Source organism: Diabrotica virgifera, chromosome 5 (genome assembly GCF_917563875.1).
Source record: "Diabrotica virgifera virgifera chromosome 5, PGI_DIABVI_V3a".
NCBI classification, from domain to species: Eukaryota; Metazoa; Arthropoda; class Insecta; order Coleoptera; family Chrysomelidae; genus Diabrotica; species Diabrotica virgifera.
In genome coordinates, this window is record NC_065447.1 from 112,938,965 (window position 1) to 113,083,143 (window position 144,179).

Sequence of the window (144,179 nt, forward strand, 5' to 3'; positions counted from 1 at the left end):
AAGGTACCAACATTATTTTGAGCGTAACTTGCTTAAATGTAATGCTAGAAACTTTTTATAAAAACAAAAATAAAGCTTTTTTTATACACTTTAAAAAAGTTAATATGGGTTTTCCCCAAAATTGCTCAATTTTTTGGATATTTCACTTCGAAATATTCTATTTGAAATTTGGTGAATATGAATATATTTTTCATGGGCTATAACTCTGGTTCTAAGAGGTCCAGAGACATAACGCGTACACCATGTTTTTTACTTTTTTACATGCTCTATTTTTATGAGAACGTTTTTTCCATAACATACTTACTTTTTGAGTTATTTGCGAAAAGCCGTCTAAAAATGTAGTTATTTTGTTGAAAAATGAACATATTCACTCGCAAATAACTCGAAAATGTTGACTTGGCGAAAAAGCTCTATAGAACAAAAGTTACTTAAAATTAGTCAGTTTATCCATTTCCGGACTTATTTTGGACATATATTTTTTCACCCCCAAGAGGGGGTGAAAGTCACCCCCAGGGAAAAAGCACACATCGGCACAATATCACTTTTTTTCTTGGACATGTAAGCTATGCGGATGCCAAATTTCATGTCAATCCAAGCGGTTCTTTAAAATTTAGAGCAAAAACCGTGAAAGAATGGACTAGTATGAAGCATAACGTAAACAATTAACGTAAAAAGTGAAATTATGTATAGTTCATATAATTAGCTACCATCTGTAAAAGTTTCAAATTTCTTCATTGCAAAAAACAAGAGAATTTAAGCATTATCCGTTAAAATCGTTTTTTTTTATTTAAACAATTAATAAACAAAAAATGTTTTTTGACTATTCGTATATTGTTCCAGCCAATGCATATGTCTGCAAATCTTTAGTAATTTGCATTGAAGAAAAGGCAGTCAAATTGACGTCCAAAAATTTGACCCAAACGATTGAACTAAAGAAAAGCGTTTAATTAATTAATACGGCAAAACGAATTGTAATGTTAATTGTAGCACAAAACGTCTCTATCGGTGGTTTTTCTACGACTGCGATAAAAACACGAATTTTTTGAATTCGAGTTTTGGTTGAAGTTTTGTTTCGTATGGTGTTGAAATTTGACACGAATAAACGCCGATTTATATATAAACAAATATATGAGCGTTCAAAATTTTTAACTTTATTGTTTATTTATGAAGCATAACGTAAACAATTACCGTAAAAAGTGAAATTGTGTATTGTTCATATCATTAGCTACAATCCGTAAAAGTTTCAAGATTCTACATTGTAAAAAACAAGAGAATTTGAGCATTTTTCATTAAAACCTTTTTTTTTAATTAAACAATTGATAAACATAAAAAAAAAAATTTATTGACTATTCGTGTATTGTTCCCGCGAATGCATATGTTTGCTAATTTTCATTCATTTGCATGGAAGAAAAGTCAGTCAAATTAACGTCTAAAGATTTGATGCAAACTATCGAACTAAAGAAAAGCGTTTAATAAAAATTGTAGCCAACTTTAAGCTTCATATTACAAAATTAGTAATGTTGCCACTATGTTTGATAACATAGTGGCAGACCAAACTTTTGTTTTTTTAAATGGAACACCCTATATTTTATTCTATATTCGAAATCTTAACTTCCCCATCACAAAAATATAAAGGTTTGATATGTTATACACGGTATTTACAAAGTTATAACCAATGTTCTATGAACATCGTAATAAGTTCAGTTCCCTGTATAAATAAAAATAAGCACCACAGGAATGGTTTATTGGTGCCACATTTTTTTGTTGATTGTCAAAATTTATAAAAATGGTTGATATTGCTAATTTTCTTTATATCGAATACAGGGTGAGTCAAAACGCAAGTACATTATTTTCTCAGTAATTTTAAATAGAACACCCTAATTAATAACTTGCTCTAAAAAATGAAAATATCTCGAAAATTAACAAATTTAGACACAGGAAATATTATACAAAAATTAAATTACGGTAATGGTACTTCTCGATGGTAATATAAAATACAGGGTGTTCCATTCAAAAATTTCTGAGGAAAGAATGTACTTGCGTTTTGACTCGCCCTGTATTCGATATAAAGGAAATTAGCAATATCAACCATTTTTATAAATTTGGACAATCAACAAAAAATGTGGCACCAATAAACCATCCCTGTGGTGCTTATTTTTATTATACAGGAAGTTGAACTTGTTACGATTTTCATAGAAAATTGGTTATAACCTTATAAAAGCCCTATAGAACATATCAAACCTTTATATTTTTATGATGGGGAAGTGCCACTATGTTATCGAACACCATGTAACATTCTAACAAATTTTGTAATGTGAAGCTCAAAGTTGGCTACAATTTTTGTTATTAACTTTCAGGGTTGGACAAAAATTGGTTTTCTAAAAACAAAAAATATGTTTTTTTTTTGTTTAAAAACAATGTTTTTTGTTTTAAAAGAGTTTTTTTTCATCTAAAAAAAACCACTGTTTTAAAACAAAAAAACACTGTTTTAAAACAAAAAAAGTTTTAAAATAATTACGTACTTCACTGGATTTCTAACGGGGATTCCCATAAACCTCAACTGGCACACCTATGGGATTCTCGCGAAGACGCGACCTGCGCGCACATGCAACAAGTGTTTAACTGTTTCGTTTGCTTATACCACGTGATATTATGTAAATTACATTCGCTATTCAGTTTTTCAGGATAGGTCGAAAGCTTTAAGTTCTGCTTTATTATAATATAATTTCATATTGGTATCTTCGGTTTTATTTTAATTTCTAGTGGATAGTTGCAGTGTATACAGTGTAACGCAAAGCTGAAAGTTGTTGCAACAGCTTTGTATAAATGCCAGAGAAATACCTGCACCATAGCAGATGCAACAGACATTTAGAAGGACTTACTGGGTTATTTCCAAAGTGAAAGCTTTGGGCTCAACCTAACGGTTGTAGCAAAGTGTTGGAGCTTCATAAAGCAGAAGCACGTTTTCAAATGGCTATAATAGATGCGCATTATTTAGCTTATTTATTAGACCCTCAGTACTTAGTTCAGAAACTCACTGAGGTGGAAGTTGATAGAGCATTGTTATTTATTTCGGATTTTCATTCAAATGTAATGCCCGAAATACTGTCATTTCGTGCCTTAGCACCGCCATTTAATAAACAATATGTGTTTGCAAAAAATACAGTAGACAATTTAAGTTTAACATGGTGGCTATCTCAAAAACAGTTTTAGTCGAGGAAATGAAGCTGAAAAAATGGCAAAACCTCGCAATTTTTTCGTCCAGCATCGATTTGTACAAAAATTTGGGATTAGGCTCATTACACCCTCTAGTTCATTTTCTATATTGAGCCGTTGTACGCTTTTGGTTTTTTAAGGGTGAAAACAACCCCCAATTTTAAAAAATTATAAAATAACATTTTAAACTTTAATATTGTCAAAATTTGGTTCTTATAATTTACATGATGATTGTTTTATGCTTTAATATATACTATCATAATATTTCAACCCTTAGAACCGCCCTTGTTGGAGCTATATATAAACAATTTACTTATCCTAAAAGAATAATTTCGGCTTGCATCGATTTCCATAAAAATTTGGGATTAGGATCATCTCACCCTGTACTTCATATTCCATATCATGCTTAAGGGAGTTGATTATTTTTAGGGGTGTAAACTACCCCTATTGTCAAAAATTATGTAAAAACATTGTAAACTTTAATATGGGTAAAATTTGGTTTTGATTGGTTAAATAATGATTGCTTTATACTTTACGATATAATATCATAATATTTCAACCCTTAAAAACCACCCTTAGTAACATTACAGTTTTTATAAGTAGATATTTTAATAGATCTATACAGAAAAAAAGTAGAATTATAGAATTACAATAACATTTATTTACACAAAAATACGAATTTACAAATATGTAAAAATACAAATACAAATAGTTTTTTAGTCATCTTCCAGTATACGAACCGGTCTGAGGTATTATACATACATTGAAAATTATCCATAACCGGACTATCCGAATTTTTCGAAAAAAAATTGGTTTCATAAACATAGCTCCTTCATTTTTGGCGATAAAGAGTTTTTTCAAAAATAACTTTATAGGATTTTTGAAGAGTTATAAGACTGTGTAAACTAAATTGCGTAAGATCTCTTAGTTTTTAATTAGGGTGGGTTTAAAGGGCTCGAATAAGTGGGTGTTTGCTCGTAAATAGAGGTTTTAAACAGCTATATCTCACTAACTGTTCACTATAATGAAAATATATGTACAAGGGAATTTTAGGTTTTAAAAGGCTAAAATTTAGTAATCTATCATTTTTTTCATATCTCCGATATTCTCGGAGATATTTTGAAGTAAAGGGTAAAAAATGGAAAATTCCAAAAAATTAATTTTTCTTTAAACTCCAATTTTTCTAAAATTAGGCCTTTGAAATAGGTCAAACTTATTGGATGTATTGATAATACAAATATCAAAGGAATTACAAAAAGGCGAAGACAAATTTTTAATTAGGAGGAGAGTTAGGGGGTTGTTTTCACCGATTTTTTCATAGAGAAAAGCAGGTACCGACATTTTTTTGATCATAAGTTGCTTAATTTTCAGACTAGAAACTTTTTATTATTATTTGTTGAAAGACCTAACTGTGTACTTTAAAAAGGATTATTTCAGTTTTCCTCGAAAAATGCAAAGTTTTCCGTTATTTTACTTTGAATATTTCAAATTATGCATTTGACGAAAAAAGCTAACTTTTAACTTGCCGTATCTCGGTTTGTGTTGGTCTTAAAGATATTACATAAAAAGAATTTGGTTTGTAATACTAAAAGATACAATTTTGATATCCACAGTTTTTTTTATTAAATGCATATTTTTCGAGGTATTCTCAAAAAACCCTCTAAAAAAGTCGATTTTTTCATCGAAAAACTGTTACTTTCAACCGCGAATAACTCGAAAAATATTAGTTTTACGAAGAAAATGTAAAGAACATTTTTTCTTAGAATTACTGTTGACATCGATTTACATGGTTAAAATTTAATAAAAAATTCCCGCCCCCGAGATGGGGTGGCAACCACCCCCAAGGTTTTAGCGTACATCGGCATGATATAGAAAATGATCCTTGAACTATTCCCTACCTTTTGTGAAAATTTCAAGTAAATCGATGCTGGACGAAAAAATTGCGAGCCAAAATGCTTCATTTCCTCGACTATTTATTTCATCGGAGTTGTTGCAGTTGACAACTCAATTATTTTCAGCAGTTGCATCCAGCGCTGGAGTGGACAGTCTATTTTCTTCATATGGTCTAGTTCACTCGAAATTGAGGAATAGGTTAGGAAGTGACAAAGCTGCTAAGGTAGTAACAATATTTCAACATTTAAATAAAAATGTTGTAAGGTTACATTATTAACCGTAAAAGCTCATTATTTATAGTTTTGATTTTTTTAAGGAACATTAATGGTTATTTTTATTTTTTGTATCACATATCAGTTGCAGGATGTAGGACTGTGTAATAGATGCTGTTGTAATTCAATAATTATTTACTTAATTTCTTAATTTTCTTTTTCGTTCAACTTTATTAGGAGTATTGGTTTAGTTAATGTTACTACAGCACTCAGCACTGTCTACCAGTAACCAGTACTAGTATACTTGTTACCTGAACATAAATAAAGTTTAGTGAGTTACTTTTTTTCAGTTTTACTTTTACTTCGCATTAATATTGTTATTGCACCTACTTACTCTATAATCTATGTCTGCAATTTTGCAAATTAGCAAACACAAATAAATGTCTTATAACAATGTTATTTAAATAAACAATAACGAAAAAAAAACTATGTTTTAAAACAATGTTTTAAAAGAGTGTTTTAAAACACAACTGTTTTTTTCCAGTGTTTTTAAACATGTTTTAAAACGTTGTTTTAAAAAGCTTGTTTTAAAAAGCGCAACCCTGTTAACTTTTATTGCTATCTATTACTATAGCGAATCTACTGAGCTTTATCACACTAATCAATCACCCTGTATATTGAATTTAAAATTATTTTAAGAAAAACAATTTTTTTGTCATTACTTCTTAACCCACAGAAATGTCTGGCAATTATAATTCATATTTCTAATCATGATTAAAACTAATGTATACAACCTGTATCTGTAACCAGATGGCCGGTACGGTGTTGGAGGAAGCATAGGGAATAATATGTTAAAGAACCCGTTGTCTTAAAATACTTGTTTTTCCGACGTTGCTAGCTCTTGATCCATAACGAATTGTTTAGTTTTAAATAATAACTGTTGTTTCGATCATTATTGATGTATAACATTCAAGCATTATGGAATTGTTAGGCAGATGCCGAATTACAACACTATTTCGGTATCTGGCATTTCTAGTATTGACATGTGGATATACCATTGTTGGTATATCCAATTCAATTATCTCATCATGGGGCCAAATTTGCTTTCTCCCTTCAAATATACCCAGTTATCCAGTTTTTTTAACAAATCAGTAGTTTTGTTTATTTACTTATGCAGTATGTATAAGTAAATAATATATTATAATGTAAAACGTTGATAGACATTCAAATGGTCGTATAATTAAGGTAGTTTTGGTGACGACTGGTAATATAACCTTTAAAGTAATAACTTTAGAAGATAACTTGGAATGACAAAATAAGTTTAAAATTGGAAACTAATTCAAATTTTATCTTTTTTTTTAATAATGTATTTCTGCAAATTATCTTAAATATACACAACAGGGTTCTCATAAATAAGTTATGGTAGATAGACGTTAGAAACAACTAACGTTAACATTAAATAAATAAAGGGTACACGGAAAAAACCGGCTACATCACAGATTGACAATTTTAAGTTATTGGATGATTTAACATTTAGTCCGTTGTATCTTTGTCGCTAGCTCGAGTCTTAGACTTCTAACAAAAAAACTATAAAAAAAGGCATATTTTTTACATTCTGAGAATAGTTTAACTTTGCTATAATAATTCCAGCCCTGCGAATCCAGCATTGTATCTTGGTAGTGACTTGGTCGCTTTTTCCCCTGTTAAAAAAAAACAATTATTTAGAGTAATTTTTTAATTCTCCGGATCAAAGAAAATAAAATAACATTCTGTTTATGTGGCGTTGTTATGTTTGACCGTCTGATTGAAACCGAAATAAGGAAGCCGTCGCATCTCGATATTTTGGACTTAGCTTGTTGTTTCCCTGTACCGCGTGGACTTAGCTTATTTTTCTCGTGTATGGGCATATATTTATGAACTTTTTCTCGTGACTTGTCTTGTTATTACCTTGTTTAAAGTTTTCAGAATATGCAAACTGGAATTTACTACATGATGGCGTAAAAAATGCAATTTCTACAAAAATGGACTTAGCCGTTTTTTCCCGTGTACCCTTCAAATAAACGCTGTTAGAACGTTGCAGAGCAGTGTTTCTCAACCTTTCAATATTCGGAGTCCAATTTTCAATTGCAATTTGTATGGCCCCTCCTACCATTCTGTCCATAAAATAATCAAATATAACTTCTAAGTTGAAAGTTTTTACCAAATTCCCTTAGTAGTGCGTGTGGTTAGTGCCTGCGACTCTAGCCTTAGAGCCCTAATATAGAACCTAATTACAGACCTTCAAAATTACCAAGAATAGGCGAATTTATTGAAACTTTACAGTACCGTTCAGATACATCCTATACTAGGCCAGTAGACCAGGGCGCATCTGTAAAAATATCAGTACATTTGGACGTTGAGAGGTGACTCAAATCATTTTGCAGAAATTGCTTAAAAATAACTCAAATAATAATATTTGAGTTATCCTCCCTCTCAAAAATGCCATCCCCTCTTTGTGAACACACACACACATTCCCTCTCAAAAAGGTCTGGAACATTGTTTAAATAATCAAAATGTCAAAAAATGAAGGGAAAATTCGATTTTTTTCTTCGTTTTTTGATTATAACTCTAAAAGTATTCATTTCCGAGAAAAGTTGTACTGAGATAAAAGTTGCGTAATTATATTTCCTACAATATAGAATTGGTTAATAATTTTAAAAATAGTCACCCTTGTTGCAAAATAGCAATAATTGCGAACAAACTATACAAAAACAAGTATTCGCATTTTACGTTTTTCAACCATTTATGCTACACTTTGGACCTACATATTTCACCCAGAAAAACTTTATGATACGGTAAAACAATACTGTAGATTTCATTAAGATCGGTTCAACAGATTTTGCAAAATAAATTTTGCAATCCAGCTTTGGCAAAAAAAATTCATTTTTTCAAAATGTTACAGGACTGAAAATAAAGCAGATAGCCAGTTGAATTTTTTTTTGCTTATAGAAGTGTACTGTACCTTTCATTTGCAATTTGAAAAACTAAAATAGATTAACCACCACGGCGTCAGGAATTTTTTAAATAAACATTAATTATTGGTGCTACGCGCAGGACAGCGGATAGTTTGCTCTGATTGGGCATTCCAATGACCTTTGATAATGATTGATACATTTTAATTTTTATTACATTTCGATATAAATAAATAAATTAGTTTATTGCAAAATAAAAACACATACTCTATCCTTTGAAATAACACTTTTTTTAGAAAAAACTTTGTTCATATATTTAACTTACATAATATAAGTTTATTATTTTTAACATATGCAATTGTTTAAACAATATTTCACAAACAATAATAAAATTAGTTTGATTTTTGTGGAACTAAAATATTAAAATACAACAAAATATAGTGTAAGAAAATAATATACTAGATAAAGATTTGAAAAAGTTTTGGTGAAAATCAACTTGTGTGAATCGAACACCGCTATCTTGCGCGTAGCACCAAAATTAATGTTATTTAAAAAAATTCCTGACGCCGTGGTAATTAATCGATTTTAATTTTACAAATTGCAAATGAAAGGTACAGTATACTTCTATAAGAAAAAAAAAATTCAACTTGTTATCTGCTTTATTTTCAGTCCTGCAACATTTTGAAAAAATGAATTTTATTTGCGAAAGCTGGATTGCAAAATTTATTTTGCAAAATCTGTTGAACCGATCTCAATGAAATCTACAGTCTTGTTTTACTGTATCATAAAGTTTTTCTGGGTGAAACATGTAGGTCCAAAGTGTAGCATAAATGGTTGAAAAACGTAAAATGCGAATACTTGTTTTTGTATGGTTTTTTTCGCAATTATTGCTATTTTGCAGCAAGGGTGACTATTTTTAAAATTTTTAACCAATTCTATATTGTAGGAAATGTAATTACGCAACTTTTACGTCAGTACAACTTTTCTCGGAAATGAATAGTTTTAAAGTTATAATCAAAAAACGAAGAAAAAAATCGAATTTTTCCTAAATTTTTTGACATTTTGATTATTTAAACAATGTTCCGGACCATTTTGAGTGGGAGGATAACTCAAATATTATTGTTTGATTTATTTTTAGACAATTTCTGCAAAAAAATTTGAGTCACCTCTCAACGTCCGTCTCAAAACAGATGCGCCCTGGACTACAGGGTAATAAGAAAAAAATATACCCTGTTCGTGACACTTCAGCAGCCAGTGTACTGAAGCGTTTTTTCGACAGGTAATAGCTATAGGAACAAATTGTAACTATTTCCTGCGTAGGATCTGGCGACCATTTTTATTTATCAACAAATAACTGTCAAAAAAAGGTATTTTTCCCTTTTTCCCAAATATCTTTGGGATTATGGAAAAAGCTTTAAAATTACGTATTACAAAGAATTAACTTTTTTACCCTTAGTCCAGAAAGCCACTGCGCATCCGCTAGGAAAAATATTCTAATTCGGATTTTTTGCACAATCTTACTCAAAAAGGACTCCTTTTAACAAATTTGCATGTTGCCAGGACCAAAATGTGGTCAAAAATTTTTTAAAGGTTTTTTTTTGTTTTTTTCCTAAAATTATTGTTTTTGCATGGCAAAAAGTTTTTTTAGGTTTTTTGGATCATTCCAAACAGAAAACGTCTTTAGTGACTTTTCTTTAAAAATGATAGTTTTTGACATATAAGCGATTAAAAATTGAAATATTGCGAAATCGGCCATTTTTAACCCTCAAAAACTAGGTGAAAAACTAAAAATTTGAATGTTGCCAAGGTAGGCCGATATTCTTTAAACATCGATTCATGAAATCCCGAAGAGTTTTTTGCACTACAATATTCAAAACTCCTTTGTTTTTTAATTGCTAATCAAGCGTGCGCGACACTATTTTCCACCGACAGTATGGTGCAAATGAAAGGAATAAATTCGTTATTTCGTAAACCGGCGACTTTAATGAAAAATCCCGAAACAGGTCGATTTTTATTTTTAAGTTATGATATTGTGCCATATATGGTATACTGGTGACGTCATCCGTCTGGGCGTGATGACGTAATCGATGATTCCTTTAAATGAGAATAGGGATCGTGTGGTAGCTCATTTGAAAGGTTCTTCAATTCTCTATTCAATAATGTAAACATTTACATAATTATTTATACAGTGTGTCCTTCTACTTCTTTTTTTGTCAAATAATTTAATTTAATAAAAATTTTTTGGACACCCTGTATAAATAATTATGTAAGTGTTTATATTACTGAATAGAGAATTGAATAATCTTTCAAATGAGATGGCACCCGAGCCCTATTCTCATTTAAAAAAATCATCGATTACGTCATCACGTCCAGATGGATGACGTCACTAGTATACCATATATGCCACAACATCATAACTTAAAAATAAAAATCGACCGGTTTCGGGATTTTTCCTTAAAGTCGCCGGTTTACGAAATAACGAATTTATTCCTTTCATTTGCACCATACTGTCGGTGGAAAATAGTGTCGCGCACGCTTGATTAGCAATTAAAAAACAAAAGTGTTTTGAATATTGTATTGCAAAAAACTCTTCGGGATTTCATCAATCGATGTTTAAAGAATATCTACTTACCTTGGCAACATTCAAATTTTCAGTTTTCACCTAGTTTTTGAGGGTTAAAAATGGCCGATTTCGCAATTTTTCAATTTTTAATCGCTTATATGTCAAAAACTATCATTTTTAGAGAAAAGTCACTAAAGAGCTTTTCTGTTTGGAATGATCCAAAAAACCTAAAAAAACTTTTTTCCATGCAAAAAAAATAATTTTAGGAAAAAAACAAAAAAAAAACGTTTAAAAATTTTTTGACCACCTTTTGGTCCTGGCAACATGGAAATTTGTTAAAAGGAGTCCTTTTTGAGTAAGATTGTGCAAAAAATCCGAATTAGAATATTTTTCCTAGCGGATGCGCAGTGGCTTTCTGGACTACCTGTTTTAAGTGTACAACTACCAAGTTATGTTATTTATATCGCAATTGATAAAAATTTTTAATAAATATATATATTTTCTTATATAACAAAATAAAAAGTTTATAAGGAAAAATTTACGATACTTTTGCATAATTATTTATTACTAATAAATGCACTTTTTGTTCACTTTTTTTAAAACAAGTTGAAAATATAGCTCATGCTCTTTCATTTGACACCTGTGGAATGGTTCTAACGTCATTTTTTTATGACTTATGTTATTGCAAAAAAAATGTCTCTGGGATAGACAATTTGAATAAAATTTAAACAATTAAATGAATCGCTTTGAAATTTTTATCACATAAGCACTAAAGAACCCTTGTTTGAACAAAATTTCAAAGCTATACACTAATTTTTACAACAGTTATTGCGAAAATAATTTTTTTTGCAATTCCTACCTTTTTTCGCAATTATATTAACAATAAATGAGTATATCAAACTTTGTAATACGTCATTTTAAAGCTTTTTCCATAATCTCGAAGATGTTTGTACGTACTAAAAAAAACCATAAGTTTCCATGTTTTCTATTGATTTGAAAAAAAGTGAAAAATGTCATTTTTTGACACTTAATTGTTTATAAATAAAAATGGCCGCCAGATCTTACGCAGGAAATAGTTACAATTTGCTCTTATAGGTATTACCTGTCGATAAAACGCTTCAGTACGCTGGCTGTTCAAGTGTCATGGAAAAAACCTTATTACCCTGAACTATACAGCTAACTACACTTGCGAACAAAAAAAAAACGACTCAAAAGTTAAATAATTATATAGATAAAGACATTTAATATTTAATACTATATATTATATAGATTCCCCAATTCCCCATGTCTCTGCATTCATCACCCTTTATTCCTGGTAAAATTTTAGAAGGATGGGGAATAGATATGAGAGAATCTGTTTCGGAATTAAAAAATCCAAAGATTTTATTTTTAAATATTTATTTATTTGAAAATGGATTCACTTGGGTTTCGCCTTTTCTTTAGTAGAAGTCGCGAGTGCGTCTTTTTGTTAATTATTTTATTGTAATTGGCATACTTGGCAAATATGTCTAATTTCGATTCAGAGCACCATTACGGAAATTAAATATAAAATGCCTTTATCTACCTACGTTTTTACTCACGTATTGAGTACTCGGAAACAGATTTGTTGATCTTTGCCTCGTTGAATTGATGTGTTGTGAAGTGCAACTTTAGATATAGACTCCCCATTTCTTTGCATTCATCACCCTTTATTCCTTGCAAAGGGCCTAGCCGGGTAAGATGGTGAAAAGTGCCCCCAACTCGATTTAAATTCCATATAGGCCACTTTTTAGCACTTATAGAGGAACTCACTTTCTGAAATATTTAGCCCCCTAAGTGGTCACGTGACCCCCTAGAGCCTAGTTAGGCTTTTTAGGTTTTTATTTTTTATCTCAGCCGCATCAAGAGCTAGTCAAAAACTTTATTTAAAAAAGTTGTAGTTTCAAAAAAATCTATATGAATTTTTTTTTTATTTTTTGGCGGGAAATTCGAATTTTTAGAACAATTTAAAACTTTTAAATAACTCTGAAAAAAAAACTAAGATACTCGTTTTTACGAAAATCAATTATAACGTGTATTTTTGCACAATCTTTCACCCTGAATTTTTTTAGATTTTTAAAATTGGTAAAACGTACCTTTAAAAATAAAAAACCGCATTTTTTCGTTTTTTGATACAATTTTATACATATTTTTCAAAAAAGGTAACACCGTCACTGTAATAAGTAAAAAACTGAAAAATAATTGGGGTTTGCTTTATAAAATTTTTTTGTAACGCCATCCATTTTCAAGATACAGGGCGTTGAAGAAAACAAAATTTTACACATTTTTACGATTTTGCTGAAACTACTGGCAACATTGTAATAAAACTTGGCGGGTTTTAAGAGGTAGTTATTGTGCATGTTTTGACATACAACTAAGGATTTGATATTCATCATTGACGCGCATAGGGGTAATGGTGTGAACTTCTTAAAGAATAAAGATAGTACGCCACTGACATATTTCAAATTAACAATCGTTTTTGGATTCCTCGTTCAATTTGTGACAAAAAATCTATCTTCTTATTTTTTCATACGACGCGCCATTTTTATTCAAAAAATAAAAGATCTTAATCCTTACAAAGCATTCGAACTTCTAGTAGTTTCTACATCTACATACATATAATATACTCGTACATCCATTATAAAAATTAATTCGAATACTTTGGAAGCGTTAAGATATTTTAATTTTTGCAACAAAACGGCGCGTCGTATGAAAAAATGGGAAGATAGATTTTTTGTCACAAATGGAACGAGGAATTCAAAAATGATTGTTAATTTGAAATATGTCAGTGGCGTATCATCTTTTTTTCTTTAAAAAGTTCAGACCATTACCCGTATGCTCGCCAATGATGAATATAAAATTCTTAATTGTATGTCAAAAAATTCACAAATAACTACCTCTTAAAACCTGCCAAATTTTATTGCAATGTTGCCAGTAGTTTCGGCAAAATCGTAAAAAATGTGTAAAATTTTGTTTTCTTCAACGCCCTGTATCTTGAAAATGGATGGCGTTACAAAAAAATGTTATTAAGCAAACCCCAATTATTTTCCATTTTTTTTTATCTATTCTAGTGACGGTGTTACCTTTTTTGAAAAATATGTATAAAATTGTAACAAAAAACCAAAAAAAAAACCGAAAAAATGCGGTTTTTTATTTTTAAAGGTACGTTTCACCAATTTTAAAAATTTGAAAAAATTCAGGGTGAAAGATTGTGCAAAAATACACATTATAATTGATTTTCGTAAAAACGAGTGTCTTAGTTTTTTTTTCAGAGTTATTTAAAAGTTTAAAATTGTTCTAAAAATTCGAATTTCCCGCCAAAAAATTAAAAAAAAAACATTTCATATAGATTTTTTTGAAACTTACAACTATTTTAAATAAAGTTTTTGGCTAGCTCTTGACGCGGCTGAGATAAAAAATAAAAACCTAAAAAGGCTAATTAGGCTCTAGTGGGGTCACGTGACCACCTAGGGGGCTAAAAATTTCAGAAAGTGAGTTCCTCTATATGTGCTAAAAAGTGACCTATATGTAGGGTTACCATGATTTATTAAGGCCAAATCCGGACAGGGGTGGTCCAAGGAAAAAAACATATCCTTGCCCTTGCTTTTTGACACCCCCAAAGTTAATATTAGTATTATCAGCACAAAGGCAAACTACTTTTGAATCACTATAGTACTTTTTAATACATTTTAAAACATGTTCTACTAAAAGATCAGATGTTTCACCCGAAAGTTCATCAAAAAATAAAAGTTTCACGTTGACACCTTCATTTTGCTTAAAATAATGAACACATACCGGAGTCAGTTTGATTTCGTATCTGTTTGAAATATCAATTATTGTAACCGTAAAAAAATTTGCATTTTTGAGATCTTCAAGTAATTTGTTAAATACGTTTTTTAAATATTTTTTTAGTAAAGAAAAAAATCCGGACATACTCATATCCGGACGCCAATCCGGACATGTCTTTCAAATCCGGACTGTCCGGGCGAAATCCGGACGTATGGTAACCCTACCTATATGGAATTTAAATTGAGTTGGGGGCACTTTTCACCATCTTACCCGGCTAGGCCCTTTTAGAAGGATGGGGAATAGGTATAAGAGAGGATCTGTTTCCGAATGAAGAAATCCAAAGACTTTATTTTTAAATATTTATTTATTTGAAATTGGAGTCGCTTGGGTTTTTCCTTTTCTAAAATAATTATATTTATCGCCAACCGTCACTAAACTCATTCATTATTGTACTCATTTGCCCTCATTTGCGGCAATAAGTAACACTTTATTTAGTCCAGGGCGCATCTGTTTTGAGATGGACGTTGAGAGTTGACTCATTTTTTTTGCAGAAATTGCTTGAAAATAACTCAAATAATAATATTTGAGTTATCCTCCCACTCAAAATGGTCCGGAACATTGTTTAAATAATCAAAATGTCAAAATATGAAGGAAAAATTCGATTTTTTTATTGGTTTTTTGATTATAACTTTAAAACTGTTAATTTCTGAGAAAAGTTGTGCTGACATTAAAGTTGCATAATTAAATTTTCTACAACATAGAATTAGTTAAAAATTTAAAAAATAGTCACCCTTGTTGCAAAATAGCAAGAATTGCAAAAAAAAACATACAAAAACAAGTAATCGCATTTTACATTTTTCAACCAGTTATGCTACACTTAGGACCTTCATATTTTACCCAGAAAAACTTTATGATATAGTAAAAGAGCTCTGTAAACTTCACCAAGATCGGTTTACGAGATTTTGCAAAATAAATTTTGCAATCCAGCTTTCGCAAAAAAAAATTCAATTTTTTAAAATGTTGCAGGACTGAAAATAAAGCATATAGCAAGTTTTTTTTTTTGCTTATAGAAGTTTACTATACCTTTCATTTACAATTTGCAAAATTAAAATCGATTAATTACCACGGCGTCAGGAAATTTTTTCAATAAACATTAATTTTTGGTGCTACGCGCAGGACAGCGGTGTTCGATTCACAGAAGTTGATTTCCACCAAAATTTCTTCCAATCTTTATCTAATATATTATTTTCTTACTCTATATTTTGTTGTATTTTCATATTTTAATTCCACAAAAATCAACCTAATTGTATTATTGTTTTTGAAATATTGTTTAAACAATTGCATATGTTTAAAAATAATAAACTTTTATTCTCTAAGTTAAAATATATGAACAAAGAAAGTTTTTGCTAAAAAAATTGTTATTTCAAAGGATAGACTATGTGTTTTTATTTTGCAATAAACAAATTTATTTATATCGAAATGTAATAAAAATTAAAATGTATCAATCATTATTAAAGGTCATTGGAATGCCCAATCAGAGCAAACTATCCGCTGTCCTGCGCGTAGCACCAATAATTAATGTTTATTTAAAAAAATTCCTGACGCCGTGCTAGTTAATCGATTTTAATTTTGCAAATTGCAAATGAAAGGTACAGTAAACTTCAATAAGTTAAAAAGATTACAACTTGCTATCTGCTTTATTTTCAGTCCTGTAACATTTTGAAAAAATGAATATTTTTTGCGAAAGCTGGATTGCAAAATTTATTTTGCAAAATCTATTCAACCGATCTTAATAGAATTTACAAAATTGTTTTACTATGTCATATAGTTTTTTTGGGTGAAATTTAAAGGTCCTAAATGAAGCATAAATGGTTGAAAAACGTAAAATTCGAATACTTGTTTTTGTATGTTTTTTTCGCAATTATTGCTATTTTGCAACAAGGGTGACTATTTTTTAAATTTTTGACCAATTCTATATTGTAGGAAATTTAATTATGCAACTTTTATGTCGGTACAACTTTTCTCGGAAATGAATACTTTTAAAGTTATAATCAAAAAACGAAGAAAAAAATCGAATTTTTCCTTCATTTTTTGATATTTTGATTATTTAAACAATGTTTCGGACCTTTTTGAAAGGGAGGATAACTCAAATATTATTATATGAGCTATTTTCAAGCAATTTCTGCAAAAAAATTTGAGTCACCTCTCAACGTCCAAATGTACTAATATTTTTACAGATGCGCCCTGGTCTAAATGTGCGGCACTTATCGTTCAAAGTGCCACACTACGCTAACAGGAATGTACTTTTTTATAGGAATATTTGAAATAAGGATTAGGTACTATTTAAAAAGTGTGGATAAAGATACTTTTTATTGGTCTATTTTGCAATATTTGCTAAGGCGAACGGAACAAAACGGAACTCATTTTTAGCCTTAAGGGGAACGGAACAAAATGGAAAATTTTGACACATTTCAAAATTTCAGTATGTTTTGAATGTAGTCTTTTTTTTTAATCCTGAGAAAACTAATAAATATTTTTGAAAAATTTAAACGCAGAATGAAAGATTACAATATTATCGAGGGCCGAGAATCCCTGAACACTTCTTTATTTTTTATTTTAATAAGTTACAGGAGCGAAAATAAAAGAGAAAATTTAGTGTGACTTTTAACTGCAAATATTTCATTCAAAAGAAACTTTTTATTTATTCTATTGGACTTTCGGCCCTCAATAATAAAGTAGTACTTCATTATGCGTTTAAGTTTTTCAAAAATACGTATTAGTTCTCTCAGGATTCAAAAAAAAGAATATATTTAAAACACATTGAAAATTTTTTTTACATGCGTCAAAATTTTACATTTTGCTCCGTTCCCATTAAAATAATAAATTATCTATTTTACTGTCTATACACTATGCTGATATTTTTTTGGATTACACTAAAATTAATATTACGTTTGAAAAAAAGCCACAATAGACATATTAATACGTTATTTGACAAGGTTGTCAAAAACAAACTTTCAATAAAATGGGTTACCATGACGACGATTCAAAACCATTAAGTGTGTTCGCGGAGTCAGTCCCTGACTAGTCCACAAGTGGAGCAAGCGGACTTTAAAATAAGATAAATAATACCGTTGATAGATAAATATACAACGTACATCTACTACTAATTAATATTTTTAATTAATAACTAACTATTCATATACTGGCATATTTATCAATCAACGATAATACATTAAATTAATATGATATGGAAATGCGCATGCGATTTTGTCGTGGACTAGTCAGGGACTGTCTCCTCGAATATACTTATTGTTATTGTCTATGGATTTGACTCTTAAGCCGGGTCCAGACACATGAGATGCTACGAGTTCTAAGAGCGTTGAGATGCTACGTGTTCTCGATACTACAATATGGACTTGAAAGCTGGACATTAAAGTAAGAACACATAAATAAGCTACAGTCATTTGAAATGTGGTGTTACAGAAGGATGCTTAGAATAGCATGGACGCAGAGGAAAACGAACACGGAAGTATTGCGAGAAATGGGTAAAGAATGCGAAGTAATAAACACAATAAAAATAAGAAAGTTACAATATCTGGGACACGTAATGAGGGGACCGCGATATGAAATGCTAAGACTGATAATACAGGGAAAGATAAGAGGCGGAAGGAGTATAGGAAGAAGGAGAGTGTCATGGTTAAAGAATTTAAAGGACTGGTTTAGATTTAGTTCTATAGAACTTTTTAGAGCAGCGGTGGATAGAGTAAAGATAGTGACTATGATATCCAACCTCCCACTAGGAGACGGCAAGTGAAGAAGAAGAAGACACATGTCATGTAATGCGTAACGTAACGTGTAAAGCCGGGTCCAGACACGTGTAATGTAATGCGTAACGTAACATGTAATGAAACGCGAATTCTGCGTTTGGACGGCACTGCGAGCATTACATGTACCATTCACGCTGGAGCTCGCCGGAACCCGGCGCCAGTCGGTTTTTTCGTGAACACAAAGGCGCTCGCAGCACTCGTTTGGACGGCGCTTCGTGAAAGTTGTACCGTTTGGACGTGTGGCGAGCAATCGATTGACGAATCTACCTGCTTATACCAACAACACCCCAGTATTTGGGATCCAAAAAATTTTTTCGAGAGTAAATAACTAATTCTGCTGTATGTATTTTAATAGGAAAATATGTACCTACATAAACTGCTTCATATCTACATATCGCATACATTTCATGTTTATTAATAGATGCGTGCACAGAAAACGTAATTTGGTTTTTTAATAAAATAGGTTACATTGCTGTATCATTGACATAAAAAGGCCTAAAACCATATAAATATATATATATATATATATATATATATATATATATATATATATAAATTAAAATTATTATTATTATTATTCAAAATTATTCATTTTGTATTATTAACAGTCACTACATATTAATAATCATATATATATATATATATATATATATATATATATATATATATATATTTACTCCCAGCGTATGAAGTGAGCCACATATCAAAAGAAACTGCGGTTGAAGTGAGGTCCTGTACAAAGTGAGGTCCAGTATACGGACCTCACTTAGTCAATCAATGTAAGACTTTTTCGTAGACATGTACTGATAGCAAACACTGTTTTTTTACAAAAAAAAGTGGGACCTCACTTTGTATGGTCCACATCAATTTTTAGTTCAGAGATTTTCCGCATAGAGGCGCTGACTTTGGCGTATATTTTCTAACCATGTATATTCTATGCCCTGTTGAATAACTTACGATACACATAGTGAGGACCATACAACTGGCAACATCTGTTCAACCAATCTTTAAAACAGTGGATCGTCAATCGTCGCATAAATTCAAACAGTACAAAAATGTTTAATACTTTAATCCTTTTTGAGAGCCTAGGCGCAAAATTTCGGTCGAGTTCTTTTTAAACGCATTTATTTTTTTCGAATCCTGAGATAACTAATAGGTATTTTAAAAAAATTTAAACGCAAAATAGAAAACTACATTATTCCCGAGGGCAGAAAGTCCCTTATAATGAACAAAAAGTTTCTTTTGAATGATATATTTAAAATTAAAAATCAGACTATTTTTTTTCACCCCTGTGACTTATTAAAATAAATATTTATAGAAGTTCTCAAGGACTTTCGACCATGGATAATACAGTAATATTTCTTTCTGCGTTTAAATTTTTTAAAAATACTTAAGGTTTTCTCAGTATTCGAAAAAAATGAACGCATTTAAAAATAATTCGAGCGAAATTTTTGCGCATATGCTCTCACAAAGGCTTAAAATACTATAAATTTTTGTAATCAGTATTTCAATAGTTATTTATGATATAAGTGTTAAAAGTACACGTTTAAGGCACGCAAGTGAAAGTTTGCAGAATGAGCGACAGCGAGTTCTGCAATTCACATGAGTGCCTTAAAAATGCACTTTTTAACAGACATATCATGCAATACTTTTTCTACAAACGTAATTACAGGACAATATCTACAAAAACTTTTACTTGAACTTGACTGACATTCCATTTTTACATTTTTTTGACATTACATCAAAATTGCCTATACGATCAATACGAATTGCAGTGCCATAAAAATTTTAAAGCACTAGTGCCTTAAAGCAGCGCCGGATAAAGGGGCGGGCGAGCCGGGCGACCGCCAGGGGCGCCAGAATTTGGGGGCGCCAAATTTTGAGAGACGCTGATATATAAATATAATATTTACCCCCCTCCGTGGCTCAGTGGTAAGAGCGCCTGCCTGTGGATCTAAAAAATCCGAAAGGTTGTGGGTTCGAATCTCACCAGGGTCGGAAATTTTTCATTTATTATAAATTAATAAATGAATATAGTTTCTGTCCTCGTGGGATCGGTTCTCACCGGAGGGACCGCAGACGTTCGGATACAATTAGCGTCTCTTTGCAAAGACAATGACGTCGACATTGCAAAGTAACAAGGCGCTTACTCAACACACACTACTTACACATGACACTAGGTACCTAACTGTTCAAAATTACCGTGCCTACCATGCCAATGGCCATTAGTTGTCGAGGCATTAGCTAAACAAAAAAAAATATAATATTTTTTACATTCATTATTTTTTTGGACTTTATAGATTATCTTTGGGCTAAGATTACTCCTAAGACAATTAATATTAAATAATTGTAACAATAAGAAAACTATTTCTAGCTCACAAAAATTCTCAAATAAAAATAATGCAACCTAAAAATTGTTATGGCTTTTAAAGGTCATTTGTCAGGTAATACCTATCACTTTTATGGTATTACAATGTTATACATACATACTTAAAATACAGGAAGATCAGATTTACGAAGTATCAACAAATTTATGAATAGTCAATGATATTATTATACTGCTGTTTGTCATTATAGCCTCAATGGTTAAAATTTAACCATTTAATAAACTATTTAATAGTTTTGTCTTCCTGTTCTGTAAACTTTGCTTTATCAACATTGTCGTGTGTCCGTGGGTGTGTAATTTGAAATAAAAAAAAAACAAACCAGGTATATCTATATGAATTAGAATTGACAAGTTCTTTTTCATAATATGAATATATAGAAATTTATTTCGAATACTTTGTACGCGTTAAGATGTTTCACTTTTTGCATAAAAACGGCACGAACGACGTATGAAAAAAAGGAATAATAGATTTTTGTATATATCATAAATTGAACGAGTAATTCCAAAATGATTTGTTATTTGAAATATCTCAGTGGCGTACTATGTTTTTCTTTAAAAAAATTCATACCATTTCAACAGTAGATATAAAATTATTAATTTTATGTCAAAAAATGCGCAATAATTACCTCTTAAAACACATCCAATTTCATTTGCATATCTGAACCGGTTTTAGAACAATAAAGAAATCGTCAGTTTGTAAGAAAAATGTCAACACCCCATATCTCGGAAACGAAGTATTTGCTGACATATGCTTATAGAGCAAACTGTCATTATTTTTTCATATAGAATTACCCTTTAAAGTTTGTCGCATTTATTTAGAAACATCCTGTTGTTTCTTGACCACCCTGGATTTCCATAGTTTTTCCTGTATTATTTCACTTGACCGTTATTTTCAGTTCTTTCTGTTTTTCCAGTCCTGCAGGTTTCTTTTCTAATATTGCTTCGTCCATTTTATCTCTAAAAGATTTTCGGGGTCTGTCTCTCTTCCTTCTTATATACTCGATAGGTTATAATGTTAATATAATGTTATATGTTACATACATTTATATTGCAATTCAGTTTGCTCAATTTTCCTCCCGAAAAATTCCCCAACCAATTCAACCTATAAAAATTTTCCCATGTGCTTTCAAATTACCCTAAAAATGGGCGAAAGTACCCCAATCTGGCATCTCTGATTCGTCGCTCGTTGTAGACGGCGTCGGTGTATATTGCGTTGTCAATTGGGATATTCCCAAAACTCCCAAAAGTGATGATCCTACCGATCTACCGACATGTCCCTAGGATCTATCGAGTTTAAAAAATATCCAAATGACATATTTTACTTAAGAGGAAACAGTAGCGATCAACAGGTAGCGAAAACGCGTTCCAAGATTGCGGCTGTAATTTTGAATATTTTTTCGAGATATGTGGCACACGTATTCGTAATATAATAAAGAATGGCGGTACAGAGCCCAATTTAAAAAATATATTAATATGTGGAAATTACTCTGTAATTAAATACAATAGATATTAAAAAAACGAGCCTGTACCGCCACTAAGAAGAACAAAAAAATACACTTTCTTCAAATAAACTTTTTTATCCGATGCCTAGATTTTGTGTCATTTTGGAACTACTAAAATTTTTTATTTCATTAGTAGTTCCAAAATGACACAAAATCTAGGCATCTGATAAAAAAGTTTATTTGAAGAAAGTGTATTTTTTTGTTCTTCTTAATGGCGGTACAGACTCGTTTTTTTAATATTGTATTTATTTACAGAGTAATTTCCACATATTAATATATTTTTCAAATTGGGCTCTGTACCGCCATTCTTTATTATATTATAAATACGTGTGCCAAATATCTCGAAAAAATATTCAAAATTACAGCCTCAATCTTGGAACGCGTTTTGGCTACCTGTTGATCGCTACTGTATCACCTTAAAAATAAATTCGATAAACCAATTCATCATTTATTGCCATCAAAAAATTTCAGTAGGTAGTATTTTTTAACACGTTTGTATAATACCTTTCATTTCCTAAGAATTATGTATTATTTAAAAATTACATAATGGAGATTCCTAATCGTATTTCGGTATTAACATTTCATACAAGAGTCTCAAAGTACTCATGTATAAACAATTTTTAGATGATTTTGGGAATATCAATTTCAAGCAGATCACATACCTTTTTATGTAAATATTCATGTGTTTCATAAAAGCTGATGTGACACTTTCGTCCAGTTCTTTATTAGTAAATAAAAGTTGAATTATGGTTGTTTGGGTTAATAATTACTTCGCATATTATTTATAATACATATAGTAGGGGAGCAAAGTATGCTAAATGTGCAGTCACTCGAGCGCTTTGGGGACCTATTGGGTTGTGATTATTAGGTTCTAAAACCAAAAAAGTTAAGTAAAATTTTCCATTTTAGTGGGGACTTTCCATATTTTAATTTAATTTTCCATTTCCAACATCCGTTTTCTCCGATTATAGCGCCACCTATCCGTAATTAGAAAAAACGTTTCGAATAAAAGTTGCTTATTTTTACGCAAAGAATCCAAATCTGAAATAAAAAAAGGAGTTCCTATTTAAGATTTTAAAGTAACCCCCCCCACCTCCGTGGGGGTCGTGTTTGGTACCATTCGATAGATTTCAGAAAAAATATTCAGAAATTGTAGTGTATTACCTATAAGCAGTTACCGTTCAGCCGGGTCCAGACTATGTAACAAAATATGTTAAATAACAAAGTTTTGTAACTTGTTACAAAATTTTAAAAAAACAAGTTTTAAAACACAGTGTTGTATAACATTTTTCTGGTTATATAGCATGTTTTATGTTATCCAACAGATGTCGGTAAACATCAAAGAAAGTTATAAAACCGCACCGCGACTGATCTACACCTAAAAACATGTTATTGAAACATTATCTGGCATAGTACCTACGCGAGCAACAACCGTTGGAGTCATATCGCCTTGTTCATTCTGGAGTGATTGTGCTAGATTTTTCTTTGCTCTGTTCACGTAGGGTCATTTACGCGATGAAATTGTCGAAAGAACTGACTACTCATTTAATTGAGCTATTTCGTAAGTAACGAGTATTATGGGATTGCTATGGGATGAGCTACATTTATTGATTTAAAAAACAAATAAAAAACACGATGAATAGACTGAAATAGAAGTGAAAATAGATACAGAAACTGTAGTTAAAACTAATGCACGTACGCCTATAACTCAAGCCAACAAAAGAAAAGCAGTACGCGGAACCTTAACAGCAAATCGGTGCAAATCAACTCTAAATTTGACATAAATACTATTCTCTACAGAGCAGAGTGTTCAGACATAAAACCTGTAACATTCACTTCATTCGCTACACAGATGCAGACTGCTTCATCAGCTACTCAAACAGGCACTCAATCATACAATATATCTGAGCCTTTCTATTCCGTCCACTACACCTACATCCGCTACTTCTCCAGCTACACCAATTCAAACAGACAGTGACACTCAATCATGAACAGGTGTAGACGATAATACTGAGGAATTAAATTTTACACAAATGTTATACTTCCTCTCTGAAACAATGAGTAAAAAGTTTAAAAAATATACTTTGCTAATAATATAACTGTTAATCTTTCTCTTATTGGAATTGCATCTCGAAATGTCTTTCCTGCCTATTTTATGGCCGATGTCATTTATAAGAAATTCAAAATCAGAACTTTCTATTCTTAAGAAGATTTTAAAACTGCCATCACATTTAATGTCTCCTGTCGATGGGTCTATGTTATCTCTTTCCAGATCAGCTAAAAGAGCTGTACCACTACCTATATTTTGCTCGAGCTGCTAATGAAGGACACATCCAAAATATTAATTTAACACGCCGGTCTCGCCTCCACAATATTACACAAGCTGCTGTTGCTATGAAGAGATCCTCCATACTTATATGACGCAATTCTATATACTACCTAACCTACCAGCTATCCATCTAAAATGCTGCAAAATTTATGCGCATGTTGTTGTTTTGGTTTTTGTTATATAGTCTGGATACTCATGCTATATTATACCAAGTTACATAACAAAGTTGTACAACAAATTTGTTGTACAACTTTGTTATTAGCATGTTTTGTTACATAGTCTAGACCCGGCTTTAGAAGTTCCCCGTTTCAGGAAAAAATATTGTCTTAAGAGCGATAGCCTAGTGACCTAGTGGGTAGACCTCGGATCTCGGATTCGTAAAGCAGAGGTTTCGATTTCAAATCCGGGGTGTGGATCTCCGATTTTTTTATTTATTGTTACTGCATTCATGTCTGTAGACAATGTTGCAATCTATTATGAGCACAATAAAAAAATATAGTAATAAAATAATAAATAAATATTTCAAAAAAAAACAAGAAAAAAAATACAATCACTGGAAGCGAAACTAAACAATACGGAAGAAATATAACCACTGGATTCGGAACTGGATATGGAACTGGATAATATTAGAAAACTGATATTATAATATGTAAGCAGTACGAGCCTAGTAGGCCCATGGTTTGATGTACTATTCTTTTCCACTCCCTTTTGTCAGTCGCTTTTGTTTCCCAGTTCCTTAAGTTAATTCTTTTCATATCTTCTCTAACTCCATTACTCCATCGTGACCTCGGTCTTCCTCTTCGTCTTTTCCCTGCCAATGCACTAGATAGTACCATTCTGGGAATTCTAGATGGAATCATCCTCTGCACATGGTCCAACCATCTAAGTCTTTGCGCCTTAATTACTGCTAGTATGTTAGGATCTTGATAGAGCTCAGTTTCCCACCGGGTGGAACAACAACTCTTGATGTTTTTTTGTTGTGACCCATGTTTCAGAAGCATACGTTACTATCGGCCTTATTACGGTCTTGTAAGTTCTTAGTTTTGCTCTTCGTGATATATGTTTACTTCTTAACAACCCATTAAAAGCAAATATAGCGCGGTTGCCCGACATAATTCTCTTTTGTATTTCTTCTTCACAGTTAGGATCTCTTGTGAAGACAGTTCCTAAGTACTCAAATCTCTAAACTTCTTCGAATTTATACTGTGTTCCCTTCGCTGTTGTCATTGTTATGTATTGCCCCCGAACGAATTGCTTATTTGTTCATTCCATATACTTTGTTTTTGCTTCATTTATATACAATCCTTTGGTTGCTGCCCTCTCCTCGAGTTTCATGACTGTTTCTATAAGTTCTATTTTGCTCCTAGCCAAGATTACCAAATCGTCTGCGAATGCCAAGCACTGATGTTTTTTGTGGTAGATCAGACCTGTTCTATTAATGTTTGCTTCCTGTATAACCTTTTCTAGTAATATGCTAAACATTATAGACGATAATGGATCACCCTGCCGCAGTCATTGTTTGACCTCAAAGCTTTCTATTATAGTATTGTTTATCTTGACTTTATCCTACTGATATATCATACTGATATTGTTTAAAAACACTAATAATATTGATATAAAATGTTAATCAATTTTATTTATTGTTATAAGAATCAAAGGTAAATATGATTAGGCGAATGAAGCCTTAGGTTTCGCAGTCAATATCCCAACCACACACACATGTTGCAATCTATTTCAATACGGTTTATAGTACAAACTATACACTTAGTATTAAAATAGTCTGATATATTTTTTTAGTTGAGGACACTTGTTCACATTGCATTGTTTCAGGATAAGGTGAAATATCTTCAATAAATGGAAAAAAGCATGTATGTCATATATTATAATACTTTCTATACTCTTAATATGTAGTCTCGTATAAATTTGTAGTGACATGATTTTAAGTATAAGAACAAGAAGCTTGCAACAATTTTCAGAGAAAATAGAAAACTAAAACTATTTTAAAATGATTATTCGAAATAAAACATATGATCATATTCACTGTATTTGCCATCTAGTGGAATAACTGTAAAATTAAGTCAGTAAAAAAGGTACATTAAGTTTAATTAAATTAAGTAAATCATCTTGTATACTAAAATTAAGGTTGGAAAATTGTCGTTTCAAAATGAAAATCGACAGGGGCAACAGTACCTATACTAAAATACACTCTGTATAGATAATTATGTCAATGTTAATAATACTGGATAGAGAATTGAATATCCTTTCAAATGAGCTAGCACACGCCCCTATTCCCTATTTAAAAATAAGGGGTGGGGGAAATGGAAGGGAGGGGGTTGACAAATGACAGATATGTATGTACCGTAAAAACTGTGTTCCCCTTAGATCAAAAGTCGGGCTTTTATATTTATATGTTAAGTTCAATATAAATTTCACATAACTGAACTATCACTGTATCCTCCATTTTGATTATTATTGTTCTCAACTAACGCTATTTTCAAAATTCTTGCTTTCCTATCCATCTTTAACGTAAATTATTAAAAAATATAAAACTATTTCTTTATTAACGCTAGTCTCCGATAAGGCTACCGTGATTTAATGCTGAGGTACTAAAATGTTATAAAATTAACAAACAGTACGAGCAAGAACAAAGAGTCCACATCCTTCTTATAACTACAAGTGACTGAAACAACGAAACAATAATAATTCTTACTGTGTTATACAGAAAAAGGCAGTAGAAACGATTAATCTCATATTTATCGACAACACTGTAAGGTCCTCACTTGATGAGCTGTAAGGAAATATACACGTAAAGTTGTCCTCACTTTGTGCGCATAACGAAAAAGTATATACAGTCTCACTTTAATAGCTGCGTGTAATGGCCTCACTTGGGTGGCAATATACTTGAACAATACGGGGCACATATACGTAATCTTTTTTGTGTATACTCGTCATTTTTTAATTGCTATTTACTTGTCAAGGTCACTATGAAGAGTTGAAACGATTATGTCTACGTTTTCTACCGGTCCTCACTAAGTGCGCGTAATGTCAGGACCTCACTTTGATATCTGTGCATAAATATATATATATATATATATATATATATATATATATATATATATATATATATATATATATATATATATATATATATATATATATATATATATATATATATATATATATATATATATATATATGTATGTATGTACATATATAGTATGTACATCGTATGTACTATTATCATTATTATAATTATATTTAGTACATTTATTTCTACTAGCCACCAATGATCGGTTATTAGAATATCCCAGTTATAGTATTATTTTTGATTGGCACGAAGGCTATAAAACAGTATTGCTAATACCTGAGAACTATTATAAATGAGCAGTGGAGCAATGTAAAAATGTACAGGAAATAAAGTGCCGCATAGGAAAGTCAAGAACGGTGTTTAACGAAATGAGCTCCATCTTTAAAAGCCACAACATATCCCTAAATACAAAAATGAGACATTTGAGATGTTACGTTTTCGCTGTATTATTGTACGGAGCGGAGGCATGGACGCTTACAGACACCACTATTAAAAAACTTAAAGCATTTGAGATGTGGCTTTATAGATTAAAGTATCTGGGACACGTTATGAGAAATCAGCATCGTTACTCCCTGCTGCAGTCCATATTGCAAAGTAAAGTTAAAGGTAAGCGAGGACCTGGTAGAAGGAGAATATCATGGCTGAGGAATTTGAGAACATGGTTAAAGAAAACTTCAAGGAACTGTTTCGAACCACAGCGAGCAAGGTTATGATTGCCAATATGATTTCTTTCATCCGAAACGGATAGGAACCAGAAGAAGAAGAATATGAATGAATCTCTTGTTGTCAAAAATCTTAATGTTAGTGCTAGTCTACCTTGTTGTGAAATTGCAGATTTCATGGCAGTATTTTGTCTTAATATTTTAGATGCAATCTACATATGTTAATAAATATTCAAAATCAGTATTTTAGTTCCTCAAGAAAACTAGATCTTTTCTGATACAAATCAGTTTTCCACCATTGACGCACCGAACGTTATTTCCGGTCTTCAGTTAGTAAATATCGATACATCAGTATCAGCGTGCACCAACTCAAAAAACATAGTTCTTCACAAATCAACTTTAACTTATTTTTTCTGGGAGCAAATATTTTTAATCTGTTGTAAATGGTCCATTTGTTTTTCAAATAGAATAAAATTTTGGAATTAGATGTTTATTTTATGGTTCTTTTAGATGATAATTTTTGATTAATTTTTTTTTAAAGAATTCAGATTTTTTTTAGTTGGTGTACTATGAAACTGTCCACACATGATTTTTTAACAGTTAGTGCATTTTGTATAGGGTATTTGTATGGAAATCAAATAAAATTATTTAAGTATTTTTTTTCTTATAAAATCATTATTTTTTCCTTGTTATGAAAAAATATAATAAAGTCCAAATAATTCTGAATTGACACTTTCTTCAGCAGCGGCAGCTGTGGCAAAAGTTGGTAAGTTCTGGAAAAACTGGAGGTTTATTGGAGAGGATGAGAGATGGTTCTTCTTAAGCCACACTCGTTCTGTTTTATCGAATATTTATGACATTATAATTTTCGTGAAAATAAGACTTCTTTTACATTGTATTGTGTGGCTGGTATTTCCCAACTCTTAAAATTTATATTTCGCTCCATTTTATTTTGTATCCAGCTTCATTTATATTAAAAATTTTCCCAATTTTTTGTAAACTCTTACTTCATACACTTCGGCAATATCTTCTGTAGCGTACCAGGCTGTCCAGTTTTCTTCTTTTCTTCTTCTTCTTCTTCTTCTTCTTCTTCTTCTTCTTCTTTTAGTATAGACATGAGTCTGTCTATTTTTTCAATGTGCCTCTAGTAAGTTGTCGTTTTCCATCGTTTTCGTGGTCTTCCCACTGATCGTCTTCCTATTGGGGAACCGTCTCTTGCTGTCCTGACTACTATATTTGAGGCGCTCAGAGCAACAGTGGCCTAACCCGCAAATTAGGCATTTTTAGATTAATATATTAATAAATGCAGCAACATTAAGTCTTCGGATTTACAAGGGTCTACACAACCTATTTCTATATTTGGCTAAATGGTGTTACATAATTTGTAGCGCCATCCCATAAGCGCAATGAAAATACGGATGCAAAGATTGCATTTATCTCAAAACTTCGTTTTTGGGGTACTGTTGCACTGAGCGCCTCATTTTTTGTCATTCGGCTTATGTGGTCATTCCATTCTATTCTTCTGTTTCTTACCCAGTTATTAACGGGCCCCACCTTGCATCTCCGTCGTATATCTGTAATTCTAGGTCTGTCCCATAGAGTCTTACCATCGATTTTTCGAAGGGTTTTCATCTCCGCTGTTTCGAGCAATCCTTTTTTCATCTCTGTGTCGGGTCGTGTTTCGGCCGCGTATGTCATTATTGGTCTGGTAACTGCTTTGTAAATATTGCCTTTCATTTCTTTTCCGATATTTTTATTAGAAATTTTCTTAGCCAGGCTAATAATTATCGGTACCATTGGCGATAAAATATAGAGCGGGTTTCCTTTTAGGTATCTTTTTTTTTTCTTTTTCGATGGAGGCATGCACCGCGTCACCCTCATTTTGAGTATGTCCAACTACTAAGCATTTGTGGGTTATGCTTTTTATTGCTAAGTTTTGACAGTAATATAAATACAAACAAGCAATGCACTTGTTTTTGTTTTGGCCCAGACAATTATCGAAGTAAAATATGTGCTCATATTGAGGTCCCATGGTTCTTTAGATACTGTCAAAGACACGTACTTATTTCATTAACACCTCTGTTTGCGATACGTTCGTGCCACAAAAAAATTATAGCAATGTTTGTGAGAAATATCAAATATAGTGAAGTTGCAACATGATAGGCGTCTCATGTAAAAAGAAAATCACTCCGATCTCCATTTGGTGGTGATAATACAACTTGGAGATGAAAGCAACAAACTACAGTACTGTCATCTTCCTTTGAATCCTTCATATCCAACTCCTTCTCTAACCGAATCTGATTTTTTCTCTGATATGCGCATCATACTTAAGTTGTTGTTGTAATACTTTTTACAACACTGGTCTTTTTTGGCTGAAAAAAGGCAATATTAAATTCCCTGTTGAAAATCTTGGTGTAATAATAGAGTTTTACGGGAATTTTCAGTTCTCCTCTACATATTTCTTGGTACAGTCTGTACATGGTGGCTAAGTTTAGAGATTTGTTTTTTCTTGCTCCGCAATGAGAGTCAATTACTGGAAAAGATTGGACGTGAGACCTCACGAATTCTTTTTCATCATCTAGCACCCTTGGTCGCCCAGCATTATTTTTCCTCCTCGATTGTCATTCTGTGCAAACTCTGTTTTTTTTTAATTGCTGTGCATGCTTTTTCATTATTATCCCATTCGAAATGTTTAAAGTGTTCATAAAGAAAACTTTACATACTCCAATTTTTTCATTTCTCATCTCAAAGTAATAAGCTGTATTTTCGCTTCTATGACTAGCTTCTCTCTTATATTATTATGGGGTGTAATGCTAGTTCGCCTCCATGTGGTGCACCCTGGGTAACGCTAAATGAACTAGCAAAAATTTGGCGGCAGACGAACGAAAAACAAAAACAATATCCTGCCAACATCACAGATCACAAACAGAAATCTTATCTATACGTAAACATACGATGGGAACAAATAAAGGTTCTTCTCAGAACCAACTGACTAGAGATCTCGGACCGTGTATCCGAGTCTGTCACCTTAACATCGAGGGCATAAGCCAGGCAAAATGCCAAGTGTTGCAAAAAATCCTACACGATAACGACATTGACCTGGTTGCCATACAAGAGACCCATACTGAAGACAAAGTCCAGCTTGATTTAAGGGGAAAGATACCTTGCTACGATTTACTGGGAGCCACCTATGATAAACATTACGGCGTCGCAACTTACATTCGCTGCAATATAGAAAATGGTTTCCTACTTTCTGCTTCCAATGAAAATAATATACATGAAGTAGTCACCAAGATTGGAGATATTACCGTAGTTAACATATACAAACCTCCAGCCACTACATGGAACCCAGAAGTGCTAAAGACTCATCCACATCCTACTATATACATCGGTGACTTCAACAGCCACCACGAAATGTGGAAGTACACCACGAATGATGAAAATGGGGAGGCACTAGTAGAATGGTCCAAAGAGCAAAACACATATCTAGTTTTTGATGCCAAAGACAGAGGAACATTTAAATCAGCTGCATGGAGAAAAGAATATAACCCAGACCTATGTTTTGTCTCAAAAGATACCAATGACAGACCACTAACAACTGCAAGAAGTGTCCTTGCAGACTTCCCACATACTCAACATCGTCCAGTGCTTATCACCATCGGAATATCAATTTCAATAATTAGATCATATCCTCGACCCAGGTGGAATCTTAGAAAAGCAAACTGGAAGAAGTTCTCTGAACAACTAGACCGGACCTTGAGCTGGGTCCCTCCAACCAGCAAACATTATGAGAGGTTTGTGGGCGCAGTAATAAGCACTGCCAAGAAAACCATCCCTAGGGGGTATCGCAAAGAATATGTGCCTGGATGGACTGAAACATGTGAAGACTTATACACGAAGTTTCTCGAAAGTGGTGACCGAGAAATAGCCGATGAGCTTTTACACAACATCGATACAGCTAGACGCCAAAAATGGATAAAGACTGTCGAAAACCTTGACTTCAAAAAATCAAGCCGGCAGGCATGGTCCTTGTTGCGGAAAATTGGAGGAGCTAACCAGCTGGAATCCAGAGAGTCTAAAATGTCTCCTAACAAGGTTGCCTCCCATATAGTATCTCTATCCAGAGCTCCACGAGATCGAACACATACTACCAACGTGAAAAAAGACTTAAGGGCATTAAAACAAATGAACAGAACGAACTCCGAATATTCAGCAAGAATTCTTATTTCTGAAATCACACATGCGCTGAAAGAAATGAAATCAGGTAAAGCACCTGGCTTTGATGGTATCCATCCAGAGTTCTTGATACACAGTGGTGCATACACGAAACAGTGGCTTGCTATGTTCTTTAATGATATACTTCAGTCAGGTAATATTCCTTTCTCACTTAAGCGAACAAAGATAATTGCAATTCCGAAACCGGGCAAATCAAACGATAAGCCAGAAAACTACCGCCCCATAGCTCTACTCAGCATGGTATATAAACTATTAGAAAAGCTTCTCCTCAACAGAATTAGTCACAGGATACTAGAAACTGTCCCCATTGAACAAGCTGGCTTCCGCCCTCATCGAAGCTGTACGGACCAAGTGCTGTCATTAACAACTTTTATAGAAGCTAGTTTTCAAAAGAAACAAAAGACAGCAACAGTATTTATAGATCTAACAGCAGCATATGATACTGTTTGGAGACAGGGATTAATATATAAACTGGCCCGCATTATCCCCTGCAGAAAGATAATTAACCTCATTGACAACATGCTGACCAACAGAGCCTTCCAGGTTATAATGGGAAAGGAGACGAGTAGACAGATGAAACTTAACAATGGTCTTCCACAGGGTTCTGTCCTTGCCCCTTTACTTTTCAGCCTCTATATTGCTGACATGCCTGAAACCGAATCTCGGAAGTTTGGATATGCTGACGACTGGACCCTTGCAACAAGCCACCAATCTTTAGAAACTACAGAAATCACTCTCACGAATGACTTATCCATCCTCAGCGAATACCTTAAGAAATGGAGACTACAGCCAAGTACTACAAAAACTGAAGTATCAGCTTTTCATCTAAACAACAAGTTGGCAAACAGAGAATTACGAGTGTATTTTAATAACAAGCTGTTAAAACACAATAAATACCCGAAATACCTTGGGGTTACTCTAGACAGAATGCTCACATTCAGAGAACACCTGACGAAAACAGCAGCAAAATTGAAAACACGCAACAATATAATACAGAAACTCTGCGGCACTACATGGGGGTCCACAGCATCAACATTAAGATCCTCTGCTCTTGGCCTGATATATCCGGTGGCAGAATACTGTGCTCCAGTGTGGCTAAATAGCAGGCATACCCACCTGGTCGACACCCAACTAAACCGTACTATGCGTATGATAACAGGCACAATTAAGCCCACCCCTACAATGTGGCTACCTACCCTTAGTAATATAGCACCACCCAACCTACGCCGCGAACATGCATTGGCTAAAGAATATAACAAAATAATGGACAGTCGCCAGCTTCTAGTCCACAACGACATCCCCGATATTCTTGGAAACCGTCTCCGATCCAGGTTACCCCCTCTACAATCTGCTCAAGCGCTGCAGCAATCCAACTTTGACTTAAATACCCGATGGAGAGAAGATTGGGAAAGTAGGACAGATCCGCATTACCATAGTCTACCGGACATCATAGGGAAACCTGGCGAATTTGAACGTCCCCGTAAGATCGAATTCGAACAAACTGTGGAAGATGCGCCGACTCCCTCCACAGATGGGGTAAACTCCCCTCGCCTTCTTGTGACTGCGGCGCTGCAAGACAGACGATCAGTCACATTGTTCAGGACTGCCCACGCAGAGCATACACAGGCGACCCTATAGACTTTGTAATGGCAACCGAAGGGTCAAACGAATATATAAAAAAATTGGACATCTGTTTGTGATGCATTGTATAATGCATAAATCTAAATATATTCTGTGATATACTTAAGCCATACGCTAAATAAATAAATTCTTATATTATTATTTTGGCTTAACCGGCATTACATTGTTAGCTATAAAATCTCGCTTCCTATTTAAATCACCAAGACCCCAGTAGTTATTTAACAGTTCTTCTCTTTCTGTATCACTAAATTTTTCCGAACATTTAATTTAGGAACGGTCAGTGCAAGCAGCTTTCACAGACCATTTTGAGTTAGTAGCTGACAACAGTTCTACCGATCAAGTTTCATTATGCACTAACTCAAAGTGATGCGGTATGAAACTACGACGTTGTAAAAAAAATATTCGATTCTGCATGTTGACAAGTAAAAATTTTTTACAATGGGGTTGGAATTTTGAGATGGTGTAATTTGAAACTGATAAATAAACATATTTTAACCATTTCCTCATACTTATCTCAATATTGAAAAATTGTGAGTTGGTGCAGTCTGATACTAATGTATCGATATGTTATAGTCAAAGCCCGAATTTCAGGCACTCCTAGGTTTGACTAGGCAATGCTCAGGTCTGACTGACGGTGTTAGTCAAAGCCCGAAATAAAGTTACAGTTTCGGCCTTTGACTAGTCAAACCTAGGAGAGACTAAGTTGGTCAGGCAAAGGTCGAAATTTAATTTTATGGAATCGGGGTTTGACTGGTCAAACCCCGATCAGCTATTAAAATGTCGTAATTTGTTATAGTAGGTTTAGTAAAACGTCATTTTTTAATTTGAATGTTTATTATTTTTATATTGTCGTGATTAAAATAAAAAAAAATAGTGTTTATTCTCACATGTTGAGGCATTATCGCATTTAGAGTTACAATACCTTAGACATTTTTTACACTTACATAATTTTGAAGAGCATTTCTTATTGCAGTAGCATTTTATAAAGCCTTGTCCTCCAAATTTAGAATCTTTTGTACTAATTTCTCTTAGAGACAGCTTAACGTCTGGAACATCTTCGAAATTAAGAAAATTCTCTTTGCATTCTATTAGATTTCTTGAAAAAATAATGTTTATTGTTCCGTATTTCGTACCAACTCTATATAAACCGTCAACTGTTTTAGCTTTTATGATACCCAAAATATTTCGAGCATCTCCTTTGGCTATATCAAAGCTGGGGATAGATAATGGGTGCGTTCGGACGACCACAGGAGCTGAAGAGCTGAGCCAGCAGTAGCTGTCAGACGTCACCGCTGGAAGTCAGCCGCTGAGAGATTTACTAAGCTTTCCCTATCACGGCTGGATTGGATACAACCACAACCACTCAGCCGATTTCTGCTCACAGTCAGCCGCTATGGTCGTCCGAACGCACCCATTGTTACACAGACAGAAAAGATTAAAATAAATATAGGAAAGGCGATTGAAGGTCTTCATGCCCAAGCTAATGCTAAGAAACAATTAAGCGAAAAAAATGTTCCTTCAACTTCAATCGGAAAAACTGTTGACAATACCCATCCCCAGCTTTGATAGAGCCAAAGGAGATGCTCGAAATATTTTGAGTATCACACAAGATAAAACAATTCACGGTTTATAATAGAGTTGGTACGAAATACGGAACAATAAACAAACTTGTTTCAAGAAATCCAATAAGAGAATGCAAAGAAAATTTTCTTAATTTCGAAGATGTTCCAGACGTTAAGCTGTCTCTAAGAGAAATTAGTACAAAAGATTCTAAATTTTGAAGACAAGGCTTTATAAAATGCTACTGCAATAAGAAATGCTCTTCAAAAGTGTAAAAAGTGTAACGTATTGTGCAACTCAAATTCCATAATGCCTCAACATTTGAGAATAAACACTATTTTTTTTTATTTTAATTACGATAATATAAAAATAATAAACATTCAAATTAAAAAATTACGTTTTATTAAACCTAATCTAACAAATTACGACATTTTAATAGCTGATCGGTGTTTGACTAGTCAAACCCCGATTTTATAAAATTAAATTTCGACCTTTGCCTGACCAACGTTGTCTCTCCTAGGTTTGACTAGTCAAAGGCCGAAACTGTAATTTATTTCGGGCTTTGACTAAGACCGTCAGTCAGACCTGAGGATTGCCTGGTCAAACCTAGGCGTGCCTGAAATTCGGGCTTTGACTATAACAGATATATACAAATAAAAGCAGTACCTACCTGCTGTCACGACATCCCTATTCGGCTGTTCGTAGCAACTGAGTGGAAACCAAGATTCGTTAAACGATTCGTATGGATGTTCATGTGACGTCCACACTGTTGATGCTAAATTACAGTCGGAAAAATGAAAGAATACCCATGAACGAACATATAAAAAACGGTGTATTTTCCTGTCACCATGTCACAAAAATAATTGGCCAGCGCAAGTACATGTAATAATAATTATTACATGTACTTGCGCTGGCCAATTTTTTGTGTCACACGGTGACAGGAAAATACAGCGTGTTTTATATGTTCGTTCATGGGTATTCTTTAATTTTTCCTACTGTACACGTAATCTTACATTACACGTTACACGTGTCTGGACCCGGCTTAATGAAACGCGAATTCTGCGTTTGGACGGCACTACGAGCATTACATGTACCATTCGCCCTGGAGCTCACCGGGACCCATCGGGAGTCGGTTTTTTCCGTTAACACAAAGGCGCCCGCAGCACTCGTTTGGACGGCGCTTCGTGAAAGTTCTACCGTTTGGACGTTCATTATGTGGAGTGACGAACAGTTGCTTGTATTGAACTTAATAGTTTATACCTCGGTATTTGGGATCCAGAAAAATTTTTCAAGAAAAATAACTAATTTTGGTGTATTCTTTTTCTCATGATCATCTTTCAGTGCGTCACAGTTTTTTGATTTCTTTCTAAAGCATTAAATTGTATGTGACAGAAAAAAAGGCACGTCGGTGATTACTTCTAGTTCTGTGATTATTCTAGTTGTCGATAGATGGCGCCATAATTAAAAAAAATAATTTTTTTTTAATTAGATAATAATATTACAAATACAATCTGTATAATTTATAAGACTATACAAATCAAAGAAAATACCATTTTATAAATGCAAGAAACACATTTGATTTGTTTTTATTCTAAATTGAAAATAAAATGTGACAACTGTCAGATTTAACTAAAATGTCATGTTAGAATAAATGTCATAAATGTGTATTATCACGGACTTACCCTTTTTCCTATCATTTGTGACGCACTGAAAAATGATCACGAAAAGGACAATATGTATTTTAATAAGAAAATAATATGTACATACAATAATATGAGCGGAGGTATGGACACTTACAGACACCAATATTAAAAAACTTGAAGGATTTGAGATGTGGCTTTGTAGAAGAACGCTGAGAATATCATGGACAGCAAGGATCAAAAGAAGGAACCGGAGATTCTGTTTACCAACAAACGCATAAAATTGCAATATCTGGGACGCGTTATGAGAAATCAGCACCGCTACTCCCTGCGGCAGTCCATATTGCAAGGTAAAGTCAAAGGTAAGCGAGAACCCGGTAGGAGGAGAACATGGTTAAAGGAAACCTCAATGGAACTGTTTCGAGCCGCAGCGAGCAAGGTTATGTTTGCCAATATGATTTCCAACATCCGAAAAGGATAGGAACCAGAAGAAGAAAAAATTTTTTTTTATTGACATCCAAGTTTTTTTACAATCTGTTTTACAATGAAAACAATAAGTAAAATTGTTTGTCTTTACAATGGCAGAGAGATGTAAGGTCCAGTGACCAAAGCATCACGACACACACACATTACCTTATTTACCGGTGAGATGCGCACATACACTGATACGCGAGCACGAAAACTAAAACTAAAACTGGTACAGAACACAATGGCTGGACGCTGTTGAAGGCGTAGCTTCCTCTGCTGTAGGCTCTGTCAGGATCGGGTAGGTAGGTCCAAGGGATCATATCGCTTCAATCTCTTCGCTTGTTGCTTGTTGAGAAGATTGTGTGCCAGGGTGTTTGGATGTACCCGCAACCTATTTTGATATTGTTCAGAAGATTTTTTGCACTCTTCGGGGACTGATAGTAGGTACCTGAAGATCTCTATGTATTGCGTCATTATGGATGTACCAAGGGGCATTAGCGATTGTTCTTAGAGTTTTGGATTGAAATCTTTGTATTTTCATAATATTAGATTTGCTAGCTGATCCCCAGAGCTGCGAACCATATGTCCAAATGGGTTTTATTATTGTTTTGTATATAAGCAGCTTGTTATCGATCGATAGGTGAGAGTTTTTTCCCAACATCCAGTAAAGTTTTCTGTATACAATTCCCAGTTGAAGTCTTTTCGAAGAAGAAGAATATGAATCTTTTGTTGTTAAAAATTTTAATATTAATGCCAGTCTATCTTGCGGTGAAATTGCATATTTCATGACAATATTTTGTCTTAACAGTTTACATGCAATCTATGTTTATAAAAAATATTCAAAATCAATAGGCGACATCCGGGTAAAGTTTTTATATTGGCCACTAATTTGCTGAGATTTTAGTTCCACAAGTAAACTAGATATTTTCTGATACAAATGAGTTTTCCACCAGCGACGCACCGAACTTTATTTCCGGTCTCCAGTCATTAAATACATACAAATAAAAGCAGTAAACTACCTGCTGTCACGACCTCCCTATTCGGCTGTTCGTAGCAACTGAGTGGAAACCAAGATTCGTTAAACGATTCGTGAGGACGTTCGTGTGACGTCCACACTATTGATGCTAAATTACACTTAATCTTACATTACACGTTACACGTTTCTTGATCCGGCTTTAATTACAGAGTTATTTCCATCCTAACATATTTCTCAAATTGGGCTCTGTACCGCCATTCTTTATTATATTACGAATATGTGTGCCAAATATCTCGACAAAATATTCAAAATTACAGCCGCAATTTGGGACCGCGTTTGCTGCTACCTGTTGATCGCTACTGCCGTCTCTTAAATATTATCTCAAAATAATTTTATTTCATCGAATTATCAGTAGTAAACTTAGTAAAATTAGTACAATTAAACACACAGTTGTTATAAATATTTGACGGTTGAAAGTCATCACTTTTATAATTTTTAAAACATTAATTGTCATTGTCACTTAATGTATTTTTTCGTAGCAACGAAGGGCATCTGACGTAATGTACTTGACGACATGATATTATCAAAAATTATCGGATACAATATCACAAGAGAGTGAGAATAAATTGAAAACAATGCGACAGTTTTTCGAAAATTTGTTGTCTGGCAATAGACACGAGAGTCCGCAGGGCTCGAGTGGCTATTGCCCAATGACAACAAATTATTTTCTTATTTATTCTTACTGTCTGTGATATCCGTAAGATTATTTTTTAATACGTATATTATGGATATTTTCTTAAATGTGACAGTTGCCAAAACGAGGAAACTGGTTGCCATTAAACAGAAACAATCTACTTAAAAAAATTCTATCGGAAATTTTCTACAGTAGATAATTCTCAGTATAATTTTAATCTGATTGGACAGAATTAAACACGTGATCAAATATCTTACTATGCGATTGGAAGTTAAAATCATCAAAAAATAACCGTATATAATATCACAAGGGAGAAAATTTTGCCGGCAATATTTTCGACTGGTATGAAAGTTTGTTGCCTGGCAATTTTCGCGAATTAAATTTTGACTTAAATCACGAGACGTCAGTCGAGTGATTTTGTCAAAATTTCATAAGCGAAAATTACCAAAAGGCAACGAACTTGAATGAAACCAGGAGAAAATTTTGCCGGAAATATATTTCTCTCGAATGATATTCGACAATACTATTTCAGGAGACAATTAATGCACCATATCAACGAAATATAATCTTTATTTCTTTATTTATCTTTATTTATTATCTGTCATAATTTTGTCGCTGAGATTTCACGTCGTTAAGGAGTTTTGTCAGTAGGAAACGAAGCGTTGCTATGCCGTTTTATCAGTTAAAAACAGTCTAGTGCAGTGGTTCTCAATCTGTGGTACATGTACCACTGGTGGTACATATCATTATTTGCGGTGGTACACAAAACGCAAAACTGTCGAAATCACCACTATTACAGTTAATTAGATTACCTATCTAGATAGGTAGTTATTTCAGTTAGGTGGTACCAAAAATATTAAAAAGTATTTTGTGGTACATGACTCAAAAAGATTGAGAACCACTGGTCTAGTGAAATAGTCAGTTTAATTTTTATTTCTGTAGCTTTCTATTGGTCAGAATCTCCTATGAATGAAATAATCGCGTTAATTTTATTAAAATATGAACACAATAAGATAAATTTGAAATAAATTAGTATATCATATCTAACTATAGTTTATTGCATGTATTATAATATGCCATAATATAAATATTTTAAAGCCATATTACAAGGTATTCTACTTTCCCGCACTGGTGCGGGAAAGTGCAACTTACGCAAACAAAATGAGTGCGGGAAAGTGGCTGTTTTAGCACGGCCGCAGAAAAAAGTATAATTACCTATCTGGCGTTTTCCTAAGAGTTTTTGTCTGTCTCTTGTGATATACTAAATCCCATTTCTTTATTCACTTGTCTATAAAACTATGTTTTATACTTAACATACAACCTTTGTAAGGTTTATCGCTAATACATAAACATATTTATATTTATGAGTCACCTGTATTTTGAATGATTTTACATTTATTATCCGTCAATTATTATACAGTGCTAGCCAAAAGTCCCCTTCCCCCTTGTATCTATTAAACCATTGTACCTACTTGTAATAGTGAAATTTAAAAGGAGGAGATAAATGGATGTAGGATTCTCAATATTCATAACAGACGACGTAATACTGACAGATGAGGCTACCGAGCTATAGTTTCGTCCATAAGTGGGGTATGAGATTAGATATCAAAAACTTATGAAATAAATGAAATACTGAAATGAAATTTTTTATTTTATAATATCAATATAACTAACTGGTGGAGTTTAACCTTCCATCAGCTTCCTTAATGAAGTCAGCTCCCTTTTCTGCAATCAAGTAACAAATTGCATTGATATGGCTGGACGTAGAAAGAGGTATAATACTAGCATCGGCAATTCGTAATCTTTTAATTCCATGTACTTTTAATTTGTTATCAACTACGTCACCTCTTTTTGGATTTGGACCCATTTTACATGTACCGACAGAATGATTATTATGACAGACGATGTATTTACTAGCACACTTCCAATATTTTCTACTCATGAACTCATACTGTATGCATTCTTTTATCGGCTTTTGTTGTAATTTGGCATTTATTTTCTTAAATGGACCCTGCTTTGTCAGATTTACAGCTAATTGTACTCCAACATAAACACTTTCTAGATCATGTCCTTCAGGATCTGATAGTATGTTGGGATCTATATCAGGGTAATCCAACGGACTGGCACTCTTCAACCTAACAGTGCCTAATGATTTTGTATGTAATGGTGTCACAAAAATTTGGAAAGAACTGGCAGCATTAATACCACCTGTGGCGGCAGATATGTCTGCTTTCCAGTTATAAAAACGAGAGAGAGCGTCAGACGTTAGATTAGTATCGGCAAAGCTCAATTCCAAATCTGGATAGCCCGCAACAGGTTCCAGTATAGTCTTATAGTATCCGAGAGCCTGAGTTGATGCTGCTTCAGCTAAATATCCAGTGCCATTGTTTAAATACTCAGCAATTGCTTCTCTAAGTGTCTTTATTGGTTCTGTAAGATTACTTGAATAAACCATACCATAAACTTGTAAATGATCCGAAAAACCGCTTCCAACTTCCAGATCTTGGACTACTTGTATTTCTACAAAAAAAGATGAAGAAAGGTTATTTATATACTTTTATGTACTTGTTCACGTATTAAGTTATTATTTACATTATTAGAAATGTATACTTGCGCATTTATACTTGCGCATAGTAGGCTAATGATTATGTATTTTAGAAAGGAACTACAACGTTAACAGGGTTTTATTGTTTCATATAGCCAACGGACCTCTATATTTGAAAAAACCGCGGAGTGCTACCATTTAAATGGGTGCGTTTTTGAGAAAGGGGTGAATTAGTCCCTAGACACATGGCGAATTAGGGTGAGTTCATTTATATAAAAAAATTGTTTCAGTTTAAATGTACTATCGAAATATTACATTTTAAAGTCAAAAACATGTTTTCTAACAAAAATATATCCAAAAGAAAAGCAAGAAAAAACATGAAAGATAGCAATTTTGTTTTTTGCCCAATAACTTTTTTCCACGGGGGTATAGTTATAGGCATTGCTTCACAGAAAAAGAACTTCCATCCTTCCTCTTAAAAATGGCGTTCAGTAGAAGTCACTGTGATGTACAATTTTCAAAATATGATTTTTCAAATTTTACCACTCACAGCGATTTTGGGATATTTTCCTTGTTACTTCGCAAACATTGTTCTGTAACTTTTTTCTACGCATTTCTAGGTATACGCAATGGTACATTTAGTAGAAAGAGAAGTCAATTACCTTTAAAATGTTCTATCGTAGAAAGTCGTGTGGCTATATTTAAGCCAGATATGAATTTTCAAATTATTATACTTTTAATGATTTTTGATATATTTCACGATTAATGTTAAATTTCTCATTATAACTTTTTTATTGTATATTTGGGTATATATATTGTGTAATAAAAAGAAAAGCTCATTTTCTTTACTTTAAAATGGTGTACCGTAAAAAATTCTAGGACTATTTTTTAACAAGATAGTGTGACTAGTGTGATAGTGTGATTCAAAGTGTGACATATACACATGCAATAGTTGGAACCATATGGAAAACTTTTTTAGTATTAATTTTATGAAAAAAGTTATTCTTTATAAAATGCCTAGTGTGAAACTTAAAATGCAATCATCAGATATAAAATTTTATTAATAGTGTAGGAGGTATGTTAAAAAATGTGAATTTGCTCAGGAGTAAAGTACCTTTATATTTCACAATATCGAAAAGTGTTATTAAGAAAAATTATTTGGAATTAAAAATTATATTATAATATGCAATTATATTCTTCTAATTAAAAAAAAATATAAAATTTTAATTTTTTTTTCAAATTACGGATACTCTTGGATATCCTACGGATATCTTGTTTAAAAATAGTCCTAGATTTTTATGGAATAAACCATTTTAAAATACAGAAAATATTCTGTTTTCTATTATATAATGTATATCCCTAAATGTGCAAGAAAAAAGGTCATAATGATAAATTTAAAAAATAATCATAAAAAATATCAAAAATCATTAAAAGTATAATAATTTGATAAAGCAGAACTTGCTTCAAAATAGTCATGCAACCTTATACAATAGACCATTTTAAACGTAATTGACTCCTCTTTCTAATAAATGTACCATTGCATATACCTAGAAATGCGTAAAAAACATTTACAGAACAATGTTTGCGAAATAATGGGGAAAATAGCTCAAAAATGCTGTGAACGGCGAATTTTGAAAATCTTATTCCGGAAAATATAAATCCTAGAAACTTCTACTAAACGTCATTTTAAAGAGAAAGAATGTAAGTTATTTTTTGTAAGTGTAAGTCTTTGTACCAAAAGTGCATAGCACTTACCCTAATTCACCCTGTGCCTAGGGACTAATTCACCCATTTCTCAAAAATGGTAGCACTCCGCGGTTTTTTTCAAATTTAGAGATCCATTGACTATATGAGACAATAAAATCCCGTTAACGTTGTAGTTTCTTTTAGCTCTCTTATTTTGAACGTAATCAATAGCCTATAGAAGCAAAACCCAGCAATATGTCACTACTAAACGTATATGCGCCTACAGAAAATGGGAAACAGGGAAGAAAAAGAAAAACGGTACGATTATATAGAGGAAAAAATAGAAAAAATATCCAAAGAGAACACGATCATGGTACTGGGAGACTTCAATGCCCAAATAGGGAAAGAACAATACACTGAAACCATAGTAGGAAGATACACAATACACGAAAGGGCAAGTGACAATGGGCAACGATTATGCAACCTATGTACAAGAGCATATATGGTCATAAGCAGTACAAAGTTCCCACATCCTGACAAACACAAAAAATAACATGGATATCAACAGATCAGCAAACTAAATCTCAGATAGACCATATTTTGATTAACAGGAGGAGACAATCATCAATTAAGACGTAAGATCCTACAAAACAGCCTGTGCTGACTCAGATCATTTCATGGTAATGGCAAAAATAAAACAAAAAACATGCAGGAGAAAATAAAAGCAAAGAAACGAAATGGGACACTGAAGAACTAAAAGAAGAGCAAGTAAGAAGGAAATATCAGGAAGAACTGGAAAATATCTAACAATTGATGACAATCAAGAATGTGTTGATGTGAAACGTGATTGGAGCTGTATAAAGCACACCATACATTAAACAGCAGAAAAAAAAAACAATTGGCAAAAAGAAAAACGAGAAGAAAAAATAGTGGTACAATATCGAATGCCAAAAATTATGGAAAGAAAAGTGGAAGCGAGATTAAAATGGATAAAAACGAACTATTCTCCTTTTCATGAACATTTTTCAGTGCGTCACAAATTATAGAAAAAAAGGTAAGTCCGTGATAATACACATTTATGACATTTATTCTAACGTGACATTTTAGTTAAATCTGACAGTTGTCAAATTTTATTTTCAATTTGGAATAAAACCAAATCAATTGTGTCTATTGCATTTATAAAATGGTATTTTCTTTCATTTGTATAGTCTTATAAATTGTACAGATTATATTGATAATATTATTATTTTATTTAATAAATAATTCTTTTTTGATTATGGCGCCATCTATCGACAACTAGAATAATCACCGAACTAGAATAATTACCGAAGTATTCCCAGACGTGCCTTTTTTTCTGTCACATACAATTTAATGCGTTAGAGAGAAATCGAAAAACTGTGACGCACTGAAAGATGATCATGAGAAAAAGAATAGACAGAGTTACTAAAGATTCAGGAAATAGAGAACGAAAAATACAACATAAATTAAAAAAACAATCTATAACAAAATAAAAGAAAACAATAGTACATTCAAAGGTAAACTAGAAGGAATAAAAACTAAACAAAGCAAAATTGTCGAAAAGAAAAAGAATATAAAGAAATATGGATAAATCAATTTACAGAATTAATTATTGAACCAGTTATAGATGATGAAATAGAAGAAGAGGATGAAGAATAAATGATCACACAGGAACCATTATTAGAAACTATTATTATGATGAAGAAGAATAATGGAAAAGTACCTATGAAGGACGGAATAAATCTAGGACTAATAATATACGGAAGAGACATGTTATATGAAAAAATACACAAATTGATTAGGAAAATACGGATAGAGGAGGCAATGAAGAACAAGTGGGAAATTGGACAGACTAAAACGATCCATAAAAAAGGAGACCAGCATGAGTGCAAAACTACAAAGCTATTACAATATTATAGACGGGGCTGTACCGTCGCCCCCGTTAGCAAAATTATTCCGATTCGATTTTTTTGCACAAACTTACTCAAAAAGAGGTCCTTATAACAAATCCACGGGGTGCCAGGCGGTACCGTGGTGGAAAAATTGTTAAAACAATTTTTTTAGACAGATTCACAAAAATAATTTTTTTATTAAATTTTTTAGAAAACAGAATTCTGAGTCATTCTGGTCATTCTGAGCAAAAAAGGTCTCTTGTCATTTTTATCTAAAATTGTTGTCGAGTTATACGCGATTTAAAATTTGGAAAATGCGAAAATGACCATTTTTAAGGCTTAATAACTCGATTAAAAATTATTACTATAAAAGTCAAAAGGTGATCAAATCAAAGACTAAATTCCTTCCTTCAAGATCCTGAAGAAATTTTTGTCATTATTTTATTACAAAGCTGTTATTTTTAATTATTAACGATTAGCGCTATAGTCCAGGCTGTATCGTCGCGCCCATAGGCGAAATTACTTAAAAAGTAATCTTTTAAACTTACTTAGAAACTAAAATTACTTAAAAAGTAAGCAAAAAACTTACTTAAAAAGAGGTCCTTTTAACAAATCCACAGGGTTCCAGGCGGTACCTTGGTCGAAAAATTGTTTAAACAATTTTTTTAAACAAATTCACAAAACTAATTTTTTCACTTCGAACAATTTTGTTTAGATAAAGTGGGTCATTCTGAGCAAAAAAGTTCCGAGCAAAGTGGTCTCAAAAAAGGTGGGTCAAAATTGATTATTGTCGAGTTATACGCGTTTTAAAATTTGAAAAATGCGAAAATTGCAGTTTTCAAGTTTAATAACTTGATTAAAAATTATTATTATATAGCGCTAATTGTTAATAATTAAAAATAACAGCTTTGTAATAAAATAATGACAAAAATTTCTTCAGGATCTTGAAAGAGGGGTTTTAAACTTTGATTTGGTCACTTTCTGACTTGCATAATAATAATTTTTTATCGAGTTATTACCAACGGTAGATCCAGCAACCTTGCAAGGTGGAAGCAATGAAATCAAAAATTTCACGTCACTGGCATACGCAGGACTCTTTTTCGGGATGGGCTGTTATTTCCTTTTTCTTCATGTACCATGTCCTTTCAGAATGTTGGTTACCATCATAGCTATCTTAGTTTTATTCACTGCTACCCTAAAGCAACCACGAAGTGCATCTTCGTCCTGGACTGCGTTTGTCTGCTATTTTCACTTGTACAATATTTTGTAGCAACCTATATTTGGACCCAGTATAGTTCTTATTATCTTTCAATTATTTATCCTTAATTTCTCTTTTTCTTTTTGTCTTATTATTGTTTTATAGATATTTATTTTTGTTTGTTTGGTCAATATTTTACTCTTTAGTAGTTTTCTATTTGTTTGGTATACTCGGTTTGTCGCAGTTATTCTTTCTTCGATCTTCGTTTTTCTTTCCCCTTTGTTGTTTATTATAACGCCCAGGTATTTAAGTTTTTGTACTTCTTCTAATTTTTTATTTCCTCTCCTTATATCTCTGTTTTCCAAGCAACCAACAGGCGGTGCCGTGGTCGACAAATTGTTTAAACAATTTTTTTTTTGAAACAAACTCACAGAAAAAAATATTGTTTCGTTTCCAACCAATTTTTTTAGATAATTTTGGTTATTCTGAGCAAAAAAGGTCTCATGTCACTTTTCTCTAAAATCGGCTGTTGTCGAGTTATACGTGATTTTTTAAAAAAATGCAAAAATGGCCATTTTTAAGGCTTAATAAATCGATTAAAAATCATATCTTGAAAGTCAGAAAATAATCAAATCAAAGTTTAAAATCCCTCCATCAAGATCCTGAAGACATTTTTGTCATTATTTTATTACAAAGCTGTTATTTTTAATTATTAACATTTATCGCTATAGTCCAAGCTGTATCGTCGCCCCCGTTAGGTAAAATATTCCGATTCGTTTTTTTTTGCACAAACTTACCCAAAAAGAGGCCCTTATAACAAATCCACAGGGTGCCGGGAGGTGCCGCGGTCGTAAAATTGTTTAAACAATCTTTTTAACCCGCCGTTACACGCGTCTCCTATTGTGACGTGGTTGCACGCGTATGAGCGTCGCCCTCACCTACATAAGTTCGACTTATTTCGAGGAAGAATGAATGTCAACATGTGTAAATATAAAATGGGTTGTACTCACATATTATAGAAAGTCTCGTAAACCAATTTTTTTTTATTAATTTAACAAAACAAAAGTAAAAATAATATACATAGATCAAAAGCAAGTTTTCTCAATTTTCAATTTCAGCAAGCCACTGAAGAAATTAACGTTCTTTACGCGAATTCATTTTACTAAAAATACAAATTAAAATTAACAACTGTTCTGAAGCTATTTCTTTGTGGTATTTATGTAATTAACTATTAATCTTTTGTATTTTGATAACGACGTCCGAGGTGGAATTCGAAACGTCAATAAAATCAATTTTTCAAGTTAAATTGTGGCTTATTTCCCAATTAGAATAGGTAAATTTAAAAATGGGTTCTTAACCAGTGGCGTAGAATTTTCCTCTGGGGGGAGGGGGGTTAGCTTGGGCACCGAAAGTTTTTTGTATTATTTGTGAAAGACAAGTTACATTTTCCTACTTTTATATATATTTCTATATGCTCTGGGTGGGATTTTAACCCCCAAACCCCCCGCTCGGTGTGCCACTGTTCCTAACCTAATCCAAACCATAATACTTTAATTCATCATACATTATTTCCTGTTACTCCGTAAAGGAGCATAGGGCATCCACGAAGCTTGTCCATTGGACTCTGTCTCTGCCCATAGCTGCTACCTCTCCCCAGCTCTTTCTCATACCTTTGTAGTCAGCTTCAATTGTTCTTCTCCAGGTCGTTGCGGGTCGTCCTTGCTTTCTTCGTCCTGCTACTGTCCAGTTTAGAGCTTTCTTTGTTATATCTGAGTTGTCTTTCCTCAGGGTGTGTCCCAGCCAATTCTATCTTTTTTTGCAATTAAAAGGAAAAGATAATATTTTAATTAAACCTACCTAAATATTAAATAAAAACCTAAACGTTTCTTTGAGATAACAGAAACGTGATTTCACCGTGATTGCACGCGCAGTGAGGAATTCCCTCACTTGAAGAGGGATGTCTCTCCTTTCAACTATCACACAGCACACTGACCGCCTGAAATATTCTATATCTTTTTCATACCCTCTCATGAACCATGCTAAAGGCATTCCTGGGTGCTTAAGGTTATCGTATTAGTTTATACAATTTCATTGGTTATAAACAAATATGGTGAGGGATTCCCTCATAGCGCGTGTAATGGCGGGTTAAACAAATTCAAAAAATCTTTTTTTACTTCATACACATTTTTTAGAATATATGGATCATTCTGAGCAAAAAAGGTCTCTTGTGATTTTTCTCTAAAATTGATTGTTGTCGAGTTATACGCAACTTAAAATTTGAAAAATGCGAAAATGGCCATTTTTAAGGCGTACTAACCAGGAGCGGATCCAAGGGGGGTCAATGGAGTCAATTTCCCCCTCCTTGAGACCTCGCCTGGTGTCTACTGACACTTTTTTAAGAGAGAGATCATTTAGATTGAAAATAAATAGTGAGTTTTGTGTCCTGTTGATAACTTCTTCTTCTTCTTCTTTTTCTTCTTCTTCTTCTTCTTCTTCTTCTTCTCCTTCTTCCTCTTCTTCTTCTTCTTCTTCTTCTTCTTCTTCGTGCGACTGTTTGTCTCCCTCTTTTTCTGTTTTAGTTGTTGTTGACTGTACATTATCTTTCCACCTTTTCGGCGGCCTCCCAACGGATGTTCTGCTATACGGCTTGTTGTTTTTACAGATGTTCGCTAATCTATCTGGTTCCATTCGGTTTACATGTTCGTTCCAGTTTTTCTTTCTTGTTTTGATCCACCTGTTAATATTTTAAATTTTGCATCGTTCTCGTATACTTCTGTTGCTTTGTCTGTCTCTTAATGATATGCCCGCTATTGATCGTAATACTTTCATTTCGATACTGTTGATTTGTTGTTTCGTCTTTCTTGTATCAGAATTTGTCTCCGCTGCTGCATATGTTAGGATAGATCTTACTGTTGTCTTGTATACTTTTATTTGGCTTTCCGTGGTCCGATATTTGTTTCTCCATATGGTCTCTCGGAGGCAACCACTTACTCTTGCCGCTTTTGTTGCTTGTGTTGTGGTCTCTGTTCTTATATTCCTGTCGCTAGTGATCTCTACTCCTAGGTAATTGAATTTCATTACTTGCTCTACAATTTTGCCGTCTATTTCTAACTTGCATCGACGCTGCTCTTTACTTATCACTATACATTTAGTTTTTTTTACTGATATTCTCATATTAAGTTTATTTACTGTGATATTGAAAGTGTGGAGCTGCCTTTGAAGGTCATCCTCGTTATCAGCAATTAGTACTACATCATCGGCATAGTATAGTATCGTGATTTTATGCGTTCCCATGTGGTATCCATGTCGTTTTCTTACTTCGAGGATTATTTTATTCATCACCATATTGAATAACAATGTGCTGAGCGAGTCTCCTTGGCAGATTCAGATTCTTCCTTTTAGTTCTATGCGATCTGTTTCTCCTATTGACATTAAAACTCTGATCTTGTTGTTCTTGTTAATTTCATTAATTAGCCTTATTATCTGGTGGTTTATTTGTTCAGCTTGTAATAAATTTAAGATGTCATTTCGCCTCACCCTGTCAAAAGCGTTTTTTAAATCTACAAAGTACATGTATGCTGGTTTTCGATATTCAATAGACTTTTCTACTATTTGCCTGATAATAAAAATTGCATCTATTGTGCTGCGGTTCTTCCGGAAGCCTTGTTCATCTGCCATGTTCGCTTTTTTCTCGATTTTATCTTTTATGACTGCCGTCAACAATTTTAGGAGCCATTAGACAAATAATTTTAGGAGCCATTTGAGTAGTGTTCCTCCTCCATATTTAAGCAGTTCATTATTTATCTTATCAGGACCAGGTGCTTTTCTATTTTTTAATTTTTTTATTCGTTCTTGTAGCTCTTCTTCTGATATTAGTACTCTATCGTGGGTTTCATTAATGTTTCTTTCTCTGTTCTCTTCTTCTCCTTCTCCATATAATTTCGTGAAAAGCTCAGCCCATTGTTTCTCCGTAATGTTATCTATCCGTACAAATTCATTAATTTCTGTTTTTTGTCTCCTTATCATCATCCACACCGACCTCTGGGATCCATAGAAGTCGTATTCCATATCTTTGGTAAATTTCTCCCAGTGTTCTTTTTTGATGTTATTTATTTCTTAGTTTACTCTATTCCTGATTCTCACGTAGTCCTCTCGTGCCTCCAGTGGCTTCACTCTTTTTTATATAACTTAAGCTTGCTTCTTTTGATTTGCTAGTGCTTTCACCCTTTCGTTTTGCCATGGAGTTTTGTATTCCCGTTTATTTCTGTTGACTTTTCCTTTACCTAAAGCTTCTTCTGCTGCTTGTAGGATACTTTTTCTAATAATTGTTGATAACTTAATAACTGAAACATAAAACAGAAATCCTTGGAATCGAAAATTATTAAAATTCTATGGAACATAATAATGAAAATTTCCCACAATAAATCTGTTTATTACCATATAATTTCAAAGACGAGATAACAATAGTAATTTATTTTTTCTTTGTGGCAAATTAATGAGTCAGTTTCGTCTCAAAAAATTTCATTCCCATTTGAGGCTATTTTAAGATCTGAAGTACAAACAGTAAATTCGAAATGAAATAATTTTTTTTTGTGAATTTGTTTTAAAAAAATTGTTTAAACAATTTTTCGACCACAGCACCGCCTGGCACCCTGTGGATTTGTTATAAGGACCTCGTTTTGAGTCAGTTTGTTCAAAAAAATCGAATCGGAATAATTTCGCTAACGGGTGCGACGGTACAGCCCCGTCTATTAAACGTTGCCTATAAAATATTATCGTCAATAATACAAAAAACATTAACGGATGAAACAAAAAATATCATAGAAACAATGCGATTTCATAAAAAGCAGTTCAACAACGGATGCAATATACACCATTAAAAAAAGGAGAAAGCACACGAACACCAACATCAAACAGAAATATTATTTATAGACTTTGAACCAGCCTTTTACTGAATAAAGAGAAAGGAACTGATGAAAGCCCTAAAATATCAAGAAGTAAGTAAAAAACTAAGAAACCTAATAAAAATGACAATGAATAAATTTTGGACAGTATTCTAACACAAAAAGGGGAAACAGAAGAATTCGAAATAAATAAAGGGGTGAGACAAGATCACTTACTATCAGCAACACTGTTTAACCTGCCAGTAGATTTTGCAAAAAATCCACAAGGGAAACCTAAGAGCATCAGGTTACCAACTAATCGCCTATGCAGATGATATAGCGATACTAGCAAACACAAGAAAAATCATGAAAAAATTATTAATGGACTTTGAAGAAGAGGGGAAGAAGATGGGACTAAAAATTAATGAAAGAAAACAAAACTAATGAAACTTGGAAAGGCAGAACAAAACGGAGATATAAGGAGAGGAAATAAAAAATTCGAAAAAGTACAAAAACTGAAATACCTGGGCGTAATAATAAACAACAAAAAGTGGAAAAAAAAACGGAGATCGAAGAAAGAAAACTGCGACACACCGAGTATACCAAACAAATAGAAAACTACTAAAGAGTAAAATATTGACCAAACAAACAAAAATAAATATTTATAAAACCATAGTAAGACAAAAAGAAAAAGAGAAGTTAAGGATAAATGAATGAAAGATAATAATAACTATATTGGGTCCAGCGAGAATCGAAGAACAAGAGTATAGAAGGTGACCGAATAGAGAAATTTTAGAAGAATTAAATAGAGATGATAAAGTAAACAAAATAAAAGTACAAAGAATCAAATGACTTGGTCATATATGGAGACAAGGACAAGAATCAGTATCAAAAGCTATGCTATTATGGAAACAAGGAGGAAAAAGGAGACGTGGTCGACCCAAATCGAAATGGTTAACTGAAGTAGATGAGGACCTAAGCAGGACAGGAATTACAAAATGGGAAGAGAAGACAATATACCGGAAGAAATGGAGACATATTATTAAACAAATACAATGATGATGAAGAATGATCCACCCCGTAAAATAGATCTATCAAGGGAAAAACCCCACATGGGGTGTTAAGCCATACAGGTACTATACTACACTATGCATTATTTGGAATCAGAAAAGTGATTGAAAGTAGAAAAGACTCTGGCTTATTATTACACTCTTACAACTTCCAAGTATACTTATATTAACTTTTTCATTTGTGGTAATTTCTGGTGTTTCCAGTTCTAGCGTCATTCGTACTTCCTCTTCATAATATAGCTTTTTTAGATAAGCAATTCACATAACAACTGTATAGTTGCACAATATAAAGAGCAAATAACTTAACGAAAATTAATAAACAGCTGTCACCGTGAGTAATGTTCATTTATTTGATTATAATATGGTGATTTGAATTTTACCGATGGCTTCATTTGGTTGTGCGACTATCCAAAATAGGACGAAAAGAGACTGATAATTGCTTCAAATCCAAGAGATTAAGCAGATGTGTGTATAATTTTTAACCCCGGTGGTCATGGTACAAGTGTGCAATTGTTGACTACTACGGAGTTAGTGGAATAATTTCTTCGACGGGAGGATTTATATGGCTGAACTATTTGAAAGAGTGTTTAACTCGGAACATGGAATATGGTGTGATTCTTATTTATTGTGTATGATGGGAAAGTGATAAATATGGCTCAAATTATCGATGTCAGCTCTTCTATTTAGGGCAGATTAATATTTGAGAATATGGCACATTTCAAGGAAGGACCTTTTTCGATAATGTTGTTGGTTGGCTAGTATTTTGACGTTTGTTAAGCCGAGCTGACCTTTAGTAGAAATGGGGTGTTGTGCAAAGGCACAAGAGGGTTTGAAAATCCTAATTTCGCTTTTATGAAAGGTTAAATAACCTTAAAAAAAGTGGCTGGTCATGCCAATGTAGCACCAGATGCACTCTGTAAAGGATATTTAATAGACAACATTAGAATCAATTATTTATAACTCCTTCACTGCCTGGGGTAATTTCAGGGTGGATCGAGTAGCGATTACAGCCGGTCCCAAGCCCGGATAAAATATGGAGGGTGATTGGCAAGGTTAGCAACCTACCAATCGTAAAACGAATACTGCTCAAAGAAACAATGTGAAGCTTCTGAACCGGATTGATAATATGACGGCAAGAATCCGTCGGCAAGAAATAAGGACACGAGAAAAACTCCAAAACCCAGATGAGAATAACCACTTTGAACATAAGATCGCTTAACACTAGAGATCAAGAAATAACCCAAGAGCTAAAAGAGAAAAAAATAGATATGTGCGCTCTACAGGAGACCAAAAAGAAAGGAAAAAGCCAATCAAAATTAGGCGAATATATACTAATCTGCAGTGGAGTAGCAAAAGAAAACAGGGCCAAAGAGGGTGTAGCCTTACTAATACACCAAAAATACCAAAATAACATCAAAGAGTGTCAATATGTATCAGAAAGGATTGTCGTTGCAAAAATTAGAATGGAGAAGGAAGAACTGAACATCACCGGAGTATACGGCCCAGAAAATAGTAAGCCCCAAACAACAAGGGAAATATTCTATGATCAATTGCAACAAGTAGTAGATCAAGTTAGAGGAAAGTTGATAATACTGGGGGATTTTAACGCTCGAATAGGCAACCAAGTAATACCTGGAGTTAAACAAAAACATAATGAGAATGTCAAAAATGAAAAGGGAGAACTGATGATAAACTTCTGCACGAATAACGAACTTCGAAAAAACAACACTTTTTTTTGACTACAAAGACCAACACAAATATACATTCAATAATACCCGTGGACAAAGATCTATGATAGATTATGTTGTAACTAACAGAGATATACATCCATCAAATATAAATGACGTAACGTGCCTCAACTCAGCAGATGTAGGTAGTGACAACAGCATAGTATTATGTAAAATTAGAATCACCATGAAATGCTTAACACCTAAGAAAGTGGCACCAACACAAACAAAAATCGAAGTCGAAGGACTAAGTACCGAATCCACGGAGTACTTATATGGAAAAATAATATCAGAGAAGATTGCTGATAATGAAATACTAGGAAACTATAACATCGAGGAAATCTGGGAAAAACTCAAAAGTAATATAATTAACGCAGAATCACTTGGAGAGAGGAAAGTAATGAATACCAATATATCATAAAACGAATACCAATATATCCATGGTTTCGAGAGAAAGTGAAGATAAAATGTGAAGAAAAGAAGAAAGCCTTTTTACAATACAGAACACAACAAACATAACAGGCATACAACCACTATAAAAGAATTAGAAACGAAAAAACACTTTAGTCAGACAAATAAAAAGAGAACACAACGGAACACAAACAGAAATATGGAGAATGATCAAACGACAAAGAAAAGAGATGAACGAACTAATAAAAACGAAACACATTCAGAAGGAAACTTGGAAACTATTATGGAAACTATTTTCGATCTCTGTTTGCTAAAGATAACGATAACAAACCACCAACACCTGAAGTGACAACAAACGAAGAAATAAATATTGAAGAAGCAGGGGTAACGGAAGCATTAAGGAAATTAAAGAATAGAAAATCACCAGGAGAGGAGAGAATATCGAATGAACTCCTAAAGTATGGAGGACAAAGGACAAGACCTGACCAATCAATTATTAAAACTAATCCAAAAAATAATAGAACAAAACAGAATACCACAAGGATGGAGATCAAGCATCCTAATACCTCACTTCAAAAAGGGACAAATAACCGGAAAAATAACGACCAAAGTGATAACAAACAAACTGAATAAAATTATAACATTCGCAGAAGAACAACAAGGTTTTAGGTCGGGAAGACCATGCACCGACGCTACATTTATAATGAGGCAGATTCAAGAAAAATCGTTAGAATACAACAAACCGGCATACTTATGTTTCGTGGACTTTAAGAAGGCATTTGACAGGGTCAAATTAAAGGACGTTATCCATTTATTGTACGCAAGAGAGGTACCTCTATAAATAATTAAAACGATCTAAAATATCTACCAGAACAACACAATAAAAGTAAAAGTTGATGAAGAACTAACTGGCCCAATTGAAGCTGGCAATGGGATAAGACAGGGAGATTCCCTGAGTCCTCTGTTGTTCAACCTGATCACGGACGAAATAATAAAAAAAGTAAGAACAAAGAAGGATACCAAATGGGAGAAAAACAACTTAAAATAATCTGCTATGCAGACGACGCCGACGCAATACTAATCTCTAAAAGTGAAGATGATTTACAAGGTATGCTGCACAAATTTAATATAACCGCTAGAAAATATAACCTTAACATCTTAATTTCCCTGAAAAAGACTAAATGAATGGTTATAACAGCAGATCTAATAAGTTGTAAATTAGAGCTGGAGGGTCCAATAATAGAAAAAGTCATGGAGTTTAAATATCTAGGCATCACACTATGCAGCTACGGAAAGCTCCAAACAGAAGTGGAAGATCAGGTGAATAAAGCAAACAGAGCCGCAGGTTGCCTGAATGAAAAAATATGGAGAAATAAAAACATCGAAAAAGAAGTGTAAGGCAAAATTTCCAAAACAGTTATCACAGCAATAATGACATACGCGGCAGAAACACGACCTGATACAGAAAAGAAAAAAAGAATGCTAGAAACAACAGAGATGAAAACATTGAGAAAAATCTATGGTAAGACGCTGTGGGATAGAGCTAGAAGTGCAGATATATAAAGGAGATGCAAGGTGGACAACATTAATAACTGGGTGAAAAGCAGAAGAGTAGAATGGAACGACCACATAAGCCGAATGACAACAAATAGAGTAGTAAGGACGGCGAGAGACGGTTCCCCAATAAGAAGACGATCAGTGTGAAGACCACGAAAAATATGGAATGACAACTTACTGGAGGCACATTGAAAAACAAACAGAGTAATGTCTATATAAAAAGAAGAAGAAGTTAATTCCTTCAATTATATAATGAAATGGGGGCATTAAGCCAGGATATCTCGCAAAGACCCGGTGTGATCTGGTTGCGGTTTTTGACAATTTCAGTGATAAACAATAAATTTAAAATTTTTATTGGTTTATCCTTCAGTAATAAGTTTTTTGGTCTTCTGCCATATTTATCAGGAGAACTAAATGTCTGAACTGAGAAACGTCAACTGTTATGTTATGCATTATACGCCTCAAGTTAGACCTCATGTTCTGATTGTATCCTTTTTGGGATGTCTTTTTATTCCTGTCCATTCATCGCAATGTTAAATAATGAGGTTGATAGTGAGTTTCCTTACTCCAATTGCTACTTCTATATTTTGCCTTTGAACACTTTGAAGGTATATAAAAGAAGTACTAATCTATATGTCTATATGGCAGTAGTAAAAAGAACATACTGGATGTTGTAAGTTAATACTAATTAGAGGTTCACGTTCTCGAATCTACTTGATACTCTAAATTTTGAATACGATTATTATTAAAATATGAAAATTAATAGTACGTTCTTTAACGGTAAAATATTGCAAAACCTCTAAATTTTAAAGAACCGATTGGATTGACATGAAATTTGGCACACACGTAGCTAACAAGTCAAAGAAAAAAGTGATATCGTGCCGATATGTGCTTTTGCCCCGGGGGTGGTTTTCACCCCCACTTGAGGGGTGAAAAAATATTCGTCCAAAGTAAGTCCGGAAATGGATAAACTGACTAATTTTAAGTAATTTTTGTTCCATAGAGTCTTTTCACTAAGTCAATACTTTTCGAGTTATATGCCAGTGAATATGTTCATTTTTTCAACAAAATAATCACGCTTTTAGACAGTGTTTCGCAAATAACTCAAATAGTAAGTATTTTGTCGAAAAAACATTCTTAGTAAAAATATAGCCTGTAAAAAATTTAAAAAATTGGTTTATATATCACGTCTGTATACCTAGTATAGCTAATTAAAAATAGGTTCATATTCGTCAAATTCCAAATGGAATAATTTAACGTGAAATAACCAAAAATGAAGCACATTTCGGGGAAAAGTTATTACTACTTATTTAAAGTGTTTAAAAAAGCTTCATTTTTGTTTTATAAAAAACATTTCTAGCATCAAAAGTAAACAAGTTACGCTCAAAATAAAGTTAGTCCATTCTTTTTGGTAAAAAAATCGGGAAAATCACCCCCTAATTAGTATCTCAAATGAACTTAATCGTTACGACTTCACAAGTTTCTTGACTCGTGTATGTATTGTTTATATGATCTGTAAGTTTCATCGGTTCAAAGTCCTTATTTTTGAAAGGGCTGTAGTTAAAAGGGGTTGAACGAGTCACTGATCACGAATGTTTAGAAACACCAAATCTTAATCAATTTTTGTCTAACAGAAAAACAAAAAATACATGACATTCAGAAAAGCAATGCTGACTTTTTTTGTTTTTCGAGATTTTTGGTATCTCTAACAATTTTTAAGTTATTTTGAAAAAAAGTATATTTTTCAAAATTAAAATTTTTAAAAATTTTACTTTAAAACCAAACTTTTTCAAAATAAGCACTTTGAATCGATGAAACTTACAGATCATATAAACATAACATAAGTAAAATAATTTGTGGAACGGTAACGATTAATTTCATTTAAGTTGCTGATTAGGGGGTGGTATTCCCGATTTTTTTTTGCCAAAACAAAAGGGACCAACTTTATTTTGAGCGTAACTTGCTTAAATTAATTGCTAGAAACTTTTTATACAAACAGAAATAAAGCTTTTTGTAAACACTTTAAAAAAGTTATAATGGATTTTCCCCAAAAAGTGCTTAATTTTTTGGATATTTCACTTCGAAATATAATTTGGAATATTTGAAATTTGGTGAATATGAATCTATTTTTCATTGGCTAAACTCTGGTTCTACGAGGTCCAGAGACCTAACGCATACACCATTTTTTTTACTTCTTTACATGCTATATTTTTGCTAAGAAAGTTTTTTTCGACAAAATACTTACTTTTTGAGTTATTTGCGAAAAACCGTCTTAAAATGTAGTTATTTTGTTGAAAAATGAACATATTCACTCGCAAATAACTCGAAAAGTGTTGACTTGGCGAAAAAGCTCTATAGAACAAAAGTTACCTAAAATTAGTCAGTTTATCCATTTCCGGACTTATTTTGGACATATATTTTTTCACCCCCAAGAGGGGGTGAAAGTCACTCCCAGGGCAAAAGCACACATCGGCACAATATCACTTTTTTTCTTTGACATGTAAGCTATGCGTATGCCAAATTTCCTGTCAATCCAAGCGGTTCTTTAAAATTTAGAGCAAAAACCGTGAAAGAATGAAAATTTATTAAGTCAATAATAAACTTACTGAATTTTTGTAAATGCTTCTTTGGTCCTATTCCTGATAACATCAATAATTGGGGACTATTAATAGTCCCAGCGCTTACAATTACTTCTTTTTTAGCTCTTGCTGAGTATAATACACCATTTCGTAAATATTCAACCCCAGTTGCTATTTTATTTTGGATAATAATCTTTGTAGCCAAAGCTTCTGTTAATACTTTTAGGTTTTTTCGGTGTAAAAACGGTTTTATAAACGCAGTCCCACTATCCTGTCTCCTGCCTTTTCTAGTATTTATTTGCATAGTCATTACGCCATTTTGATCTACGCCATTTAAATCTCTGTTTTTATAGCCCATTTGCTCATTTGCTTCTAAAAATATCTAGAAAAATAATCAGGTAAATACAATCTATATTTTAAAGAAAAAAGTGCGTTGAAAATTATATTTAAAATAAAAGAAAACATATCATTTAAAGTAAACAAAAATTGAAAAGAAATGCCCCCTTTATAATAGTTGGACTCTATATCATAAGTAGACTTAGGCAAATATGCAAATTGCATATTTTGCATATAATGCATAATAAATGCAAAAATGTCAAATTTTGCATATTTTTATAAAAGTGAGCACTTTATAAAGTTCATATAATTTGAAAATTTGGTGTTTTAACTATATATTTTTATATTCAAACTTACAGATAGCATGAAAATGCCAATATTTCATTTTGTTTTATAATCACTTGGTATTCAAATTCTTGCTATAGTAACTAATAAAAGACAGCGGCTTATAGTTTTGTCACGTTTTGTCCTGGAATTAAGGGTTTGTGTTTGACAGTTTATGTTTCTAGGTAAAAATTTTTATTTTGACGGTCAGTTTCACTTGGTTTCACTTTTGTTGTAAAATTGGAGGCGTAACCAACGTGTATTTCTAATTGTGAATAATTATTGTGATTTGAAAATATCGAAAATAAGCAATGATTCAACTTGGATAAAACCTTACAAAGAGCTATCTATGGATATGGATAAAGTTTATTGCTCATGTTGTGGCAAAACCGGTAAGTACATACGTATTATTTTTTATTTTATTTTAAAATTTTACACGGTGGTACAAAGATTTTAAAATTGGAGATTATGTTTAAGAAAAGTACCGACACAAGGCTAGTTCGCAATAAATCGATGTATTTTTCTTTTTTAAGCATTTTTTAAACTCCTTGCGATAAAAAATAGGATACCTATTTAAAATTCAAATCATTCAGTAGTCTACTGAAAGGTCGCTAACATTTTTTTCTAACAATAGCATAGTTTGCTTTAATTTTGCTAAACACAAAAACATATCATATATTGGACTTAATTAATTAAGTGCTTTTAATTTATGCTCACAGTATTTTTTCTTTAAATGTAAACAGAGAAGACCAAGAGCCTCTTGTAATTATTTGGGAGTTCTTCCTTCTTGCACAGTCATTTATTGACATTTTTAAGATTACTACACCGATTTTTATTTGATTTAATTTAAATATTTTAATTGTTATGCAAAAACGGTTCATTTTTAGTTTATTTCTACAATCTTAGATTTTAAAAATGGGTACAACTATAGCATATTTATATTCTTTTTTAGATTTCATCTGAAACAAAATTTCAAATAGACCAGCATGTCAGAACCACGAAACATTTAGCTAAATGTAAAAGTAAAAACCACATCCGGTGAAAAATATCAACCTTCAGTGTCCAAGTGCTTTCAGTCAAGTTCCAAAAAACAAACCGAACAAAAAACTTTTAACGAAGACTTGTGTCGTGCATTAGTATCTTCTAATATACCGCTTTCAAAATAATCTAGTGAAAGCTTTAGTTCTTTTTTAAAAAAATATTGCAAACAAAACATTCCCAGTGAACGAACTCTAAAGAGAAATAATGTCAATTTGTTATACTCCTCAGTTATCCACAACATAAAAGCCGAAATAGGTAATAATTACTTTGACATATGTGTGGACGAGACCACTGACTCGTCAGGAAGATACATTGTGCACTTATTGATTGGTGTACTTAGCGCTGAAACCTTTCCAAAATCGTATTTAATTTTCTGCAAGTGGAAAAAACCAACGCTCTAACAATATCACGGTTTCTACAAGAAGCATTAGCAAAGTTTTTTCTTCCTGCTGCTGTGCCTAATAATAAACTATTGCTTATTTTATCTGATGCCGCACCATATATGGTGAAAGCAGGACAATATTTAAAAATATTTTATCCAAATTTAATACATGTCACTTGTTTAGCGCATGGAATAAACAGAGTTGCGGAGGAAGTAAAAAATTTCCCTAGTTAACAGTTTAATAGCGAGCGTCAAAAAGGCATTCCTGAAATCACCTGTAAGAATACAATGTTATAGATATAATATGCTTCCTGCTGTTCCACTGCCACCGCAACCCATTTTAACACGTTGGCGAACATGGTTGGAAGCAGCTAATTTCTATGCTGATCATTTTGTTGATTTAAAAAAAAATAATTAACCTTTTAACGGATGATAATTGCCAATCTTTATTGGAAGCTAGGCAAGCCTTCCAAAATAATATCCTCCAAGAGCAATTGTCATTCATAAAATCAAATTATAGTTTTGTCCAGAAAACTATAACTCAATTAGAATCCTTCAAATTATCATTGTTAGAGAGTACAGTTTTAATAAAAGAATTTGAGTCATTGTGTCAAAACGTTAAAGGTCCTATTGGAAAGGAAATTTTTCAAAAATTTAAAGTAACCATGGAAAAAAATAGTGGTTACCAGGTTCTTTCTGAAGTGGTTCAAGTACTAGCTGAGACATTTTCCGAACTACTTAATTCAGAACCATATATTATAGTAAATTTGAAAAATGCCCCAGTTACATCAGTTGATGTCGAAAGAAGTTTTTCTATTTACAAATATATGTATTCAGATAGAAGCCATAAGTTTTTATTAGAAAATTTTGAACATCATTTGATAATCTATTGTTAACACAATTCAAAATAATATTTGTATGTTAAAATAATTGTATATGTTATGTTTTTATAATATTGTATGTATTTTTATAAATAAAAAAATATTGTAAATATTTTTTATTACATGCATATTTTCTAGATAAATATACAAATTTTGCATAAAATACTGCATATTTTTGCATAAAATACTGCATATTAATGCGCATATTTCATACTTTTTTATTTGCATATTTGCCTAAGTCTATGAGTGTATTGTCTATATGAGTCTATAAGTCTATGAGTATTTGCCTATATCTTATGATTCATAAGCATCGTCTATAAATCAGAAGTATAAATTCATCCAATATACTTTACACATTATGATCTTACTACTTTTTTAAAGTAAAGCGAATCGTTCTGAAACTGTTTTCATTCGATTCGAGAGAGCTTCAGGAAAATTCTTGAACACTCGGCATGAGGGACAAATGGAAATTGCATTGTTGTAGGCGAAAAATTCATTTTTCAAAGTGAATCTCAACACTGTTTAAAAAATAAAAATTCACCAACTCGGAAAATAATCATGGAAGTGAGTTCAATTTTCATACTTAATGGTTTGTGAGGTCGTTGAACAGGAATATTGGATCGGCGAAGCTGTAAGAGGTACCTGGTGCCCGATATCCCGGTATGCACGTCGTCTCCCGGAGTTTTATGGAAATGCATTATGAAAACCGTTGAAACTTGTTATCCCAAGGTTTTGGAGGTCGCTGAACACTAACATGACTTCAGCGATGCTGTATGAGGTACAGGGCAGCGTTTAGGTCAATTGACGCCCTAGGCAATTCTCTAGTAGCCGCCCTTCAAACATATACCTACCATTTTTGCGAAAAAAATTGCAGAAATTTTTATTTAAATAAGAATACACTAAAAATGGATTTAAACTACGATGCTTATATACCTATAACAGAAAAATCGTCACTCCAGTTCGATCACATCGGGAAATTCTTTTCAAAAAAAGACTTAAAAAAATTTTTTTTTCTTAACAAAATCGACAAATTGTTAACACGTTCTTGTGTCATACTTGATGGAATATTACTTTTAATTCTTGACATTTTGGAAAACGACCTTTCAGCGGACACGTTGGCAACTGGGATGCACAAATAAATGTACAAAGCAATGTCAAATTTAGGGAAAATATCTTTCAATCCACTTGGTACAGTAACTGAAGATTTTCACTTCCGATTTCTTTGAACCTCCATCGATTTTCATGAAAATTGGTGAGTAGCTAGAGGATAGCTTAAGGAACAAAGGTGACATGGTGCCAACTTGCGCTTTTACCTTGGTGGTGGATGCCACCCCTTCTCAAGGGTGAAAATTATTATTTTTTAAATAATACCACAAATTGATATAGGGACATTTTCTAAGCAAAATTTGTTCGTTATTAATATAAATCAATACCTTTTGAGTTTAAGATTTTGAGATTAAAGATCAAATATTTTATTTTTTCGTAAAAAAATGCATGTTTTAAAGCTTTTTTTCACGTATAACTCAAAAGTTATAAGCTTATACAAAAAAGTTATTCTTACCAAAATTAAAGATAATAAAAATCTGAATACATTCCTCGCTTAAAGAACTAAACAAATGTTAATTCAAAGTGAGTTATGGGTAATTGAATGTGCATTTTTTTTTTGACGAGTACGCAAATCTAAATAGTTTAAATAGTCTAAAGTTTAAATAACGGGAAAACGATGCATTTTATAAAATATACCTGTAAAATTTAATGATTTCAACAATTTTGACCGGTTAAGAATTCATATTTTTGAAAAAAAGATATTATTAAAAAAAATCAGAATTTAAAAATTTATCAAATTTTTCATTTTCTTTTGATAATAACTTTAAAAAATACTCAATATACGTAGAAAGTGATATATGTATAACCAAATTTTAATTTTTTCTATATCAAATACTTAACCTTTTTACTATTTCTGAAGGGTAAAAAATAACCGAGATAGAAACGTTTAAAGCTTAATTTTTGCTGCAAGAACTATGTAACCAGGCCATCAACCTTTTATTGGTAAAAAAGTAAGGGGATTAAAAGATTAAATTCAACGAGGTTTAATAGCGATTAAAATTACCTTTTAAATGGTTTTTAGGCAAACCTGATATCGTAAAAATTAACGGAGTTATTAAAAAAAAAAACAATAACCTTTTTGGAGAAATTTTTAATAGATAGATTTTGAAAAATATTTGGTGCATAAATTTTAATGCTATCAACTTGTTCGAGGGCTCATTTTATAGATATTTCTAAGTAATTTGATAAATGTTTAATAAGGTTATGTTATAAAATGTATCATTTTCCCGTTATTTAAGCTTGAAGAGGTACGTAGATTTGTGTACTCGCCGAAAAAAATATACATTCAATTACCTATTACTTATAAATCACTTTTAGTTAACATTTAATTAAAAGGTGTTTTCAGTAAAGAGTTTATTTCATGTTTTATTAACTTAAATTTTGCTAATAATAACTTTTTTGTAAAATCTTTTTTTTTTGAGTTATTTATGAAAAATCGGTTAAAACCATGCATTTTTCTCACGAAAAATTAAAATCTTTGATCTTTAATAACTCAAAAAGTTTGATTTATTTTAATAATTTTATGTAACACATTTTGATTAGAATTTGTCCCTCTATCTAATTTTCGGGATATTTTTATTAAAATAATATTCACCCACGAGAAGGGGTGGCATCCACACCCAGAGTAAAAGCGCGAGTTAACACCACGTCACCTTTGTTCCTTGAGGTATCCTCTAACCACTTACCAATTTTCATGCAAATCGATGGAGGTTCAATGAAATCGGAGGTAGTAGCTCATATCCACATTCAGTGACTGCACTAACTCTTCTTATGTCAATTAGTGATTTTATTGTGCAGTGGTGACGCGTGACTTTTTCGAAAGTGTTACCAAAACCAGATGTAAAAAAATCTTATTAAAAAAAATTATTTTGAACCTCCCAAATATAAGTTTTTGTTTTTAATCCTGTGGGATAAAATTAAACAAATCACTATTCCCAAATTATACCTATGTATGTAATTATGTATATATGTAATACGTATAACAATAAATAATAAACAAACTAAACAGATTATTCTACCATAAAATTAACATAAAAAAATGAACAAGTAGGGAAAAGAACATATTTTGAATTTTCATTTTTAATAATTAATCCCATTTTTTTCTTCAAAATTATATATAAAAAAATACACAAGGAGAATGACTTTTCAAGTAGTTGATCGATTACGCAATACGCAGCAACACTCTTCCATGCATGCACACTGTAATCTGTAATAGGTACTAAACTAAAACGTTACCAAATCAAAATATGGTTACAATACTGATATACACAGCGTGCCAAAGCGCCGTGTCGAGAGCCGTTGCTCCTTCAATATTTTCAGAAACGAGCTAGTCCCGAGCGATAGTGAAGTTCCTCCTGTGTTACCATACCCCAATGTGGTAACTGCGTATAATAACGTGCAACGGATTCACATAATCTCGCCAATATTTTCGTGCGTCTAGTTGACTATTTACTGAATTAGGTACTATTAACAAATATTTCTGTTAGTAAAAAATATAAATGGAATTATTTCATAGTGGTCATAAAATATTTATTTGCAAGATTTTTAACTGTTACCAATGGTAACAGTGGTTACATGGACTCTTCGCCAGTGTTATTGTGATATCCAAATGACCCTTTAAGTGAATGCATTCATGTATGAATGATGTATCTTGGTCGTCTTTATTTTGTATCAGATTTTCAGCTTCTTTAATAATTTCTTCATTGCTTAATTTTGGCAAATCTGTTAATAACACGAAAACGTTAATAAATAAGTCGATAAGATTCCAGACGTCTATTCAGGTGTCTTATCAGAGTGTCGATTATAATATAGAATGTGTCGATTTTCATCTGATCACTAGCTGAAAAGTTTAGTTTATCATCGGCCTCCTCGTCAAATTGAATTTTTCTTTTTCTAAAATGAATAACCATTTTCAATTTCGTTGCAAAACGAAAATACAGCCGAACCATATTCCAGTCCAATCCGAGAGTGCTGCAAGCACCTCTACCGGTTTCGAAACTTATTAGTCTCTCATCAGGAGGCACATATGCTGCCCTCCCCGATCCAACCAAAACAAACCCCAGCGTGCAGTCCCGAATCGCAACGAACGAAATGGCATAGATGCCCCAGCGGCAACTGCTAGCAAAAGACTAAGTTTTCACTCTAATGGCATATAGCATATCCCACCAGAATGAAAACAATGGGAACCTCCTCTGGTTACACCTCCGAGGCTTCTACAATTTGCAAGCCATACGGATGCTGAGACTAAGGAAGATGAGGGAATTCTACAATTTACAATTCACGTCCCATCTGCTCAGCGCGGTAAAGTTCCAATGTTGCTCCAAGTTCTGCTCGTTGGAACTTTACCGCGCTGAGCAGATGGGACGTGAATTGTAAATTGTAGAATTCCCTCATCTTCCTTAGTCTCAGCATCCGTATGGCTTGCAAATTGTAGAAGCCTCGGAGGTGTAACCAGAGGAGGTTCCCATTGTTTTCATTCTGGTGGGATATGCTATATGCCATTAGAGTGAAAACTTAGTCTTTTTCTTTTTCTCTTTCTTATTTCTTTATATATTTTATTTGGGCACAATTTTTTGGCTTCCTTGCGGTAAAGTAATTTGAAAGAGCTTCATACTCTTTAATGACAGAACCCAGATCCATAATTTTTATATACAAATATTCTTTGTACAGTATTCATGCCGCCTTCTCATAATGTGCCGCCCTAGGCAACTGATGAGGTACCTGGAGCACGGTATCTACGTCATTTCCTGGAGTTTTAAGAAAATTCGTTATGAAAATAGGTAAATTTATTATCTCGGGGTTTTTGAGGTCGCTGAACACGAATATTGCAACAAAGGTGCTGTACGAGGTACCTGCTGCCCTGTATCTACGTCGTCTCCGGAAATTTTCCTTGGAAATTCGTAATAAAATTTGTCGAAACTTGCTATTCCGGGGTTTTTAAGGCTACTGAAAGTTTTAATCATATACTCGAGCGTCTGACATCTTTAGATCTAATTAATTATTATTAACCCTCGTAAGGCGGTGCATTTGCACCCCAACTGTATAAACCTTTTTTTGTTTGTGAACGTCGGGGAAATTGATTTGAAAGATAATTAGGACTTATTATCGTTGCAAGACAAATACATGACATTTTTCACAGAGTGACAGCACAAAGTTTTTTCACATAATACAGTTAGGTATGCCAGGACTTTCGGTCTTTTTTCTCTGACATAAGTAACACCGACCTTGCCCCTTAGCTCTGTTAGCTCCATGTGAAACATCAGAAATGTCCAATTCAGGATATGAAATTTTCATCATTTGCAATCTACAGTCATTTTTATAAAAAAAAAAAACTATAATGGGTGGAATGCGTTTAGAATTGAATTTAATGCGAATCAAATAATGGACAAAAATCAAAGAAAATTATTAAAAAAGATAGGTGCGAAAAACGAGGTCTGGGGTGCACCTGCACCCTGTACCGCCTTACGAGGGTTAATAGTAAAAAATATTTCAATTTTTTTTTCATAGTTTGCGGTCTGAATTAAAATATCTGAACCAGGCACACAATTCCGTGATAATATTTTGTATTTTTTAACAACATATATTATACAAGGTGTCCCAAAAGTAGTGGAACGGTCGAATATTTCGCGAACTAAACATCGGATCGAAAAACTGAAAAATACGTGTTCAATCATTTTTAAAAATCTATCCAATGACACTAAACACCAACCCCCACTACACCCCCTGGAGGTGGGGTGGGGGGTAAATTTAAAATCTCAAATGGAAACCCCCAGTTTTTCTTGCAGATTTTAATTTGTTACGTAAAAGTAAGCAACTTTTATTCAAGACATTTTTTCGTACTGTGGATAGATTTCGCTATAATTGAGAAAAACAATTTATCCTGATACCATAGGTAAATTATAGAAACGGTCTAATATCTCACGAAATACACCTCCAAATGAGAAACTAAAAAACAGATTTTTAATATTTTTCGAAAACCTTTCGAATAACACCAAACGTGACCCTCCAACCCACCCCCTGGAGGTGGGGTGGGGGGTAACTTTAAAATCTTAAACAGCAACCCCCACTTTTTATTACAGATCCGGATCCGTCATAAAAAATTAAGCAACATTTATTCGAAACATTTTTTAGAATTGTTAATAGATGGCGCTTTAATTGGAAAAATACGATTTATTAGCGCCATCTATCAGAAATTTTAAAAAATGTTTCGAATAAATGTTGCTTAATTTTTTTATGACGAATCCGAATCTGCAATAAAAAGTGGGGGTTGCTATTTACCATTTTAAAGTTACCCCCACCCCACCTCCAGGGGGTGGGTTGGAGGGTCATGTTTGGTGTTATTCGATAGGTTTTCGTAAAAGATTAAAATCTGTTTTTTGGTTTCTCATTTGGAAGTGTATTTCGTGAGATATTAGACCGTTTCTATAATTTACCTATGGTATCAAGATAAATCGTTTTTCCCAATTATAGCGCCATCTATCCACAGTTCAAAAAAATATCTTGAATAAAAGTTACCTACTTTTACGTAACAAATCCAAATTTGCAAGAAAAACTGGGGGTTTCCATTTGAGATTTTAAAGTTACCCCCCACCCCACCTTCAGGGGGTGTAGTGGGGATTGGTGTTTGGTGTCATTGGATAGATTTTTGAAATGATTGAACACGTATTTTTCAGTTTTTCGATCCGATGTTTAGTTCCCGAAATATTCGACCGTTCCGCTACTTTTGGGACACCCTATATATTGTAATAGCGGTAGAATCCCGGAGAACTGGCTGCACTCGACATTAATTACAATCCCGAAGAAACCAAATGCCCAGCTCTGTGATAACTTCCGACTTATAAGATTGATAAATCATCGTTCACCAAGATCATTCATAGGTAAATATAATATAATATGATAAATGTGAGTCGAACATTGATAGAGAGCAGTTTGCCTTTCGGAAAGCGCTTGGAACCAGGTGCTTACACCGCGATGCAGAAACGTTGAACAGGATATGTATTTGTGCTTTGTGAATTTTAGAAAAGCATTTGACAATGAAAATCTTGCACAATTAATAGATATTCTCCGGAAGACAGGTATTGATGATAAGGATATTCGGATTATGGCAAATATATACTGGCGTTAAACAGCAAGAGCAAAAATTGGCAACGAACTTACTGAAAGTGTGGAAATCAAAAGAGGTGTCCGGCAGGGGTGTATCTTATCCCCACTTCTGTTCAATATTTATTCCAAGGAAATATTTAGAAAATGTCTGGAAAATGCAAATGGGGGCATAAAAATAAACAGTTAGTTAACGAACAATATAAAATATGCCGATGACACGGTGATCCTTACAAGTGGCATAAATGAATTACAACAGGAAATGGAAAGGGTTAATTCAGTTAGTGATGAATATGGCCTGAGTCTCAATTTCAAGAAGATAACATGGATGCTGATAAGTAAAAGTCCTGCTCGACAGTTACGGATAAACAACATACTAATTGACCATGTAGAATCTTATAAGAAGGCACCAACGTAAGACCAAGGCGTATAAGTTGGCACCAATGTAAATGCAAAATGGGAACAAAGCACAGAAATTAAGGCGAGCATATAACGAGCTAGCGCAGCATTTAACAATATGAAAAAGCTTCTCATAAGCAAGGATTTTTCTCTTCCCCTAAAACTGCGTCTTATTAAATGCTACATTTTTTCTACATGATGTATGAACGTATGTATATGATGTATGAACGTGCCTATAGACGCTGACAGAGACACTCACCAAAAAACTAGAAGCATTTGAAATGTGGGTGTACCGACGCATTCTTCGTATATCCTGGACCGAACATGTTACCAACATAGACATAATCCATAGAATCGGAAAAGGGAAAGAAATCGCGAGCACAATTAAACAAAAAAACTTGAATATCTAGGATACACATTGAGACACGATAAATTCGTCTACAGGGCACTTGAAGATGATTAAGAAGAAGAAGAATTAAAATAACTTACTGTTGTTATTACTCACCGTTGGATTTTATAACGAATTTTCATAAAACTCCAGGAGATGGAGTAGATACCGCGCAAGAATTACCTCGTATAGTATCTTCCACGCAATATTCGTGTTGAGCAACCTCAAAAACCCCGAGGTAACAAATTTCAACTATTTTCATAACGAAGTTTCATAAAACTCCAGGAGATGACGTATTTACCGGGAAATAGGTACCTTAATACAGTGTGCATCTTCAATCAAATATTCGTGCTTAGATACCTCAAATACCCTGATATAATAAATTTCACCTATTTTCATAACGAATTTGAAACTCCAGTAGATGACATAGAGACCGAGCACCAGATATTTTGTACAGCATCGCCGAAGCAATATTCGTATTCAGCAAACTCAAAAACCTCGGGATAACAAGTTTCAACGTTTGTTTATAATGAATTTCCATAAAATTCCAGGAGATGACGTGCATACCGAGATACCGGGAACCAGGTAGGTATTTCTTACAGCTTTGCGGACCCAATATTCCTATTGAGCGACCTTACAAACTACGAAGTCTGAAAATTGAACTCATTTTCATGATTGTTTTCCGAGTTGTGAATTTTTGTTTGAACAGTTTGAGATGCACTTTGAAAAATGCATTTTCACTCTACAACAATGCAATTTTTATTTGTCCCTCATGCCAAGTGTTCAAGAAGTTTTATGAAGCTCTCCCGAATCGATTGCAAAAAGTTTCATAACGATCCGTCTTAGTTTCAAAAAGTTAGAGGTGTAAATGCTTTATTTCCTCGTCTACTTGATGTCCAAATATTTTGAGTAATTTATTGGAGATCTGGTTGTTCTTTAAATTTTTAAAGGTATTCTACTCGTCTTTTAACGCCAGAACATCAGTTAAATGTTCATTTATCCCTCAACCTAATATCCTTTTCAAGCAGAAGTTCCCACAGGTTCCATTCTTGCATTTTTATTGTACATAATAATATATAATAATACATATGGTTTATGCACAGGTGTCCTTAGCTTAAGCTTGTTGTGTCATCTACTGCACAAATTGTACTCAATTAAGAAGATATCTTTTTATTGTACTCAATGAAGAAGATATAGCAACCCGTTTTACCATTTTCTCATAATATATTCGTAAGTTCTCTTCCCACTATATAACGCGACAGTGTTCTTTTTTCTACTATAGGTACTTCGAGAATCATGAATTTGTGAGTTTGTGAGAAGTATTCGTACTTTCCGCTAAAGACCCTCTAAACCTGTTTTAAACCATTTTACGTATTTAATGCCTTAAATAATTTTTAATATCAAGATATGACCGATTTAGCTGTCTTAGTTTTCGTACTATTTCGGAAGTTAGTTCGGTTTTCATTTTTTTGTGGTAAATTTTTCGCCCTTTCCTTACTCCGAGATTTTTGTACTTACACAACACTTTTACTCATTATCTGATGTTTTTCACTTGATATTTACAATTGTCTAGTCCAACTTACAATCCACGTCCAATCCGCCGTACAACTTCTTGGCTTAAAAACCTACGCCAATGGTTTGGGAAAACTAGCACTGAACTATTTCGTACGGCTGTAAATAAGACAATAATTATTGTTAATATGCTGGGCAACACGAGAGCCAACGATCGACAAACGGTCTCGGCACCTTAAGAAGAAGAAGGGGCTTTCTCCGGGTTATTAAGCCCTAGGTGACTTTGTCTAGGTTTTGCGATGCGCGTTCTTATCTCTTGGTTGTAAAAGCTAGATTCACCTTCAACCGTATGGGGGCCTTTTTCAATAGCCACAAACTCTCTCTTGGGATGACGTTAGATTAGAAAGAATAATCCGTATTTTCTGGCTACCTTTTATTTTCTATTGTCTTCGTATTTGAATTTGACCTGCAGATTATTGTTATTAGGTATCGCCACATGAATCAGTGTTCTTTGTCTATTATGTGCCACTGTTTGGTCTGAGTACAGTGCGGGCCAAATGTAGCTTATAGTTGTCAGTCCCAGGCATACTCTCAGGAAAATATTGATAATCTAGGAGACGGTTTGTTTGAAGAAGTCTCAGATTTATAGCTATATTGTGCTGAAGGATCTTTCCTACTGAGTCATGCTGTTCCTTGAATTCGGTTGCAGCAATTGCCTGGCAACTCCCGCTAATAAGTTGGAGAGTTTTTTGGGCTTGACATCCAAATTGGCATTTGTTATTTTGAACCTGACGGTCTTTGATGATATATAATTTTTGGTTGAAACAATCTGGTCCTGAATGGCGAGTGGTGAACTTTCTGTTTCAGGGAACATCTTTACTGATGTCAACCAATATTCCGAAGCTATACTGTTGATATAGTCTTGACTGATCTAATTGGGATGCCTTCCGTGCAAAGGTTTGCCCATCCAGGTGTGCAGTTTGCGTTCTTAATAAGGTAGTTTATGCACATTTGTGGTTCTCTTAGTTTATTCAGTGTTGTGTCATCTACTTCGGAAACCGCGCGATGTAGACTCAACGAAAAAAGTACGTAATATCAATAAAAATGTTAATTCAGACAACAAACGCAATACTTAAAATTTGTCCAATTCTTGGTTTTATTGGGACAACAAAACGATGTTCATCAATTCATTATTTTCGTTCGTTGAGCCAATGTATTACGTTTGTTGAATGGATGAACATTCATTATGTATACCATAATATCACTTTATTGGTATTACGAACTCTCTTCACTGAGTCAACGAACTTTATTTATTGATATTACGAACTCTGTTCACTGAGTCAACGAACATTATTTATTGAAACAATAACGTCGTTAATTGACCGACAAAGACTATTCATTGTGTCAATAACAGTGTTATTTCTCCTAACGTATTTCGTTTATTTCTACAATTATTTCCGTTTATTGTTACAAATAATTCCCTTCATTCCCACAATAAATACGGTTTTTCTTACAAGCAATTCTATTCATTCTTACAATCAGTTTCGTTCATTCCTACTATGAACGTATTTTATATTAATAATTACTGAATTCAATAGCCCAATGTATGATATTAATTGATTATTAATAATTTTTTAAATCCCCCTTTTTTGTCCTTAAGCTAAAGGACTTTACACTGTGCGATTTTTCATATGATTTCACTTATACAGTGTACTGGAATAAATGTTACACTCCCCCCACCCCCTTGTTAACTTATTTATTTTTAGCACATAAGCAAAACGCTCGGACAGGTCGATTTTTAAAATAATCAAAGTATATTATAACATCAATGTTTCGAACTTTACACGATCCCCCTTCATGTGAGAGGCGCGGCGTAACTTTGATTTTTTTTTAATGGGAAAGTAGGTCATGTGACAGCTTATTTAAAAACGTTTGAAATAGTGATTCCAAAAATGTATAACACTTTAATTCTTTTTGAGAGCGCAGGTGCAAAATTTCGATCGAATTCTTTTTAAACGCATTCATTTTTTTTTAATTCTAAGAAAACTAATAAGTATTTTTGAAAAATTTAAATGCAGAATAAAATATTACGTTATTGCAAGGGCAGAAAGTCCCTTAGAATAAACAAAAAGTTTCTGTTGAATGGTATGCCTATTTGAAATTAAAAATCATACTAAATTTTCTCTTTTTCACCCCTGTGACTTATTAAAATAATCATTATAGAGGTTCTCAGGGACTTCAGACAATATTTTATTTTGCATTTAAATTTTCAAAAATAATAATTAGTTTTCTCAGGATTCGAAAAAAATGAATATATTTAAAAAGAATTCGACCGAAATTTCACGATAATAGACACACAAAAACTTCCTTCTACTACGGACTACACTTGAAAACGAAATGCAATTATTATTCGGCACTTCGGTAACACAGAGAAGCTAGGGGTATCACGATAAGGAAAAGCCGTTAACTTTCAAATGGTCAAGCAAAATATTTATTGTCTCAACAACTACGATTATTGTCACAATAAACGCATTGATTGTGGGTATTAAATGCAGTAGTAGATTGATTAATGCATTCGTTGTCACAACAATCAATTTACATCTATTCAATAATCATATATTACTCTATATTAACAACATTTCTACATTGTTTTAATGAAATCTGTACGTTGTCACGATAAACCAAGGTAATTGCTTGTCATCTACGAAATCAAGAACGTCAGTTGCTGCCAGAATTAACAGTATTTATTAAATATACGAAACTAAGTTATTGGCTGAATAAATTGTGTGTTATTGATTAATGTACTCTAGTTATTCTCACAATTATTATTCAATCATTGTGACAATAACCAAATACATTCGTCAATGTCTAAAAGTTCGTTGAAACAACAAAGTAAATTGTTGTGACAACGAAATACTATTCAGTAATCACTGTTAATCAATATTACGAACTAAATTTTTTTGAGTGTAAAGTAGGTTGTTATTATTATTACGAACCTTAGTATGTTGCGTTCTAGGTAGAGGTTGCTCTACCCACAACAATCCTGTGGAATTGTGGTAAGGGAGATCCATTGGGGCATTACGATCTGTCCAATGGAGATGTTCAGTTTTTAAAAAATATGGCAACGATTCGTTATAGCACCATCCCTTGTTACCCATCGAGCACCAGGTGTCAAAATCCAATCTGTTGCCTCTAGTATAAATTAGCGCATTCAGAAGAGATGTACCACCAACTCCTTTTCCTCTAATATGCGGGCATCTGTTTTTTTCAAACCCTAAAATTAAACGTCTTACATAGATTATATCAACCAATTTAAATATTTACCTAAACAAGTATTGTTCTGTGGTATACTGTAGTAACCCCAATTGAAGTCGCTCATAATTGTAGCTTTGTAACTCATTACAGTAACGTCAGTAACATTGTTTCCAAATTTGCCTGCTTCCAGCACTAAAACTCTCCAGTCTGAAATTTCCGAGAGGCGACTAGCTAACAATGATCCTGTTGATCCTGAACCAACCACAATGAAATCATAATCACCGTCATCACCTAAAAAGTAATTAGAGTAAACATGAGGTTTTTCATTTATAGTCCAGGATCCCAGGCCCATTTTCACCAATTATTACTAACAAGCTAATTTTTCGTGAGTAGCTTCATTCTGACGAGACGCCCAACTTTTTTCGTTGCAAAAATTATTTTTTGTGGTCTAACAAGAGTAGCAGAGATGAAATATGCTGACTTGACGATTCTCAAAGAGTATTACTGCTTTTTTTTTTAATTTTCAGGATAATGATCTAAATTAAACGAAAAAATATTTGTCCTACAAAATGAAGGTTTTATCAAAGAGTTTTATCAAATGATTACTAACCACCTGATTTTTGTAGTGGTTAGTTAATATTTATATAATTTTACACCCACTTTGCCCTACAAATTGTGTGGTGTGTTGTCCTGCTCCAACGTTGAAAAGTTGTTAATACCACAAGGCCATTTTTATTAGTAACTGTAGGACCAAGGTATCACGTGATAGGTAAGTGTATTTTTTATTCAAATAAAACAATGTCATGCGCAAAAAAATGTGATGAAAAGGCCTATGCGTCTATATTCGTTTGCTAACATACTGTAAACAACGCTGTGCGCATGCGTATTTGTACCACTGTAAGTCAAACAGTTTTGAAGAAAAAAACATTTTTTTCAAAATGAAAAATTTTAAAACTTTTATTTTAAAACGAATTTTCTTTAAAAATAAATACTTTGAATTGATGAAACTTTCAGATCATATAAACACAAATTACTAAAGTAACGACATGTGAAGCGGTAATGATTAATTTTATTTAAGTTGATAATTAGGGGTTGATCTTCCCGAATTTTTTTGCCAAAACAAAATTGACCAACTTTATTTTGAGAGTAACTTGCTTAAATTTGATGCTAGAAACATTTTTTATGAAACAAAAATAAAGCTTCATTAAAACACTTAAAAAGAGTTCTAATGAGTTTTCCCCAAAAACTGCTTAGTTTTTTGGATATTTTATGTTGAAATATTCCATTTGTAATTTGGCGAATATGAATTTACTTTTTATTAGCTTTAACTCTGGTTCTACTAGGTGTATAGACCTCATGGGTACAACATTTGTTTTACTATTTTACAGGCTATATTTTTGCTAAGAATGTTTTTTTCGATGAAATACTTACTTTTTGAATTATTTCCGAAAAACTGGCTAAAAACGTGGATTTTTTTTGAAAAATCAACATTCACTCGCATATAACTCAAAAAGTATTGACTTAGTGAAAAAACTCTATAGAACAAAAGTTTCTTAAAATTTGTCAGTTTATCCATTTTCGGACTTATTTTGGACATATATTTTTTCACCTCCAAGAGGGGGTGAAACTCACCCCCAGAGCAGAAGCACACATCTGCACAATATCAGTTTTTTTCTTTGACATATTAGGTATGCGCATGCCAAATTTTAGGTAAATCCAAGCGGTTCTTTAAAATTTACAGCAGAAACCGTGAAAGAATGTACTAAATTTAGATAAAATTATCTTGAGAATTAACAAAAAAAAAACAGTTAGTAGTAAATTTTTGAGAAAAGTCAAATTAACACACTTCATCCCTGCTAACCCTGTTAGTTACCACAAGCGAAAATTTTCTTACAGGAATTTGTTGGGGGTCTCATCGAAACTATTTTCATTTATTAATTTATAATAAACTAAAAATTTCTGACCCTGGTGAGATTCGAACTCACGACCATTCGGATCTTTCGATCCAAAGGTAGGAGCTCTTACCACTGAGCCACAGAGGAGGTTACAAAAATTCAAATTTATAGTAATCCCTATTAAGACTTTCTTTATATTAGTATAATTAATGACAATGACTAATTACCTAAAAAATGTTGAACCGTTTAGAGTGCATTTTCTTGAAAAAAAAATATGATTTAAAAAGACCAAATTTTTCGTAAATTTCATTTTCTTTTGATAAGCCCTCCCAAAATACTTGATATACAGTGATGAGCGCGCTAATAACCGGCAAAATAGCACAAAAGATGGAAAACGCATTAAGTTGTGAGATAAAAAGAAATGAAACTAGTCAAGCTAGGAAACTTAGCAATATTAACATAAATTTACATTATATTGATTGTTTCCCACCTTTACACGTATCGCACGAGTTTGGCAACTACCACTGTCACAGTTACAGTATTAGTTGACATAACCTCGGATACGTGTAAAGGTGGGAAACAATCAATATAATGTAAATTTATAGGTTAATATCGCTAAACTTCCCAGCTCGACTAGTTTCGTGTCTTTTTATCTCACAGCTTAATACGTTTTCCATTTCTTGTGCTGTTTTGCCGGTTATTAGCGCGCTCATCACTGTCATCACTGTATGTAAAAATGGTAGTAAACCCAATTTTAGTTTTTTCTTAGAAAATATTTTACTTTTATCATTGTTACCGTAGGATAAAAAATGTCCGAGATATAAACGTTTAAAACCTAAATTTTACTGCGAGAACCATGTAACCAGCGCCTTTTAACCTTTTATTTAAAAAAAAATAGGGAGTTTAAAAGATTAAATTTTTATTTTATGACCTTTGAAATTACCTTCCAAATGTTTTTTATATGAATTTATATTCTAAAAATTAATGAAGTTATCCTAAAAACTATTTTTCACTCTTTCCTAAAAAATTCGTAGGTTTCTCTTATTTTTATCAGAACTTCCTAAATTTTGATGCTATCAACTTCTTCTGAAGCTCATTTAATGGGTATTAATGAGTTCTTTAGCAAGTATTTAGTCAGTATATGTCATATAATTATCCGTTTTCCCATTAGTTAAGCTGGAATACTTAGATTTGAGTGAGCGCCGAAAAATATATGTATATATTCAAATACCTATAATTCACTTTCAATTAAAATTAAAATAATTTTCAAGTAACGAATTTATTGGATTTCTTATTATATTCAATTTTAGTAATAATAATATTTTTGTAAAAACTTATAGTTTTGGAGTTATGTATGAAAAACCGCTTTTAAACAAGCATTTTTTTAACGAAAAATTAAAATCTTTGATCTTAAGTAACTCAAAAAATAATAATTTATTTTGATAACTTGATATAAAAAATTTTACTTGTAATTTGTCCCTATGTCGATTTATGGGATTAATTTTAATAAAATAATTTTCACCCAGCAGAAGGGGTGGCGTCCACCCCAAGGGTAAAAGGGCAAGTTGGCACTACGTCACTTTTGTTCCTTGAGGTATTCTATAATTATTTACCAATTTTCATGAAAATCGATGGAGGTTAAACGAAATCGGAGGTAATAGTTCATATCCACCTTCGGTGACTGCACTAACAATGATCATAACGTCTTCGCCCTTTTTCTCTTTATTTTTACTTTCGCATCGACATGTGTCTATAATACCCTCTAACAGTCTATTATACACTCACCGGCAAAATTCACTGCCGCCCACCTTGTATTTCTTTCAATTTGCAGAAATTTTCAATAGTGGACTACATTTTATGAAAGATACGGTGGAAACTACATTTTAGGAAAAGGAAACATTAAAATTATTAAAAAAAGTCAATAATCAAGAGATGCTTAGTAAAACTGCAATGTTTAAAAATCTTTGAAAAAAATTCAAAATTAATTTTGACAATCATACTATAATTAAAAAAAAATTAGGGCACTCGTGTGAGTGCCGACAGAAGTGAAAACTTCTTACGAAGCAGGTCCCTTTGGGTACACACTGTATCCCTCCTCCAACCATTATAACTTCGGTCAAACTTATACGTTATACGCAATTTAACCTCTTCTTCTTTTTGTGTAGACAAGACTCTGTCTGTTTTTCAATGTGCCTCCAATAGGTTCATTCCACCTTTTTCGTGGTCTTTCCACTGATCATCTTCCTATTGGGGAACCGTCTCTCACCGTCCTTACTACCTATTACTTTATTCGTTAAGTACTCTATTCGTTGTCATTCGGCTTATGTGGTCATTCCATTCAACCTATAGTATATAAATTACTAATATCTCGCCGTGACGATAACAGTCGCGAGCTCAATGCTTTTCCCCATCCAAAGAGAGGTGCTAATATACGCATTGGGTGCGTCCTATACTATTTATATATACGTACACATAATACATGCACGTACAGAATTTATTTCGGGGAAGCGATGACGGTTACGAAATCAATGCTTTTTTCCCATCCAGAAAGTGCACAACATCGCTACAGAAGTTTTCACTTCAAAAATACTTTAAACACTAATCACTTATAATAATTGGAGTAGGGACAGTGTGGCTCCTCATGCGCTTGCTTCGCAGGCTCCTTTGAGTACACACTCTATCCCTCCTCCAACCATTATAACTTCGTTCGAACTTATACATACCCAATTCAACCTATAGTATATCATAAATTACTCATATTTCGCCGTAGCGATGACGGCCGCGAATTCAATGCTGTTTCCCCATTCAAAAATAAACAATTACTCTAAAGAAGTTTTCACTAAAAATACTTTAAACACTAATCAGTTATAATTATTGGAGTAGGGATAGTGTGGCCCTTCGTGCGCTTGCTTCGCAAGCTGCTTGGGGTACAAACTCTATCCTTCCTCTAACCATTATAACTTCGTTCGAACTTATACGTAATTCAACCTATAGTATATAAATTACTAATATCTCGCCGTAGCGATGACAGTCGCGAATTCAATGCTTTTTCTCAATCCAAAAAGAAGTGCTATTGGGACCGTGCAAATTCGGAAAAGCGGCACCTATTTCTACGCTCTGCACTTTTATTCGCAGTTTTGATTCTATTGGCAAATCATATGGTCCTGGTTACTGGATAATAGTCAAGGCCATAGTCCAAAAAAATAATAAGAAGAAAAAATAAGATTTAGGTTATGTTATTTAAACGTAAACGTATGTAGTAAATAAAATTAGTTATTAAAATGCAGTACTACAAGCAAAATATAATTAATTAAATTTACCTTTATATAATAATTGCATATCATATCAATACTGTGGAGCAATATATAATTTTTCTTCTTAAATGACAATAAGTATGAAATGTACGTCAATTTGACAATTTCAATTGACAATATGAATTATTTAAGAAAGTTGCAATATTTCTCCGCTATTCGCGCACGATCATTTCGCGTATCCCTTCCAAGTACTTGCACACCGCGAATACCTATATTATACACGTGTTGCGAGCGTCCTATACTATTTATATACCGAGTGGTGAATTGAAAAACGGGCCATAGGAAACAATGTAAAATTCTAAATTGTTGAATTCCTGCTTCCCTAATTATTTTACATCAAAAGTCATGAGAAACTATTTGTAGAGGATTAAAATATGTATTAAAAACAAAAGTTAAAATTGTTCTACGATTTAAACAGAGTCCAAAATTTTGAAAAATAGAATACATTTGCCATACCTAAGTAAGTGCGTAAAAGTAAGGCCACACGTTACTATTTCTGACAGTACGCAAACTATTGACTGAATAAAACATCTTTATTAAAAACGATAAAATAAGAATACTGACAGTTCAAAATATTGTTAATATAATAATTTCATTGTGATCGAAGGCAATCTTATACACATTCTTGTACTGTGTGTGGCCTAAATTTGGCAAATACTTTGATAAAATTTATTATATATTACAAAATTTTGGAATGTGTTTAATTCGTAGAACAACTTTAACAATTGTTTTCAATAAAGATTTCAATCCTATACAAATAGTTTCTCATGTTTTTGATGTAGAATAATTAGGGAAGCAGGAATTCAACATTTTAGAATTTTACATTGAGTTTCCTATGGCCCGTTTTCCAATTCACCACCCTGTATACATACACATAATATATATCACAAACGCTAAAATTTAAAACCAATAAGCCTGTTGCCACATCCGTACAAACTGCTTTCCAAAATAATTACTAACAGACTACCAAATAAATAATTCAATAGTTACCAGCTTGTTGACATAGTACCATAAAACACCTAAAGACAATAACGACACTTATCAAAAAGTGCAACTGTTACAATGAACCTCTTCATTTGCCCTTTGTGGAAGACAATAAGGCATATAGATTCCATAGAACTCTGGGCCGTATTAGAAGGAATGAATAACGCAAGGATTGATTCAAGGATATAGAATACTCCTCATATACATATACGACAATGCAACTATGCAAATAAATGTATCAGAAGATCTATCAACAAGCAAAATAAGAACGGAGAGAGAAGTTAGACACAGGACAAAAACTAAAAAAAAAAAACAAAAGTGATGACAAATCAATATATCAGAATCGACTTAGATGGAAGTGATATCGAAAATGTCGAAGAGTATAATATATACCGGGTGTTTCATTAATAATTGTCCATATAGTAACTGGAGAAACCTTAGCACAAAATACGAAGATTTAACCTGAAACACTTAAATAAAATGTGGTTCCTTACTGAGTTACAGGGTGTTTTATCTAAAAATTTAAAAACTATTTTGGCTCAGCATTTTAAAACTATTCGACGTATCCTTTTCATACTTGGCAGACAGTGCGACTACTAGACACCCTATTAAATTATGATAAACAAACGTTTCTAGCTACTACCAGAGGCGTACGACAGGAGACGGTGAATGGTTGACCCTTCTCAAATTCTACGCCACTGGAGGAATTACTATTTTAGTCCTATTTTTAGATTTTCCAATACTTTCTACGTAAATAATATACTCTTTATTGGTAACGATAAAGTCATTCGTTTTCGAGATATTTGAAGTTAAATATGAAACGGCACAGATATTTTGATTAATTTATTTATGATATGATTCATACGATTAAAGTTTAAAAATTATTTGTACCCAGTACTTTAAAACTATTTGGCGTAACCTTATCATACTTGACAGAAAGTGTAGGTACTGTGCACCCTACTAAATTAAGCTAAATAAACGTTTCTAGCTACTACCAGAGGCGTACGACAGGGAATAGTGGCTGGTTGACCCTTCCCAAATTCTACGCTACTGACGAAATTGCCATTTTAGTGTAATTTTTTGATTTCGCAATACTTTTTATGTAAATAATATACTCTTTAATCGTAACGATAAAATTATTAGTTTTCGAGATATTTGAAATTAAAAATGAAGCGACACAATACATTAATCAAAATAACTGTGTCGTTTCATTTTTAACTTCAAAGATCTCGAAAACTAATGCCTTAATCTTTACGAATGAAGAGTATATTATTTTCATAGAAAGTATTGGAGAATCCAAAAATTGAACTAAAATAGTAATTTCGCCAGTGGCGTAGAATTTGGAAAGGGTCAACCATTCACTTTCCCCCGTCATACGCCTCTGGTAATGGCCAGAAACGTTTGTTTAACATAATTTAGTAGTTTGTACAGTACCTATACTACCTGCCAAGTATAAAAAGGATACGTCGAATAGTTTAAAAATGCTGAGCAAAAATAATTTTTAAATTTTTAGATAAAACACCCTGTAACTCAGTAAGGAACCACATTTTATTTAAGTGTTTTAGGTTAAATCTTCGTATTTTGTACTAAGGTTTCTCCAGTTACTATATGGACAATTATTAATGAAACACCCTGTATAGTCCGTCCGCTATAACTTTTCCCATGCGGTACGATGCATTGTCAATCAAATTAAGTCAAAACATAAATTGAAACGAACGTCGATGTGTATATACATTTTGTATACTGTATACTATATACTACACACATCGGCGTACGTTTTACTTTCTGTTTTGACTTAATTTGATTGAAAATGAATCGTACCGCATGGGAAAAGTTATAGCGGACGGACTATACCTATGTCACACGATGAAACTAGAACTAGGCAAACAGAATCGAACGGCAGAAATAACTAGAAGAATCCGAATGACTTGGGCAGCAGTAACAAGACTCAGTGATATGTTGAAGAACAAAAAAATACCAATATATCTAAAGAAAAAGGTATTCAACAGTTATATTCTACCAGTAATGACCTATGTCATGGAGACGATGACACTTACAATGGTATCAGCCAATAGATTGAGAACGATACAGAGGGCGATCAAACGAGCTATGTTAGGGGTATCTCTGAGAGAACATGATATACAAAATGAGGACGTGTGAAGCAGGATGAAAGTGGAAGATGTAATTGGAAGAATTGCACAAATGAAATGGACCTGGGTAGGACACGTGGCACGACAAAACATCGAAACGTGGACGAAAAACATTGTACATTGGAGACCACGCGAGAACAGTAGTAGTAGAGCGAGCACAGTCGTAGTAGAGGAACACCACAAAAGCGATGGCTAGACGACATCAAAGCAAACATGGGGAGAAAGTGGCACTAAATAGCACAAAACACGAATGGAGAACTCATGGGGAGACCTTTGTCCAGGAGTGGATGCAAACAGGCTGAAGAAAAAGAAGAAGATAATATTTATACATACAAAATTTATTTTGACTAAACAATGACGGTCGCGAAATCTTCTTTTTCCCCATCCAAATTCTTGGGGAAATTCTTTTTCCCCATCCAAAAATAGGTGTTATACCTATATTATATACACGTTGCGTGCCTTCTACATTATTTATATATACATACACATAATATATATACATATCTACGTACAAAATTTATTTCGCCGAAACGATGACGGTCGCGATAATGGTCGCTAAATAAATCCTTTTTCCCCATCCACAAATAGGTTTTGCATTTATTTTAAAAGTAAATAATTCTACACAATTTATATATACATAAAAAAACATAAATATACGTACAAAATTTATTTTACCGAAGCGATGACGGTCGCCAAATTAATCCTTTTTCCCCATCCAAAAATAGGTTTTAAATTTCTTTTAAATTTAAATACTTCTCACAATTTATACAGGGTGTTTCATTGGGAAACGGAAATACTTTAATGGTGAATAGAAGTCACAGAGCCGGTTCTAGATATACCACATTTTTTGCCCTACCGACTTTTATAACGGAGTTACAGGGTGTTTTATCGATTTTGCCCATTTCTTTCCTAAGCCATAACTTTAGAACCACCCTGTATATGTTTTTAATATTTGGTACACGTATGTCTCATTCGGAACCCAAACGACCGATATACTAACTATAAGAAAAATCCAGGTCCGGATTAACAAAAAATTATAAAGTAATTGTGACCTTAAAACAACACCCTGTATATTCAAATTTTGAAAATATGTTTGCATATTTGAAAAGAGCACAAAAAACTAAGTTTAATGGTTCGCTTCCATTTTTCGGCCAGACAATTTTATGACTTTAATTTTGATATTATATTGAATTTTTTAAGAACTCTGACATTAAAAAGCAGGTATTACTAACTTTTAGTTATAAATTATTAAAGTTAATGAATAAATACTCATTTTAAAAATAATCGATACTAATTTACCACATTGGAACGACCCAATTACTAATGACAAGAAAAATCCAGGTCCGGATTAACAAAAAAATATAAAGTAATTGTGAGCTTGAACCAACACCCTGTATATTGAAATTTTGAAAATTTGTCTGCGCATTTTAAAAGAGGATCAAAAACTGCGTTAAAATGTGCATGCCAAGTTTTTGCGCCGATAATTTAATTACGGCAATTTTGAAATCATATTGATTAATTCTGTCAAGGTCACAAGAAGCTGCCAGAAAAATGAAGAACAAATCCAATATAATAAGAAAATCGATTCGAAATCTTTTAAAACGAGCAAGGAAATGCATCGAACAAAATGTCGGACAATTTGAGCAACTGTTATTTCTAGTTCAAATATTTTTAATTAATGTTTCAATTGTTGAATTGTTTAAACAATTTTTTTTATTAGATATAGCTGTTTTTTAATTTTTTACTAAATCATCAAAATATCCCAATTCTCGCAATTCTAATTTTTAATGATGTGCATTTTGCATACAGCTACAAATACAGAGAATCCATGAAGCCAGCGTAGTAAATAAGTATTAAGTATTTTTAAAATAAGTATTGATTCATTAACATTAAATTATTAAAAGGTAATAATACATAATCTGGTTTTTAATCTCAGAGTTCTTTAAAATTTCAATGTAATTTCAAAATTGGTGTAATTAAATCAACGGCGAAAAAATTAAAATGAACATTTAATCACAGTTTTTTATGCTCTTTTAAAATGGGCACACAAATTTTCAAAATTATAATATACAGGGTGTTGGTTCAAGCTCACAATTACTTTATATTTTTTGTTAATCCGGACCTGGATTTTTCTTGTCATTAGTAATTGGGTCGTTAAAATGTGGTAAATAAGTAATGATTATTTTTAAAATGAGTATTTATTCATTAACTTCTATAATTTATAACTAAAAGTTAATAATACCTGCTTTTTAATATCAGAGTTCTTAAAAAATTCGATATAATTTCAAAATTAAAGTCATAAAATTGTCTGGCCGAAAAATTGAAGCAAACCATTATACTTACTTTTTTGTGCTCTTTTTAAATATGCAAACAGATTTTCAAGATTTGAATATACAGGGTGTTGTTTTAAGGTCACAATTACTTTATAATTTTTTGTTAATCCGGACCTGGATTTTTCTTATGGTTAGTATGTCGGTCGTTTGGGTTCTGAATGAGACATATGTGTAACAAATATCAAAAAGTATACAGGGTGGTTCTAAAGTTATGGCTTAAAAAAGAATTAGGCAAAATCGATAAAACACCCTGTAACTCGGTTATAAAAGTCGGCAGGGCAAAAAATGTAGTATGTCTTGAACCAGCTTGGTGGCCTATATTCACAGTTAAAGTATTTCCGTTTCCCAATGAAACACCCTATATATTATTATACATACACATAATATAAACGTACAAGATTTATTTTGCCGAAGCGATGACGGTCGCGATAGTGGTCGCGATGACGGTCGCGATGACGGTCGCGATGACGGTCGCAATGACGGTCGCAATGACGGTCGCGAATTCAATGCTTTTTCCCCATCTCAAATAGTGCACAACGTCCGTAAAGAAGGTTTCACTTAAAATAATGAGTATTAATAATGGAAATTACCCCTTTTTTTCCCTTAGGACTTCTTGGACACTCTTCGGCAATCCATCCTTAATATCCTGGATATCTGGTTGGGAGATATTGTGCCACTCCTCTACCGCAACCGTCTTGAGCTCTCAGAAGGATATAGGTAGGGGCTGATACTCTTGATCTTACCAATTTTTTAAAGGGTGTCCCAAATGTGTTCAATTGGGTTAAGATCGGGACTGCGTATTAGCCTGCACTGCAGTTCAAGCTATTTCTGCAGAGTGCCTTTCTCAAGTGATGGGTTTTCACAATTAGTACGTTTTTTAACGGTAAAATATTGCAAAACCGCTAAATTTTAAAGAACCGCTTGGATTGACATGAAATTTGGCATACACATAGCTAAAAAGTCAACGAAAAAAGTGATATTGTACCGATATGTGCTTTTGACCCGGGGGTGCTTTTCACCCCCTCTTGGGGGTGAAAAAGTATTCGTCCAAAGTAAGTCCGGAAATTTATAAACTCACTAATTTTAAGTAACTTTGGTTCTATAGAGATTTTTCACTTATTCAATACTTTTCGAGATATTTGCCAGTGAATATATTCATTTTTTCAACAAAATAACCACGCTTTTAGACGGTTTTTTGCAAATAACTCAAATGGTAAGTATTTTGTCGAAAAAACATTCATATCAAAAATACAGCCTCTAAAAAAGTTTAAAAATGGTGTACATATCACGTTTCTGTACCTAGTAGAAGCAGAGTTATAGCTAATTAAAATTAGGATCATATTCGTCAAATTCCAAATGGAATACTTTAACGTGAAATAACCAAAAATGAAGCACATTTCGGGGAAAATTCATTACAACTTATTTAAAGTGTTTAAAAAAAGCTTACTTTTTGTTTAAAAAAAAAATTCTAGCATCAAAAGTAAACAAGTTACGCTCAAAATAAAGTTAGTCCCTTTTTTTTTGGTAAAAATATCGGGAAAATCACCCCCTAATTATTATCTCAAATGAACTTAATCGTTACGACTTCACAAGTTATTTGACTCGAGTATGTATTGTTTATATGATCTGTAAGTTTCATCGGTTCAAATAGTCCTGTCGCCAGGGGGTGTACAACGGCCTTCTGTATTCAGATGGACTTACCCAAGTTTTTTTTATGTATTTTGACGTGTAGAACACGAATTTTTTGGGTAAAAGTTGATCCGGATGTCGATAAGATTGTTATAAACCAAGAAGTTGAGGAATCACATAACAGCGATTTCTCGCAAAACAAAACATTTTTTTGTATTTTTTGGGCCATTTTAACCAAAAAATGTTCCTACAAATTTTTTCGTAGGATGCATAGTTTTCGAGATAAACGCGGTTGAACTTTAAAAAAATCGAAAAATTGGAATTTTTGAACCCGAAAAACTTTTGATTAAAAAATAAAATAGCAATTCTGCTTACCGCATTTGAAAGTTCAAGTCAAATTATATCGGTTTTAATTATTTGTATTGCCAAAAATGTATTATTTTATTGTTAAAACAAAGCTATAAACACCTAGTGCTTGAGTGATGTTTCAATGATTTCTCATTTAAAATCGAACGAGTACGTAGAGGAGGTAAAAGTGCAAGCGGGGCTATTTCTAAGTAGCATGCATTAAAACGCATGTATTAGGCACGGGAAACAGTATGTGTTTATAGCTATTTTAACAATCAAAAAATAAATTTTTAGCAATACAAATATTCAATACAGATATAATTTGACTTAAACTTTTAAAGGCGGTAAGCAGAATTGCTATTTTATTTTTTATTCAAACGTTATTCGGGTTCAAAAATTGCAATTTTTCCATTTTTTGAAAGTTCAACCGCGTTTATCTCGAAAACTATGCATCCTACGAAAAAACTTGTAGGAACATTTTTTGGTTAGAATGACCCAAAAAATACAAAAAAAATTTTTGTTTTGCGAGAAATCGCTGTTATGTAATTCCTCAACTTCTTTGTTTATAACAATCTTATCGACATCCGGATCAACTGTTACCCAAAAAATTCGTGTTCTACGGGTCAAAATACATAAAAAAAACTTGGGTAAGTCCATCTGAATTAAGAAGGCCGTTGTACCCCCCCTGGCGACAGGACTAAAAGTCCCTATTTTTGAAAGGGCTGTAGTTAAAAGGGGTTGAACGAGTCACTGATCACGAATGTATGCAAATTTAGAAACACCAAATCTTAATCACTTTTTGTCTAACAGAAAAACAAAAAAATACATTATATTCAGAAAAGCAATGCTGACTTTATTTGATTTTCGAGATTTTTGGTATCTCTAACATTTTTTAAGGTATTTTGAAAAAAGCATATTTTTCAAAATTAAAATTTTTAAATATTTTATTTTAAAATCAAATTTTTTCCAAAATAAGCACTTTGAATCGATGAAACTTACAGATCATATAAACACAACATAAGTAAAATAATTTGTGGAGCGGTAACGATTAATTTAATTTAAGTTGCTAATTAGGGGGTGGTCTTCCTGATTTTTTTTGCCAAAACAAAAGAGACCAACTTTATTTTGAGCGTAACTTATAAATTTAATGCTAGAAACTTTTTATAAAAACAAAAATAAAGCTTTTTTAAACACTTTAAAAAAGTTAAAATGGGTTTTCCCCAAAAAGTGCTTAATTTTTTGGATATTTCACTTCAAATTATTCTATTTGAAATTTGGTGAATATGAATCTATTTTTCATTTGCTATAACTCTGGTTTTACGAGGTCCAGAGACCTAACGCGTCCACCATCTTGTTTACTTTTTTACAGGCTATATTTCTGGAAAAATCGTTTTTTTCCACAAAATACTTAGTTTTTGAGTTATTTGCGAAAAACCGTTTAAAAATGTAGTTACTTTGTTGAAAAATGAACATATTCACTCGCAAATAACTCGTAAAGTGTTGACTTGGCGAAAAAGCTCTATAGAATAAAAGTTACTTAAACTTAGTCAGTTTATCCCTTTCCGGACTTATTTTAGACTTATATTTTTTCACCCCCAATAGGGGGTGAAAGTCACCCCTAGGGCAAAAGCAAACATCGGCACAATATCACTTTTTTTCTTTGGCATGTAAGCTATGCATATACCAAATTTCATGTCAATCCAAGCGGTTCTTTAACATTTAGAGCAAAAACCGTGAAAGAATGGACTAAATGCGTCTACACTTTAAAGTATTTAACTAAATAAGTTGAGGAGTAGGGAGTTGCTTGTGTCAATCCCGAATTATGTCTGTTTTTTAATTTATTAATTTCCACAGATTATAATAAAGTTAGATTAAGGCCTTTATTTTGAATATGGAGAATTTAATACTCTTTAGTATGTAAGTTTTTGGACAGTCACCAAATGTCAGTTTGTATAGGTACACCACTCTGTAATTGCTTTCTCTTTTGGCTCTTATTGTTCTTAATCTATTTGAATAAGTTGTTGTTAGCTCAGAGATCTAGTGTTATTCCTTTATTTCTTATGTGTTTGGCTATTTTTGTTTATATCTTGACTGTATTGGGACCGTGCAAGTTCGGAAAAGCGACACCTGGTTTCTTCGCTCTGCACTTTTATTCGCACTTTTAATTATATTGGCCAATCATATGGTCCTGGTTGCTGGATAATTGTCAAGGCCATAGTCCAAAAAAATAATAAGAAGAAAAAATAAGATTCAGGTTATGTTATTAAAACGTAAACAATCTAAACAATTGTATGTAGTAAATAAAATTAGTTAATAAAATGCAATAATGCAAGCAAAATACAATTAATTACATTTACCTTTATATAATAATTGCATATCATGTCAATATTGTGGAGCAATATATAATTTTTCTTCTTCACTGACAGTAGATATGAAATATACCTACATTAATTTGACAATTTCAATTGACAATGAATTATTTAAGAAAGTTACAATATTTCTCCGCTATAGGGCTTTTCATTCACAGTCATTTGTTTCGAGCTTCTGTCATGTGTCACATAATATTAGGTTTGTTCTCACGGTTCTTAGACATTACTACGGTTGCCTAAATCGACTAACCAATGAACATTAAGGGTGAGATTACGTCACGAGAGTTTACTGTCATTTGAGTCGTAATATGATTTTTTTCGAATCCTGAGAAAACCAAGTATTTTAGAAAAATTTAAACGCAGGATGCAAGATTACATTATTACCGAGGGCGGAAAGCCCCTTAGAATAAATAAAAAGTTTCTTTTGAATGAAATATTTGAAATTAAATATCACACTTCTCTTTTATTTTCAGCCCTGTAACTTATTAAAATAAACATTATAGAAGTTTTCAGGGACTTTCGGCCCTCGGTAATAATGTAGTCTTTCATTCCGAGTTTAAATTTTTCAAACATATTTATTAGTTTTCTCAGGATTCGAAAAAAATGAATACAATTAAAACACATTGAGAATTTTGGCATGCGTCAAAATTTTGCATTAATTCAATGTGAAATTCTGAACTGTTGAATTCCAGCTTCCCTAATAATTATTGTACATCAAAAGACATTAGAAACTATTTGTAGAGGATTGAAATCTGTATTGGAAATAACTGTTAAAATTGGTCTACGTAATTAAACATATTCCAAAATTTTGTAAAAATGTAATACATTTTAGTTTTCAGCCCAAACTTAGGCCACACACAATGCACTAATGTTCACATTTTTGAACTGTCAATATTTTTATTTTATCATCTATTGTTTAAAAACAATACAGTTGATAAGATACCCTCAGTTGCGGAGAAAGGATTAATAATAAAGATTTTTCTATGGATGCTATACAATGTGCAACTTCTCTCACTACTAACATACATTCAAAACGAACAATTTCTCAGGCTGTGAGAAAAGTCGGCCATTGCAGTGAGAAATATTTTTTCTCACGGGTTCAATACGTAGAATCGCGGTTTCCTTGGTGACATGCACAATACAATCACAAATATTCTTGTCAAATAAAATGTATCAATTCGAAACTTACCAAAAATTACCTTTCAAAACTGTTCAAATATAACTAACTGGTAACTACAAATTTAAATAAATAAAAGTATATAAATATTAAGAATATTAAATACCTACATATGTTTATAATATGTATTTTATTTCCATTTTGGCATATAATCTACATAAAAGCACCTAAATTATTTAATTTTGAAGTTTGAACTCTTGACAAAAACGCATCCATAGAAAAAGTACAGTGTACAACACGTGAGAAAACGACATATTTCTCCCTCGCTTGATTTGCGGCACTCGCCTCGTACCTCGGCTCGTGCCAACAAACTTCTGCGCTCGTGAGGAATATGTCTTTTTTCTCTCTTGTTGTACAATATACTATTTTTATTCAGTCAATGGTGTGAGCACTGTCAGTTAAATAGTAACGTGTGGCCTTACTTTTACACGCATACCTATTGTGGCAAATGTATCATATTTTTAAAAATTTTGGAATGCATTTAAATCGTAGAACAATTTTAACTTTTGATTTTAATACAGATTTTAATTCTCTACAAGTATTCTCTCATGACTTTTGATGTAAAATAATTAGGGAAGCAGGAATTCAACAATTCAGAATTTTACATCGAGTTTCCTATGGCCCTTTTTACGATTCACCACCTGGTATAAGATAAAATGTGTACTATTTTTCTAATTATTTCATAATAACACAAATAATACACATATATACGCAATAACACACATTCAATGATCGAAAATCATTTAAAAATATGGGAATGTAAACTCTTGTGACGTAAAGTCAAAAATATAAGTCTCCCCACCACCGTCGGACAAGACAACCGTAATAAAGTCTAATAACCGTGGTTTGTTCTAGCAAACAGTCAAACTAGTCAGAAACCGTCAGCAAACAGTTGGTCAGTGACAGAACCACAGACCATATATACTTATAGACGTTTCACGACCATGTTAATCTTTCGGATCGAATTAACGCCATCTCTTGATTGGAATGGGAACTAAATTGACAAATTTTAGTTACGTGGGAATTTCAACTTATAAATTTTGCGTGATTTTTGATGAAATTTGGCAGGAAATTAAAACAACAGAAAGACAATTCAATGTTTTATTCAATATTTTACTGAAAACTTCAAATATTCCAATTTGTTTTCAAAATGCTAAACACTACTGCCATGTGTCACGTGAAAGCACTGATGTGTAATATTGAGTTGAATGAAAATTTTTGAAAAAATCTTGTAGGATGATTGTTTAGATAAATATTACCTTATAATCTTTTACAAACTTCCAAAAATATATAGGCCAGAAATGTTGATGACACACTTGTCTATTGGAATAATCTGTTTCAGGATCTATTATATTGTTTTTTTTTTAAATGTGGAGAAACACAACACGGGATGATCAATGTAAACTGAAAATTCTACTCATAAAAACGGATGGTTAATACAATTGATTAATATTGTGATTAATCTAATTAAAAACGTAACACCACTATAATAAAATAATTAAACCACAAACTGTAAAATAAAAAGTAAATAACAAATTAATTTAATTGTCAACTGTCAGTTGTTAAATATGACAAGAAAATTGACTGACAGCGACATCTCTGGATTGGAATGGTAACTAATTTGCTGTCTTGACCTTGACAATTTACGTGAAACGTCTATGAGTATGTATGGTTTGTGGACAGAACATAATAGAGTCACCAGTGCTATCCCCTCTACTCGCGCTGGTCCGCTAGTCGCTGATGGTTTCAAACTGTTTGAAACTGATGCTAGAACAAACCTATTAATATATCTACGTCATACGTTATTGGTATATATTCTCCTTTTCATGAGCATTTTTCAGTGCGTAACAAATGATAGGAAAAAGGGTAAGTCAGTGGTAATACACATTTATGACATTTATTCTAACATGACATTTTAGTTAAATCTGACAGTTGTCACATTATATTTTCAATTTGGAATAAAAACAAATCAAATGTGTTTCTTGCATTTATAAAATGGTATTTTCTTTGATTTGAATAGTCTTATAAATTATACAGATTATATTTGTAATATTATTATCTAATTAAAAAAATATTTTTTTTATTATGGCGCCATCTATCGACAACTAGAATAACTAGAATAATTGTTGTAAATATCTGTAATCGCGGACGTGCCTTTTTTCTGTCACATACAATTTAATGCGTTAGAAAGAAATCGAAAAACTATGACGCACTGACAGATGATCATGAGAAAAAGAATACCAATGGGTGCGTTCGGACGACCATAGCGGCTGGCTGTCAGCAGAAATCGGCTGAGTGGTTGTATCCAGCCGTGATAGGGAAAGCTTAGTAAATCTCTCAGCGGCTGGCTTCCAGCGGTGACGTCTGACAGCTACTGCTGGCTCAGCTGTCCAGCCGCTGTGGTCGTCCGAACGCACCCAATAATACAAACCAAAGACGTGTGACGTAGATATATTAATATTATGTGACACATGATAGAAGCTCGAAACAAATAACAATCGATGAAAAGCTATTCTCGCACGATCGTTTCTCGTATCGCCTCCAAGTACTTGCACACCGCGAATATGTGATAGGGCAGAAGGTATTAGGTTTTTTCTATGGTAGTGGCAAGGCTAATTTCAGGGCTTTCTTATGCAGTTTTTTGATTTAAACTTTTGTTAAATGTTTGTTCGTTGTACCCATTGTTTACTGCTTTTCGTTTAATGATGTTAAATTCTATCTTGAAGCACGGTTCTTAGACATTACTACGGTTGCCTAGATGGACTAACCAATGAACATTAAGGGTGCGATTACGTCACGAGAGTGTATTGTCATTTGAATCGTAATATGATTTTTTTCGAATCGTGAGAAAACCAAGTATTTTAGAAAAATTTAAACGCAGGATGAAAGATTACATTATTACCGAGGGCGGAAAGGCCCTTAAAATAAACAAGCAGTTTCTATTGAATGAAATATTTGAAATTAAATATCACACTTTTTTTATTTTCAGCCCTGTAACTTATTAAAATAAACATTATAGAAGTTTTCAGGGACTTTCGGCCCTCGGTAATAATGTAGTCTTTCATTCTGAGTTTAAATTTTTCAAAAATATTTATTAGTTTTCTCAGTATTCGAAAAAAATGAATACAATTAAAACACATTGAGAATTTTGACATGCGTCAAAATTTTGCATTAACTTAAAGTAAAATTCTAAACTGTTGAATTCCAGCTTCCCTAATTATTTTACATCAAAAGACATTAGAAACTATTTGTAGAGGACTGAAATCTGTATTGAAAACAACATATTCCAAAATTTTGTAAAAATGTAATACATTTTAGTTTTCAGCCCAAACTTAGGCCATACACAATGCAATAATGTTCACATTTTTGAACTGTCAATATTCTTATTTTATCATCTATTGTTTAAAAACAATACAGTTGATAAGATACCCTCAGTTGCGGAGAAAGTATTAATAATACAGATTTTTTATTCAGTCAATGGTGTGAGCACTCTCAGTTAAATAGTAACGTGTGGCCTAACTTTTACACGCATACCTATTGTGGCAAATGTATCATATTTTTAAAAATTTTGGAATGCATTTAAATCGTAGAACAATTTTAACTTTTGATTTTAATACAGATTTTAATTCTCTACAAGTATTCTCTCATGACTTTTGATGTAAGATAATTAGGGAAGCAGGAATTCAACAATTTAGAATTTTAAATTGAGTTTCCTATGGCCCTTTTTACGATTCACCACCCGGTATAAGATAAAATGTGTACTATTTGTCTTATTATTTCATAATAACACAAATAATACACATATACACAATAACACACATTCAATGATCGAAAATCATTTAAAAATATGGGAATGTGTACTCTTGTGACGTAAAGTTAAAAATATAAGTCTCCCCACCACCGTCACGTCGGTCAAGGCAACCGTAATAAAGTCTAATAACCGTGATCTTGAAGTTATTTTTTGACATAGGAATTTCTGTCAATTTATGTAATATGCTATGGTAGGCTGCTAATTTCTGTTGTGTGGGATGGGATGATGGATTGTGTATGGTTGTGTCAGTATGGGCACCTTGAAGTTATTGTTTGACAGGGAAATTTCTGTCAACATATGTAACATGCTATGGTAGACTGATAAGTTCTGTTGTGTAGGATGGGATGACGTGTATGGTTGTGTCAGTATGGGTAACTTTATGAAATACGGAGATCTCATGTTTGTTTTGCAGTCTGGTAATTTTCAATTCTAGAAAATTTATCTTAAAAACCATATGATGCAGGTAAGAAAACATACGAATTCCGATAAAAGTGCCGGCCTCTGTCAAAATAAAGCTAATTAGTTGTTCAGTGAAATTCGTAAGTACAGTTTGAGAGTTAAAAGAGGTTTGAGAGTTAAACTTACAGAAAAAGGTAAAAAATCCAGAAATATCATGAAATTTAAAAATAATCACTAAAGGGGGGGGGGTCGACTGTACATGATACTTTACGACAGAAAGGGGGGAGGGTATACAAAAGTCCAAAATATTTACGACGTAGTTTATGGATGTTCGCTAGTGTGTATCAAAGGCTAACAGATTTCAGCACACTGGTGCCGCGTTTAGGAGCATGCGTAAATATGCGGTTCGGTCTACTGTTGACCAACGAGTTTCATGATAGATGACGTAGACCCACAATTGCCAACGATCAGCTTCTATTTTAGTTAGTCTAGTGTTAGCAATATTTGCCGTTTTTTGGGTTTTACAATATATCGTTTTTTTATTTAACATGGTTAAAGGCTGGTAATGGGTTTTAATGCAGTGTAGGTTGTCGATGCTTACTATGCAATAAAACTCTGAGCAATGTTTATTAATTCTCTCGAACGAATCAGAGGTTCTAGAGGTAGAATCTAGCCCTGTCAAAATATTTTACTGAATAAATTGCGTGCAGTGAATGTACGTTACGCAACTGATAGAAAGGCAGTTAAGAATATAGGCAACTGAAACCTGTCGACAAACAAATTCCCACAATATGATTTAATATAGATGACTCAACCCCCTCTGTGGCTCAGTGGTAAGAGCGCCTACCTTTGGTATCTTTGATATCGGTATCTCTATAAATTAAAAAATCTGTGAGTTGGTGATTAAAAATTATTGCCTCAAGAATACAATATCTCGGGCATATTACACGTGGAGAGAGGTACAACTTGCTCCAACTCGTTATGCAGGGAAAGATTCAAGGAAAAAGAAGCATAGGGAGACGCAGAATATCGTGGCTGCGCAACCTGAGAGAATGGTATGGATGTACATCAAACGAACTTTTCAGAGCAGCCGTCTCCAAAGTCCTAATAGCTATGATGCTTGCCGACCTCCGTCGTGGAGATGGCACTTGAAGAAGAAGAATACAATGTGATAAGTGGCGGATAAATTTTCCTAATACTAGAGTGGAATTTAATTTTAAGCACCATGGAGAAACAGGAAGTATCTTAGGCTTAAACAATCTAACCTAACCGATTCATCCACAACTAGTTTCTGATAGGAATAGAAGAATATTAGTAAAAGTTTGCAAACAAGGTCGGAGAAATGCTCTAATCCAGTGGTCGGCAAAGTGTGGCTCCAGAGCTGTATTTGTGGCTCTTTGCAACAAGCGATCTAAACAGGAGACTAGTACCGGCGCTAGGGTATAAGGTGCCCGCCTGCAAAACTAAGCGCCCTTCTGTTTTTTAAATTAGTATTTTGTACCACACCAGCAGAAAAAGCTCATTTTGACGACCCCTAAACAGGGGCGCCCGCCTGCAGTGCATTTCTTGCAGGACCGTTATCGCCGGGTCTGCAGGACACCGTTGCAGGTGACCCAGACAGGCGACAATTAGGCGAGACCGATTGTTGTCTCTCCACGTCTGTTCTCAATGCAATTATATCAGGGTCGTTCTGTAGCCCGCGACCGAGATAAGCGAGAAACCGACAAACGACTGTTGATTGTCTGTCTCCTCGGTATCCTACAAGAGCAGTAGTGAAGAAGTCGGTCGATGCACGACACTTGCAGCACCAATTTGTACGTACTTTTTATTAATAACAATAACGTCCGAAATAAAATTTATTGGCGAGAAAGGCCAATTATGAAGTTAGTGGCAAGAGTCCAGCGCTATTTGATCCTCAAGTGGGATCATACGGGGATTTTGTCGGCCTGGAAAATGTAAAATTCTTCTTCGCCCCTCCTTTTAGATACCTATAGAATTTATACAGCTTCGTCTTTTCATTTGAAATATGTAATATATGATCTTCTTCTTCTGCTTCTAGTAAAATTTTAAAGAATGGTTTCGAAGCCAATATACATTCTTTTTTACATCTGATATACTGTGTATTGTTCTGAAGCTATTTCCGTGTGGCATCTTATGTAATTTACTATTTTATTTGTGAATAAACCCACAATTAATTTAAGTTTTAAATTAAATTTATTTGACGTTTTGACGTCCGCTTTGGAAATCGTTATCAAAATAGATATTCTTACACATTTTTAATACATTTAATTTCAAACTAAAGTTGTGGCTTTATTCCCAAATAAAATAGTAAATGATATACTCAAGTGTATACGCACATTTGGCCTATGTCGCTTGTCCCGGTCGCATATTTACAGATGCTTGCGTGTGTAGACACCAGGGTGTTGAAATCAGTTAGGGTTTGGAGAAACGGTACATTTACAGATGCTAGCGTGTGATGACACCACGGTGTTGAAACCAGTTAGGGTTTGGAAAAACAGTACGTTTACAGACGCTAGCGTGTGTTGACACTAGGGTGTTGAAATCAGTTAGGGTTTGTAAAAACAGTACATTTACAAATACTAACAGATTTGGACACCAGAGTGTTGAAACCAGCTAGCTTTTTTAGTGGTTATACATGCATAGATGCTAACGGCTATTGACTTTGATTTTATATACCTACTGTTGTGGAAAAATATTTAAGTGATTTAGGTATTAATAAATAATTAAACGTTGTTGGGATATAAACAATAATATATTAACACAAAAAACAACATAAAAAATAATGTTGTTCTGAAGCTATGTGCTTGTGGCATTTTTATAATTAACTATTTAGATGGGAAATAAGCCACAATTAAATTAAAAAAAAATGTATTAACGGTTCGACGCCCAAATCGGGTGTCGTTGTCAAAATACAAAATACGTACTACTAAATTAAACAAAAATGCTGTTGTTTAGTAAAAAATACTTTAAAATGTATAATATATGTATGAATTGCCAATATAAATGAGTCACATTAAAAAAATTATTAGTAGAATTTTTTACTAAGCAACAACGTTTTTGTTTAATATACAGGGTGTTTGGTAAAGAATGGGCCATAGCTTAACCTCAGGTTCCCGAGGTTAAAATAGGCCGATTTAAGCTAACTTACCTTAGTACAAAGTTTATAATAACCGAGATACAGGGTGTCAAAGTTAAACTTTTTTTTATTTATTATTGAATATTTCCTGACAGATATGAGATAACAACATGAAATTTGGTATGTGAGGTTTTTTTGGGTCAAGAAAACTAAATTCCCTACCAAAAATTATATATTGCCCAGAGGGCGCCACATACGCCTTTCAGAACTTATTTATTACGTTAAATTTTTTCTATCCCTCACTCTGTATAATTTTGACATTAAAATTTTTATTCTCCTATTAGTTTTACTTAAAAAGCTATACTTCTTTCATCTCTCTAAACTCAACGGTTTTCGAGATAAACGCATTTTAAATCTGCGATACACCATCATTTTTAGCATAATATCATTGTAGTTACACCCGAAAAATAACTTAAAACCATAATAATTGTGCCAGTTCTCAAATTTATGGCATTGCATCGTAAATTTCATTTGAAGAAATTTGCGATACATTTTTGGATAATTTTATGGTTTTAAGTTATTTTTCTGGTGTAACTACAATGATATTATGCTAAAAATTATGTTGCACTGTAGATTTAAAATGCGTTTATCTAGTAAACGGTTGAGTTTAGGGAGATGAAAGAGGTATACCTTTTTTAAGTAAAACTAATAGGGAAATACAAATTTTAATGTCAAAATTATGCGGAGTGACGGATAAAAAAAATTGAACGTATTAAATGAGTGCTTAAAGGAGTATGTGGCGCCCTCTGGGCAACACATAACTTTTGGTAGGGAATTTAGTTTTCTCGTCCCGAAAAACCCCCACATACCAAATTTCGTGTTGATGTCTCATGCCTGTCAGGAAATATTCAATAATAAATAAAAAAAGTTTAACTTTGACACCCTGTATCTCGGTTATTATAAACTTTGTACTAAGGTAAGTTAGCTTAAATCGGCCTATTTTAACCTCAGGAACCTGAGGTTAAGCTATGGCCCATTCTTTACCAAACACCCTGCAGTAGTATTTTTTATTTTGACAAAGACACCCGATTTGGGCATCGAAACGTTAATAAAATTATTTTTTTTTCAATTTAATTGTGGCTTATTTCCGATCTAAATAGTTAATTATAAAAATGCCACAAGCACATAGCTTCAGAGCAACATTATTTTTTATGTTGTTCTTTTGTGTTAATATATTATTGTTTATATCCCAACAACGTTTAATTATTTAGTAATACCTAAATCACTTAAATATTTTTCCACAGCAGTAGGTATATAAAATCAAAGTCAATAGCCGTTAGCATTTATGCATGTATATTAATTACTAAAAAAGCTAGCTGGATTCAACACTTTGGTGTCCAAATCTGCTAGTATTTGTAACTGTACTGTTTTTCCAAACCGTAACTGATTTCAACACCCTAGTGTCAACACACGCTAGCGTCTGTAAACGTACTGTTTTTCCAAACCCTAACTGATTTCAACACCGTGGTGTCAACACGCGCTAGCATGTGCAAATGTACTGTTTTTCCAAACCCTAACTGATTTCAACACCCTGGTGTCTACACACGCAAGCATCTGTAAATATGCGTCCCGGTCGCGTATTCATTTTAAGGAGCGACAGTTCATTTGGTGGCTCTGTCGCATCTATCTGTCGCCAGTCTCGGTCTCTTGTGTCTATCACCTGTTGCGGAATGGTATTCTAAGTGTGGCTCTGGCAAAAATCGTCCTATTAGAGGTAAAATTCATTCACTAACTACACTTTTCAGAAAGTGGAGTAAAATCGGTTTAACCCTACAAGAACCAAGAGTGGGTAAAAAGTATTCACACAATTGCCTTACGTCCGATTTTCTAAATAGGTACCTTTGTTCCTAAAAATCACAAATAATTAGTAGTTATCGGAGTACTACTGCCAGTGGCGGCTGGTGAGGTAAAATTTTGGGTAGGCCAAGTCAGCAAATTACATATAAGTATGTGTAATACATAATATGCTAATATTAATTTATTTTTATGTATAAAAATACTTAGAAGGTAACTTTAACAGATTTAGTAAAGCCTCAGAAAAACTCATTTTTATGTATCAATTATAAAACTATCGCACTATTCCAAGAAAAATTTTAAACAATCAACCTAGATCGGCCAAACCACTAGTAATAACAGTGAAAATCGAACAAATTTTTTTTTTCGAATTTTACGAATTTTTTTGAACTCATTTGCGCAAACGTGCACTTGTTTACAATTGTGTTGTTTGTCTAAAAATATGTTACAATTATAGAACATGTTACATATTTTTTTATCAAAATTTAAAAGAAAATTTATATTAGAATTCGATCATTATGCTTAAAGAGGCAACGAGGCTAGGCGAAGGCCAGTTCGATTCGGACCTATACACCAAGCATAATACGACAAATAAAATCATTGTCCGGCAAGCTGCTTAACTTCAAACGCTTTTTGTACGGAGATCTTATGTGAGCTAGGTCGGCCTGGTGCGAGCGGGCCTATTAATGATATTTAAAATGCCTGAATACGATTCGATGCTTTCTGTGATAATATAATAACAAAGTTGTCTTAACGGACACTGATGTATTGAGTGATTTAGTACATTTAAAAGTTATTTACATGCTTTAACATAATTTCTGAATATATCTTTTTCAATTTTAAAGCTCTTAAAATTATTGGGTAGGCCCGGCCCATCCTGCCTACCCCCAAAAGCCGCCACTGACTACTGCTCTATTAGATGCCGTAAATCAAATGTCAAATAAATTTAATTTTAAACTAAAATTGTGGCTTCGTTCCCAAATAAAATAGTAAATGATATACTGAAGTACAAACGCACATTTAGCCAAGTCGCTTGTCTTGGTCTCGTATTCATTTTAAGGAGCGACAGTTCATTTGGTGTCTCGGTCTCATCTATCTGTCGCCTGTCTCGGTCGCCTGTCTCTGTCGCCTGTTGTGGAATGCTATCCTAAGTTTGGCTCTGGCACAAATCGTCCTATTAGAGGTAAAATTCACTAACTACACTTTTCAGAAAGTGGAGTAAAATCGGCTTAAGCCTAGAAGGACCAAGCGTGGGTAAAAAGCATCCACAAAATTGTATTACGTCCGATATTCTAGATATACCTTTGTTCCTAAAAATCTCAAATAATTAGTAGTTATCGGCGTACTACTGCTCTATTAGATGCCGTAATTAGTATTTATATATTTTAATTAATTTTCTCTTACTTTTATAAAAATTTTACGGTGGACTATAAAAATAACCCCTTTGGTCCACTATGGAACTGACAGGTATCTAGACTGTTCGGTAGTTTACAGATCAAAACGTCGTAAATACGAGTAAACAGTTACGTTGAAATTATATGTCGTAGATTCTAGAAGATATATGAAGGAGCTATCGACGTGAAAATGGCCATTCTCAGTTTTTTCACTTTTTGGGATATTGCAGCCATCAATGCATAAGTACCCACTATTCCCAATTTTCCAAATTGAAATGAAAATAAGAGCAATGGTCGATATTTGTTTCTGTAAAAATTTTAACTTGCCTTATCGCTACCTCTTATTGATGGAAGAGATGCAAATTTAAATGGACTTAAGCATTTTGTGCTGCATGGCATGACAAATAAACTCCAACGCAAACTTTTCTTCAACACCATCTGTGATGGTACACGACAAACCTCACGGAATTTTCCTAATTCCTTTGTTATAAAAATAAGGTCATAATATAATAAATGCAATTTGTATAATTTATTACGACAGTAGCAAAGTTCAAAGTATTGAATCTATTGAAAGACTGCAAAGAAAGCAAACGTCATTCTCACTACACTTATTTGTAGTACCTTACCATATATGGTAATATATATTTGCACTGTTTTTTATTATAACATATATAAATAGGAAAGTCGTGTACCTGATATGTTGTTGTTGTTGTTACACTCTCACTCACGTAGTCAGGGGATCTAGTTACCTCTGGGTCAATGGGTTTTTCCTGACCTATCTCAAGTTGTACGTAATTAACTTGTACATTTAATTACTAAAATAAAGTTTATGGAAAAAGTTTAAGTTTGTTTGTTCGGGGTAGTGTCTTCGTTGCAACCCCCAACGTCACACATCCCAACATGGAAAGGAACAATGTCGTTCATGTTGCAAATTAGCAAAATCTAAAAGAGAAAAGACCAATAAGTTGGCAAAAACAAAGAGAGTTTGTTGAAAATTTCAGAATAATGGTTCTTCATTTTGTTCTTCAGATGTATGTATGCGATAAGTACAGCAAGAAGTTAAATATTTGTGTATCTTGCGATGATGCCAATTCCACTGAAGCCGAAGACTCCGGGTAAATTATAAATTTTTATTTTTTTAACTGTTTCATTAATGTCTAGGAATAATTTTTTTAATTGTAAAAGTGTTATTTTTAAATTAGTTTTAATAAAAAAGCATGTTTTTGAAATATACGAGTGGACATTTATTGACTTCCTTGGCCCTCGCAGTTTCTAATAAAAGGTTGGTCCTGTAAGCGTTAAAGGAGCAAATTGGTGTTTAAATTCACCTGCCTTGTATATTGAAATTTTTTAAATGCAACTTTAAAGAGTAAATTACAAGAGATATTTTATGCAATGTTTCGTCTAAGGAACTACGATTTATTTTAGATTAATTTTTGTCCTTAATAAATTTTTCCATGAACACAATACTTGGATAGAGTGTTGTTTTGAAGCTTTTCCTTTGCGGCATTTTTGAAATTAACTATTCTAAATGGGAAATAAGCAACAATTTAATTAAAAAAACGATTTTATTTACGTTTATATCTAAATTACGAATCAAATCACAACATTAACGTTAAAAAGGAAATCATTAAATCCTTATATGATACAGCCAAAATTATTTGTTCTAATAGTCCATTCTTTCAAGGTTTTTGCTCTAAATTTTAAAGAACCGCTTGGATTGACATGAAATTTGGCACACGTCTAGCTTACATGTCAAAGAAAAAAAGTGACATTGTGCCGATGTGTGCTTTTGCCCTGGGGGTGACTTTCACCCCCTCTTGTGGGTGAAAAAATATATGTCCAAAATAAGTCCGGAAATGGGTAAACTGACTAATTTTAAGTAACTTTTGTTCTATAGAGCTTTTTCGCCAAGTCAACACTTTTCGAGTTATTTGCGAGTGAATATGTTCATTTTTCAACAAAATAACCACATTTTTAGACGGTTTTTCGCAAATAACTCAACAAGTAAGTATTTTGTCGAAAAAAACATTCTTAGCAAAAATATAGCCTATAAAATTTTTAAAAAAATGGTATACGCGTTAGGTCTCTGGATCTCGTAGAACCAGAGTTAGAGCCAATGAAAAATAGATTCATATTCACCAAATTTCAAATAGAATATTTCGACGTGAAATATCCAAAAAATTAAGCACTTTTTGGGGAAAATCCATTATAACTTTTTTAAAGCGTTTAAAAAAGATTTATTTTTCTTATTACAAAAAGTTTTTAGCATTAAAGTTAAGCAAGTTACGCTCAAAATAAAGTTGGTACCTTTTGTTTTTGCAAAAAAGAAGTCGGGAAGACCACCCCCTAATTAGCAACTTAAATGAAATTAATCGTTACCGCTCCACAAATTATTTTACTTATGTTGTGTTTATATGATCTGTAAGTTTCATTGATTCAAAGTGCTTATTTTTGAAAAAATTTGGTTTCAAAATAAAATTTTTAAAAATTTAAATTTTGAAAAATATGATTTTTTTCAAAATAATATAAAAATTGTTAGATATACCAAAAATCTCGAAACACAAAAAAAGTCAGATTTGCTATTCTGAATATCATGTATTTTTTTGTTTTTCTCTTAGACAAAAATTGATTAAGATTTGGTGTTTCTAAATTTGCATACATTCGTGATTAGTGACTCGTTCAACCACTTTTAACTACAGCCCTCTCAAAAATAAGGACTTTGAACCGATGAAACTTACAGATCATATAAACAATATATACACGAGTCAAGAAACTTGTGAAGTCGTAACGATTAAGTTCATTTAAGATACTAATTAGGGGGTGAATTTCTCGATTTTTTTACCAAAACCAAAAGGGACTAACTTTATTTTGAGTGTAACTCGTTTAATTTTGATGCTAGAAATTTTTTTTATAAATCCAAAATGAAGCTTTTTTTAAACATTTTAAATAAGTTGAAATGAGTTTTCCCCGAAATGTGCTTCATTTTTGGTTATTTCACGTTAAAGTATTCCATTTGGAATTTGACGAATATGAACCTATTTTTCATTAGCTATAACGCTGCTTCGGCTAGGTGTAGAGACGTGATATATACACCATTTTTTTAAATTTTTTACAGGCTATATTTTTGATAAAAATGTTTTTTCAACAAAATACTTACTATTTGAATTATTTGCGAAAAACCGTCTAAAAGCGTGGTTATTTTGTTGAAAAAATGAACATATTCACTGCCAAATAACTCGAAAAGTATTGACTTTGTGAAAAAACTCTATAGAACCAAAGTTACTTAAAATTAGCCAGTTTATCCATTTCCTGACTTACTTTGGACGAATATTTTTTCACCCCCAAGAGGGGGTGAAAACCACCCCCAGGGAAAAAGCACATATCGGCACAATATCACTTTTGTTCTTTGACTTGTTAGCTATGTGTATGCCAAATTTCATGTCAATCCAAGCGGTTCTTTAAAATTTAGAGGTTTTGCAATATTTTACCGTTAAAGAACGGACTATAAAGAAAATTCATGTTTAGAAGAAAAACAATTGTTAACATCTGTTTTATTAGGAAATGATTATCCTTTATCGTTTATATAATTACACTTTTATAAAAAACAACTTTTTATAATAAAACGTTTTCATTATTTTTAAGACCCAATATAAAATTATAAACTATTTGGTTGTTTCAATTTCTATGTTATAAAACAATTTTTTTAATCGACTTTAAACTCATATAAATCAAAGACACTGTTTAATATACAACTTTAAGGGAAATATTGGAAATTGCCTACTTGGTTTTCTAACTTAATTTGAAATTCCAGATCCACTACGAGGTGATATATGGCATTTTGAGTAAGTAAACAAGCAATTTGATTCAACCCAGTCTGTGAGACTTGTTTACTCCTAAACATGACGTCCGGGTGCAAAAATTCATTGGATTAAAGTGTATTAATTCGTCTCATACAGGAATCACTCCACCACGCTCCATTGCTCCAGACCATCCCTTTCCCTCATATAGCCCCTCCAGGGGGATTACTAAAGGAGTTGGAGATATTCGTCGGAGCAAGAGTAATGGTACGAACTAACATTAATGTCGAAAAAGCACTAGTTAATGGGGATATGGGTAACATTGTTGAGATTGTGTGGCCTCTATATCGCCGTGATCAAGTGTATGCGATATACAGTCGAACCCGTTTATTGGAATAGCCTTCGTGCCAAGCAAAAATATTCCTATAACCGGGATATTCTAATACCCGATCATTGATGGCTGGTAGAAATAAGTGTACCTACTGAATAGACCTACATAATAATAGTACATACTATGTATGTACCTACATTTACATTATATTTATATGGTTTTAGGTCCTTTTATGTCAATGATACAGCAGTGTAACTTGTTTTATTAAGAAACCAAATTACATTTTCTGTGCCTAAATTCATTAATAAGCATGAAATGTGTGCAATATGTAAACATGTATATATTATATTATTTAAAATGCATACGCCAAATTACTTTTCATTTTTTTTTTTGAAAAATCTTTAAGTTGTACAAATTAGAAAAAATTACATTGAATTGGCCCTCCAGAAATATTCTTATAATATTACAAACGGTTAGAACTTACCAAATTGGATGAAATATCCACAAAATCGAAAAAATCTTCATCTTTTGCCTCATTTTTCGCTTTAATATTGAGTTGGGTGGTTTCATTGTTTTTTTCTAAATCTTCAGTATCTCCGAAAACCGATAAATTATCGTCAAAAGAAATAACTCTTAAAAATATTTGTCCTTTATTTTGTCCAATTCTGTATTTTGATGAATTGGCAGGCAAACACGGATTGTTAGAATATTCCAACTCATGTCGGGTTTATGGACAGGGCGGTTATCAATAAAAGAGAACATTTCTATTCTTGTCTGTTATTGTATTGTCGAAGTCAATGAACCATTAACCAATAAAATTTATAACTGCAACGAGGTAGGTCGCAATAGAAATTTCAAGTTTTGTGAGACAAGTAAAAGTAGGTATTTTATGGCCTGTTGTATTTCGTAAAAGGGTCAAACTGGTGCGTAATAAAGTATTTATTATGTGAAAAATATAATAAACCAGACATAATTTTAATTTTTTGGAAAATATGAATAAAAAGTTTTTCGTCTACTTGAATAATATTCGATTAAGTGATATTAATTCATTAAAACGTATTCCTATAAGCGGATAAATTTATTAAGGAGTAAATAGAAACGTTTCGGGGCCTCAAATTTCTATTCCTTAAACCGGGATATTCCTATAACCGGTACTCTAATAAGCGGGTTCGACTGTATTCACAAACAAAATATTGAATCATCAAATGTCAAAAATGCTTAAAAATTAAGACAAAAAATTTATGCAATAAAATAACCGTTGACCTACCCAAAACGGACGCATATGACTAGTACTAAAATGTCGCAATTGCGAAAATCGATTTATCTTTGGAAGATAAATAAACGTAGTAGTTTTCGTTTTTTTAAATAGAAGCGCTCTGGATATATTCAAGAAAAACTAATTCCAAGACGTCATCTTTAAAGCTCTCTAGCTCCCTTAAAACTCGATATATCCATATAATAGCAGTTAAGCATTGCATTGTTAACTAGTTCTGAGCTATTTCAAATATTTCAGGTGCCGAGGTAACCTAGAAGTATGTTTAAAATGGATTACAAAATTTGCCTGACATAGTGACAGAGTGACAAACACCAAGCCAAATATATAAAAATGTTTTAAAATAAGGAATGGTCAAGCTGAGATCGACTGGAACAGAACAACTTAGAATAGGATTCTATAACATTCATAAGAAATAATACGAGGAAAATATCAATATAATATATAAAATGACTATTCGAGGAACTTAAAACAATAGGAAATAAATTCAACATTTTAACAACATTTAAAACAACAAACACATTGAGATCTATTTTATCTAAAACTAAGCCTAACAATAAACAAGAAAGAATAAAGCATTGTATGTAGGTATTTATAAAATACCTTGTGAAGGCGAACAATTTTATTGATGTGAAACATCAAGACCATTAAACGTTAGAATAAGTGAACATCAGTCTAATATTAAAAATAGAGAATTTGGTAGATCTCAAATATGTCCACACTCATGGGATAATAGACATAGATTCAGTGGAGAAATTCAAGTAAAGTCCTGAAAGAAACAGATAGTAAAAAGCGAAAAATCAAAGAAGCGGCTTTAAATATGCTAAATGAAACCAACTGTGTCGCAAATTCCTCGGTAGAATGCAGTCGGATGTGGTTACCCATACTAAAAGAGGAAGGCTGTAGCTGTAGAAAGAAAATACCATGATGAGTAAGTCAATAATGTATCGAGGATAGTACATATTTTATATTTTAGTAGAGACATCAATATTAAATAGAACCATATTACACTGCACGTGAGAGAAAAGGGGCATCCCAAAAAATGGGTCATTTTTTATGTCTCATATCTCCTAAAACCTGTTTCCGATTTAAGTAATTTTTTATTATCTAACAATAAAACACTGAAAACGTTTGTTTTCTATACTTCCACAAAATTTATTACAACTATGTGACTACAGCTGTTTCGGCAGGGTGCCTTTCTCAAGTAATATAGTTTACAATGTGTTTGCCTTTTTAAGTCTTTAACTGAAGAGGTTGAGGAGTGGGCAGCTGTTTGTCTCAAGTTGGTCATTCAGAATTATATCTGTATTTTTCAGTTTATTAATTTCCATAGATTCTAAAAAAGATAGCTTAAGGCCTCTATTTTGGGTATGCAGAATTTGAAACTCTTCATTGAAAGAATGATTATGATCTAGAAGGTGAAGTTCGTATGTAGAAGTGTCTATTTTTCTATTGTTGAAAGCCCTTTTGTGTTCTGCTATCCGTTTATCAAAAGTTCTGCCAGTTTAACCGATGTACGTTTTTGGACAGCCACCACAAGTTAGTTTGTACACACCACTCTGTAGTTGCTTTCTCTTTCGGCTTTTATTGTTCTTAATATATTTGCTTAAGTTGTTGTTAGTTCTGAAAGTTGGTGTTATTCCTTTCTTTTTTATGTATCTGGCTATTTTTGTTGTTATCTTGCCAGTATATGTGAGAGAGCAGAAGGTACTGGGTTCTTTCTGTGGTGGTGGATACACTAATTTCAGGGCTTTCTTATGGAGTTTTTGGTTTAAAATTTTGTTAACTGTTTGTTCGTTATAGCCGTTGTTTACTGCTATTTGTTTAATGATGTTTAGTTCTGTCTCCACCTAATTAGTGTATCTAGTTCATCCACCACCACAGAAAGAACTCAGTACCTTCTGCTCTCTCACATATACTTGCAAGATAACAACAAAAATAGCCAGATACATAAAAAAGAAAGGAATAACACCAGCTTTCAGAACTAACAACAAATTAAGCAAATATGTTAAGAACAATAAAAGCCGAAAGAGCAAGCAACTGCAGAGTGGTGTGTACAAACTAACTTATGGTGACTGTCCGAAAACGTACATCGGTCAAACTGGCAGAAGTTTGACAAACGGATAGCAGAACACAAAAGGGCTTTCAACAATAGAAAAATAGACACTTCTACATACGCACTTCATCTTCTAGATCATAATCATTCTTTCAATGAAGAGTTTCAAATTCTGCATATCCAAAATAAAGGCCTTAAGCTATCTTTTTTAGAATCCATGGAAACTAATAAACTGGAAAATACAGATATAATTCTGAATGACCAACTCGAGACAAACAGCTCCCCACTCCTCAACCTCTTCAGTTAAAGACTTAAAAAGGCAAACACATTGTAAGCTATATCACTTGAGAAAGGCACTCTGCCGAAACAGCTGTAGTCACATAGTTGCAATAAATTTTGTGGAAGTATAGAAAACAAACGTTTTCAGTGTTTTATTGTTAGATAAAATGAACTTCCATGAAGTAACGGTCGAATCCATCAATTTTTTAATATGTTATTGCCTTATTTTTTCAAAATATCGCTTTAATAATACTGTTGCTAAAAAGATTAATTTTCATTGTGTACCGGGTGTACGAATCAAACTGTGTTTTTTTTCTAAAAGTTCGCAACACCCTGTGGAATATTCTAGCATTTATAAAATACTGAAGTTAAAACCCAACTCTAGTCTCAGGCTTTTTAACATTCTGTTTTTTTGGTTCATTCGCTTATGTAGGATAATAGAAAAGTTAGGTACTTTAACAAGGGTGTTTTTAAATAAGTGCTACAAACTTTAAGGGGTAATTCTCCATGAAAAAATAATGACCGTTAGCTTTATAAACATATCTCTGCAAATACTTAGTTTGCTAGATACGGGATGTTGAATTTTTTCTTACAAACTGACGATTTATTTATTGCCCTAAAACCGTTTAAGATATGCAAATGAAATTTTGTAGGTGTTAAGAGATAGTTATTGCACATGTTTTGACATGCAATTAAGAATTTTATATTCACCATTGGTGTGCATACGGCTAATATGACCGATCATATTACCCGTATGCACGCCAATGGTAAATACAAAATTCTTAATTGTATGCCAAAAAATGTGTAATAACTACGTCTTAAAACCCATCAAATTTCATTTGCATATCTCAACTGATTTTAAAGCAATGAATAAATCGTCAGTTTGTAAGAAAAAATTCAACACGCCGTATCTCGGAAACGAAGCATTTGCGGACATTGGAAATGCAAACTGTCATTATTTTTAATGCAAAATTAAAAGCCTCTACCCATGAAGAACATGGCTAGTTGTTGAAGTAGCTAACTTTTGTGTTATCCAACATAAGCGAATGAGTCAAAAAAGAGAATGTTAAGAAAACCTGTGGCTATACGTGGGTTTTAATTTCAGTATTTTACAAATAATACAATATTCCACAGGGTGTTGCGAACTTTGAGAAAAATACCGTTTGATTCGTACACCCGATATTCAATGAAAATTTACCTGTTTAGCAACAGTGATATTACAGCGGTATTGCTAAAGAATAAGGCTATAACATATTAAAAAAAAATACTTAAATCGGACAACAGGTTTGGGAGATACGAGACATTAAAAATGACCCATTTTTGGGGCGCCCGTTTTCTCTGACGCGCAGTGTATTAGGATATTGATTATATCAATGTATATAAAAAAAACAGTAGCAGACAAAAATTAATTGACCGGTTTCATCAACGACGAATAGTAGTTGATGAACTTGACAATTCTGTTTCATCATTGTCAAATAAGACTTATAGTAGGGGATGAAAATACGCTAAATTTGCAGTTACTCGAACGTTATGGGGACCTATTGGATTGTAAAGAGTAGGTCCTAAAACCAAAAAAAATTAAGTTAAGTTTTCCATAAAGTGGGGGACTTTCCATTTTTTTATTTAATTTTCCATTTCCAACAATCGTTTTTTCCGATTATAGCGCCATCTATCCATAATTCGAAAAAATTTCTCGAATAAAAGTTCCTTTCTAATTTTTACGTAAAGAATCCAAATCTGCAATAAAAATTGGGGGCTCCTATTTAAGATTTTAAAGTAACCCCCCACCCTACCTCCGTAGGGGTCGTGTTTGGTGCCATTCGATAGATTTGTCAAAAATATTGAATTCGTGTATTTTGCAGTTTTCCGATCTGATGTTGATTTCGCGAAATATTGCGGGGTTCGTGTTTAAAATTTTCAATTTACCCCCGCCCCTCTCCCTGGGTGGTCGTGTTTGGTATCATTCGATATATTTTTGAAAAATATTGTACACATATTTTTTAGTTTTTCGATCTGACGTTCATTTCGCGAAATATTCGCTTTTTTGTGACATTTTGTAACTCACCAATTTCGTTACGCCCCTCAAATGGCCAGATGTTTGAAATATATATACTCTTTTGCATGTACTTACCTTACCTTATCTTAATCTGACGATTGTGACCTTTTCTGAGGATAGATTTTTTTTCGGACCCCCCTTAATCAGCTCTTCTCTATTAAGACCCAATATAAGGTATAGGTACATTTATAGGGTACAAGGTTTCTCCCCATTTGATAATCTGACGCGCTCGAGTAACTGCAAAATCCCCGCTTGGGCTCCCCTACCGTTATTTTATATATTTATTAACTAAATATTTACTCTTTGAATAAATTGACAACGTTAATAAAGTGACAAATTTGATAAAGTTAATCTCGCTTTAAATTTTTATAATAAAGAAAATTTGTCAGTTTAATTTAAATTATCAAAATTCCACTAATCCACTAATAAATTTTAGAGCAGCTTCAGAGCAGCGATAAATAGAGTAAAGATAATGATGATGATATTCAACCTCCAATAAAAAAAAAGAAGTCCTAAAAAATAATAAATGGAACAGCTTAAAAAATACTGATTAAAACTAATTAAAATTACTGAAATAAATATAATCATGAAAAATAAAACACTGTCAAAGGACTCATTTTTAAATAAATAAGATTACAAAGACGCACCTTCTGGAGGTCCAGATTTCAACGCTTTATATTTTAGAGAACTGGTTGCTGGTTCGTAAGTTTTGCTAGATTCAAATGCTTCGTTTAATAGTTTTTCATAAGCGTTAACATCACGCTCAGTGTAGTAATCCACTGAACACACTGAAATAACAAAACAGAGAAATGTGGCACTTTTTAACATATTTATCGTAAATGTTTCTGTGAGCGAAATTGACCAAGGTTTGTATAAATACGGAAAAAGTTTGTGTATATGTATGTTAGTAATTAGATAATTGGTTTACACTCATATACAGGGGCAATTAATTATACACATTGAAGCAGATAAGAACAAAATATTACCTTACCCTATCATTTAGAACCATTTAAGGATAATTATTAAAAGCATGTATTTAAACGGATAAATTTTTAATTTTTGAAGTGAAAACTTCTTTAGGGACGTTGTGCGATTTTTGGATAGGGGAAAAGGCTTTGAATTCGCGACCGTCATCGCTACCGTCATCGCGACCGTAATCGCTTATGCTACAGTCGGAAAAATGAAAGAATACCCATGAACGAACATATAAAACACGCTGTATTTTCCTGTCACCGTGTCACAAAGAAAATTGTCCAGTGCAAGTACATGTAACAATAATTATTACATGTACTTGCGCTGGCCAATTTTTTGTGTGACACGGTGACAGGAAAATTCAGCGTGTTTTATATGTTCGTTCATGGGTATTCTTTCATTTTTCCTACTGTATATATTATATGTATGTATATATAAATTCTGTAGAGGTATTTAAATTTAAAATAAATGTAAAACCTATTTTAGGATGGGGCAAAAGGATTGATTCCGCGACCATCATCGCGACCGTCATCGCTTCGGCCAAATAAATTTTGTACATATAGGTATAGGTATATTATGTGTATGTATATATAAATTGTATGGAAGTATTTAAATTTAAAATAAATGTAAAACTTATTTTAGGATGAGGAAAACGGATTTATTTCGCCACCGTCATCACTTCGACGAAATAAATTTTGTACGTATCTATATTATGTGTATGTATACATAAATTGTATATAAGTATTTAAATTTAAAATAAATGTAAAACCTATTTTTGGATGGGCAAAGGATTTATATCGCGACCGTCATTGCGACCTACATCTCTTCGGAGAAATAAATTTTGTACGTATATTTATTATGTGTAGAAGTATTTAAATTTAAAACAAATGTAAATTCTATTGTGGGATGGGGAAAAAGGATTGATTTCGCGACCGTCATCGCGACCGTCACCGCTTCGACGAAATAAATTTTGTACGTATATTATTATAATGCACGTATAATAATAGTAATTTATTAAAGTGGAAACTTCTTTAAGGACGTTGTGCCCTTTTTAGATGGGGAAAAAGTATTGACTAGTGACCGTCATGGCTTCGACGAAATAATTTTTGAAGTGAAAACTTCTTTAAGGACGTTGGGTCCTTTTTAGATGGGGAAAAAGTATTGAATTAGCGACCGTCATCGCTTCGGCAAAATAAATTTTTGAAGTGAAAACTTCTTTAGGGACGTTTTGCACTTTTTAGATGGGGAAAAAGTGTGGAATTAGCGACTGTCATCGCTTCGGCGAAATAAATTTTTGAAATGAAAACTTCTTTAGGGACGTTGTGCACTTATTGGATGGGGAAGCAATTGGGCAAGATGGGGAAACATTGAATTAGCGACCTTTATTCTGTCCGTCATTGCTTCGACGAAATAAATTTTTGAAGTGAAAACTTCTTTAGGGACGTTGTGCACTTTTTAGATGGTGAAAAAGTATTAAACTAGCGACCGTCATTGCTTCGGCGAAATAAATTTTTGAAGTAAAAACTTCTTTACGGGCGTTGTGAACTTTTTAGATAGGGAAAAATATTGAGTTTGCGACCGTCATCACTTTGCTGAACTAAATTTCGTACGTATATATATTATGTGTATGTATACATAAATAGCATAGAACGTACGCAACGCGTATATAATATAGGTATAGCACTTCTTTTTGGATGGGGAAAAAGCATTGAGCTCGTAATTTATATACTATAAGAAGTTTTCACTTCTGCCGGCACTCCCATGAGTGCTTTAAATTTTTTTTATCTCAGAAAGTTGATTAAATGATAATTTTGTAGTTTTTTACAAGATCTATAAATTTATTAATATTAAATCGTTTTAAAATCCTCAGTCGCAAAAAGAGGTGCCTTTGAAAGGGTTGGTAAATGTGGTTTTTCATGTTATTACAAGCTTTAATTGTCAATAGCTCACTCAATTTTCGCCCTAAAAAAAATGTTTGCAAACCAGGTTCTTGGGAATTAAACAAGCTACAGTTTCATATTTAAACATTTTTTCGTATCTCTGATGCTAATGTTGCTATTCTGAAGGAAAAGCCATTTTTTCCAAACTACAAAAATTCGTTATTCGCTTTAAACTCCATTTTTTTAAAAACTAATCATTCTAAGCCGATCAAACTTTTAGAACCTATTAATATTACATAAGTAAAAAATACCAAATAAGGTCAATGAATAATTTTAACTAGGGTGGTGATTAGGGGGTTGCTTGCGATCCCTTTTTCGCTGAAAAAAATAGGAACTGACATTCTTTTCATTAAAAGTCACTTAATTTTTGGGATAAAGACATTTTTTTTATTTCTGGAGATAGATATTTTTAAGTGCTTTAAATTAGTTTGAATAAATTGTCCTTGAAAAATGCATAGTTTTCCGTCATTTGACTTTGAAACTACCATATTTAGCATTTGACGAAGAAGAGCCAACAATAAAGTTTAGCTCGATTACTATTGGCCTTAAAGAAAATTAAAAAAAAAAACGGTTTTGTTTATTTTGTCAAAAGGTACATTTTTGTCAAGTAAAGTTGTTTTCATAAAACGAAAACTTTTGGAGTTATTAGCAGAAAACTTATTAAAAACATTGATTTTTTCGATATTAAACTAACATTTTCGATAGCGGATAAATCGAAAACGATCAATTTTATCAAAAAAATGTATGGAACGTTTTTTAATTAGATTGAACGTTTTAAACAACTTTTGCAATTAAAATATAATAAAAAATTTCCACTCCCGAGATGGGGTGACAACCACCCCCATGGTAAAAGCGCTTTCGGCATCATATAGATTTTGATCCTTGGACTAAATACTACTTATTCTTAAATTTTCAAGCAAATCGATCCATTCTGTAAAAATTGCGAGGTTTTGTCCTATTTCAAGCTTCATTACTTAGACTATATTTTAAATAATTATAAAAAACGCTGAGAGCCGTCGATTTTTATATGTAAATATGCGCTTTTTAAATATAAATATAAATGTACAGAGTGATTCACGCAAGCCTAGTATAGTCCATAAGCTTTATTGTTAATAGAATACCCTGTATACATATTTTTATATTTTTAAAAGCTCGAGCTAGCAACGAACTATATCATGGAGGATCTTTTATGAATATTACAGGGTTAAATTTTAAAATCATACACTGAAAACCACTTATGGATTAAAATTATTTGTGTTTTTATTTTAGAAAATAATAAAAAACTCCTCTGGTACACGATTGTTTTTAATTATAATATTATGATTTGAGTGTCATAATTATATGAAAATTTGTATGGTAAAAGAGGATGGAAAGAGTAAGTTAATAGTTCAAAGATTGTCATCCTATTGTTTATAATTTCGTCGCAAATACCGGTTAACTTTGACCGGTTCTGCCTCAGGAACTACTCCTCGCAATTCAACTTTTTTCTTTTTAAAGAAGCGTCTTATTGAGTCTCTTTCAGTGCCGTTTTTTGAAGTTGTGAAGATATTCTATTTGTTTATAAGTCAAAAAATTGTTTATAATTTTAAAACGTTTCTGTTGCCACTTAAATAATCCGATTTCAATTCTGTAAAGTGTATTGGACAGGTAGACTATCTCTTTATATGTAAAAAATTTAGTAAACTTCTACAATATGGCCTATTTTTAGTCCTAAAATTTTTTAAGATATTAAAAAAAATTTAGATTGCAAAATTTGGTGGACGGTTAAGATAAAACTTTTCTAAGCGAATTAAAACATACCTGAAATTAAAGGCCAAAAAAAAATACAAAAAAAAGGACGCAATTATTTTAAAAATTAACATTAATATTTTTATTTCTAAATGTATATGTTACGGACAAAGGTGTAAATTGGCCATTGACGTTAAAGACCGGGCATTTTCGTGAATGTCCATTTCCCCTGGTTATCAACGAAAATGCCCGGCCATTGTAATGTAAAATGTAATTTAACACGTGGTAGGGTTCTTAGGTTAACTTTGGAGGAGAGGTTATAATGAAACAACTTGTATCTATCGTGTCTAGATTCAGAATGGTTTTATTTCCACTTCATTGTACACCTGGTTCCAAAAAAAACTGATACGACTCTTGACGCGTATTTTGTAGAAAATTGAGCAGTGTATTTTGAAGGAAAAATACTTAATATTTACATACTGTCAATGTCACTGCCAAATCTTAAAATTTGTCAGATAGCTTATTCTGTTCCACGGTTATTAGACTTTATTATTAATCTTTATTATTAATACTTTCTCCGCAACTGAGGGTATCTTATCAACTGTATTGTTTTTAAACAATAGATGATAAAATAAAAATATTGACAGTTCAAAAATGTGAACATTATTGCATTGTGTGTGGCCTAAGTTTGGGCTGAAAACTGAAATGTATTACATTTTTACAAAATTTTGGAATATGTTTAATTACGTAGACCAATTTTAACAGTTGCTTTCAATACAGATTTCAATCATCTACAAAAATAGTTTCTAATGTCTTTTGATGTCAAATAATTAGGGAAGCTGGAATTCAACAGTTAAGAATTTTACATTGAGTTAATGCAAAATTGTGACGCATGTCAAAATTCTCAATGTATTTTAATTGTATTCATTTTTTTTTTCGAATCCTGAGAAAACTAATAAATATTTTTGAAAAATTTAAACTCAGAATGAAAGACTACATTATTACCGAGGGCTGAAAGTCCCTGAAAACTTCTATAATATTTATTTTAATAAGTTACAGGGTTGAAAATAAAAAAAGTGTGATATTTAATTTCAAATATTTCATTCAACAGAAACTGCTTGTTTATTCTAAGGGGCCTTCCGCCCTCGGTAATAATGTAATCTTTCATCCTGCGTTTAAATTTTTCTAAAATACTTATTAGTTTTTTCATGAATTAGTTGTTTGTTGTTGGTTTATTTTATTAATTGTCTGTCATAATCAATATAATGTCAGATCAATCAAATACACTGCTCAACATGGTCAAATCTTACTAAGAGTCGTATCAGTTTTTTTAGGAACCGGCTGTACTTGTCGCTGTCACGTCACTCTTACAATGTTACCAACTTGAGTGCGTTCCGAATACTACCTATTTACATACATCACATCCCCCTCTTTTTATAATGACAAAATAAACATAACTTTCTTTAACAAATCTTTAAATAAACATTTATAAATTTCCACAATTGTTTCATTCATCCTTTACCCCCTTTATTTTATAATAAAATTACTTATAAATCTAATCATATCAGGTTTTTTAACAATTCGACCTGAAGAGGTTTGTGGAGGTAAGTTTATTGGAGAGTGATGATCAGAATGGCTTTCAGAGACACTTTCAAAATTTTGGGACTCACTCGTTTCAGATTCGTTATCTGAATGTTCATCGTCAGAAGTTGCAGGAATGCGAACTAAAAATTGTCTATTTCTTGCAATTTCTTACCCAGAATTTCTTAATTTAATCGAGTAGGTTTTCTCTCTTAATTTATGTGTGATAAGACCTTCTCTCATTTTTTTTTTATCTTTAATAAAAACTTTTTCATTATTTTTAAGCGGTTTTAAATTTATTGTCCCTCTATTATAATAAATAGGGAGCGGATTTTATGCTAAATGCATATTGCTTGCATGTTTCGCATATTTGAGAACTTTACCAAATTTTGCATATTTTTAAAGAAACTTGCATACTTGTGCCTTTTTTGAAAACATTTTTGTCCAAACGAAAAAATTTTTAAATTTTTAATTCGACACAAAATATTCCCCCGCACATGCTCTCATATTTTTCGAGAACTAACTGAAGTCGGCTCATTCACTAGCATTTCGGTTTTTCTTAGAAAACTCCTGATCTTTAGTGCGATGCCACATTATGCGTTTCCACCGCATCCAGTCAAAACGCATAGTGTGACAGGTCGGTCCGGTTGCGTTGGAAACGGATGCGTTTTGAGACATGGTCACGCTCTTACAAACTGCACCAGATTATACGCATAGTGTGACAGATAGGTCCGGTTGCGTTGGAAACGGATGCGTTTCCACCTCATCCGGTCAAAACGCATAATGTGACACCGCACTTTTACACAATGTGCGTCTAGCACGCTGTCATAAAATGATTGTAGGATGTTAAATACCCTAATGTTAAGAGAATATTTGTACCTCTAAACATCATTTTACGATTCTCTAACGAAAATTTAAATATGATTTAAATCAGATCCCGTAAATCAGTACAATTAGTCACCTTTAGTCAGTCAATGCGAATGTTTAGTTTTTGTTTGTGAATAGTGCAATATGCCGAAAGATTCTAGCCTGGTTTATTCCCAGATCAGAATCTATCCCCAGCTTCTTTACACCAATGGAAATTATTCTGCAAAGCATGTAATAGAATGGTGAGTTTAAGATTGCTTACTTCCTCTTTTTTCTTTAATAAATAATATTTAACTGATTCCTCAACATTTTAAGTTTAAACAGTTTGAAAAGGTATGTGGTAGATACAACCTTAGGGAAAATTTTCGGTTACACAACACGTCGGGACAGAACTACAGAAGTTAAAATGCAAGAAGATGAGCAAATCGAAAGTAGTTTTGATCAGTTACCCATTGACAGTAGACAATCGTTGATGACTTCATCCAATGAACAATATAAATTTAAGTCGGATTTAAAAAAACTTGAAAATCCTATGATTAACGGTTTTTTGGACAAGAAAAGACAACAAGAAAAGGGTGCCCGATGAAAGTTCATTGAAAAAAAAATTAAGTACCAGAAATTTACAACCCCATAAAAAAAATCAAGAAGATAGTGGAAAATCGATACATTCATTTTATTGCAGATAAATATTTGGTTTCTCAAAATGCGCATTTTTTTTAAATTTTTGTGCATATCTTGCGCATATTTCGTAATTTTTTACTGCATATGTATGCGCATATTTCATCAAAATTGCTCGCATATAAATCCGCTCCCTAATAATAAGTTTTTTGAATATTTTGCCTTTTCTGAAAATCGATGATCACAATTTTAGCATTACATTTGTTTATTCCTTGATGGCCATAGTGAATTATTTTTAACATTTCTTTCCTCATTGCATAAGGAATTATAATTTGACTGTTCCTCATCAGCAAACTATCAAAGAAGGTTATTTCATCTTTAATCTTAAAAAATGCTTTTAAATCTTTATGTAATTGTTTAACTGTTTTGGCCAACCTTTGTTTATGAAAGTCTTTAGATCAATTAAAGTTTTGTCTTTGCTAGTCTCTTCTTTCATTTTTTGCAGTTGATTAATTGAAATATTAATGTTTAATCTTACTAAACAAATTTGTGATTCTAGTACAATATCTAAATCATTCTTTATTACAGGCAATTCCGAACAACATCTCGATAGCTTATCAGCTATATATAATTCTTTACCTTTTTTATACATCAGATTATAATCATACATCTGCAATTTAAATAACATTCTTTGAAGTCGTGGTGGCGCATTCATTAAGGGTTTCTTTACTATGGATATCAATGGTTTGTGATCAGTTTCTATATCAAACTTGGAAGCATATATATAATTATGAAATTTCTCACATGCCACCAGAACTCCAAGAAGTTCTTTTTCAATTTGTGCATAATTTTGTTGTGTTAAAGTTAAAGCCTTTGATATGTAAGCTACTGGTTGACCTCTTTGTAAAAGTACAGCTCCTATTGAGTCTTTTGAACAGTCAACCGATATTAAACACTTTTCATTTATATCAAAATGTATTAACACTGGGCTTTTTGAAATTATTTCCTTAATTTTACTAAAACATTCATCATGTTTATGTGACCAATGCCATTCTACATTTTCTTTAATTAATTCCCTAAGAGGTGCGGTTAAGTCTGACAAATTTTTTATGTGTTTAGACAAATACGTTATCATTCCTAATAATCTCTGTACGTCTTTTTTATTTTCTGGCTTTTTCATATCTTGAATGGCTTTAATTTTATCACTATTAACACTCTGACCATCTTTATTGTAATTAAATCCTAAAAATTTTACATTTTTTACACCAAAACTACATTTTTCATAATTAAATTTTACATTATTCATCCTAGCTCTTTCTAAAACTTGATATAAACATTTATGATGTTGTTGTTTTGATGAGCCATAAACAATTAAATCATCAATATATGTTTCTACACCCTCCATATTAAATATTTTACTGAATCTTTTGTGAAACACCTCACTTGCTGAACTAATGCCATAAGGCAGTCTTAAAAATTTATATCTAGCATAGCAAGTGTTAAAATTAAATAATTTACTACTTTCATCATCAAGCTTTATGCTCCAAAATGCTTTTGAGGCATCAAGCTTGCTGAAATAGACGTTACCTTTTAAATTTGCAGCTATTTCATCAATGGTAGGGAGTTGAAAGTGCTCTCTTTTGATAGCTTTATTCAAGTCTCTAGGATATATACAAACTCTTATGGAATTACTTTTTGGTTTTCTTACCAAGACTATAGAGTTGACCCAATCTGTAGGTTCATCAACCTTCTCAATTATTTCATTTTTCTCCATTTCAGCTAATTCAAGTATTAGTTTCTCCTTTAACTGTAGTGGAATCTTTCTTGGATGATGTATAACTGGTTGTACAGTTTCATTTAGCACGATTTTGTACGGCTCATCCAAGCAGCCTATACCTGAAAAAACTTCTTTAAATATTTTTTTCACATCAGAGTAATCATTTTTAAATGTAACTTGTCTAGAATTCAAATTATTTTCAATTTTTTCTGTAGTATTGATTCTTTTTAAAATATTTAAAGCTTTACATGTAGGAAGAACTAATACCGTTGGTGAATTAATTTCTACCACATAAAACATTATGTTGTACATGTTATCTTTATATTTGCATTCTAAACCACATTTTCCAATGACCCTGTGTTTCATTTGAAAATGTTGTTAACCTGCAGTTTGTTTTCTGTAGTTCAACATTAACTTCTAGAGAATTTAACTTATTTATTGATATTACGTTTGCCATTGCCCCTGTATCTAATCTACAGCTTAATTTATGCTTGTTAACTTTAAAATTTATCATGAAATCATCATCGAAACTGCTATTTTCAGTATTTACCAAACCTATAAACAAATCATCTGATTCTGAATCATCTACATCTACATATTTAATTTGTTTTTGAAAACATTTTTTTGCATAATGCCCTATTTTATTAAATAAATTACACTTAGCTTTATATGCTTTGCAGGGTTGGCCTCTGTGCTCCATTCCACATCTACTGCACCCTGAACTGCTTTCAGATTTACCATCGAACTGGCTCTCTTGGGACTTCGAATGAGTTGGATTCACTCTTCTGTTTTCCCACTGGGCCCTATTTACATATTTATGTCTTATTGAAGTTTCTTTTCTTTATGTAGTTTACCTCCTGCTCTGACTTCATTTTTTCAGACTGGATTTTCGAACTTTCTATACTTTTACACAGATTGATTACTTTTTCCAAGGTCATCTCATCTTCTTCTAACAGTCTCTGTCTCATCGTTTCATCTGCTACCCCACAAGTGATGCAAGTCTTAATCAGACTGTCCTCCAAATTCTCTAGCTCACAATTTTTTGCCTTGTTTATTATCTGTTATAAATTTGTCTACTGACTCACCTTCTTCTTGTGTTTTCTGGTGAACAGGCAATACCTTGCATTTGACACGTTGCTTTTTGGTTTGAAATGTGCTTCAAATTTTTTTATTAACAGTTCTAACTTGTCTTTTTCTTCAGTTGAGAACTTGAACGTGTTATATATTTTGAACCCTTCGTCCCCTATTAACTGTAATAGCTGTGCACACTGGGTTATTTCAGGTTTCTTTGTTAATTCTGTAGCTTGTAAATAGTTTTTGAATTTTTGTATGAAGAATTTCCAATTTTCGTACAAGTTACCTGACATTTGCATCGAGTTTATCGCTGCCTTAAATTCCATTGCACTTTTTATATGTTTTTCTTAACGTATTCGATTTGGTTCGGCACCATGCAATGTAAAATGTAATTTAACACGTGGTAGGGTTATTAGGTTAACTTTGGAGGAGAGGTTATAATGAAACAACTTGTATCTATTGTGTCTAGATTTAGAATGGTTTTATTTCCACTTCATTGTACTTGTCGCTGTCACGTCACTCTTACAATGTTACCAACTTGAGTGCGTTCCTAATACTACCTATTTACATACATCACAGCCATTAACGACAATACATTAGCTTTTGGCCAATGCTCAATTAAAATCTGCCCTTTGTTATTAATTTTATACGAGGTATGTCAAAAAATATGAATTTCGTAAAGTACCTTTATATTTCATAATACCGAAAATTGTTATTAAGGAAGGTTTTTTGGAAAGCGAAATTCATATTATATTTTGACATACCTCGTATAGAATTGAATTTCATATCTGATGGTTGCATCTTATAGATTTTAGACCAAATAGATCATTTGATGAAGAATAACTTTTTTCGTAAAACTGATAATAAAATATAGTTAGGTATCATAATTGTAATAAAAATTTGCAATTTTTTTTCAATTGGAAGGATGTACATAATTGCATATTAAAACATAGTTTTTAATTTCAAACAACTTTTCATTATAACAAATTTTGATATTTTAAATAATACAAAGGTACTTTACTCTTAAACGAAATTCAAATTTTTGACATACCTCGTATAAAATTGATAAAATTTGATACAAGATTGTTGAGTTAAGTTTTAGATGTTAGACCACGCAGGGCATTTTATGAAGGGTAATTTTTTTCCGTAAAATTGATAACAAAAAAGTTTTCCATATGGTTCCTAGTTACGCAGACATACTGTATTTTTTTTCAAATTATTGTGTCAGATTTGGATTCAACATAATCAAAAACAAATAGAAATATTTTTGATCAAAGTAGAATGTTGAATTCACCGATATTTTGAACATTATTTATAGAAAATAATTGTTGGTGTTTGAACAATTAATAAACAATTAGCGGCGGAATCTGTGAGTACAACTTTTTACTCTAATAGACTAAGAGCCGCTATAGGTGAAATTTCTTAATCATTTTAGGCACGACGGGACCCTATAACTTAAATAGTAGAACCTAAAAGAAAACGTTTGAGCACTGTGCCGTCACTTTTCAGTGGCACATGCGTCTACAGTGGCGCATCAAACTTTCCGCTTATGGACGGGATACATAAATTAAAAAATACCCTCCCTCATTACCAGAATTTTTTTTCATTTTTTTACTTATATGTGATTAAGACATAAGATTCATCGTAATTTTAACCCACCACCCCCTTCTCCCTGCCTCCACCATCAAAAACTTTATTTTTGGATTTGATTTTTTTTTTGTGGGATGCAATCAATTTTAAAAATTTCAAAAAATTCACAGGCATAGTTAAGGCTTTTATAAACCATGTCTATTTTTTATAGACCTGTAGGTTGAGTGTACATAACCTCAACAAAATTTAAAAATTTTTTTTTTTTTGGAAAAAAGTATATAACTTTTTTTTGGGGATAGCTGCAGATCAAATTTTTCTTAGTCTTGTGTATTTTATCAAACACTATATTTCTGATTTTTTTTAGATTTTTCTGTAACGCCGGTCACCTTCAAAAATCCAGAAAACTGTTTTTTAAGGGGGTTTTGGGGGGTTGGAACGTGTTTTTCGGATTTTTAAATATTCTAAAAGACTCACTTACTTCAAGTTACATATAACCTATAAAAACAAAATTGATTTGATATATTATGAAGTCTATAAACTAGGGAAAATCCCCCAAAACCCCCCAAAAAACAGTTTTTCGGATTTTTGAAGGTGGGGAGCCTTACGGAAAAATCTGAAAAAAATTAAAAATATAGTGTTTGATAAAACACACTAGACTAAGAAAAAATTAGACCTGCAGCTATTCCTCAAAAAAAGTTATACCCTTTTTTGAAAAAAAAAAGATTTCTTTTAAATTTTTGAGGTTATGTACACTCTACCTACGAGTCTATAAAAAATAGGCATGTTTTATAAAAGCCTCAGCTATGCGTGTGAATTTTTTGAAATGTTAAAATTAATTGAATCCCACCAAAAAAAAATAAAAACGGAAAATGAAGTTTTTGATGGTGGGGGCAGGGGGAAGGGGGTGGTTGGTTAAAATTTCGCTGAATCCTATGTTTTAATCACATAGAACTTAAAAAAATAAAAAAAAATTAATTCTGTTAGTAAGGGAGGGTAACTTTTGATTTATTTATCCCGTTCATAAGTGGAAAGTTTGATGCGCCACTGTCGACGCATGTGCCACTGAAAAGTGACGGTACAGTGTTCAAACGTTTTCTTCTAGGTTCTACTATTTAAGTTATAGGGTCCCATCGTGCCTAAAATGATTAAGAAATTTCACCTATAGCGGCTCTTAGTCTATAAAAGTTTTAGAAAAATATGTAGCTTGTTTGCTGATGCGAGTTTCAAATGCAAGTTTTCGATCTACATTGACTCCCCTACTACAGTTATTAAAAATGTAACACTTGTAATTACAGTAATATCTAAAGATATTTAAAAAATCCAAATTTATTACTTAGGCAAGACAAAAATGTAAATATAACCCATTTTGTACCTTGAATTACGTATATTGGAATTTATCGTACGTATTTGTACAAATAGTTTTGATTAAATAATGGGTTAGAATTTCGAGAATGAACATAAAAATAATATTTTTACATTTTTACAACTAAAGGTATTGTAAGTTTATGTGAAAAATTAATAGCCCCTTATTTGCAATTTTATATCATAAATTTAAATTTTGAAAAACCTTGCAGTGCGTAATATTGTTTCATAAACAATAACAAATTACTCATATACATTTATATTAATATAAATTTACATAAATAAGTGGGCTATTAACTCCTGTAAAAAGTACAAAATCATTTGCAATGTAAAACACTGAAAACAGTAATATTATTACGTATCTGATAAAGAAAGTATAAGGAAAGGCAGAAGTATGTAATTGAGTAATTTAAGTTATCTAATGTAAGTCATTCCCCAGATTATAGCCCAATAAAATAAAATAAAATCAAAATGTAATTCCGTACAGGTTGAAATAAATTTTTTATTAAAGTTTAGGTCAAAGCAAAAGATATTTTCAAGAAAGTATATGATTCATATGAGGGGATCATTGTTTAAATAATTAAAAATTGGTAATTTTTGCACAAAATTTACTTTTTTCACTACTGCGGCAATTCTTGTTTTTACTAAGGATTTTACAATTTTTTTCTGCAAAGATGAAGAAACAGTCTTTTATATGAGACTTACTAAATTAAATTTGACCCTTAATTTATTTAAATATTTGTAAATCAAAATTGAAAAACAAATTTCCAAAAAAAATTATTTTCAATATAAATAAGCACTATAAAATATTTTGTTTTGCAGAAAAAGTTGCGCTTTGATATCACTATAAATCGACAAAAAAATTGATTGATAAATATTAAGTAGTTTATGAGATATTTAATTTGTTTATAAAAAATTACCATTTTTGCAATTGCAAAAACACGGTTATTTCCGATAGAGTATACAAGTTTTAAAGGTCTCATTTTGTTTGCCTGTATCTATATTTTCGATAATGTATTGACAAATTACAATTTTAATTAAACAGCCCTTCAAAATGGTGTTTGAAAATTGGTGTAATTTGTTTAAAACTTGTTTTTTTAATAACATCACCGGGATTAAAAATTTTGAAACTATTTTTCGATATTCGTGTTCTTGGTAGTTTTTGACACACTTACAAAAGAAAAAAAATTTCTAGATCCATTTTTTGCCGAGATAGCTTCTCCAACTCTAAAAATTCATAATTTGTTTATTTATCAATAATAACATTTTAAAGTTTGTGAGTACATCTATCAACCCTACTACTTAATAATGTCATTTATACATAGAAGTAAAATTTTAAATTTAAAAAATAATGATTCTCGTAACGACCTTAACTGAAAACTTTTTGCATGAAGAGTGGTGCAGTAGTACTTTGCAATATCTTCGTTAATAATGGACCAATTTCAATGTTTTTTTTTTAGTTTATGGTAGCTTATAACATAGTAACATCGAAATGACACTTTTAGCAATAAATATTCGTGAATTTTTTATAAACAACTTTTTTTGAAGTTATACTTCTTTACCGGCGATATGAGGGTGAATTTTTATATGTTAAAACCTATGATCCCGGCGCATGCGCATTATAACTTTGTTCTGATTGGATGTTCAAATGACATGTCAAAAATTATTCAATATGGCGGCTGTGGTACAGCTGTAGTTTGATTATTTATGGTTGTTGCGTTTTAAAATTTGTGTGAAAAGAAACAACAAACAAAAGTTAGTTAATAGTTATACTGCCTTTTTAAATAGTTTTCATATACCTATATTTTTGGACTTTTGGACTATTTTGGACAAGGAAAACTCATTCTAATTTGGTAAGTAGTTTTTATTATAATCATATTGTAATTATACATTTGGATTAGGTTGAAATACAGTAGAGCGTCGATTATCCGAACTAATTGGGGGACACAGGTGTTCGGAAAACCGATTTGTTCGGATAATCGAACTACAATATATTGATACATATTTATAGACATACATATTTATCTACAAGTGAATAAAAGCCATATTTATATACCTACATATTTATTTATATCTTGATAATGACAACTAGCAACTAAACAAAAAAGTGCAGTCTTTGCAATAATATAATTATTTTTGGATAAAATATTGAAGAAAATTGAAAATATTTTAAGCGTCAATTACTAACGCTTGCTCGGTATTCGAGTGCGGGACGCGGGAGTCGATAGTTCGAATAAGCGGTCGTTCGGTTGATCGACGTTCGGATAATCGACGCTCTACTGTACATTTATTTTCTCAAGAATGGGGAATTTAGAGAGAAATCCCAAATTAGGTCCGACTTTTATTTTTAAATTATGATTTTTAGCGTAGATTTATTTATCTAGTAGGTATGTATTGCTTTGATTTACATACCTAATTTGATTACCAACAAAAGTTCTACCAATCTTCATCTAATACATATATTGTTTTCTTACTGTTTTGTTATATTTTAATATTTTCTTCCACAAAATTTAAACTACATAATTTAATTATATTCAAAACAACTGTCAAACAGTAAAACGTTCAGTTACCCTATTTTTCCACATGACAAATAATGTGGAATTGGGAATAACGAATCAAAGCGCCCCGAAAATCACGGGTTCAATTCCCGATGCAAGTTTTTATTTTTTTTATTTTTTATGCATTTTATGATTGTAAGTATATTTGTTATATAATTTTTTTTCAGAAAATGCGTATTTAAAATTTTTGACAGAAATCATTTTTTCTTTGTGGCATTTTCCAATGTGTTTGTGTGCGTTTTATTCTTTTATTTTTTAAAATTTTTGGTATTGCCTTAAAAATCACATAATATGTAGTAGAAGTATAACTTCTTACGTGTGTACAAAGTACACACACATTCTTTTTTTTTTCAATTTTTCTTTCTCTAGATGTAGAATAGAAAAGATTTTTTATAAAGTACAATATTAAAATATACACAGTGGGCCAAAGAAAAGGGTCCACCTCGGTATTTGGCAGTATTTATTAGATTTTAAGGAAATGACAAAACAAGTCGATTTTTGATCTAAGGTACATATTTTTACGGTACATACATCTGTAATTTGTCAACCCCCTCCTTTCAACTTCCCCCACCCCTTATTTTTAAATAGGCAGTAGGGGTCGTGTGCTAGCTCATTTAAAAGCTTATTCAATTATCTATTCAGTAATTAAAACAATAACATAATTATTTATACAGGGTGTCCTAGAACTTTTTTTAATTAAATTAATTCACACAAAAAGAAGAATGTATGTAATTTATTTAATTCAAAATACATTCTACTGCTGTCACAAAAGAAAAAAATGTGTTTTAATAAATAAGCATTACTTTTTGCTTAATTTCAATGTTCAAGCTGCCACCCATATGCCTCTTGGTTGGTTGAATATTGAATTTAAGCAGCAAACAATGTTTATTTATCAAATAAACATTTTTTTTTCTGTTTTCTGTCAGCAGTAGAATATATTTTGAGTTAAATAAATGACATACATTCTTCTTTTTGTGTCAATTAATTTAATTCAAAATAATTTTTCTTGGACACCCTGTAGAAATAATTATGCCAACGTTAATATTTCTCAATAGAGAATTGTACAACCTTTCGAATGAGCTAGCACACGACCCCTATTCCCTATTTAAAAATAAGGGCTGGGGAGGTGGAAAGGAGGGAGTTGACAAATTACAGATGTATGTACCGTAAAAATGTGTCCCCCTAGATTAAAAATCTACGTGTTTTGTCATTTCTTTAAAATCTAATAAATACTGCCAAATATCGAGGTGGACCCTGTTCTTTGGCCCACTCTGTATATATGTATTTTACATTTAATTTTATAATCTTTTTAACAGGCAATACACTAAAAATAAATTGTGTATATATTTGTTAATTTATATTCACTTATATACATTTATTTATATAGAGGTTTTATATACATTATATGTATTATATTTTGTATATTATATTTGATATATTTTATTTTGTATTCACATTATCTTTGCGAGATTTTGCCAATAAGTTGTACAAAGAAAAAAATTTTATGATTCTCGAACAAAATTTTATTATTTTGGTAAATTTTTAAAATAAAAATTTGTTTTAATCCTCTTTTGTGATTATCTTTGGTGCTAACTTTTATTTATCACAATACTAGAGAAAAAAAAATTTGAAAAAATTGTTTATAACTAGTTAATGATTATTTATGGCAAAAAGGGTCATGCAGATGCTATTATTTTTATATGCTAACCCAAATTAAAAGAAAACATTGAAATTGGCCCATTATTAACGGAGATATTGGAAAATACTCCTCCGCCAATTTTCAGACAAAAAGTTTTCAAGGTGCAAAGAATATCATCATTTTTAAAAATATTATACAATTTTTATTATGTGTATAAATGACATTGTTAAGTATTAAAATTAATAAATGTACTCACGTACTTTTAAATGTCAATATTGATAAATAAACAAATTATGAATTTTTAAACTGGGAAAAGCTATCTCGGTCAAAATGCTCCTAGAGAATTTTTATTCTTTTGTGGATATGTCAAAACTTACCAATAATACGAATATCGAAAAATAATTTCAAAATTTTTAATCCCGGCGATGATATTAAAAAAATAACATTTAAACAAATTACACCAATTTCACACGCCATTTTGGAGGGGTGTTTAATTGAAATTTTGACTTGTCAATACATTTATAGAAAATATGCATAAAATCAAAACAAATGAGACCTTAAAAACTTGTATACTCTATCGGCAACAACCGCGTTTTTGCGATTGAAAAAATCGTAATTTTTTATAAACAAATTAAATATCTCATAAACTACTAAATATTTATCAACCAATTTTTTTTCAATTTATAGTGGTATTACAGCGCAACTTTTTCTGCAAAACAAAATATTTTATAGTGCCTATTTATATTGCAAATAAAATTTTTTTGGAAATTTGTTTTTTAAATTTGATTTACAATTATTTAAATAAATTAAGGGTCAAATTTAATTTAGTAAGTCTGATATAACAGACTGTTTCTTCATCTTTGCAGAAAAAAATTGCAAAATCCTTAATAAAAACAAGAATTACCGCAGCAGTTAAAAAAGTAAATTTTGTGCAAAAATTACCAATTTTTAATTATTTAAACAATGATCCCCTCATATGAATCATATACTTTTTTGAAAATATCTTTTATTTGGACCTAAACTTTGATAAAAAATTATCCTAACCTGTACGGAATTACATTTTGATTTACATGTATTGTAATTTTATTTGATCGGTCTATTACTGTTAACTGCAGAATTAAATAACAAATTGATTGTTTTAGAACAAAAGTGACGAAGAAAAATATTTTTTTATAAACAATGGTCAGAATTATTGCGAAATTGATTACAAACACTATTAGTAGTAGAAATAAAGCACTGAACCTCCGAAAAAAAAAAAGGACAAGACGGATCTTAATAATTCTTTTTGCATTCGATTCGTGAATGCGCCAGGAAACTTTGTGACCCTTAGCCATAATATATTATTAAAAAGCTGCATACAAAAAATGCAAAAGTGCATCTCAAACAGACAATAAAAAAAAATTCAGAACTCAATTATCGGCGGAAATGAGTTCAATTTTGTTACTCGAGGGTTTTTGGGGTCGCTAAAACGAATATGACGTCGTAAGTGATCTCCGGAATACCTGGTACCCAGGGTACCTACTGTTTACCTCGTCAATAAAATTCATTAAAAAATTAGTCAAAGATCATTACTTTGAGGGTTTTTGGGGTCACTAACGACGAATATGACATCGGAAGCAGTGGCGGCTCGTATAACTTTAGGAAGGTAGTGCCAGAATCCGGGCAGCTGCCTAAATTTTTAGTGATGGTTTCACGATATTGTCAAAAAGAATATAAAATAGAAATAAAAAAATAGGCGCAGATATTTTTATCTTATATATGTATCTATATATTGACTATTTTTGGGATGCGAAGAAATTTACCAAATTTTATCAAAACAGTTCCGTAAATTAAGTAATTAAAAATAAAAAAACTCAGCTTACCACTAGTATTTACTGCTGATGTACTTTTTTTTTTATCACTAGGTGGGGAATCTGCAAACAGACGTCGGAGGTAAACATTTCCAACAATGCTGGGTTCCTGAGCTGAAACCTCATCAGTGTCACGTCGACCAGTTTGGCCCTAAATCGGACCTCCCTGTCCTCCGTAACTCCGATGTGGCCGGGACCAGCTAAACCCCACCCCTCTCATACTAGGGCATCAGGATGGAATCGCCCGTTAGGGCATGACTTCTCCCCGATATCCTTCTTTTGCCCGATTCTCAGTCGCTCGTCATCACGCATCAGCTTCCGTCTCTCGCACTTATCCCACCACCACGTCCTTTAGTCCTATGCTGTCAATCTTTCATTCTTCCTACCACTGCTGATGTACTTGAAGTTTGTTGTTACGATTTGGTCTCTAGAGCCTATTTAGAAAATTATAAAAATAACACTATTCTATTATTTACACACACGCACAAAGTTATTTAATATCACTTTTAAAGTTTACGATATGTGAAGTCCATTCTTCTTTCTTTTTTGGTGGCAAAGTTTTCAATGACTTTATTATTAAAATTGTCAATGCCATTCACAAAATGTCTTTCTGCAGACAGCATACCTAAAGCACTTAGTCGTTCTTCCTTCATGGTATTCCTGAGGAATATCTTAATTCGTTTTAGCATTGAAACACAACGTTATGCTTCAGATGTTGACATGGGAATGGTTATTAATATACTTAAAAGTTTAACAGTTTCTTCAAATGTACATTTTAAACCTTCATCATTTAATAAAACTGATAACGGAAGAGCCCCAGATGTAGTACTTAATTCGTCTCGCTGATACAATACTTGTTATTAAGTTTTAAGCCGAGTTTTGTTTAAAAATAAAAATTGTGTGCATGTTTCATTAAGAAATGATTCGGGGAACTTATCCTTATAAGCAGAAAACTTCTCTGACATAAATAAATGAGAAGCAACTAAATGTCCGGAGAAGCTTGTTTTTATTTGCAACAAAACTGCATCGCGTATCTCTAAGGCTTCCCGTTTTCTGCTGGGCCTGTCCTCTTCAATTCGCGCATTTTTTTATTGGTTCATCATTATCATTATCGGTTTGTCTCTGTGACGTGTTTATTTCTTCTTGAATATTATCAATAATGACGTCCACTTGCCCCCTTATACCCTGAATTTCTGCTTCAAAATTCTCCAAATCTTTTTTCACTTTGACAGAATCAGTGCATAATTTTTGCAATTGATGAAAAATAATTTCTACGTGAGGCATAATTTTATTAAAAATAAATAACCAAATTACAAAATCTTTATCCTGGAGCTTTAATTTGTAACCATTTGCTTGATTAATGGAAGACAAATCACGTGAAGTTCTTTGTATAATATCCATAACTGCAATGAGGTCTTTTCTATTTTTATGAACAGTATGAACACTTCGTGATTGAAAATTCCAATGTGTTTGGGAAGATTTTGGCAACCTGCGATTAACCACCTCATCCAAAATTTTTGTTCTTTGAGGATACGTTGAAAAGAATGAGCACAAACCAGATAAATTGGAAAAAAATATCCTAGTCTGCTTATTGATTGAACATGCACTTGTCATAATTAAATTCATTTGGTGTGCATAGCAATGAACGTAATTTGCAAGAGGATATGTCTCCTTAATAATTATTTGCACACCATTTAAGCCACCACTCATAACAGATGCGCCATCATAACTTTGAGCAATTAATTTGTTTGGAGTATGTTTTAATAAGGGATTTAAAACATTTAAAATACATTCAGCGATTGACTTAGCATCATGTCCGCCCGGCACGTAAAATCTCCAAAATCTCTCAACTGGTAGTCCTTTACACAAATATCGGAAGACTATAACTAATCGAAATTCACCAGCAACGTCTGTGGTTTCATCGGCAATCACTGCAACATAAGGAGAATTTTCAATTTCTTTCTTAATTTCCTCGTGGCACACATCTAACATGCACTCCAGTAGTTCATTTTGTGTTGTTTTTGAGGTACCTTTAAAAGATTTGGAACTTTGAATGTGAACCTTTAAGTCGTTGTCTAATTCAGCGCTAAAATTGACCAGCTCTTTAAATATGCCTCTGTTGTCTGAATTTTTCGTTTCGTCGTGACCTCTTAGAGCTAACTCAAAAGCTCCACAAAACCTTATGCAATTTATGATTTGATTCAAGGCATATCGATTCTTATCTACCTGTTCATTATGTTTAAGTAGAGTATCACGATAAGCTGAATTTAATTGGGTTTTTATATTTAACTTACCAAGCATTGAAAAGCTAAAAACGTTATTCATGTGCACTTTAGATTTTTCATGAGATTTCAATTTCCCCCATATGTACAAGATCATCGGTGCCTTTGTTTATCCAAGTCTCGTCACCTCCAAACAAAACGCATACAAAACAGAACAGTTTATTAGTTTGTTCGCAACTACACAACCAGCTATTTTTATCATAAATAGTTTTATTAAACTTACGACAGCGAAGTTTTTGTCCATTTCCACTTTGTTTTTCAATTTTTAAATCGGGTAAATTTATTTTTACCGAGTTCTTTATTTTGAAGTTTGTCTTCTAACGAAAAACCACCAAAAGAGCTTTTTAATATACTAATTTGATTCATTGTCAATAAATAAATTAAACGTAGAAAATAATCAAAATATTATTTATATACCTACGACACCCACGACCACGACGCACTAATAATTACAAATTAAAATATAGTAGAAGAGTATAAACACAATTGTACAATACAGTAGTAGATAATAAACACAATAGCGTCAAGCGAACGCGTAAAGAAACTAGAAATATATCTAAAACATTGTATCTTAAGATCTACGAACTTCCTTTTCGAGATTTCGAGACTGGCACGGAGAGTCCAATTTAAACGTATATTAAAAGTGCAATACCGCTCTATCTCTGTCACTTACATAGGATGCTCATACAATCTTTCACTTTTCTGGCGAGCCACTATGACTTTCGGCACCGGGATTTTCATGATCTTCATCCCTTATCGGGTCAGCTGTGGGTGGCCAGAGTCGGTGGTTAGATGTGCATTGCGCTACACAGAAATAATCACAAAAAAAATTAACAGGCGTTTAGATGTTTTTAGGATAAAAAATATGTTTCTGCATAGTTAGCAAGGTAGTGCCATGGCTCTATGGCACTACCTCACGGGCCGCCACTGATCGGAAGTGATCTCCGGACTACCTGGTGCCCAGGGTACCCACTGTTTACCTCATCTTGTGGAGTTTTTGGCAAAAAATTAATTAAAAAATTAGTCAAAAATCATTATTCGGGGGATTTGGGGTCACTAACGACGAATGTGATATCTGAAGTGATCTCAGGGATACCTGGTGCCCAGGGTACCTACTGTTTACCTCGTCTTCGGGAGTATTCGGCAAATTCATTAAAAAATTGGTCAACAATCATTACTTAGGGGGTTTTTGGGGTCGCTGACGACGAATATGACATCTAAATTGATCTCCTGAGTACCTGGTGCCCAGGGTACCGACTGTTTATCTCGTGACTAATGATTTTTTACTAATTTTTTAATGAATTTGCAGAAAACTCCAGAAGACGAGATAAAGAGTAGGTACTGTAATGAAACTGCAAAACCTATATAAACTAGTTTTTAATATACAAGAAATCAGCATAAGGTGATTAATGAAATTACAAAAATAATTACATAAGAAGATGACAGTAACTAAGATGAGAAACAACAAACATAGTTCACAGACTACTACATGCATCCCAGCTTTATTTTTCAACAAAGTCTTTAAGGTAAGCCGGAGCATTTCTTTCCCTTGTACCTCTTCTAATAAAAATGTCTTTATTTTCTTTCCCTCAAATCAGTTTCAATGCCACCCTCTTCCAGAAATTTAACAAGAGAAATATTTGGATTTTCCTCACATGTATCACTTAATCTAGGGTTGGTGGATCCTTGATAAACTGTTCATTACAAAGATCAGACTCAGATCCAGTAACATTGTCACAGTCAAGTAGAGATGCATCTCCTCGTGGTGCAAGTTGTTTTAAAGCTACTGTTGTTTCTTTGCCATCTTCACGTCTAACAACAGCATAGTTCGGATTTGCTTCAATCAGTTGCACTTCTTCAACAAGAAGGTCATATTTGAAGTGCCTCACTTTCTTTTTCATAAACACTTTTCTGGGGCTAATCAACCATGAAGGAAGTGCAGTTCCATTTAAAGCTTTTCTAGAATGATGAAACATTCGCTCATGAGGGGTACTGTCAGTAGCTGTACACAAGAGAGAACGAATTGAATGAAGAGCTATTTCAACTACTCCTTCCCACTTTTAAGTTTTTAAATTTTTATATTTTAAAGCAAGAGGAATAGTTTTCCATATAATTCCATTATATCTTTCTGCTGTCTGGCCATTGCCTTCAGGATTATACGATGTTGTTCGGCTTGTCGGTATTCCTTGTGAATGGAGAAACGTTTTTACTTCTTAAGACATAAATGCCCTCCCTTGAACTGAATGGATGTAACTAGGCATTCCAAATAAAGAGAATAAGTTTGTAAGACACTTCACAACAGTTTTCGCTGAAACATGTGGACATAGATATATAAAGGGGAATCGAGAATATTCATCAACAATTGTTAGGAATTGTTAGGATATATTTGTTATGAGACCTAGATGGAAGCGGTCCTTTAAAATCCAGAGACAATCTTTCAAAAGGCGAAGTTGCTTTAATTAATCTCCCTTGAGTTTTCAAAAACTTTGGTTTTATTTCTGAACAGATAGGACAGCGATTGGTTATTTCACGGACTTCATTAATAGTATATGGTGAGTAACGTGTCTTTATCCAATTGACCATTCTGGCGATTCTTGGATGACACACGGATTGATGTAGTTCAAATAGACTTGGTCGAGGATTTATTGAACAGCACACTCGTGAGAAAGTATCTGGCACTACATTCTCAACTCCTGGTCTGTACTGAATATCGAAATTATAACATGATAGTTCAAGGCGCCATCTGATAATCTTCTCATTTTTTATCTTACTAGTGTGGCGCATATTGAACATAAAAGACACAGACTTTTGATCAGTTATAAGTCGAAAATGTTTACCGATCAAGAAATGTCTCCATTTTCTAAGAGCTTCCACTATTGCATAAGCCTCTTTTTCCACTGATGAATGATTTCTTTCACTTTTTGATAAAGCTCTTGAAAAGAAAGCAACAGGTCTTCCTCCTTGGCTAAGAGAAGCAGCAATACAAAAATCTGAAGCATCAGATTCAACAACAAAAGGAATCTTGTCATCAATTGTAGTAACAGCTGAAGAAATAATTTCAGATTTAAGAATTTGAAAAGCTTCAGCTGCTTGTTCTGTTAAAGGAAAAGTACTGTATGTGACTAGTTGTTGTATCTTGTCTGAAAATTGTGGGATAAATTTGGAATAATGTGCAAACATTCCAACAGCTCTCTTTAGTGATTGTGAGTGGTTTGGTAAGGGTAACTTCTTTAATGGTTCAAGTCTTTCAGGATCAGGTTTTAAGGTCTGATTCTCTATTTGATAACCCAAAAGTTTGATTGAATTTAGTGTATAAGTTCTTTTATTTTGATTTATTTTTAAATTGTATTTCTTAGCTACTTCCATAAATTTATTAAGATTTTCATTATGTTGTTGTTGATTTAAGCCACAAAGAGTAATATCATCAAGATAGGCATATACTCCTTTTAAATTTTCGGATTTAATAATACCATCGATAACCTTTTGAAAGCAGGACACTCCGTTGGTTACCCCAAAAGGGATCCGGAAAAATTGATATAGTTGGCCGTTGGCTTCAAAAGCAGTGTATAGTTTCTCTTCATTTTTGATTGGGATTTGATGGTACGAATTTTTAAGATCAATAGTACTGAACACAGAATATATTGCTACTTTTTTAACAATATTTTCAACATCTGGGAGAGGATAGGTATCTGAGTAAGTAAATTTATTAATTGTTTGTGAATAATCTACCACCATTCGCTTTTGTGAGTTCCACTTTTTGTAATAAGTACTTGTGCACGCCAAGAAGAGTTGCTTTCTTCTATGATTCCATTCAATAGGAGATTCTTTATCTCGTCAGTTATGAATTTTCTATCTTCAGTTGAAAATTTTCTTGATTTAGTTGCTATTGGTTTGCATTCATTTGATAGATTGGAGAATAATTTGGGCAGCAAAAGTGATTTCTAGAGAAGAATGTTGTTTAAGCAAGTCGTGACCTATTACTACATCAGCACATAAATCTTGAATTATTGATAATTTGACATTTTTATAGGAATGTCCGTTTATTTCTAAATTAACAAAGCAATGTCCTGAGATAGTCATTCTGAGCGCTGTTGAAGCCATTAGTATGCTTGCATGACTTCTAAATGTTTTCACTTTTATAGACAATGCATAACTCTTACTAATAAATGACTCAGAACTACCTGTGTCTATTAAACTTTTAGCTGTATTTCCATTTACCTTTATTTTAGTAACACTTTTAGATAAGCATTGAGGGGCAGCAGCAAGATTTCTAACATTCGAACTAGATGTAGTAGTAGCTAAAACGGCAGCTGATGCTGAATTGGACTTCTGAAGCCTACATACCTTAGAAAAATGTCCAACTTTCGAGCACTTCTTGCAAAACTTTGCTTCTAGCAGGGCATAGGCTACGAGGATGTCTTTTAGTTGATTCACAAAAGTATAATTTCCAACTTTTCACAGCAGCAGAAGTATAATGAATTTGCTCTCTGGTTTCGGATGAAATCGCATTAACAATTTGTACAGAAGTGATATAAGCCTCAGAGTGTTTTTAAGCTGACTCCAGAGACTGGGCTTTCAGTATGGCATCTTGCAGAGTAATACTGTTGTTTTCTAGTAAACTAGTAAACGTTCTCCTATGTCATTAGAAAGAATCCCACTAATAAGTGAGTCTCTTATAATAATCTTCTCTATTTTGGTCTGCAGAAACGGCTCGAAAATTACAGTCTTTGGAAAGCACCTACAGATGTTGAACGTATTGATCTATATTTTCACCAGCTTGTGGTCTTTTAGTCATAGGATATGTCGGGCAAAAATTTCATTTTTGGGTTTAACAAAAACTGCTTCGAGAATACCTTTGGCTTCAGAATACTTTATACAATCAGAGATAAGTTCATAGATTTTGTTGCACACGTAATTTACTAGTAATTTGAATATATCCTCCTCTGAGACATCAACCACAGAGGAACTAAAGTTTTCAAAAGTAGCTTTCCAATGTATTCATTCTTGAGACGATCTAGAAGAGTTCGGATCTGCATTGAATCTGTCTGGTCGTAGTAGCTTATCCATATCTGATATTTATTTTATGTTAAATTGTAATGAAACTGCAAAACCTTTATAAACTAGGTTTTAATATACAAGAAATCAGCATGAGGTGATTAATGAAATTACAAAAACATGACATAAGCAGATGACAGTAACTAAGATGAGAAATAACAAACATAGTTCACAGACTATTATAGGTACCCTGGGCACCATCCAGAGAACACTTTCGACGTCATATTCGTCGTCAGAGACCCCAAAAACCTCTGAGTAATAAATTTTCACTAATTTTTTAATGAATTTGCCGAAAACTTCAGAAGACGAGGTACCCTGGGCACCAGATATTCCGGAGATCACTTCCGATGTCATGTTCGTCGTTAGGGACCCCAAAAACCCCCCAAGTAATGATTTTTGACTAATTTTTTAATAAATGTTTTGCCGAAAACTCTACAAGACCAGATAAACAATAGGTACCCTGGGCACCAGGTACTCCGGAAATCACTTCCGATATCATATTCGTCGTTGGCGGCTCAAAAAATCTTCCTAATAATGATTTTTTACTAATTTTTTATTGAATTTGCCGAGAACTCCACAAGTCGAGGTAAACAGTAGGTACCCTGGGCACCAGGTACTCCAGAGATCACTTAGGACATCATAATAGTTTTCAGTGACCCCAAAAACCCCCGAGGAACAAAATTGAATTAATTTCCGACAATAATTGACTGGTTCTGAATTTTTTTTATTGTCTGTTTAAGATGCAGTTTAAGAATGCATTGTTTGTATGCAGCTTTTCAATATTATATCATGGCTATGGGTCACAAAGTTTCCTGACGCATTCACGAATCGAATGCAAAAATAATTATTAAGATCTGTATTGTCGTTTTTTTTCGGAGATAAGGCCGATTTTAGTGCTTTATTGCTTGTTCTATATACAAATATTTCAAGAAAAAAACAAGTGTAATCAATTAATGAGTAAACCGCTCTAAATCTTGTAGGTATGGTATAGATGTGGAAATCAAACACACCTTAAAATCATTAAATTACCTAATAGTCGTAGATAAAATAAAATATGCAACTCTGGATTTCGTATTTTTCCTACGTAAACCAACCAATCAATTTGATTTGTTTTCATGTATTAGAGGTTATATTATAAAATAGAAGAAGAGAGAGAAATTCGTCCATCGGGAATCCCAGATAGATAGAAGAGTTGATCGCTAATTTGAACATACTGTGAAAATGGTCTATATTCATTGGTCATTCCACAAAATTTAAGTCTAAGGGCCAAACCAGACGGGCCACTCTGCAGCGCTACTCTGTGGATCCACAAATCAACTTCCGATGATTGACCGTGGGTTTTTATGGGAAGTGAACGTCGCACCCCAGACGAGCGACTGTGGCCAGCCATAGTCGCCGAGCCTCACTGCTAGTGGCGTCCACTAGTGGCAAAACCCATTTAGACGGACCACTTTTGTAGCTGCCACAAATATTGACGAGAGTTTACACGGTGAGCACGTAAAGGGAATTTTGATTCCGAAAGATTTTTAATTGAATTCACAAACAGACCGGCTATATGGAATACAAGAACCCGAGTTTGTAGTTATAGGGCATTGAAAGGAAAAGCGTGGGACGAGATCTTTGAATTATTTGTTCCTGATTTTAAAGAAGGTAGCCCTATCGAAAAGAATAAATCCGGTAAGCGATATTTCCTCTATTTATATTTACATTTTATTATACATTCTGACGAGAAAGAAGACTTTCCTCTTCTGAATCCATCATTGAACTGAACAAGACAAATACTCACAAACTTGTTTGTTTATTTATGTTAAATAGTGGGGTTCCATCCTCTGCCAAAAAAAGGTTTTATTGTTTGTTGTAGAAAACAAAACGATAAGATATCAGTTAAAAGAGGGTTGCTAGTTTCCATGTTTACATATATTTAATGTCATCATCTCCTTAAAAACAGGACCTCGTTCAGTCAGTTGTAATGGGAAACTTACTATTTGTGTGTGTTTTTTGTGTTGAACATTGTATCAAACTATTTTACGGTTGTAGAATACCCGATGTACTGGTTAATTTTTTATGTTCTTCTTTCTGTTATATAGCTGCTTTTGTCTGGTTCTCCTTAATTCCATCTATGGAGTTTTTGGTAGTTTTTCAAACGGGTAGAAATTTTATAAAATACTTAAAACTATGGATATTACAAACACTGACTTTGACGAACACACTTATTTAAAAGAATATTATTCGGCAAGGTTTTAATCATTTGAACAAGCTTACTTTTTTTCCCACTCATTACGTTAACCTTCAGATGACCAAGGGGGTAAATTTTGACACCAATGCAAGTGTTTATTCAATAAATTCAGAAATATTTTCAATTTTAAATTCATTATTTTTTTATTTGACTTTAATATCATTCTAGATACCCTCATATTTTGTAATCAAAAAGTTCTCTATGAGCTGTGAGCTCGTACGTAGAGGGGATATTTACAAATTCGCGAGCGCCAGTAGTGACAAGTCTGTAAATGTTTACTGGAAATTTGACATAAATGTCAAAGTGATTAATTTAAAATTAAAATTAAAAACATTAGTTATAAAAAATATTAGTTGGTCAAAGCTGTGGTATATATTTTACCTTAAATATACTTACGTTTTAAATAGTGAATTTAAGTTTTTTTAATGTTCCGTAATATGTAATTATAAATTAATCTATTAATCTTAGCGCCATCTACACGATAATTGTGAAAGTATCCGAAGTAAGAAATTAATATTTCATCAATAGAACGTCAAAATGATTAGCAAAATCTTAAAAAAATCTATTACAATTTAATTACTTTTTAGCGTTGTAAATATTAAGCGATAACAATTAAATAATAAATTTAAAAATTACCGGTGAAAGTTGAATTAGTAACCGCTAGGAGCGACACCAGCGAAGCTCAGAGCGTATATTTTAAGAAAAAAAAAATATTTTCTGAATTTGGGGTCAAAAACGGACTCTCTTGGATTTCCATATTCCAATTTTATATTAAGTAAATACCGTCTATTATGTTGAATTGTATATCAGAAACATTCCAATATTGAAAAAAAAATGTTTGTTAAACCTGTGGCGACGTAAATTAGTGTATATTTTAAAATATCTTTATTTCTAAACTGAGAATGATGATTCCTGTTTTTGTTCAGTTGTAATTAAAAATATGTTTTACTAATGTTTATTTATCATTTGAATGGTGGGCTACAACAATGTTGTAAGCGACAGAATCGAGATTATGCAGGAGATGAAAAAAACACATTGACAAGCCATTTACGAACATACGGATACCAACATTGCGGTACGAAAAACTCAGGGAAGGCAAAATATTTTTAGCCAGATTGAAAGATGCTCGCATTGGTCTTTGAATATACAATAATATTGCATTAAAACCTCACTTTGACCCAATATGTCGCTTACAACATTGTTGTAGCCCACCATTCATTTATTGATACAATCGTAAGATTAAAATTACGAATACATTATTTTATTTCTTAAAACAACTTAATTTTTTTGTCAATTGTCATTTTGGACTTGGGGTCATTTTTGACCGCCGTTGGTCATCCATGTAACAAAAAAAGGTTGGTCATCGGAAGAATAAACGCCGCACCCTTCCAAACGATCGCCTGTTTCAGCCACTCTGTAGATCCACAGAGTAGCGCTGCAGAGTGACCCGTCTGGTTTGGCCCTAATAGAATCATTGCCGTGGACTATCCTAATAGGTAATCCATGTTTACAAGTAAAGTCCAACCGCTGGATCTTTGGCAAAAGCATGACGTTATGTACGAATTATTATTTTATCTTACATCTAGTTCTTACTCACAGAAAAAAAAAACGATGAACCTGAGCCTTCTATCCAGACACAACAGCATAGGTCCATCGAACAAAGGCATATGACGATGGCCAGTAATTGATTATTTATAAGCTGTAGTGTGTTTTTACATTATTTTCATGTTATTTCAATATTCAATTCATTTTCTCACTTTGAATATATATATATATATATATATATATATATATATATATATATACATAAGATTATGGTATTCTTGACTGTATATTCAAATATCAAGCAGTGATTCTTGAGGATGCAGTCTATTTTGGCCCACAAGACAAAGAAAACTCTTTGACTTACTGTCAAGCTTTCGAATGTATTTTAATTCTTTTTCAAGACATATATATATATATATATATATATATATATATATATATATATAAATATATATATATATATATATATATATATATATATATATAAATATATATATATATATATATATATATATATATATATATATATATATATATATATATATATATATATATATATATATATATATATATATATATATATATATATATATATATATGAAAGAACGGCAATTGCATTTTATTACACTTCGACCACCACCGGTATTCTACACGACGTGTTTCGCAGGTTATGTCAACCGCTCGTCAGGAACACCTAGGTGAAGTGGTCGAAGAGGAATAAAATGCATGGGGCCTTCCTGGTAATAATAAAATACCAGACTTCAGTACACTAGGTACGACATCTATATGAAATAAACGAAAGGATTTCTCTGGTGTACAGAAGAAATCCTTTCCGTAGCGGCCGTGACCATGTGAATTCAAAGTCTTGATAAAAGACTATGAAACGACAAAAGATACCTCTTTGTATCACAGATTTGTCTACAAAGCCACGTTATTCGCTACGCATTCCTCAATAACGGAGAAACCGTGATAATATGAAAGAACGGCAATTGCATTTTATTACACTTCGACCACCACCGGTATTCTACACGACGTGTTTCGCAGGTTATGTCAACCGCTCGTCAGGAACACCTAGGTGAAGTGGTCGAAGAGGAATAAAATGCATGGGGCCTTCCTGGTAATAATAAAATACCAGACTTCAGTACACTAGGTACGACATCTATATGAAATAAACGAAAGGATTTCTCTGGTGTACAGAAGAAATCCTTTCCGTAGCGGCCGTGACCATGTGAATTCAAAGTCTTGATAAAAGACTATGAAACGACAAAAGATACCTCTTTGTATCACAGATTTGTCTACAAAGCCACGTTATTCGCTACGCATTCCTCAATAACGGAGAAACCGTGATAATATGAAAGAACGGCAATTGCATTTTATTACACTTCGACCACCACCGGTATTCTACACGACGTGTTTCGCAGGTTATGTCAACCGCTCGTCAGGAACACCTAGGTGAAGTGGTCGAAGAGGAATAAAATGCATGGGGCCTTCCTGGTAATAATAAAATACCAGACTTCAGTACACTAGGTACGACATCTATATGAAATAAACGAAAGGATTTCTCTGGTGTACAGAAGAAATCCTTTCCGTAGCGGCCGTGACCATGTGAATTCAAAGTCTTGATAAAAGACTATGAAACGACAAAAGATACCTCTTTGTATCACAGATTTGTCTACAAAGCCACGTTATTCGCTACGCATTCCTCAATAACGGAGAAACCGTGATAATATGAAAGAACGGCAATTGCATTTTATTACACTTCGACCACCACCGGTATTCTACACGACGTGTTTCGCAGGTTATGTCAACCGCTCGTCAGGAACACCTAGGTGAAGTGGTCGAAGAGGAATAAAATGCATGGGGCCTTCCTGGTAATAATAAAATACCAGACTTCAGTACACTAGGTACGACATCTATATGAAATAAACGAAAGGATTTCTCTGGTGTACAGAAGAAATCCTTTCCGTAGCGGCCGTGACCATGTGAATTCAAAGTCTTGATAAAAGACTATGAA

The 144,179-nt window shown here is 32.6% G+C and overlaps 2 protein-coding genes across 2 annotated transcripts in view; both read right to left on the reverse strand.

Annotated features, from left to right (window-relative positions):
• Positions 1 to 41,285: 41,285 nt before the first annotated feature.
• LOC126884311 (glucose dehydrogenase [FAD, quinone]-like) lies at positions 41,286 to 112,363 on the reverse strand. The gene is made up of 5 exons (XM_050650249.1): positions 112,139 to 112,363; positions 75,012 to 75,233; positions 74,684 to 74,961; positions 59,246 to 59,600; positions 41,286 to 42,172 (listed from the first exon to the last, which is right to left on the reverse strand). Exons 1-5 carry the CDS (start codon positions 112,317 to 112,319, stop codon positions 41,322 to 41,324), a joined length of 1,887 nt encoding a protein of 628 aa, XP_050506206.1. The 5' UTR covers positions 112,320 to 112,363; the 3' UTR covers positions 41,286 to 41,321.
• A 21,660-nt stretch (positions 112,364 to 134,023) lies between these two features.
• The window catches only part of LOC126885439 (uncharacterized), a 24,873-nt gene continuing 14,717 nt past the window's right edge, over positions 134,024 to 144,179 (reverse strand). Inside the window, exons 2-3 of the mRNA XM_050652009.1 lie at positions 137,511 to 137,735; positions 134,024 to 134,133 (exon numbers count right to left, since the gene is read on the reverse strand). Coding sequence (XP_050507966.1) covers positions 134,024 to 134,133; positions 137,511 to 137,735 — 335 coding nt within the window. The remainder of the gene's footprint in view (positions 134,134 to 137,510; positions 137,736 to 144,179) is intronic.

Coding starts and splice junctions, on each gene's coding strand:
- LOC126884311 (XM_050650249.1), bottom strand. CDS start 112,319: ATGTTAAAAAGTGCCACATTTCTCTGTTTTGTTATTTCAGTGTGTTCA. Junction 74,962..75,011: donor ACAGAACAATACTTGTTTAG/GTAAATATTTAA, acceptor GTTTAATTTTAG/GGTTTGAAAAAAACAGATGC. Junction 59,601..74,683: donor CTAGAACGCAACATACTAAG/GTTCGTAATAAT, acceptor TTATTTTTCTAG/ATATTTTTAGAAGCAAATGA.